At 47.4% G+C, this 143,435-nt stretch overlaps 2 protein-coding genes and 1 non-coding gene across 6 annotated transcripts; 2 read left to right on the plus strand and 1 right to left on the minus strand.

Moving 5' to 3' along the window:
- The first annotated feature begins 14,890 nt into the window (after positions 1 to 14,890).
- On the plus strand, positions 14,891 to 60,162 carry TRAF5 (TNF receptor associated factor 5). The gene is made up of 11 exons (XM_006069666.3): positions 14,891 to 14,990; positions 42,395 to 42,613; positions 43,349 to 43,406; positions 45,167 to 45,268; positions 47,841 to 48,005; positions 48,628 to 48,705; positions 49,047 to 49,121; positions 51,880 to 51,972; positions 55,845 to 55,985; positions 57,370 to 57,538; positions 58,197 to 60,162. The coding sequence occupies exons 2-11, from the start codon at positions 42,396 to 42,398 to the stop codon at positions 58,772 to 58,774; spliced, it is 1,677 nt and encodes a 558-aa protein (XP_006069728.1). The 5' UTR covers positions 14,891 to 14,990; position 42,395; the 3' UTR covers positions 58,775 to 60,162.
- Positions 60,163 to 80,864: 20,702 nt separating this feature from the next.
- Positions 80,865 to 98,465, minus strand: RD3 (RD3 regulator of GUCY2D). 4 transcript variants are annotated; one of them, XM_044942679.2, is made up of 3 exons: positions 98,048 to 98,465; positions 86,729 to 87,075; positions 80,865 to 85,516 (listed from the first exon to the last, which is right to left on the minus strand). In XM_044942679.2, exons 2-3 carry the CDS (start codon positions 87,022 to 87,024, stop codon positions 85,225 to 85,227), a joined length of 588 nt encoding a protein of 195 aa, XP_044798614.1. In that variant the 5' UTR covers positions 87,025 to 87,075; positions 98,048 to 98,465; the 3' UTR covers positions 80,865 to 85,224. The 4 variants fall into 4 exon arrangements, with proteins under 4 accessions (XP_044798614.1, XP_006069729.1, XP_025141208.1 ...); XM_006069667.4 differs by having other exon boundaries at positions 86,729 to 87,210; positions 98,048 to 98,463; XM_025285423.3 differs by having other exon boundaries at positions 86,729 to 87,344; positions 98,048 to 98,463.
- TRNAF-GAA lies at positions 94,826 to 94,898 on the plus strand. Its single transcript has one exon. It is a non-coding gene; the product is annotated as a tRNA-Phe (tRNA).
- Positions 98,466 to 143,435: the final 44,970 nt, after the last annotated feature.

Genomic DNA, 143,435 nt, shown 5'->3' on the forward strand with positions numbered 1-143,435 from the left:
TTTTTTCTATATGAGTTAATTCCAGTGTAATATTGATGGAGGTAAAGATAGGTTACTATCGAAACGTTTTCTGAATAATCTTACAATAAAGTGAGTAAAATATAATGTAAAATAAAAATGAAAGAATGTCAAATTTTGTCTTAATATAGGCCTACATTCTTTTTAGGAATAGATGCAGAGAATAAGCGAAAAAAAAAAAAAAACCCTGACCGTAGTGATCTTCAGCTGTATGAAGAATCTCGCAAGTACTTTGGTTAAAGTACCAGGTTTAGTTATTAAACACATTGTATTCTTTTAATGTTTCTTCCTGCTATGAAAAGAATGTTATCCATGAATATTACTAATTGCTGATCACTTTAACACCGGGGTGGCAGCGTCTTCTCAAAAAGAATAATCTGACTTAGAACTCAAAGGAGGATCTCTCTCTTTTTGCTTTCCCAAAATAAACGACAAATACATTCTGATTCTAGGAAACACAAGAAAATGTGTATTTTTTAACTTTGACATTCATTATAGATACATCATTCATAAGATTACAGAGTAAGTGAATACAGAAAAGTTTGTGAAACCATGCTATATTATATAATGTCTACAAGAAACTACCTCATTTTTTAATGTGTTTGTGGTAGTACATCACTGCTCTCAGGGAAAAAGTTGGTCCATGTAACTCCTACCAGCTTAAATCTTGATTAGTTGCCTTAGTGAAGGGATGTTCAGCAACAGTAAATTTTAGTAACTGGTTTGGGGGTAAACATTAAGAGGAGTGCTTCTATACGTATGCATGCTAAGTCGCTTCAGTCGTGTCTTAAGTCTTGGCAACCCTGTGGATTGTAGCCCACCAGGCTCCTCTGTCCATAGGATTCTCCAGGCAAGAATACTGGAGTGGGTTGCTGTGCCCTCCTTTAGGGGATCTTCCCAACCCAGGGGTCAAACCCATGTCTGCTGTGGCTCCTCCTGCATTGCATTGCAGGTGGACTCTACCACTGAGCCACTGGGGCTGTGTCTAAAAGGCCATGTGGCATTATCTTCCCTTTTGATGTTTTCAGAAGAACATTTAAGGCAGAAACGATGAAGACCAGAAATTAGTGTTGGATTGAGATGTTTGCAAATTGTCGTTGCCAGATTTAAAGTAGGATAGTGATAGGGAATGGATCTTTGCTGAGTGATGATCGGAATTTTATAATCCTAAAGCTAGAATTTGAATGAGTAGGCTCAGGAAAAGATGTTGGAAAGTAAAGTGAAGATACCTAGGAGTGGTCTTCACACTGTAAATGGCATAAAGGGTAATCTTCAGAATGCTTTATATAATGTATTTTTTTTTCTGAGTCATTTTAAGAAAGGTTTAAAGTCTAACTTAATCTTACTTAAATAGATAAGGTACAACTACCAGTAACTAAGAAAATCTGAATAATACAATACAAGGTATCTATCACTGTCCAGAGCAGTTTTCATAATTGGCAGAATTTGACTTAAAAAGGCCTTTATTCTCAAGACTGTTTCAGTTCACATGCTGTGCCTTTCCAAAAGAGAATTTGAAAACAATCAGAATTGTTGAGGGATTTGTCACTTACATATAAAAAGATTTCTCCCTCTACCGTGGTGACATTTTTTCCAACTCCACTGAAAGTTACTTCACCTCTGTGCCTCAGTTTAGTTATTTTCTTCCCTAAATTTTGGTGAAATGACCAGTGCCAGGAAGCAAGAGAAGGTGCCACCAGCAGATGGAGACCAAAATCTCACAGAATCAAAGAACCTCTCAGCTCCACAAAGGCAAAAGAGCAGGAAAACACTGACATTCCCAAAAGGATCCATAAATACCTCAAGTTCAAGGCAGATATACAGAGCAGACTCCAAGGATTCATACTTCCTGGTGTTCATGTCATTGTGACAGGGCTGGACTCAGTGTGGACCAGGCTTAGTGACTCAACTTCCGACCAACAGAATACAACAAAAGTGATGGTTAGGCTAAAAAACGGGGACTTCTGTGTTAGACTTCTCTGCCTGCCTGCTTCGATGGAGCAAGCTTCCATGTTGGAGAGGCCCTTGGGGCAAGGATCTGAGGCAAGCCTGGTGCCAATAGATGGCACAAAACTCTCAGAATAACAATCTGCCAGGAACTGAACCCTACCAACAATTATGTCTACTTAAAAGTGGATCCTTCCCCAGTTGGACCTTGGGATAACTAGAGTTCAGCCAACGCCTTGGTTGCAGTCTGAGAGGCCTTGAAGCAGAGAACTTCAGCTAAGCTGTGTCTAAATTTCTTAACAGAAACTGTGACAACAGTGTAAAGTGTTGTGAGCTGCTAACTTTGGGGGTAATTTTTTATGCAGCTGTGTGTGTGGGGGGGGGGGGGGGGGGGGGCTAAGTCACTTCAGTTGTGTCCGACTCTTTTTTATCCCCTGGTCTGTAGCCTGTCAGGCTCCTCTGTCTATGGAATTCTCCAGGCAAGAATACTGGAGTGGGTTGCCATGTCCTTCTCCAGGGGATCTTTCCGACCCAGAGATCGAACCTGGGTCTCCCGCATTGCAGGCAGATTCTTCACTATCTGAGCTACCAGACAAACTCTGTTTCTGTGCAGCAATAGAAACTAATACAATGGACAAAGATACACCATCTTAACGATGAAAAGAAAGTTGGAGTAACTAAATGTCAGACTTCAAAGCAAAGAACATTGTCAAAGATAGAGATATTCACTGAATAATGATAAAGATGCCAATTCATCAGGAGGATCCCTGATAGAACTGCAAGAAGAAAAAGGCAAATCCGTTAAAGTCAATGGATTTGACTTTAATACCCATCTCTTAAGAGATGATTGAACATGAAAACCAAAAATGAGTAAGAATATAGATGATTTGAACAACACTATCAACCACTTTTACGAAATTGAAATTTATAGAATATTCCACCCAACAGCACCAGAATAAACATTCTGTTCATGTACACATGAAATATTTCCAAGAACAGACCATATTGTGTGCCATAAATAAGTTTTAATAAATGAAAAAGTGTTCAAATTATCCAGAATATGTTCTCTAGGTACAATGGAACTGGAAATCACCAACAGAAATCTGGAAAATCTTAAATCTTTGGAAATTAACTGATTTTTAAATAAGTTATGGGTCAGAAAATAAGTTACAAGAGAAATTAGGAGATATCTTGAATATGAGTAAAAACTATATAAAAATCATTGGCTACAGCAAAGTTGTGCCTAGAAGGAAGTTGATAACTTTAAATGTTTATATTATACAGGAAGAAAAAGTCAATCGTCTACAGTTTCTTCTTTTAAAGCTAGAAAGAAAAGAGTATATATAACACAGAAGAGGAAATAAAAATAGTTAAATGAAATAGATACCAGGAAAATAATAGAAAAAAAAATCCCTGAAACCAGTACTTGCTTCTTGAAAAGATCAACAAAATAAAAAATCCTTCAGACAGAAAATGCATTAGATCAAGAAGAAAATTGTGGTAAGGCAGAAAACATCACAATGCTCCTGCTCAGTCACTTCAGTTGTGTCCGACTCTGTGTGACCCTGTGGACCGTAGCCCGCCAGGCTCCTCTGTCCATGGGATTCTCCAGGCAAGAATACGGGAGTGGCCTGCCATGTCCTCCTCCAGGGGGGTCTTCCCGACCCAGGGATAGAACCCACGCCTCTTACATCTCCAGCATTGGCAGGCAGGTTTTTTACCACTAGCACCCCTGGGAAGCCACCAGAATGTCTCCAGCCATTACCAAATGTCTCCGGGAGCAAACCCCTCAGTTGAGAATCATTGTGATAAATTATAATAATAAAGGGAAAAGGCAAATGATCATAACAATGGACACAGAAAAGACATTTGACTAATCCAACTCCCATTCATGATAAAAAAAAAAAAAGAACTAGCTCCCAAAGAACTAGAAATACAAGAGAACTTCTCAACCTGATTTAAAAAAAAAAAAAGAAAAAAGAAAAATCCACAAGAAGCCTGTAAGTAATAGCACACTTAACTGAATGCTTTACCCTAGGATTGGAATCCGCTAAGGATGACTGCTCTCATCATTTCTAATAAACATTTTACTGTTAAGCCAATTCAATAAGGCAAGAAAAATAAAGGCTTACAGATTGGAAAGGCAGAACAAAAATTGTCTTTATTTGTAGATGACATGATGACATGTAGATGCTGCTGCTGCTGCTAAGTCGCTTCAGTCGTGTCCGACTCTGTGCGACCCCATAGACAGCAGCCTACCAGGCTCTGCCGTCCTTGGGATTCCCCAGGCAAGAACACTGGAGTGGGTTGCCATTTCTTTCTCCAATGCATGAAGTGAAAAGTGAAAGTGAAGTTGCTCAGTCGCGTCTGACTCTTCGCGACCCCATGGACTGCAGCCTACCAGGCTCCTCCATCCATGGGATTCTCCAGGCAAGAGTACTGGATCCGACATGTAGATGACATACTAATAAACCTCTAAAGCACTTAAAGAATAATGAATTCAAGAAGGTCACAAGATACAAGATTAATAGAAAATCAGTTATATTTTTATGTACTAGCAATGAATGATCTGAAAATAGAATTAAGAAAACAATTTTATTTACAATAGTATTAATAACAGGGAGACCTGGCATGCTGCAGTCCATGGGGTCACAAAGAGTCTGACACGACTGAGCAACTGAACTGAAGTGATTAAAAAGAATAAAATATCTAAGAATAAATTTTACCACAAATGGGAACAACCTGTTCACTGAAGTACATTAAGTAGTCCTGAGTCAAATTAGAGAGGATCTAAATAAATGGGAGGGGGAACCACATACCATATTCATGAATTGGAAGACTTAATATTGTTAAGGTGGCCGTTCTTCTCAAATTGACTTATATCTTCAACCCAATCCCTATCAAAATTGTAGTAGACTTGTTGTGTACAAATTAATAAGCTAATTCCAAAATTTATATAGTAATGCAAGGAGCTAAGCCAGGAGCCAGGAAACTTTTTCTCTAAATGACCAGACAGTAAATATTTTAGGCTTTTCAGTCTCCACTATCCTTGTTGCAACTATTCATCTTTACCAATGTAGTTCAAAAACAGTCATAGAAAATTCACAATGGACAGGTATTGCCATATGTCAATGAAACTTTATTTACAAAACGAAATGGCAACCTGGAACTTAGACTAGCCGAAAAATTTTTGAAAAACAAGGAAAAAAATGGAGTGACTTAACCCTAAGTGATTTCCATACTTGTTATAAAGTTATAGTAATGAAGACAATGTGAAATTGGTATAACGATGGAAACATAGATCAATGGAACAGAATAGAGTCCAGAAATCACTCACAAATGTTTGATCAGTTGATTTTCAGTGAAAGTGCCAGGGTAATTCAATGGCAGAAAGGGTAGAATATCTGTATGGAAAGAAAAAAAAAAGTTGTGCATAAAAATTAACTTGAAACTGATTATATGCCAGAGTGTATAGCCTAAAACTATAAACTTTTAGGAGAAAATATGTAACCAAAAGCATGATCTATAATAGAAAAAAAACTGACAAACTGGATTCTTCAAGATTTTAAAAGATCTTTTCAAAGGATGCAACTAAGAAATTAAAAAGGGAAGTCATTTGACCACGAGAAAATACTTACAAAACATAAAGTTTAAAAGATTTGTACCTAGAATACATATGAACTCGGAACTAAACAATAATAACTCTTACAAGTCAATAATAAGAGAACAAAAAATAGAGGCAGAAGATTTGAATAGACATTTGCCAAAGAAGATATGCAAATGGAAAATGAACACCTGCAAAGATGTTGTTAGTCACAAGGGAAATGCAAAGTAAAGCCACAAGGTACGTATAACACCCACGAGAACGGCTCATTAAAAAGACTGATGATACCAACTGTTGTCACGGATGTGGAGAAACTGGAACCCCCTCACAGAGCTGGTAGAAATGTAATATGCTGCAGTGATAAGCCACTTTGCAAAACTGTTTGGCAATTTCCCACAGATTAAATGTTCAAGTACAATGCAACCCAGTAATTTTATTCCTAGGTCTGCCTAAAGAGAAAGAAAATTTATGTCCACACAAAAACTAGTATTCAAATATTCACGGTGGCATTCTTTTTTTTTCTTTTATTCATAGCAGCATTATTTATAATAGCACAAAGCTGAAAATAATCCAAATATCAATCAGTTGGTGAACGGATAAACAAAATGCAGTGTATCTCTACAACGGCATACTACGCAACAATTAAAATGAAGAAACTACTGATAAATGCGACAAAATGATGAACCTCAGAAACACGATGCCAGCTGGCACAAAGTGCAATCTGTTTATTTACAGAAAATTTCCGGAAAATACAAACCTCTAGAAACAGGAAGCAGATTTTCCTTGCCTTAGTCCAGGGCTGGGAGCAGGGACTGACCCCCCAAGAGGACACAGGGGTGATGGATTTGTTCTAAAATTTCATGATGGTTATGATTGCATAACTGTATACAACTAATGAAATTCATTGGGTGAATGATATTGAAAATACAACAGTAAAGTTGTTTAAAAATGGGAAAAGTACAAAACAAAAGTATGTGCAGGGATCCCAGTGCTTCCATAGTGAGAGGCCCCATCGGGCCCACAGAAGATCGCATGGGATTTCTCAGGACACAGGGGCAGGTCACAGAATACTGAGGTGTGGCTGGAATCAAAGATATTTGAACTTTGTCAAATTTTCCCAGGATAACCCCCTTCCTCAGCTTCTGCCTTTCCTTATTAATTCTTCTGTCCTGTTTTCTATAAAACAGAGGATATGGTCACAGAGTTTACACAAGTGTTGTTTAAAATCTCTTCACATAGAGTAGCCACAATTCTCAGAAAGAAGAAATATGTTTTAAAAAAGTCTTCCTTGTTACTAACTTATTACAAAGTCTAACAAAACCAAATCATGCCAATCAAACCCCTGATCTTACTTCATACTTCCTAAGTGTTAAATAATAACCTTAAAACCTATAGTTTAATGTCTTACAGGGATTAGGCAGAATTAATACATTAAAATGTCTTTCTAAGCACTTATGGGAATTTGTATGTGTGAATCTTATTAAAGGAACTGTCAAAATGGACAGAATCCACATTTAGCCAAGCATATGATGAAGACTGGAGAAGGGAATGGCAACCCACTCCAGTATTCTTGCCTGGGAAATCCCATGGACAGAGAAGCCTGGCGAGCTGCAGTCCATGGCGTTGCAAAGAGTCAGACACGACCGAGCAACTAACCAGCAAACAACAATGATGAAGACAGCAGGCCTAATTTTAAAATAATAAAAATCTCATTTCTCCTACAGAACAGAGAGGGGAGTGGGTCAGTGTGTGTACTGAGTGGAGACCCCCTGGAACAAAGACAGAACATACAGGTACAGTATAAGTCTGTTTTCCTTAAGTTGGTAGTGAACCTAGATGAGAACTGAGTGAAGCAAGTAGAACAAAAGAAGTATGGGCCTTTCTTGAGCTACTAAGCTAAAAGAGCAGCTGCTGGATGCATGTATTTAGGAGATGTGTGTTCATACCAAACCTGCACATGAATTATTATAGCAGCTTTTATTCATAATTGCCCAAACCTGGGAACAACCATCAGGACTGGGAAATCAAATCATTTCTGGGGGGATCTTCCCAACCCAGGGATCGAACCCAGGTCTCCTGCATGGTGGGCAGATTCTTTACCAGCTGAGCCACAAGAAAAGCCCAAGAATACTGTCGTGGGTAGCCTGTCTTCTGCTGTCTTCTCCAGCAGATCTTCCTGACCCAGGAATTGAATTGGGGTCTCCTGCACTGCAGGCAGATACTTTACCAACTGAGATATCAGGGAGCAACCAAGATGTTCTTTCAGTAAGTGAATGAATAAACAAACTGTGATACATCCAGACAACGGATGTACATTTGGGAAAGGAGTTTTTTAAAACAATTACACTGGTCCTGGTTGAAGCCCCCACCCCCAGCACTCCCTGCCTCTCTCCCTGTGGTGCTCAGCACACTGACAAGCAGAGTCAGTGGGTAAAGTTTATTTGATGAAAGTAACTGCTGCTGCTAAGTCGCTTCAGTCATGTCCGACTCTGTGTGACCCCAGAGATGGCAGCCCACCAGGCTCCCACGCCCCTGGGATTCTCCAGGCAAGAACACTGGAGTGGGTTGCCATTTCCTTCTCCAATGCATGAAAGTGAAAAAATAAAGTGAAGTTGCTCAGTCGTGTCCAACTCCTAGTGACCCCATGGACTGCAGCCCACCAGGCCCCTCCATCCATGGGATTTTCCAGGCAAGAGCACTGGAGTGGGTTGCCATTGCCTTCTCCAGATGAAAGCAAAGGGACCACGTATCACTGGATCAAGAAATTAAACACAGAAAATCCACAGGCATGCATTCACTTATTGTCTCAAGGCAGGACTTGTTTAAAGAGCAGGGAAGCATTCTATATGCTTAGGACCCTGCGGTTTTGCTCTTTGCCTGGGAGGTGTTTTGCTGCTGTATCACGCTTTCCACATGTGGTTCCGTTGTGGGCAAGAACTTTCCATTGTAGCTTGCAAATGATGTCAGACGTGCAATCTATGGCCCAAAGAGAGGATTTTTCCTCCTTATCTTATCTTACCGATCTCTCCATGATAGAAGATAGGACATTTTACCCTACTCTAAGTAACCCAACCCCACGTCCAAGGAGCCGTGCTGCACAGGTACAGGAGGGCCTAGAGGAGCCATCCCACATTGAAGGTCAGGAAGGGCGGCTGTGAGGAGATACCCCTCGTCCAGGTAAGGAGCAGTGGCTGCGCTTTGCTGGAGCAGCCATGAAGAGATACCCCACGCCCAAGGTAAGAGAAACCCAAGTAAGACAGTAGGTGTTGCAAGAGGGCATCAGAGAGCAGACACACTGAAACCATACTCACAGAAAACTAGTCAATCTAATCACACTAGGACCACAGCCTTGTCTAACTCAATGAAACTAAGCCATGCCCATGGGGCAACCCAAGATGTGCGGGTCGTGGTGGAGAGATCTGACAGAATGTGGTCCACTGGAGAAGGGAATGGCAAACCACTTCAGTATTCTCACCTTGAGAACCCCATGAACAGTAGGAAAAGGCAAAATGATAGGATACTGAAAGAGGAACTCCCCAGGTCAGTAGGTGCCCAATATGCTACTGGAGATCAGTGGAGAAATAACTCCAGAAAGAATGAAGGGATGGAGCCAAAGCAAAAAGAATACCCAGCTGTGGATGTGACTGGTGATAGAAGCAAGGTCTGATGCTGTAAAGAGCAATATTGCATAGGAACCTGGAATGTCAGGTCCATGAATCAAGGCAAATTAGAAGTGGTCAAACAAGAGATGGCAAGAGTGAATGTCGACATTCTAGGAATCAGTGAACTGAAATGGACTGGAATGGGTGAATTTAACTCAGATGACCATTATATCTACTACTGCGGGCAGGAATCCCTCAGAAGAAATGGAGTAGCCATCATGGTCAACAAAAGAGTCTGAAATGCAGTACTTGGATGCAATCTCAAAAACAACAGAATGATCTCTGTTCGTTTCCAAGGCAAACAAACCATTCAATATCACAGTAATCCAAGTCTAGGCCCCAACCAGCAATGCTGAAGAAGCTGAAGTTGAATGGTTCTACGAAGACCTACAAGACCTTTTAGAACCAACGCCCAAAAAAGATGTCCTTTTCATTATAGGGGACTGGAATGCAAAAGTAGGAAGTCAAGAAACACCTGGAGTAACAGGCAAATTTGGCCTTGGAATACGGAATGAAGCAGGGCAAAGACTAATAGAGTTTTGCCAAGAAAATGCACTGGTCATAACAAACACCCTCTTCCAACAACACAAGAGAAGACTCTACACATGGACATCACCAGATGTCCAACACCAAAATCAGATTGATTATATTCTTTGCAGCCAAAGATGGAGAAGCTCTATACAGTCAGCAAAAACAAGACCAGGAGCTGACTGTGGCTCAGATCATGAACTCCTTATTGCCAAATTCAGACTTAAATTGAAGAAAGTAGGGAAAACCACTAGACCATTCAGGTATGACCTAAATCAAATCCCTTCTGATTATACAGTGGAAGTGAGAAATAGATTTAAGGGACTAGATCTGATAGAGTGCCTGATAAACTATAGAATCAGGTTCGTGACATTGTACAGGAGACAGGGATCAAGACCATCCCTATGGAAAAGAAATGCAAAAAAGCAAAATGGCTGTCTGGGGAGGCCTTACAAATAGCTGTGAAAAGAAGAGAAGCAAAAAGCAAAGGAGAAAAGGAAAGATATAAGCATCTGAATGCAGAGTTCCAAAGAATAGCAAGGAGAGATAAGAAAGCCTTCTTCAGCGATCAATGCAAAGAAATAGAGGAAAACAACAGAATGGGAAAGACTAGAGCTTTCTTCAAGAAAATTAGAGATACCAAGGGAACATTTCACGCAAAGATGGGCTCGATAAAGGACAGAAATGGTATGGACCTAACAGAAGCAGAAGATATTAAGAAGAGATGGCAAGAATACACAGAAGAACTGTACAAAAAAGATCTTCACGACCCAGATAATCACGATGGTGTGATCACTGACCTAGAGCCAGACATCCTGGAATGTGAAGTCAAGTGGGCCTTAGAAAGCATCACTACAAACAAAGCTAGTGGAGGTGATGGAATTCCAGTTGAGCTATTTCAAATCCTGAAAGATGATGCTGTGAAAGTGCTGCACTCAATATGCCAGCCAATTTGGAAAACTCAGCAGTGGCCACAGGACTGGAAAAGGTCCGTTTTCATTCCAATCCCAAAGAAAGGCAATGCCAAAGAATGCTCAAACTACCGCACAATAGCACTCATCTCACACGCTAGTAAAGTAATGCTCAAAATTCTCCAAGCCAGGCTTCAGCAATATGTGAACCGTGAACTTCCTGATGTTCAAGCTGGTTTTAGAAAAGGCAGAAGAACCAGAGATCAAATTGCCAACATCCGCTGGATCATGGAAAAAGCAAGAGAATTCCAGAAAAGCATCTATTTCTGCTTTATTGACTATGCCAAAGCCTTTCACTGTGTGGATCACAATAAACTGTGGAAAATTCTGAAAGAGATGGGAATACCAGACCACCTGATCTGCCTCTTGAGAAATTTGTATGCAGGTCAGGAAGCAACAGTTAGAACTGGACATGGAACAACAGACTGGTTCCAAATAGGAAAAGGAGTACATCAAGGCTGTATATTGTCACCCTGCTTATTTAACTTATATGCAGAGTACATCATGAGAAACGCTGGACTGGAAGAAGCACAAGCTGGAATTAAGATTGCCGGGAGAAATATCAATAATCTCAAGATATGCAGATGACACCACCCTTATGGCAGAAAGTGAAGAGGAACTAAAAAGCCTCTTGATGAAAGTGAAAGTTGGAGAGTGAAAAAGTTGGCTTAAAGCTCAACATTCAGAAAACGAAGATCATGGCATCTGGTCCCATCACTTCATGGGAAATAGATGGGGAAACAGTGGAAACAGTGTCAGACTTTATTTTTTGGGGCTCCAAAATCACTGCAGATGGTGATCAGCCATGAAATTAAAAGACGCTTACTCCTTGGAAGGAAAGTTATGAGCAACTTAGATAGCATATTCAGAGGCAGAGACATTACTTTGCCAACGAAGGTTCGTCTAGTCAAGGCTATGGGTTTTCCTGTGGTCATGTATGGATGTGAGAGTTGGACTGTGAAGAAGGCTGAGCACCGAAGAATTGATGCTTTTGAACCGTGGTGTTGGAGAAGACTCTTGAGAGTCCCTTGGACTGCAAGGAGATCCAACCAGTCCATTCTGAAGGAGATCAGCCCTGGGATTTCTTTGGAAGGAATGATGGTAAAGCTGAAACTCCAGTACTTTGGCCACCTCATGCGAAGAGTTGACTCATTGGAAAAGACTCTGATGCTGGGAGGGATTGGGGGCAGGAGGAGAAGGGGACGACAGAGGATGAGATGGCTGGATGACATCACTGACTCGATGGACGTGAGTCTGGGTGAACTCCGGGAGTTGGAGATGGACAGGGAGGCCTGGCGTGCTGCGATTCATGGAGTCGCAAAGAGTCGGACATGACTGAGCGACTGAACTCAGCTGAACTGAACTGAACTAACCCACAATATTGATCCCTCTGCAGAAAGGGGCAGCCTGAGGAAAATAATGCATCCATCCATCATTCCAGCAGGTGGCGCCCTCTCCACTCCATCCTCATTCCGCTGACCGCCAAGGCTGCCATCTCGTATCCTTACCAATTTACCCAGCAAATTAAACAGCTGAAGGCCTGGTCTGAAGTCGGGAAGTAATCTTAGGGTGTTTAGAACCTACCCAGACTAAAAGTTTATCCCTTCTGTGCAAAAATTAAGTGTATAGTCCAATCCTGCCCTTATTTTTGTAGATGAATTTAGCTTGAAAACTGGATTCTGTTTAGAATACTGCAAATATTTTGAGAACACTAAAACCGCCAAAATTCATCTCCTCAGCTGTTTTGTCTGATGTCACATCAACCATTTTTTTGAGGGGCAATGTGGTGTAGTGACTGAAGTGAAGTGAAAGTCACTCAGTCATGTCCGACTGCAACCCTAACAGGCTTCTCTGTCCATGGAGTTCTCCAGGCCAGAATACTGGAGTGGGTAGCCGTTCTCTTTGCCAGGGGATCTTCCCAACCCAGGGATTGAACCCAGGTCTCCTGCATTGCAGATGGATTCTTTACCATCTGTGCCAAAAGCCCACAAAAACCAGACTCCCCATATTCAAATCCCACCTCCCCCAAAACTAAGAATTTTACAATTTGGGGCAAAGTGTTCAAGAGATGAGCTTTTCAAACTGTAAAATAGGGCTGATGATTAAATGGGTAAATATAGATAAAATACTGAGCACAGTACCTGGTGTATAATAAAACTTAATATGAGCTATCATCTTCTAATGTTTAATGTGTGTTTCTGCTATTTAAAGTGTATTTATGTCCTCTTCTTCCCATCCATCTTCAAGGTCCTTGAGGAGAGAGATAATGTCTCCTTCATCAGCTATGTCCCAGGATTGGTTTTCTCTCTTCTCCCAGACACCTTGCCCAGGGCTATGTGATCAACAAGGGGAACTGGGAACATGTCCTTGAGTTTTGACTACCACCTATCTGAAATTCCTCTATCTTCACACTGAGACTCCCAGCCCTGGAGTTATGTGACATCCCCTTCCCATCACTAAAAGATTCACTTTCTATCCCACAATCTGATCTCATCATATTTAAAGCTTGGATATCATTCTTGAGACAAATAGGCTGCTTTATTCGATTGATGGGCAAGAGGGATGGAGAGAGACAATTGAATCATATTTAGTAACAGTATCAGGGCCCTAAGCATACCTGCATGTATGCATTCAAGACATTGTGATTTTAGCCAGTGAAAGGAGATATAAGCTTACAAAAGCATATTGATTTGTAAGCATCCTGGGGAGTGTGGGGGTGAAGGGTGGACCATGAGAAAGGAGGTGCGTGTAGGCAAGCGTAAGTGAAGGTGACCACAGGCCCTGTCTCTCCATGAAATCGTTAATCTGACTTGCCAACCAAAAGGTTTGAATCTGGATTTCTGGCTCTTGTTGAAAAAGAAGCAATCAGATAAGGACAGGCTGGCAGGGAGCCTGGCTGCTCCTCTGGACTCTACACATGGTCTTCAGTGCAGCGGCATCCCTCCCCTTCCCCGTGACTACAACTTTCACCTCTCCTGTGTGTTTCCTGCCTGGCTCCTGTGCATATCTGAATAGTGCATGTTATTATTAACCCTCTCTGATGAGTAATTGAAGCCCAGGCAGTTGAGTAAATTTCCCAAGGTTGCCTAACTGAAAGTGAAGGAACTAGAATTGGAATTTTGGCCCATTATATTCTAAAATCCATGATCTTCATGCTCCATCAACCTTCACAGAGGAGATTTATGTGGAATACAAATATCAGTTAGAACATATACTCATGGAGAGAAGTGGTGTAAGAAAGAGTCCGATATTTGGGAGTAGGGAGACCTGGACTCAAGAGGAAGTTCTGGCACTTGCTGGGTGTTACACCTTGGGCACATTATTTCATGTCACCTCTCTGGGCATCAGATGGCTCATGTGTAAAATGGGCATGCCCAGGTCTACTTCACAAGGTTTTTAAGATCACAGGAGATGTCTGGAGAGTCCTAGGTACAATGGCAAGCCCTACAACTCGAAGGGATTGCTAGGCCAGCAAGGAGGGGGCTGGCAAATTGGTCCTGCTGTAAAGGAAGGTCAGGAGGGCTTGATTTGAACCAGACCTCTGGTGGCTGAGATGTTAAAGAATCAGCCTGCAATGCAGGAGACCCGGGTTTGATCCCTAGGCTGGGAAGATTCCCTTGGAGAAGGGAATGGCAACCCACTCCAGTATTCTTGCCTAGAAAATCCCACGGACAGAGGAGCCTGGCAGGCTAAAGTTTGTGGGGTCTCAAAGAGTGGGACACGACTGAGCGACTAACACACCTTCAGGAAAGGAAAGAGAAGTCACTCAGTCGTGTCCGACTCTTTGCGAGCCCATGGGCTGTAGCCTACCGGGCTCCTCCGTCCATGGAATTTTCCAGGCAAGAGTACTGGAGTGGGTTGCCATTGCGTCAAAATATGAAAGGGCTGGCTGAGCCTAGTTGTCCCTGATTGAAGGGTAAGACGGGTACAGTTCAAATGCAGCCAAGGAAATCAGGGATGATTTCTCTTTGTAGATACTCAAAATTCGAGGGAGGGTCGGTTAGGTCTCCAACTGCCCGGTTTTCTACCTGTCTCTCAGCATCCCGTCCAGCACCTGCCGGCGCGTCCGCCCTCGCTGGGGGCCCGGCGCCCCTCCCCGCGCTCGCTCCCTGGCCCCCTCCCAGGCCCCGCCTCTCCGGGGCCGGGCCCGCCCCCTTCCCTCGGCGGGAGGGGCCCCGCGGCTGAGAGCCGAGCCCCTGCTTCACAGCCGCTGCCTCGGAGCAGCCAGGCGCCCTGCGAGCGCCAGCGCGCCGAGCCCAGGTGAGTCCGGGTGGATCGTCGCGTGGGGTCGGAGGGAGCGCACCGAGCACCGCTTCTCAGCGCGTCGCGTTGACTTTGAAACCGAAAACACGTCGGCGGCAGGAGCCCCGCAGCTGCCTCCCCGCAGCCCGGCCCAGCCGCCTGTTCCCCGCTCGCTCCCGGCGAGTCCCCGAAGGCCGCGAGTGGGAGGGTGGGGTGCACGCGAGGAGGCCCCGGGGCCCGGACCCCGGGTCGGGAGAAGCCGGCGGGGCAGGTGGCCCCTGATGCGGGCGAGTGGGTGCGGTGTGTATGGGCGGGGGGCCGTTGGGTTCCGGGCCCCGGAGCTAGTTTTCTGAGCAGAGAAGGGGTATTCCGAGAATGGAGACTGGGGGTCCCGAGCTGGGGAGCGCCTCCAGGGCGAGGGTGTCCACTCCGCGGACCAGAGGCAGGTCGGGGTGTGCGGGCCGGGGAAGGACTTTAGGCGTGCCTGGCACGCGCGCCTGCAAACCCCTGTCTTTCCCCATCGCGCCGTGAGGCATCCCCTCTTTACACTTTTGCAGGACTTTCCAGCCAGAATATTCTAGAATAAAGCTTAAATACTGGCATGCATGGAACCTCAGGGGAGCCGTTCGATTGGGCGTCCTCATTTAGAACCACCCTCACCCCCAGCCAAGGAGAGCTCAAAGGGGTCTTGCCCAAGACTCAGGTAGGAACGAGTTGTCCAGGGAACACCCAGAGAATTGGTGGAAACTGGCTTCTCCACAGCAGATGGCCTCGCCCTTGTTACTGCTCTGCAGGGTTTTGGCAGTTCTGAGAATTCTCAGTGAATTCTGGGGCCACTGCTCTTGCTACTAACCCCCGGGCAGAGTCTCCTCTGACTTTCTGGGCTGTTTCTGCCCCCTCCTGCAGAGTTTCCATATTTGGCTATTTCAGATTTACTTTCATAAGAAGTCGGTTACCTCGCAGTGACAGGCAGGGCTGCTATGCGCTCGCGGTGGGGTTAGTGAAAGGAGGCGTGGCTCCCGGCCGGGACTGTCCCCTGCGCACCCCACCCTCCACAGCCCTGGGCTCTGACCCGTGTCCCTTCCGGACAGGCCTCTAGTAACCAACTGAATTCAGTAAATATTTATTGGGCACCAGTGCTGGGTGAGAAGTGGGGAAGGGCCAGTGGAATACTTTCCTTCTTTCAGAGATACTTGCATTTTAAAAGGAGACATAAAATGAAAATTGGTTGAAGTGCTTCTGGGTATAGAACAGTTCTGGGGGAGGGGGTGAGATAATTTTAGGCAGGGAAAGCCTGGGCTAGAACCTCTCAAATGGAGCATGCAGCTGCCTGCCTTGCCTTTCCCACAGACAGCTGAAGACAGGGGTGTTAGCGCGATTGATGGTTTGGGTGAAAACCTTATCATCTGAACACTCTCACCTCCAACTTCAATTTAAACAAGAAAGACAGACGTTGCTTCTGAAGAGATGAAGGTGCATTGGAGGCAGAAAATGTCCAACCTTTATTTATCAAGGTTGTTGTTGTTACTGTTTTGGTTCTTGTTTTGGACTCAGTGGAATGGGCTGACCCTCAGATGCTGGAATCTCTCTCTCTCTGGGTTCTAGACACTGGGAGAAGAAAGCCTTCTGTCTGAGCCAAACTGTGGAAGCCCTGCCAGAGGGTTGGTGGTGGAGGGGGAGACTTTCTCGGGTCCTCTGGGCTGAGGTCTGAGGACAAGCAGGGTTTCCATTGATCCACAAGCATCATCCACCCGCCCTGGGTGGCAGAGTAGTGGAAAAACTATGGAAAGGCAATGGGGTCCCATCCACTGGAAGTACTCGCTGTCGCCACTGGAATAATTGCAGAGAGAGGGGGCTGGATGTCTCTGAGTCAGTCCCATCAGGCTAGCCTGGGAAACAGACCTCCTGTGATTATCTCAGCTTTACTGGAGAGGACCCTGAAGAAGAAAATATTAAAGCCTTGTTCATAAAGCCCTTCCCCTTTCAAAGCATTTTTCCCATTACTCTGGACATTTTGTTCTCATTTTGTCCTCCACGATACCCTTGAGAGTCAGCCCAAAGCAGGATTATTGTCCACATGGCCCAGATGGGGAGGGGGAAGCACTGAGAGTGAAATAACCCTTTGGGCACCACTGCTGGGCCAGGCCTGGGTCTCCAAGGACTGTGGTTCCTCTGCCCCAGGCCCCTCACCTTGGTTTCTCAGGGCTACATCCACCCACCTCAAGCTCAGCGAGGGGTGAACAAGGGGAGGTGCCTGCATGCCTGTCATGCTTGGTTGCCTCCGACTCTTTGCAATTATAGCCTATGGACTGTAGCCCGCCAGGCTCCTCTGTCCATGGGATTCTCCAGGCAAGAATACTGGAGTACATTTCCTCCTCCAGAGGATCTTCCCAACCCAGGGATCAAGCCCACATCTACCCAAGTCTCCTGCATTGTAGGTGGATTCTTTACTGCTGGGCCACCAGGGCTTCCCTGTTGGCTCAGATGGCAAAGAATCTGCCTGCAGTGTAGGAGGTTCAGGTTCGATCTCTGGTTTCGGAAGATATTCTGGAGAAGGGAATGGCAACCCACTCCAGTATTCTTGCCTGGAGAATCCCAGGGACAGAGGAGCCTGGCAGGTAAGGAGTCAGACATGACTGAGCAACTAACAAGTGGACTCAGACTCTGATCATGCCTGGATGATCTGTTCCCAGTAACACAGAGCAAGTTCTCCTGGAGACTCTGGCCACGGCATGAACAGACACCCCCTGTGTTAGTTCCACCTCCGCTAGCAAACTCAGGGTGAGAATCAGGGTATCTGGTCTTGTTTGTAGCCTGGCGTCTGGCACGGAGGAGAACTAAACAGATGCTGGTGTTGAATTCACTGGAAGTGTGTCTCCCTTGGGCTTCGAGCCGTCGGGGCCCGATGGCTGGGAAACGCATCCTGGGTGGGGCTCTGGAGACACTGCGCTGCCAGCAGGACTCATCTGCACCCCAAAGTCAGCATAGCACCGTCCAGTTGACAAATAGCTGTCTCATCTGCTGAACTTCTCACCGCCTCCCCGAGAGCAGGGAGAGGCAGCTGCTGTTCTTGCACATTACTGGGCTGCAAGCTGGGCCTCAGACTTGACTTCAAATATCTCACAGCGCGTGGGGATTGGCCAGGACCCCAGCGCATGTCTTCTGACTCCAGTTCATGAGCTCTGATAGTTTTGTGGCTAGAGGAAATCAGGATTCTGGGCAGGAGGGTGGGGGGACCCGAAGGGCGTTCATCAAAGGTTGCCTGACACCTCTGTCACCCATCTGGATTCTTTAATGAGAGTCAGGAGACCAGGGAGAGGAAGGCAGCGGCTGAGGCCTCCTCTGAATAGCGATGCCTGTTCAGATGGTGACTTTTCCCGACGTTCCTCTGGGGCAGGAGCTCTCACCCCAGTAGTGTTGTAGGTAGGGTATGTGTGCGCATATGTGTGTGTGTGTGTGTCGGGGAACAAGCTGCAGGGCAGAGTCACCCCCAGGGCTGCTGAGGACAGAGCCAGGCTACAGAGTTTGCTGCTTTGCTCAGAGCGAAACTGCATTTGGAGGGCCAGACAGCAGCCGTTCCCCTTGGGTCCCCAGCAGGCCCTGTTTTGTGAGGAAGTGGGCTGGAGGGCCAGGGGGAAAATAAAAGTGAAAACACTCAGCGGTCCTCATAGAAAAATTCAAAGTCCCTTTGCGGTGACAGTGATAAGTCCTTTCTGCCCATTGGCACCTGGAGGCAGGCAGTGGTACATACAGGCGGGGACGGGGCTGTAGAGAGAGCAGCATGCAGCCAAGTGTTGGCGCAAGTCCTGTGGCCCCGGGGGTGACTGAGGGAGCCCGGGGAGTGCCCCGCCCCAGGGTTCGCGTTTGCAGGAAGGAGTACCCAGCTCACTTCCTTCCAGGAGAGCCTCACACCTTTTTCCTTGACCCACACTCCATCATCACTTCTCCTCTCCAAGCCAGAGCATCCCCGAGGTCTCCTCTGCAGCTTTTCTCTCTCTCTCGAGGAAAAGGAGCTCTCTTGACCAGCGGGAGGGCACCTTCTCCATCTACACCCCCGATCCCGCCCTCTCCTCTCTTGGAGACAGACCCATTCCCTTCATAATTCCCTGGCCACTGACTCCTTCCCCTCCACCACATGCTCCGTCTCTGTTAAACAAGACCCCAGCTTCCTCACCCTTTCACCGACCAGATTCTGGAAAGAGCAGCTGGCACTCGCCCTTGCCCTTGGCGTTCTCTTCCTCGTCGGCTCCATGCACCTGCCCCGCTGCCCGTGTTGCCCTTTGCAGGCTTCCAGGGCTGCTAATCCTCAGTCGCCAGCCTGCTCTGCAGCTGCTGCTCGGCTCCTGGAAGGGGGCCACACCATCCCCACTGATGTTTCCTTCCTTGACCTGGCGCTCCTCGTCCTCTTCCCACCCTGAGCAGGGCTAGGGCTGTGTCCTCGGGCTCCCCTGCAGCCCTGCGGTGCAGCCAAGGTTAACCAGCACTCCTAGGCAAAGGCTGATCAAGTATCTGCCTCTCAACCAGCTCTCTTCTTGGCCAGTCTGATTTGTGATGTTTCAGGAGCCCCTTGGGCTTCCCTTGTGGCTCAGCTGGTAAAGAATCTGCCCGCAATGTGGGAGATCTGGGTTCGATCCCTGGGTTGGGAAGATCCCCTGTAGAAGGGAAAGGCTCCCCACTCCAGTATTCTGGCCTGGAGAATTCCACGGACTGTGTAGTCCATGGGGTTGCAAAGAGTTGGACACGACTGAGCAACTTTCACTTTCATAGGAGCCCCTTAGACACTCACCCAAGCGTTCTCCCTGATACTGACAAACATCCCTGCTGCGTCCTCATCATCTCTGCCCCGTCTTCAGCTGGTCCTGACCTGCTGTCTTTCCCCAGGGCTGCTGCCTGAGTTCCCCCATCCAGCCCCCTCCTTCCTGTACTCCCTGAGCTGTGTGTTCACTCACTTCCCTGCTCGTCTCTCTTCTCTCCACACTGCTGCAGGGGGGACCTCCTTACTGCAGAGTCTAATCAAGACCTACTCCTTCCACTCATGGTGTGGTAGAAATAGTGTGGACTTCAGATCTGTTATTTATGACTTGCCAGTTGTCGTTGTATGGTTGGGGCAAGTTGCCCAACTTCCATGAGTTTCTGTATTCCCACAGGTGAACAGAGATAGTAATGTCACCCACTTGGGGCTGCTGGAAGGATTAAATGAGCCAACTATATACACAGAGCCTAGTGTCTGGCAAGTATTCAACAAAGCTGGCTTTCTTCTTTTATGTTTTTGACAGCATAGGGATTTGTGGGGTCTCTGGGGAGGTGGAAAATGTTTGTCTAGCCTGAAAGCATTCAAATTTAAATTAAAAACAGACAAGCACAAGACCTGCCACATACCAGGGTAGACCATCATTTAAACTAGCCTATTGCTTCCACTCTGCAATCTCTAGACCAGGCCAACCTCAAGGGCCAGAGTAGGTGAACTGGCACAGTGCAGGGCATGGTGCAGATAAGTTGTGCTGAGCCCACAGCAGGCAGAGGGCAGAGAGGGGGGCTAACAATCCCAGATAAAAGGAGGCCCAGCTCCAGGGGGTGGGTGTCAAAGGGAGATTTCCAGTCCTTGAGAAAGACTCGTGGGCGGAGCAGTGCAGCTTTGGAAGAATAATAGTGCTGGGCAGCGAGGCAGCATGGGGACCCAGCAGAAGAAAGAAAATGGATTTGGGAAGCCAAATACAGGCACTGGCTTGGTCACCAGAAACAGAGCCGTCATTTCGGTGGAATCAACTGTGAGGTCAGAGCAGAATGAGGAGTGAGTCGACTTGGGGCCAAGCTGCCAGCCAGAGCCCTCTCTGTGCTCCCTTCCTAAGGGGGTGGCTCGGGACAGCCCCATCTGTGCCCTAAGCCTCCATTAGAGGAGCCCTTGATGCTGGAGGATGGAGGTGGGGGTGGGCATGGAGTTAAGCTGAACCAGTCATGAAAGTCTGTCTTTTGCCTTCAGGATGTGGGGACTCTGAGGAAGAGACTGGGCAGGTATCCCTGATACAACCTAAGATAACGTCCCATGCTTCCCTGGGTTAAAGGCAAAAAAGTGAAGGCTTGAATGCTAAGTAGATGCAGAGTAAAAGAAATGACCAAGCTGGTGGGATCATTCCAGGAAGCCCCTCCTGAGGAATGGGAGGACGGAGAGTTGGGAGGAGGCTGGGGAATACTGGGCTGTGGGCAAAGGCGTCTCTGCAGGACATACGAAGGAAGGAATGTGTGTGTGCTCCGTGGATCTGACTCTCTGCGACCCCATGGACTGTAGCCCTCCAGGCTCCTCTCTCCATGGTATTTCTCAGGCAAGAATACTGGAGTCAGTTGCCATTTCCTCTTCCTGAGGATCTTCCCAACCCAGGGATCAAACCCTTGTCTCCATTTCCTGCATCTGCTGCATTGGCAGGCAGATTCTTTACCACCAAGCCACCTAGGGAGCCAGGTGAATAGTTGTTCTTAATGGATGGAAAGTAGATTATTCTAGAATGAATTGATATTGAGCTAGTTGTTATAGAAAAACACCCAATAATTTGGGATTTGCTTCAACCTCTCCATAGCATTCCCACAGACCTTCCTCCAAAATGTCCAGTGCCATGTCTTTGCTTTGGATGGGCAGATGGTACATTCTTTCAATCTTTCCTCGATGCTGACAAAAATTCCATATATGTGAGTTCAGTGGTTCACTGACCGACACTGGATCTGTCTAACAAGTGTGACTTCTATAGCCCCTATCTTGTCCACCTTGTGACTATATTGCTGGGTTACATCAACTCTGGTTATGCTGGGTTGAACAGCTGCAAGGCCTTGTCGACTAAAAAAAAAGACGCACAAGCTGAGAGTTGTGACTTCCCTTTTATTTGGGGCAAATTGAGGACTGCAGCCTGGGAGACAGCACCTCTGATAGTTCTGAGAGACTGCTGCAAAGAGGTAGTGGGGGAAGGTCAATATATAAGATTTTGGTGAAGGGGAAGTTCAATGCAATCAAATGTTTGCTTTACAAGAGGCTTTCTGCTAGTCACAAGGAGTTGTCATCATGAAGGGATTTAGTGCTTTTCTAGATATGAAGAGAGGCAAGGATTTGGGATTATGAAATCAGTTCCTGAAAATATCTAACTATCTAAAGACCTGTTCCCAAAACCATCCCAAAGAAAAAGAAATGCAAGAAGGCAAAGTGGTTGTCTGAGGAGGCTTTACAAATAGCTGAGAAAAGAAGAGAAGCAAAAAGCAAGGGAGAAAGGGAAAGATATACCCAACTGAATGCAGAGTTCCAGACAATAGGAAGAAGAGATAAGAAAGCCTTCACAAATGAACAATACAAAGAAATAGAGGAAAGCAATAGAATGGGAATGACTCGAGATGTCTTCAAGAAAATTAGAGCTATCAAGGGAACATTTCATGTAAGGATGGGCACAATAAAGGACAGAGATGATAAGAACCTAACATAAGCAGAAGAGATTAAGAAGAGGTGGCAAGAATACACAGAAAAACTATATGAAAAAGGTCTTAATGACCAGAATAACCACAATGGTGTGATCACTCACTTAGAGCCAGATGTCCTAGAGTGTGAAGTCAAGTGGGCTTTAGGAAGCATTACTACAAACAAAGCTAGTGGAGGTGATGGAATTCCAGCTGAGCTATTTAAAATCCTAAAAGATGAGTCTGTTGAAATACTGCGCTCAATATGCCAGCAAATTTGGAATAGTCAGCAGTGGCCACAAGACTGGAAAAGGTCGGTTTTAATTCCAATTCCAAAGAAGGACAATGCCAAAGAATGTTCAAAGTATCATACAGTTGCTCTCATTTTGCATGCTAGTAAGGTTATGCTCAAAATCCTTCAAGCTAGGTTTCAACAGTATGTGAACAGAGAACTTCTAGATGTACAAGCTGGGTTTAGAAAAGGCAGAGGAACCAGAGATCAAATTGCCAACATCTGTTGGATTGTAGATAGCAAGGGATTCCCAGAAAAACATGTACTTCTGCTTCATTGACTACACTAAAGCCTTTGACTGTGTGGATCACAACAAACTGGAAAATTCTTAAAGTGATGGGAATACCAAACCACCTTACCTGCCTCCTGAATGTAGGTCAAGAAGCAACAGTTAGATCTGGACATGGGATAAATGGACTGGTTCCAAATTGGGAAAGGAGTACGTCAAGGCTGTATATTGTCACCCTGTTTATTTAACTTATATGCAGAGTACATCATGCGAAATGCCGGGCTGGATGAATCACAAGCTGGAATGAAGATTGCCAGGAGAGATATCAATAACCTCAGATATGCAGATGATACCACTCTAATGGTAGAAAGAGAAGAGGAACTTTAGTTCCTCTTGATGAAGGTGAGAAAGAAGGGTGAAAAAACTGGCTTAAAACTCAATATCAAAAAAAAACTAAGATCATGACATCTGGTCCCATCACTTCATGGCAAATAGAAGGGAAAACAGTGCAAACAGGGACAGACTTTATTTTCTTGGGCTCCAAAATCACTGCAGACAGAGGCTGCAGCCACAAAATTAAAAGACAGTTGCTCCTTGGAAGGAAAGCTATGACAAACGTAGACAATGTATTAAAAAACAAAGTCATCACTTTGCCAACAAAGGTCCATCTAGTCAAAGGTATGGTTTTTCCAGTTATCATGTACAGATGTGAGAGTTGGGCCATAAAGAAGGCTGAGCACCAAAGAATTGATGCTTTCAAATTGTGGTGCTGGTGAAGACACTTGAGAGTCCCTTGGACAACCAGGAGATCAAATCAGTCAATCCTAAAGAAAATCAACCCTGAATATTCATTGGAAGGATTGATGTTGAAGCTGAAACTCCAGTACTGTGGCCACCTGATGTGAAGAACTGACTCATTGGAAAAGACCCTGATGCTGGGAAAGATTGAGTGCAAGAGGAGGGAGGGGGCGGCAGAAGATGAGATGGTTAGATAGCATCACCGACTCAAAAGATATAAATTTGAGCCAACTCTGGGAGATAGTGAAGGACAGGGAAGCCTGGCATGCGACAGTCCACGGGGTCACAAAGAGTTAGATGGGACTTAGAGACTGAACAGTAACCAAAGATCTGTTCCACCAGTTTCCCTGGAGCACAGAGTGCTTCACTCTCCACCCTGATCTGCCTTCAGGGTGTGGTGAAGGTCAACAGCTGCAGCAGCACAAGGTTCAGACTCCGCAGCGGTAGATGGCAAGTGCCCTTGGCAAGCACCTGTTTGTAGTTGATAGCCTTCTATACCTGACTTATCTGTTCCTAACTTTCTTCATATCATTTCTCCTGCCTGGAATGCCTCCTGTTTTAATCTACTATTTCATGCCTCTTTCACTCTTTTCAAAGAAAACTCAAAATTTGTTTCTCATTAGAAAGGCTGGCCCCCAAGACCATGCCCAGGTTCAATAATATAATAGGAGGACTCACAGGATTCAGCGAATAGTCATACAGCTAAGGCTTTTCACATTGAAAGGATGCAAAACAAAATCAGCAGAGGGAAAAGGCACCTGGGACAAAGTCTGGAGGAGACTAGGTGTGTGCTTCCAAGTGTCCTCCCCCAGTGAAGTCACACAGGACATGCTTAATTCATCCTGGACTGTGAATTGTGGTAACACCTGTGAAATGTCATCTATTGGGAAAGCTCACTGGAGACTCAGCATCCCTCGATTTTACTGGAGACTGGTCATATAGGCACCTTCTGCATAGCATACACTGAAAATCCCAGAATTCCAGGAAAAAACAAAAAACACAGCAACAAAAACAGCAGATGTTCAACCCAAACCATATTGTTTGCACAGTTTAGGTACCACGAGCAACTCAGGGTGCGGAGAGCCCACCCCAAATCCACCTTCCCAGACATCAGGCAGGGCTCTCTAGGGGTGGCAGTTGCAGCCCTACTATCTTAACCCCTTCCTGCCCAGCTTCCCTGCACAATCCCACCTCAGTCAGTTCAGTCACTTAGTTTTGTCCAACTCTTTGCGATACCATGGACTGTAGCATGCCAGGCTTCCCTGTCCATCACCAACTCCCGAAGCTTACTCAAATTCATGTGCATTGAGTAGGTGATGCCATCTGACCATCTCATCCTCTGTTGTCCGCTTCTCCTCCTGCCTTCAATATTTCCCAGCATCAGGGTCTCTTCCAAGGAGTCAGGTCTTTGCTTTAGGTGGCCAAAGTTCTGGAGTTTCAGCTTCAGCATCAGTCCCTAACTAATCCCACCTCAGTGCCTAACTATAATTATGCTACAGAGAGAATCCCCCTATGTGAGGGGCCAGAAGACCTGGGTTCGAGCCCAACATGGCCACCTACTGCTAGGTGACCCTTTGGATCCCGCAAACTTCATTTTCCTATCTGGAAAAGGAGAGTCGTAGTTCTTGTTTGTAGATTTCCAGGGTGACTGTGAGTGTTGCAAACCTCTCTTCTCTCCACAGACCTTGATCTGTGGGGAGTGCCCAGGTGCCTTTTCCCTCTGCTGAGGGTGTCATCAAGTGCGATGACTTAGTAGGTATCCACCCTGCTTGGTTGAGCGCCTGCTATGTCCAGGGCTGTGAGTGACCACGGAGGGAAGCGTGGAGCAGTGGCTTTGATAGGAGACAAGCCTGAGGTTGAGTCCCGGCCCGGCAGTCGGCAGCTGTGTCACCCTGATCATGCTCTTCGAGCTCCCTGAGCTTCAGGACCTGATCTGTAAAAGGTGAGCATGAGTCATGAAAGTAGTGCCCTATCCTTCACCGGGCTGCTGTGCAGAGTACGTGCAACAACCCAAAGGAAGCAGCTAGCCACAGTATCTAGCACATTGCAGGCACCCAAAGGGGCAGCTGTTCATTTACTCAGATATTCGAGTGCTTGCTCGAGACACAGTCCCAGCCCTGCTTTCCGTGTATGGATACAAACTGATATTGAACAGATAATCACCTTAAAAATGAGCATACTCAGAAGTGCTATGAAGGAGAAGTACAGTGTGATGATGGGCTTGTGCTGAGGAAGAAGGGGGCCAAGCTGGCTGAAGGGGCCTGTGAGGCTTCGCTGCATAGCGAGGCTTAAGCTGGGCTCGGATGACTCGAGTTCAGTGAGAGGTGGGGGTCGGGGAAGGGATGTTTCCAGAGCAGAGGCAAGAGCGTGAGCGAAGGGAGACCAGTCTTAGGATGAGGGCTGGGGGAAAGAAGGGTCTCCACTCCTGTGAGGAATGGCAAAAAAAAAAAAAAAAAAAAGCCAGAGAGGCTGGAGAATAAGGGGTGGGGAGGGAGATGCCCTGGAGAAGTGGGCGGGGCCATGGTTAGCTCCATGAAGGGTTTGGAACCGTGAGAGTGATGGGAGTCGGTGGAAAGTCTGTGGGAGTAAGAACACCTTGACTTTTTCAAAGGCCAGTCAGGCTGCTGTGTGGGGGATACCTGGGGGCGGGGGGCGGGGAGCGGTAAGTAGGGTAGACCCGCTTTACGAGGGGAGGCCCATAGCAGGAGACCGGTGCAGATGGGAGGGTGGTGTGAACTGGGTGTTGGAGGAGGAGAGAAGGCGCTGCCAGGGATGATTCCAGTTGTCTGGCCACAACAGCAGGATAAAAAGTGGCCCTTCATGGAGACGGAGCCCTGCAGAGAGGAGACATCGGTACCATTTTAGGTGTGTTGGCGCTGGGGTGCCTGTGAAACACTGCAAAGGAGACGCCAGGTGGGCAGTAACCCATGTGGGTCCAGACGCAGTGGGGACACTGGGGAGTGGTTAGTTTGTTTGTGGTCTTTGATGGCAGGACACTGTGGTTTCGGGGATGCTAAAGGGAAAGAGTGTTTTAAAGTGTGCATTTGGGGTGAGGGTGGGGGTTGGGGTCACTAATATCTGATGTAGCTGGGAAGCCAGCTGAGATAAAGATGGGAAATTGACTACTGGCTTAAGTGACCCGGAAGTCCCTGGGCCCTGGGTGAGAGCAGCTTGGTGTGCTTGGTGGGGGTGTAAGCCAGGCCCGAGTGGGCTGAGGATTGGATGGATCTGTTTGACCAGAGGCCAGTGGGGATGGTCACTCCACTGCATGAGGTAGGGTGGGCGGGGGCAGTGTCAGGAGGTTTGGCTGGGAGGGGAAGGCAAGCTCGAGCTTCTTAGGCAAATGTGAGAGTGGGAACTTGGAGGGTGGCTTGCCTCTGAGAAGAGACCTGTGCTTGTGTGAGTGCCAAGGAAGGAGGCAGCTGAACAAGAGAGGCTGAAGGGAGGAGGCTGAAGTCTCGGGCATGAGGAGAGCCTGGTGCAGACGCCGCCTCTGCGAGGGTGTGTGGGCCGCGGAGCAGCCCCCCTCCACCCACACAGGGGGACAGAGTGTGCAGGCTCTGCTCAGTGGCAGGAAGTGGAGGTAGCTCTGGTCGGAAGACGTCTGTTTTCTGTGCAGTAGGAAGGGAAGTTTCCCGGTGAGATGGAGGGAGATGTGATCAAGGTCTTTGGAGAGAAGAGAGGTTTGCAACAGATGTTGGAAAAAAGAGAGTGAGCTGAAAGGCAAGCTGGCCCAGAGCCCTGTGACCTGTTCTCCTGAAAGAAGTCTCTGGTGAAGGACTCAAGCCAACGTGATTTTGAATCTCTAGAACCTTGTGAGATGCCTCGGTGAGGACCCCATACCTATTTTTTGAATAAACAAAAACAAGAACGTCCTTCTCAGCATTTTCCCTCCGTCCCACGTACCTGTCTGCCTACCCAGGGGCTGCTTCATGCTGGTGGGACCGAGGAGCACCATTGAGGCTCTAATCTTCCACCCACCTCCTCATTCCCACTACCCCACTGCTCACCAAGTGCCCATCATCGGCCAGCTTTGCCTTCTCCAGCTGTGACCGGTAGACTGCCAGGACTCAGAACGGAGTGTCAGGCCCTGGGAAGCATGCTCAGTGGGAGAGAGCCTGTCCTGCCTCCTCCAGAAACTCTTGAGGCTGTTGTTCAGTCTTCCCGTGAGTTCTTACTGATCGCCCAACATGTGCCTTGTTCTAAGTATTGCTTACCTTCAGAAGCAGAAGAAACATTCCCGGAGGCAGAAGAAACATTCCCGCCCTCACAGAGCTTATATTCTGGCAGGAAGGTAGTAAAGGAGCAAGCACCTGGCATGCTGCATGGTAATAAGTGCTTTGGGGAGGAATGCAGCAGGCTAGGGGGCTGCTGGGATGTTATGATTCCAGGTGGGTTGCGAAGTCCTTTCCTGTGAGCTCATGTTCGAGCAGGGAAGTGAGGAATGCGCTATTCAGGGGTCGGGGGTGCAAGTGTTCCAGCAGGGGGATAGCACGCAGGAGGCGCATCTGCCAGTCAAGAGAGAGCCAGGCTCATGCGACTGGAGTGTGTCCTGGGAAATGGAGACGGAGAATGGAGACCAGGTCACAGGACTCTGAGGACACCGGCTCACACCCTGAGTGAGATGGAGTCCTTGGGGCAGAGGAGGGACATATATCTGACTCTGACTGCTGGGTTGTGAACACACTGTGAAGGGACAGAGGCAGAGGAAGAGACCAGCCAGGGGACAAGGGCTGTATCCAGTGGGGATGACGGTGACTTAGACCGGGATGGTTATGCTGACAGTAATGCGACATGGGTAGATACGTTTGGAGGAACAGCCAATAGGATTTGGTGTTGTGGGATGGAGAGTGGGAGGAGCCAAGGATGACTTCACAGCTCTTGGTCCAAGCTTCAGGGGGATTGGTGGTGCCCGTACTGAGCTGGGGGAAGGTAGTGGGAGGAGCCAGCTGGATGGGGACGGAGGAAGGCCAGATGTCTCACGTTTGAGATGCTTAATGAATAAATGTGGAGCTCTGGACTAGGCATTCGGGATGACTCATATTCAGGACGGGGACCCAGCCTGCAGATAGGAACCAGGAAATTGTCAGCCTTAGATGACCTCTGAGCCCCGATGAGCTCACAAGAGCACCAGTGTAGATGGAGAGGGACAGCACCAGGCCAGCTGCCCGAGAGGTGGGGCAGTGAGGCAGGGCCAGCAAGGAGAAGGTGATCTGGAAGCCGGCACATGTCACACTGTAATGAGCTAGAATCGAGCCCGGGAACTTGTCAAAAAGACAGACTTCTGGGTACTACGGAGGGATCCTGATTCTGAAACATGTTAGGGAACTCTAAACTACTGTGGATTTCCTTAGGTGGCGCTAGTGGTAAAGAACCTGCCTGCCAATGCAGGAGACATAAGAGATGATGGTTCAATCCCTGAATTTCCCCTTGGAGAATCCCACTTCAGTATTCTTGGGCTTCCCTGGCTGCTCAGACAGTAAAGAATCCGCCTGCAATGCGGGAGACCTGGGCTTGATCCCTGGGTTGGGAAGATTCCTTGGAGGAGGGCATGGCAACCCTGTTCTTGCCTGGAGAATCCCTGTGGACAGAGGAGCCTGGTGGGCTACAGTCCGTGGGATTGCAAAGAGTTGGACATGACTGAGCGATTAAATACAGCACAAATTATTGTAACAAATGGGCCCCCGAAACAAAGGTCTGTTTCTCTGGGGTATGGTGTCCAAGCCAGTATTTTTTTTAATATTTTATTTATTTGGTTGTGCTGGGTCTTAGTTGTAGCATGTGGGATCTAGTTCCCTGACCGGGGATCAAACCCAGGCCTTCTGCATTGGGAGCACGGAGTCTTAGCCACAGGACCACCAGGGAATTCCCCAAGCCAACATTTTGATCATGTCCCAGGGCACATTCTTAGCAGAGCATCCAGGGACCGAGCCACTCTGGAAACTGTTGCTATGCTTTGCACCTAGGTATGCTCCCCACTGAATTGAAAACCCCTTGGAAATAGGAACTTGGGGTCCTGTCCCACTGCACCCTTCCCCACAATAGAATGAGATTCAGACCTCTGCATGCAGCAGGCACTGAATAAATGCTGGCCAGGAGTGAAGAATGGACAGACATGGATATGAAGTGTTTATTTTTGTGCCAGACACTGTGTGCTGGTAATTTATGTGGATCAACACATCTAATCCTAACTCAGGATTAGAGTTAGCCTTAACGGCAGGTGCCTTTAGTGTCCTATTTTCTAGATGAAGAAAAGGTGACATAGGTAAGTGAATGGCAGAAGAGGTTGGACCCCAGTGGTCTGATTCCAGAGCTGGTCTCTAACCATCAGGCTGCACTGCCTGTCATTCCACACCTCCTTTTTGGTACCAGGTGGGATGTGATACCTTTTCTTCCAGCCATGACATGAAGTAAACAGCACTGGATTTGGAGGCAGAAAGCCTAGATTCAGATTCTCACTGCATCACATGTTGGCTGTGTAATTTGGGGGCATAGGTACTTCACAACTTGGGGCCTCAAGTACTTCATCAGAAACATGACTGTGATTTCCCCCATGGGGTTCGTATGAGGACTGGGTGTGATCTTGTTTGTGAAAGTACAAACTGCAAAGTCCTTGTGCAGGTAAGGTATTATTAACTTGAAAAAAAGATCAAACTGTGGAACCCCTACGACTGATTACAGAAAGAGCTGTCAGAGGGGTGTAGACTGTAGGAAACCCAACATGCCTTGTTTAACCAGACCAGTTCCTCTATACCATCCTTTATGTATTGATGTTTCTTCCTGACATTTGGTTCGACAGGTTCGCTGTTTCTGAAAAACTGTGACACTTTTGTTCATCTGATAACCCTTAAGTACCCTCCACAGCTGACTGGCTCAGTTGTGGGAAGACACTCTTCAGATTCTGTCTTCTTCTCTTGGGTCCCCTTTCCAGGCTCCCCACCCACTTCCCCTCTCTGTCGTCCTGATCAAGCCCATAGGTCCCAATAGCCTGACATCAAGCATTGAACTGAGGGGACTCTAGGCTGCCTGCCCATGTATGGGCTGAGCACCTGGGGTAGTGGGCCTCGGGAAGCTTCTCTCCCTGGAGCTGGGCCAAGAGGACCACCTTTGGTCCCATCTGCTTCCTCCCCAGGCCACTGGTCAGGCGGGGATTGCCTGTCTGCCTCTCCCAGGCCATTGACTCATGCCCCAGCCACAGACTCTCCCAGAGCTCTGGGCGCTTTTGGCAGCTGACAGAATGTCACTGGTCTGTGGTCAGCTTTGGAGATACGAACTGAACACAATGGCAGATGTGCGTGAGCTTTGTGGGAAGCTGAGGCCCAGCTCAAATGAGGTTGGCCTTTGGTAGCTAAAAGTCACTGAAAGGTCAGGTCAGGGTTTCTGGATCCTTCTTGGCATGTCTGTTCTGTAGCCTGACGAGCCGTGGTCCCAGTCTCTCCTCTTTCCTTAGAGAACCCTTAGGCCATGGAGGGTAGGACCTGTCCCAGTCCTCACTTCAACATGCTTTGAAGTCCCACGCTAAAATCTGAACTGCTCTTCTTTGGCTTTGTTCCCAAGCTCCCGTGTCGCTTCGCTTGTGGGGCCGCTGGAAGTCTCCATCACTTTCTGAGAGCATGTGCTCTGCCTGCCTGTCTTTAGGAGAAAAAGGACCATCAGGAAGGGAGAGAGAGAGAGCTAAGTCTGAGATGGTAGCCCAGTGACTCGCTGAAGCAGGGACCCTCACCCACACTCGGAAGTACAGTCTGGCTGAGGATGGGGGAGCCTTTCAAATGAGGAGAGGTGGGAGTTGTGGCAGGAACTAAGGGCGGAGGGTGAGCCCTGCAGGGAGCCACCCGGAGGTGTGGTCTGGGGTGGGAGGGGAAGCAAAAATACAGTGTCCCCAGGGGAGTTCTGAGAAGGAAGTGCCAAATGCCACATAAAGGGCAAGAGGGCTCCAGGTTGGGAGAGGCCAGGTGGCAGGTCTGATTCTGTGGTTATGGTTTAGAGTTTAGATCACCAACTGAACACAACGTGCTTTTCCAAACCGCTTACGTAGTAGGGCCCGACACCCGGGTGATTTGGGCCCCCCGCTTGTTCAAGAGCAGAGGGAGGGCAGTGGGTGGATGAGGTCTGAGGAGGGACACGGGTCTGAAGGGACGGCTCTGGAGTTGGGAGGGGAAGGGAGGGGAGAAGGTGGCTGGTGCTGGTGTTGCTGGGCTGGTTGCTGAGTAGCCTGGAGACCGCTCCCTGCCATGAGGTGGTGGTGCTGGTGTGAGGATTCCTCCCCGCCCCATGCTACATTTCTTTTTCCCCATCAGTGTCTGCATGTAGTGGTTTCTCAGCAAAAGCATGATTTACAAGTGACTGATTGACCGTGTTTAGTGGGAGATCTTCCAGTGTAACCAGGAATTCAAAAGGGTGCATTGGGTGAAGTGAGGAGGAAAATGTGTTTGGAGGATGAAATGGAGACATGAGAAAATTGCAACAGAAAGGGTAGAGGAGAAGCAGTGAGCTTAGTCAAGGGTCCCAGAGGAGAAGGGGCAGCACCCTGTGGGGTGGGAGGGGGGGTGTGGTCTCTGGAAAACCCACCTTGGTGCATGCATGGGAAGGTGAGTCAGCAATGAGCTGTGCCCACCCACAAGATTATCAAGGTCTTAGTAAGAGGGCTGACTGAAGCGGGGTGTGGGGGGAGAGTAGAGGACATGGGGGGAGAGGTGGGCTCACAGGACTCTGTCGTCAGACTTATACTAATCACTTTCACTTCTGGGTGAGCGCATGGGGGTAGTAATGTGGGTACTTGTGGTGGAATCGCTAAATTGTGTCCGACTCTTGCAACCCCATGAACTGTAGCCTGCCAGGCTCCTCTGTCCATGGGATTCTCCAGGCAAGAATGCTGGAGTGGATTGCCTTTCCTTCTCCAGGAGATCATCTCAACCCAGGGATCGAACCCGGGTCTCCTGCATTGCAGGCAGACTCTTTACCGACTTGAGCTACAAGGGAAAAAGCCAAGTCCATTCACAGCAAACAGGTGAGTAAGGAAACGTGAGAAGAGGAGAAGAACATAGGAAGGTTTGGGGAATATTTAGGCAAGTCTCCATGGGCTGAGGTAGTTGTCTTCTCACCTGAAGGAAGGCGTGCCTTCAGAAAAGGAACCATTGATGGAGGGCTCTGTGTGCTCTCTTGGCTGACTCTGGGGCCTGGAGACTAATGAGGACAGCCCCCTCCCCCAGCAGCTCATCAAGCGGACCCCAGACCTAGAAGTGGGGACAGCAATGGACATGGAGCTGAAGCTGAGGATCCCTGAGTCAAAGTTTCTTCTAAAGGAAGCTCTTGTGGGAAGATCAGCGGTCCTTTCTCCTCTTGTTCTAACTTCTGAGCAAGCACATCCCAAAGGTCTCCTGCAGCATCACCTGGAGCAGGTAGACTCTGGATGGTTCTGAGCAGGAGAGAGAGTTCCCTTCAAGGCTTCCCTGAGAGAGACTTGATATGAAAGCAGCAGCTGCCTTAGAACCAGGAGCCAGGTGGGAGTGCCCTTCAGCCCCTGACCACCCGCTTCTCTCCACCAACGGTGCTCTGCTGCTCTGCCAGGAAAATAAGGAACCAGAGGTTTCCTGACAACTTGGAGAGAAATCACACTTCTCTTCAAAGGAATTAAAACTGTGCCCACGTCATCCTTCATCCTGCATCCAAGAAAAGCCTCTTCTGCAAAAGTATAAGGAAAAGAAAAGACACTGTCCTTCTGCCTCTGTGACATCAGAGCCGGCCATCCTGTGGGTGGACGGCTCGGGTTGGGGACCAGTTGTCATGTGTCATCAGGCAGGAGTCACCTGCTTCCTATGTGGTCTCCTGTGTGGTTTCCCATCCTGTTAGACCTGATGGAAAAAGACCTCGCTTTGCCTGCATTTCTCCAAGGCTGTTCTTCTGGGTCTAACCTTCATGGTTCAAGGTTAATGAAAATAAACCCAGTCTGGGCTTCCCTGGTGGTCCAGTGGTTAAGAGTCTTCCTACCAATGCAGGGGACGTGGCTTCCATCCCTGGTCCAGGAAGATTCCCACATGCCTGGGAGCAACTAAGCTCATACGTGAGCCACAACTATTGAGCCTGTGCTCTAGACCCTGGAAGCTACAACTACTGAAGCCCTCAAGCCCTAGAACCTGAGTTCCACAAAAGAAGCCACCACAATGAGAAGCCCACACACCACAGCTAGAGAGTAGCCCCCACCCACCGCAACTAGAGAAAAGCCTGCACATAACATTGAAGATGCAGCACACCCATAAATAGATGAATAGATAAATCTTTAAAAACAAAGAAACCCAGTCTGTCCCAGAGGTCACACGGTGGTGGTGCAGTTGTGTTAAGTTGTGGGAACAGCGGAGAGGCAGAGAAGGTGGCAGGTTGGAGCAGAGACCTGGCGGTAGTCTTGAGGGCTTTTGCCTTCAGAAGAAGCAGATTTCTGGGCCGTTGCAGACAGAGGCTTTGGGGACAGCTTGGGGCCCATCTCGGTTCTGTCCCCGTGGAGGCAGCATGCTCCATAAGGGCTTTTCTTTTTCGTCTTCCTCTTTTGCCGCCTCCTCCTCCCTCCTCCTCTTCCTCTTCTTTTTTGTTTGGTTTTTAGTTATTGTTGTTGTTTTAATTTTCCTGCTTGTCACCCTTCTTCCTGGAAGAGCAGTATCTCAGAATTCAAGGGTCAGATGTGGCGTTGAGAAAGCGGACCGCCTGTCCTCCCACGGGTGGGTGTCTGGCTGTCCCTGCTGTGGCTATATTCTATTAGATCACTGTCCAGGGCACAAGTTCTGGCATGTCCCTGAGTCACCCCATCTTGGGAGTCCACATTTTAACTTTTCCTCAGCACTAACCGCCATCTCCCCTCCCTTAACTTAAGCCCAGGACCCGTCGCTGGGTCTCGGGTGGGTTTGGGGAAATAAGGTATTTATTTGCACCTGCCCCCTGTTGCCAAATGTGCCCCTCAGAGGGTTGGCTTCTCATGGTCACGGGGAGGCCTGAGCAGAGCTGAGAAACGGGCAGTTTGCTGTCCAGCAGCCCATCCTGTGACTGGCAGCTTCATGGGCTAGTGTGGTGCTACCATCTGCTGCCCACGGTTCAGGGACCACCCTGGCTCCTGGCCAGCCTTTGTGCCCCCATCTTGTCACCCAGGCCTGCAGGTCTCACCTCCCACAGGAAGCAGTGTCTCAACTCTCAGAACCCTGTCTTACAAAGGGGCCTCAGGAGGGGCTGCAGGCCTCTCCCACCTTCCCCAGAGCACCCCGCTCCCCGAGGCACCGAGGTACATTTAACAACCATCCCTGGCCCCTGGGAATTGTTGTCAAATCCAGTCATTGGTTCTAGGGATCTCAAAGAGAGGTGGGGGGGGGGGGTCACACCAGCTGAATGGGGGTTATCTTGGGGGGAAGCAGCACCTATTAAATCTCAAACAGGGGGCTTCCCTGCTGGCTCAGTGGTGAAGAATCTGCCTGCCAATGCCGGAGACATAGGTTCCATCCTCCATCTGGAAAGATCCCACATGGCGCAGAGCAACTAAGCCCGTGCACCCGAACTACTGAGCCTGTGCTCGAGGGCCCGGGAGCCGCAAGCTAGAGCCTGTGCTCCATGACAAGAGGAGCCCTGGCAATGAGAAGCCCGCACATCACGACTGAAGAGTAGCCCCACTTTCTGGCCCTTGTGTTCTGAGATGCTGCTCTTCCAGGAAGAAGAGTGACTAGCAGGGAAATTAAACGACAAGAACTAAAAACCAAAGGAAAAAGAAGAGGAAGAGGAGGAGGAAGGAGGAGGCGGCAAAAGAGGAAGAAGAAAAGCCCTTTATGGAGCAGTTGCCTCCATGGGCAGAGAGACCTCCATGCAGCAACAAAGACCCAGCACAGCCAAGAATAATAAATAAACGGTCCCAAGTAGGGAGCAGGGGCTGTGCTGGGGCAGGACCAGACTGCAGACTCCCGCAGTAGCTTCCTGGAGCTCCCCCACGGCTATTGCTCTGGGATGTCTTATCTCTCCAGATCCTGTGTTCCTGACATAGTTATAAACCTGTTATGTCAAATGTCATCACTAAAATGACAGCCAAGGTAAAAAAAAAAAAAAAAAAGAAACCAAAGGTGTATGTGTATATATATATATAAAGCCTTGTGCAATTCTAAAACAATTATCCTTAGCCCAAAGAAAATGTGGCCATTCCTCGGAACCATGTAGTTGATGGTGGAAGAGACGTTAGCGGTCGGCTGGTCTGAGTCATCCCCGTTGCCCTGAGGCTGGCCCTGGCTCTGCCTCTCCCCACATTCTCCACTTGCTCTGCTTCCGTCCGGCATCCTGTCTCATTGGTGCCCTCGTCACTTGGTCCTCCACACTGGAACCCGCGGGTCCTCCTCCGTGTCCTCTCCTGCAGCCCTTCCATCAGGCCCGTTTCGGAATCTAGCATTTTCTCTCAGAAACGCTTCACGAACATGGCTCCTCTCCGCCCCTGCCTTAGATCAGGCCATCGTCATCCTCCTTTGGCTTGTGGTGGTGCTTCTTCCCCTCAGCTCCCCGCCTGGGCCTGTCTTCTGTGTCTGTCATCGCCTCAAAGATGAAAATCATGGAGTGAAAACCCGGACTCCTTACCGGCACGCCCTCAGCCTTCACGGCGTGCCCTGGCCCCTCACCACACGCCTCTCACAGGCGACTCGCGAGGCGCTCCCGGAAGGGGATTTGGTTACACAGGAAACGGCTCCACGAAGGAGGACGGCGAAACTGGGAAGCCACACGGAGCCTGGAGTGAGGCCCCTCTAAGAGGACTCACGGCGGGAAGCTGCCCACCCGCTCTAGAACGGACGGGACGAAGAGAGGAGATGGTGTTTCCAGAACTTAGGAGCTGGGGACCTGCCTGCTGGAGCTCGTCCACAGAGAGGGCGGCCATTGGTGGGGATGAAAGCCGCGGAGGAGCCCAGTCACTGTTGAGATGCTGCCCAGCACCGAGGCATGAGGGGACAACCGTCTACGTCTCCATTCCTCCCACCCTGCAGTCTCCTGCCAGTGTCTCGCCTTGGCTGAACCGAGCCAGAAGCCAGGGAACCCTGCAAACAGTGTTTTGGGGGGCCAGCTCTCTTCACAGTGCAGACCAGGGCAGAGGGTGGATCTGAGAGCCAACAGGCAGGTGAATGGTGTGTTCCCCTGATTCCAAATTCAGCTACAGTTAATCATTAAACTGCTCCAGAACTTTGTGATACCCTCTGGGAAATGGTTCTATCTACTTCATTTTATAAAATGCCTCCTCCTCCTGCAAGACCAGTGGGGATGTTTTCTTCTCTCTGGAATCATCACACACCTCAGAAAGTGGTGTGTGATGCCACATCACTCACATGGGCTACCCCTTACCTGGGCTCCAGCAGCTTGTTTAAATCTCTCTTGATGGGACTTGCCTCCAAAGTGTTGTCATGTATCATTCCCGGGTCTGATTTCCGCTGCTCCTCTTGGAGACCCTCAAGGGCAGACGTGTTGTCACAGGTCTACGTGTTCTCAGGACGTAACCTGGGGCACGTAGGTGCTGAGTCCATGCAGGCATGTACAAACAAGGAAGCCCTGGGATGTCTCCCCGCGTGTCACAGCAAGTGAGTGGCAGAGCAGGGCTTGAGCCCAGGTCTCTGGTCCAGTGCCCTTTTCACTCTGGGATTTGATCTTGAATTTTCAATGATCAGAAATTGAAAACCCTGAAGACAGTTCCTGGGCTTATGTATTACGAAGTAAAACATGATATATCGAAGCATTCCTGAGTTTTCCAAACCTTCATTAATCTATATGATATGCTGGGAGAGTGTGGAGATAGTGTGGACAGACACAGACCTTCCTATTTTTTTGTTACACCAGAGACTGAATTCTGCTAGACTTGTGCCCTTTTGATTCTAACTAAAAGCCAAATGCTGTTTCAGAATGTTAGTTTATTATGTGTTCCCCAAAAATGAATAAGAAGAAATATCTAAGTGAAGAAGAACAGTGGGGTCAAGTTGAGGCCCGGGATCTACCAGATATTAAAGTGCATGACAAAGTGTTTTAAGAAAGGAAGAAAGGAGGGAAGGGAGGAAGGGGAAGAGGGAGGAAATAATTTAAACAGCGACATCACAGACTTTCTTTGGAATTTCTAGAAAATTCTCATCTAAAAGATGCATCAGTTTATGAAGCTTGAAAATAACATTTAAAAGGAACTCAGTATGAGTTCTTAGGGAGCAGATGGGGTGTCATTTTCGCTTCTCTTTTTTGGTTTGAGTTAATAACTCTTTAGTAGGAGGACCATTATAATTCCATTGATGGCAGGAATAAGGCACTGTTTACTGCAGTAAGGAGATATACAAGCTCTAAAAGTAATTTTGATGATTTTTTTTCTTATTTATAAGAACTGAAATCTTTGGCTGTTCCTGTTACATAAGCTATTATACCCAGAGGGGAAAGATTTTAATAAAATGGAGCTCTTACTCATTTCCACTAAATAACCTCCTAGGAATAACAGAGTACCAGCTGGAAATGTTGAAGTGGTGAGAGAAATGTATTTGTTAGACAAAGAAACATCAGCCTTTATAGTTCTATTATTGGGGCTCTCTAACGTCAGCGAGCACAGTGCATCGGTTCCATTTTTGGAGCTGAGTCACAGGCCTGATGGAGCTTCAGAGGAAGGAGACAGACCCTGCCCTGGGAAAATTTACTGCTTGGTTCTGCTTGGCTAAGAACATTGCCCTGAAACATCGCAAGTCCTTATTGTATAGCAGAACACAAGTGCTTATTTTTTTGTGTGTCTAATGAGATGAAAATTTGATTGCTTAAGGACATATATTGGACAAGACAACATCTTGGAAAGTGAACAAGGTCAGTGGATGACCTAGGCATACTGACCAGGGCCGGGCCAGACACACAGTGGTAGGGTGAGTGTGGTCCTCTGTGGGCCATTCAGCAGGTGGAAGGAGACTATCTGTGAGGGTCACATGCTGGGCCTGTCGGAATAAAGACTGACAAGGGGCAGGCCACCGGGCAGCCTGATAGAGCAGTGGTCCCCAAAGTGGATTTCAGGGGCCCTGAGGGTGCTGGAGCGGCTGTTCCTACGACGTGGGCTTCCTACAGCCAATGGGCTCGTACCTCATTCAGGTATGTTTTGGCATAGAATTGACAACTTTCACTTGCAACTTTACCCACGGAGAGCAGATGTTTGGCATTTACACCATTGCCTGGAGCTCCCTGAGACCCTTTCAGGGGATCTGCATAGGCAAATTGTCTGCATAATAATACTAAGATGTCATTTTCCATTTTTACTCTCCTTTTATGAGTGTGCAGAAGCTACGTGACATGTGATAATGCAACACTGAATGCAGAGTAGATATGAATATCCAGCTATCTTCTCTTAAGCCCAAACAGAGATGTGCAAAAATATATTTTTTTAAATGCCACTCTTCTAATTTTTTTCTTTTGGAAAATGATTATTTTTCATAAAAATATGATTTATGTTAACATGTAGCTGGCTCATTATTATCTTGTGTGCTTGGGTGCTAAGTCACTTCAGTCGTGTCCAACTCTTTGTGACCCTGTGGACTGTAGCCCGCCAGGTCTCTCTGTCCATGGGGTTCTCAAGGCAAGAATACTGGAGTGGGTTGCCATGCCCTCCTCCAGGGGATCTTCCCAACCCAGGGATCAAACCCACATCTCTTATGTCTCCTGCATTAGCAGGCAAGTTCTATACCACTGAGCCACCAGGGAAGCCATTCCCTTCTCCAGGGGATCTTCCCCACCCAGGGATTGAACCCAGGTCTCCTGCATTGCAGGTGGATTCTTTACCATCTGAGCCAACAGGGAAATCCCACTGTTATCTTTTTTTTTTTTTTTTGGAAAAAACACAGTCTTTATTTTATTTTTTTTAATTTTTTTAAATTTTAAATTTTATTTTATTTTTAAACTTTACATAGTTGTATTAGTTTTGCCAAATATCAAAATGAATCTGCCACAGGTATACATGTGTTATCTTAAAGTGAATTAATTAATAAAGAGTTTTTTTTAGTTTCTCAATTTTAAGCTCAAATATGGTAAATATTAATACATATAACCCACATAAGCAAAATCTCTTTGGTGTCCTCAAATTTCTTAAGGGATTTTATTTTGTGGAGTGGCTTTGGGTTCCTAACAAAATTGAGTGGAAAATAGAGAAAGATGGACAGACACACAGATGAGTGCATTAGATTCTTGTGCTAAGAAAGAGGAGAGAATGTGGTGGAGGGGAACCCTAACTGTGTTTTGTACATCCTCCTGCCTTGTTCTGGAGTTAAACAGGCCTGCTGCTCTAGGGTATCTCTGTGAGGGCCCAAATTTAAATGCTTTGTGACTCAGACATGAGTCTGGTCTTGAGAGAGTGTCCTCCAGGAGCAGAGAATGCGAGCTGTCCTCCTGCTTGGGACTAGATGACCCAGGGCAGGTCAGGGCAGTTGGGATAGGTTCTCCAGTCTTGGTTATCAGGTCATGTGTGTAGATCAAGGTCTGTGCCTCTTTATCTTCATAACTAAAATTTTGTTAAATCTCAAGAGTAAACCACGTTAAAAGGGGAACAACCACATCTTGGTCTGCTCACCTGCCACCCTTGAAGTTCTGTAGGAAACACATACAGAGAGGAGAAAGGTGGAACTTTGGTCTTAAACCCCAGGATAAGTGGGAGAAAAAAAAAAAAAAATCCCCTGGTCTGCCAAGCTTGTCCAGAGAGAAAGCTTGATTTGCTGAAAGAGGTCAGTTGCTTTCTCTGCTCCATTTGCCGGGGCCACAGCCCAACTTCAGACCACGGCAGCCGTGGGACAGGCCCGTGGCTGACCTGGGCAGAGCTGAAGGTTGAGTAGGGCTGCTCCTCTCCCACCGATGTGGTCAGGCCACACACAGCTGCTCCCAGGCCCAGCTGACCTCATCCGCTAAAGGAGACTCATGAGGGATCCCGAGAACAGGCCAAAGCAAGCAAGCCTGAAGGCCAGGCCTTCCTGTACCACAACCGCACAGAAGGACGTCACTCCTGTCCTTTCACCAAGGACCACCCGTACTCTCACCATTTGCAGACGCAGAGAGCATCACTCCTGGCACTGGGCCAAGGGGAGCAGCATGCCGGGCAGGCAGAGCTCTTGTCAACCTGGGGACCACAAGTGGGGGTCCCCAGGGTCCTTAAAGGTCCAGGTGTGAGGTGTCTGTGCTATTTCATAGGTAGAAGGGTCTAGAGTTTTCATCAGATTTTCAAAGGTGGGGGGAGTCCTTGCTCAGAAAAGGTTAAGAATCACTGTGATATGACTCATTTATTTTTGTAACTGGAAGTTTGTACCTCTTAATTTCCCTCCTCTATTACTCCCCCACCCCACCAAAAAAAAGAATCACTGTGTTAGAGGCCGACACTGCTTATAGCTGCCCTGTTGAAGGTTTTGAAAAAAATTCTATGCAATAATATTAACTCAGCAAATAGCTGAGTTGTTCTCCACGCCTGACTTGGTGCTATGGGCTGGAAATGCAACAGTGAGCAAGACCAGATGCTATCTGTTTGTCACAGAGGACCATAGATATAAATAAAAAAACCACACAAATGCATATCCAGTCTCAAATCAAGCATTGCTCTGAAGGGAAAGAACCTAGTTCTATGATAGATACAACAGTGGGTGAATAGCGTTTTGGTTTTGTATATTTTTAAATTTTTGGATAGGTAATATATTCATGTTCAAAAATTCAGTAGGATTATATAGCAAGAATTCCACCCCTCACACATACCTTTACTCATACCTCCAGCTACTCCATGGAAGCTTTAAGTGTTTTACAGCCTAGTGAATTGGCCTCCTAACAGATTAGGGGAAGAAGAGAAAGCTTACCTGAGAATATGAAACTTGAAATGAAATTTGAAACACGAATGTGAGTTAACTAAGTGAAGAGGAATGGAAGGGGATGGGGGGAAGCACAGAGGCAACAGCTTGTGCAAAGGCCCTGGGCCTAGAGACAGCATGATATATTAGAAAGAAAGCCTGTGTGGCTGGAGTCATGAAGCAAGGGGAGGGGACACCCAGGAAGCTACTGAGTGAGGAGTATGCTTTGCATTGTGGGCTTTAACGTAAAAGCCCTGGGAAGCTACAGAATGATGAAAAGAGATAACCTTCCCTCATAGTGTTTTTGGGAAACTATCACCCTGGCTATAGTATGGAGAATAGATTGGAAGGAAAAGCAGTTAATGGGCTTTTATTCAGCTCAGGTGAGAAACGGTATGGCTTGGTGGTGGTGATATATCTATATATTTTGCAAGAAATATATTGGCATGCAAGGTTCTTGCTTGTTAACACAACATTTGTTTCAGTTTTCTCAACTGAGTGGAAGCAAAATCCATAATGAGTTTATTCAGAATGTAGTTAACACTTGGCTCTATTTTGTCCAAGCATGTAGCCCCATGGAAGGATAATTTAGCTCTGTGATGGACAAAGAGCTGAAGTCTCTTACAACCCTGCTCGAAGTCATCTGGTTTAGACTCCCACCCGAGCACCCCAAAGCCATCTAGCTCCCTTCTGTGGGAGCCCTCCAGTGGCAGGAGGTTGTCACTGTTCCACAGTCACGACAGAAGGACCCTGTGGGTGATGTTCACCAATTAGGGAACAAATAATTAAAACACCCGATGGCTCTGGTGGTTTTGATGGCTCGTACACTGAGTTTTCCTTCTCTTCTGACCCCCAGGATGGCCTATTTTGAGGAGCAAGGAGGAGTGCCCTGTGGTTTCACCCGCCAGAATTCTGGCAACTCCATTTCCTTGGACTTCGAGCCCGACGCGGAGTACCAGTTTGTGGAGCGGTTGGAAGAGCGCTACAAGTGTGCCTTCTGCCACTCAGTGCTTCACAACCCCCACCAGACGGGCTGTGGGCACCGCTTCTGCCACCAATGCATCCTGTCCCTGAGGTGAGCCGGCGGGGCCTCCGCTCCGGCCAGAAGCGGCCAGGGTGTTCCCAGGAGTGTCCATCTGTGGCCACTCAACTAAGATCAGGGTTTCGGGAATTGCTGTGGTTGCCCACAGAACCACAAATATGGGGACGGGCTTTCCCAGGGCCCTTCTCTGAGAGCCTGAGGAGTATAACCTTCATTTTCTCCCACTATCCTATTGATCGTCACCTTTTCTTAAAATTCAGACCACACCTGTTTTGCACGCGAGGGCCAACCTCGGTGCACAGTCTACACGGGGAAGGACCTGTCTCCCAAGAGGGTCTTTCTTGTAGGCGCCCTGACCTTCCCCTGCCTTGAGGCAGGGCACAGAGGTGAAGAGTTAGAGGTTCAGTGTGAAACAGGACCCTCTAGAATCTTCTATTCTAGTGGAGGAGACAGGTGGTGGTACAGTGTGATAGCATAGGACCGCCAAGGGAACGTTGGCAGAGAACACTTGACTGTCTGCGGGACTCCCTCTTGGACTCACATCCTGCAGGATGAATGGGACTTTCAGGACTTTCACTGAGGAGGTGCTGAAATTGAGGTACTAGAGGGCCCCTTCTGGAAAGAGGGAACAGCATGAGTAAAGATGGGGCCTGGCCTGCTCAGGGGGAACTTCAAGGGGTCAAGTGTGGCTGGAGTGCTGGGGCTGCTCTTAGAAAGGTTGTTGAGGTCAACCCTTAACTCTGGCTTCATTTTGACTTTTCTTTACAGAGAACTGGACGCAGTCCCACTCTGCCCTGTAGATAAGGAGGTGATCAAGTCTCAGGAGGTAAGACGATCCCTGGTTTGGGATGGAGCAGTCAGTGTCCTGGGTTGAACTGGACAGAGGAGTTGGAGCAAGAGAGCAGGAGGGGGACCCTTCCTTGGAGTCCAGATTCTTCTGTTGTGTGGTCAGGTTGGACCCTACTCCCACCCCTGTTCGAGAGAGGAGTTTTGGGTCCTTACTGAATCCCCAGGTCTTTTTACCCACATCCTCTTTACCCTCTTTCTATCCGAGCTCCAGTTACTGTGAGTTGCTTGCAGAAATGAAACATCCTATTTCCTGCAATTCACTTTCTCATCTGTTTAGTCTCTCAAACTTTCTTTTATTAAGTGTAACAATAGCTTTATTGAGATACAATGCATATGCCGTAAAATTTGCCTTTAAAGTGTGCATGTTTCTGGGGTGTGTGCCTAGGAGCGGAATGACTGGGTCACGTGATAACTCTATGTTTAACATTCTGAGGAACCGCTAGGTTGTTTTCCAAAGCAGTATTCTTTCCAGCAAGGTGTGAGAGTTCCTAATTTCTCTAAATCCCTGACAAAATTTGTTGTGATCCATCTTTTTTATTATAGCCTTCCTAGTGGTTATAAGGAGAAGGAAATGGCAGCCCACTCCAGTGTTCTTGCCTGGAGAATCCCAGGGTCAGGGAAGCCTGGTGGGCTGCCGTCTATGGGGTCACACAGAGTCGGACACGACTGAAGCGACTTAGCAGCAGCAGCAGCAGCAGTGGTTATGAAGAGATACCTCGTGGTTTTGATGCTCTAGTATTTGATGACATGGAGCATTATTTCATGTGCTTGGCTGATTGGATAACTTCTTTGTAGAGATTTCTATTCAAATCCTTTGCCCATTTTTTTAAGTGGGTTATTTGTCTTTTTAGTAAAGGTATGTGTGCCTTCTCTTTGCTCTTATAATGCATTTTCCATAAGCCTAGCTGTACTTGTGTCTGCCTCACCCACTAGCCAGGGCTTGGCATACTACAATGTGGGATTTGTTGGGACTGATCCAGCCTGCCACCTGTTTTTGTATGGCCTGTGAGCTAAGAATGGCTTTTATATTTTTAAATCATTGAAAAAAATCAAAAGAAGGGTACACAGGAACTCTGTACTATTTTTTGCAACTTCTTGTGAGTCTATTTCAAAGTAAAAATTTATAAATCAAAAGAACAATGTTCTGTAACATGTGAAAATCATATGAAATTCACATTTGTGCCCGTAAATAACATCTTATCGGAACACAGGCATGCCCATTCACTTAAGTATTGTGTATAGCAGGCTGAATAGTGTCAACAGAGGACATCGCAATGTGGCTGACAAAGCTGAAAATAATTTACTCTCTGACCCTTTATGGAGAAAGTTTGCCAGCCCCTGGCTTGTGCTGAAACATAAGTCAGCAGAGCTTCAGTGATACCACCTGATGACTAATACAACGTTTACCCTGGGACAGGAAGCGGAAAGCATCGCCCCCATCCACAGCCCCACCTCCTGACCTTTGAGCATGTGGGGTCAAGTTCACCACCAGATTTCCCCCAGCTTCAGCCTACTGCAGTAAGCATTGAATTACCTGGCTTGTATGTCTGGTGGCCTGTCAGATGTATCTGAGATGGTCTTTTCTTATATGGTGGCGAATCTGGTATTTCCATTCCAACCACTGACTGGAAGTTTCCACCCAACTTTTGAGATGAACTGAAGACCAAATTAATAATAGATTCCTTCATGTTGCTCTAAAGCTTTGGAGTGTGTGAATCTATCATGTTTATCTTTTAGGTGTTTAAAGACAATTGCTGCAAAAGGGAAGTCCTCAATTTGTATGTGTTTTGCAAAAATGCTCCCAGATGTAATGCCAAGATTATTCTGGGACGATACCAGGTTGGTATTACTCATGAACAGTGTCTGCCATTTTCCAGTGTCATGTACTGAACACATTTTTATGTGTCAGTTCCTGGGCTAAGCGTGGTACATGGTTTTGGTGGGTGGCCCTCAGAAAATTTTTGTCTAGCAATACAGTTGGCTACAGTGTAGCATGCCAAGGGCTACAAGAAGAGATTCATTTTGTATGGAACACATGGAGAACATACCAATGTGTGCTAGACCTTGAATTACAGGTCAGGGTTCATTGATTCAAAAGAGAATTGCACATGCTGGGCAAAAGAAATGGTCAAGCCAAGGACACGTCATTTTGGAAAACTGTGAAGGACTTGGGATTCCAGGGCATGACTGCAGAAAGACATAGTTGTAAGGAGTCCCCTGCCTGGAAGCATTGCAGGTGCTGGGGTGGGTGTTTCCTGGCTGCTATGGGCCCTGCTCTCTTAGAAGTTATGATCTAAAGGAAGATGACGCAGACCAGAACAGAGCTGGGATGCAGTGTGAAGGTGAAGCGTGGGTAAGAGATGTGGACAAGCAAGGTATAGGGGAGGTGACGGGTTGTCAAGTTCCTTTCAGATGAAACTGCCCTCTGTTACTCTCCCATCCATCAGCAGAAAGCCGTTAAATGGGAAGCAGGAAACACAGCTTTGCCAGAGCAGGCCCAGGTCAGGTTCCATCACGCCATGAATGAATGTGAGGCAGACATCTCTAGCTTCCAGGGAACTGCTTGGAGACTGCGGCAAGTTTCCCCTCCCACCCTCCCATACCACGCTGTGGAATGTATTTCTAGTGATTCAGTCCTTTCCCCAGCATTCCTCCAACCCCCCAGGCACTGAGCTCAGAAATATGTAGATGATTTCCCTGTTAACCCAAGAATTTCTTTGGAAGTTCTCGAAAGGTTTTTGCGTTTTCCTGAGACAGTCCCTCACCACTTGTTTTGATAGTCAGGTCCAATAGTAGGGTCCCTTGACCAACTTGGTTGTCATTAAGCCTGAGAAGGAAATGAGGCTCAAATGGCCATTGGTCAGCTCTCGTGACCAGATCATCACCTTCTGGAGAATAGTGGATGGTTTCTCTTCACCTGTTTCTTTCATATTAATATTTCCTTTTACTCCCTGTTCTCCGTCACCTGTGTGGTAAGCTGTAGGATTTCACAGGGTGCAGAGTCTTGATGAATGTTGACTGTTTTGGTGACAGCTGAGGGGTAGCACCCGTGAATTTTGGAGAAGATGTAGAGTTCAGCTGTCACTGTCATTACTAGAGGCAAAGGAGAAGAGCCATAATGTTTATTTACCTCCTGTAGAAAAACTATGTGCCCCCCCCCTTTTTTTTTCCCTTCAGAAGAGGGGTCAGCAAACTATTTCTCTCAGGAGCCAGATAGAAAATATTTTAAACTTTGCCAGCCAGTGTCTGTCACAGCTGCCTGACTCTCCCATCTTGGAGGGAAAGCAGCCATAGCCAACATGGGAAGAAATACTTGTTGGTGTTCTCAGTTACACCTTATTTACAGAAACAAGTAGTGGGCCAGGTTTGGCCCAAGGGCTGTAGCTTGTCAGCCCTGTTTTAAAGGATCTTGTGATAGGGAACAAGCCCACTAGGATTTTCACACCTTGTCAGCATCACAGGAACTTGCAGTGTTATCCCCAGGTCTTGTTAAGACTTGCCTGCTTGTAAAAGTCTGTAACATGAACAACACTGGACCGAACGTTGTCCATGTCATCATTTTCTAAAGTGCTGGTTAAGAATGTCTCCCCACTTGACAAGGCTGACCCAAGCTTCTCCTGGGCCTGGGATTCTGATTCCTGAATTCCTCTCACTGCTCTGCTTTACTGCTTCTGGGACAGCTCCCTGTCCCTCTCTTTCCTTCCTCCAGTCCTTCCCCTTCCTTCACTTACTTAGGAGCTGGCCTTCTCTTCTTCCCTCTCAGCCCTCTGTTTCAGCTTTTAACACCCGGTGCTTCCCTGTTGGCTCAGCAGTAAAGAAAACACCTACCAATGCTCGGGATGCAGGTTTGATCCCTGGGTAGGGAAGATCCCCTGGAGAAGGGCATGGCAACCCACTCCAGTGTTCTTGCCTGGAGAATCCCCATGGGCAGAGGAGCCTGGCCGGCTACAGGCCACAGGGTCGCAAAGAGTTGGACACAACTGAGTGACTAAACAACAACAGAGTGCAGAGATTTGGACTTGGTGCTGGGGGTGGGCATGGAGGGCGAAAAAAGAAATGACCTTGAGGAGCTGGTAAATTAATTGGCAGCGCTAAGGAGGATGTTCAAGGACTAACCTGAGAACGTGAGCAGGTTAGTAGATGATCTAAGATAAACTCAGCATGCTTCCTTCATCACCCGTCTTCGAAGCCCTGTCCTCCAGACCAGGCTGGCTTTCGCAGCCTCCATGCAGACAGCCCTCTCCATGCCCTGTCCTCAACAGAGGCAGCAGGTGGTTCCCCCGCCAGCCCTCCCAGCTGTCCTCCTGCTGCCCCAAGGTCCTCCCCGCCTCCGCCCTCCCCAGGCCTCGCAGCTGCTCCCCTTCCCAGTGCCCTGCTCAGTGCCCCACTGGCCTGTGGTTGCCTGTTGCAGGACCACCTTCAGCACTGCCTGTTCCAGCCTGTGCAGTGCTCTAATGAAAACTGTCGGGAGCCAGTCCTTCGCAAAGATCTGAAAGAGCATCTGAGCGCATACTGCCAGTTTCGAGAGGAAAAATGCCTTTATTGCAAAAAGGATGTGGTAGTCATCAATCTACAGGTAAAAAAAAAAAAAAAGGCATCTTTATGGGACTGAATTCTGCCTGAGTGGTCACAGTGAATCAGATGGGGTACCAGAAGCACTTTTCTGAATTTATTTTTGTGCAGAAAGAGGCCTAAAGAATAACTTATCTGAGGGCTCTATAAAAAGCTGAAAGCCTTCTTGGTAGGACTCTTTTCATGTATCATTGGCAAAAATGCTGTTTGATTACCTGCTGAGTGTGAGTGGGCCAGGAGCGACACTATTAGCTGAGTCACAAGGAGGGGACCACACTCTTTGTCCTCAGGATGCTCTGACAACTGGCGAGGCAGGATGCAGGCGTAAGAAGAAAGTGTGGGTACCTTTTACATGTGCCCAAGGAGCCATGTCAGTGACGTGCATCGTCTGTCCTCTGTCAGCCCCATGACCTCTGACCTTCTTTGGAATAATTGGAAAACTGAATTCATTTATACTGAGAAAACAACCATCAGGAACCTTTTTGCTGCTAGGCTGTACCTTCTTGTAGAGGATGAGCCACATTGCATAGGTCCCCAAGGGGTTATATGTGCACACACTCTGAGGGCATACAGGGAGCCTTTCGAAGCCAGGTTGGCTTTATTTCAGCACCCTTTCATTGCTTCAGAATCACGAGGAGAACTTGTGTCCTGACTACCCAGTATCTTGTCCCAACAAGTGTTTGCAGACCATTCCAAGAACTGAGGTAAGTGTAAATAATTCTCTCAGTGATTTTATGTAAGATAAAGTTTCAGTAATCATTACAGTGTGTGTTTGATAAAATCCCATAGGTGGGGGCCCGAGGCTTACCTTATCCTCGTGATGACCATGGTTTTGTCTTCCCTCACCTTCTCCCTGAGGATTCTTCTCCCTGAGAATTCTCCGTTTCCATGTTAGCTCTCCTGGCCGCAGCCTCAGCTTGGCTTTTTTGCCTTCTGTTTCCTGTTTTCTCCTCAAGCTACCCTTGGCTCCCTGCTGACTGCAGTTATACCAGGTAGCTGGAGAGTCAGGATGCATTTCTACAGCCTGAGGCTGTCTATTTCACAGGTGGATGAACACCTGGCCGTGTGTCCTGAAGCTGAACAAGACTGTCCTTTTAAGAACTATGGCTGTGCTGTAAAGGTATGGAGTGACTGTGTCTGTCTACCTTCTGCTGTATTATTCATTTGTCGAGTTCATTTTACTCTGATTCCATTCAGGATGCAGGACATTCAGTGTCTGTGAAACTGTAAGACTGGCAATAACTAGTGGTTACCAGTAGGGAGAGGGAAGATGAGAGTAGGGAATTAAGAAATACAAGCTACTATGTATAAAATTAATAAGCTACAAGTATATATATAATGCACACAAGGAATATAGCCAATGTTTTATAATAACTATATATGGAATAAAAAAAAAAGACTGGCAATTGTATTAGGGTTCTCCAGAGAAACACAACAATTAGTTTATATATACATAAAATTTATAATACCTACTTTTTGAGGTTTGCTTATATCTGTGAAAATAAAAATATGACCTGACACATTGACCTTGCAATTTTACTGCTAGGAATTTATTTCACAGATATCCTTTCATAAGTATGCAATGATCACACACGTACACAAACACACATACACAACAAATATATCTTGTCTATGAAGGATAGATTCCAAGAGCCTCGATGGATGTCTGAAACCATAGTACCAAACCTTATATACACTATGTTTTTTTCCGTATAACATACATATGATAAAGTTACACATTTATAAATTAGGCACAGCAAGAGGATACCTGAATTGCCAGCATCATTTGGGGCCATTATTGAATAAATAAGGATTACTTGACCACAGCACTTTGATACTGCAACAGTTAATCTGATAACCGAGATGACTAAGTGACTAATAGGTGGGTAGTATGTATAGTTTGGATACCTGGACAGTGGGATCACTCACCTCTGGGGCAGGATACAGCAAGAAGAAACAAGATTGCATCATGCTACTCAGAACAGCTCACAATTTAAAGTATGAATTATTTTCTAAAATTGTCTATTTCATATTTTTGGACCATGATTAACCATGGGTAACTGAAACCACAGATATCAAAACTGTGGCTAAGCTGGAACTACTGTATTTAGCAAAAAAAATCCACAAAAGTGAAATATATATATATATGTATATTCATATTTTAGAATACTATGCATCTGATAAAAAGCATGAGGTATATATTTTTTAAATTACTTACACTATGACCTCACTGTGTTGAAAATGTATATGTATCTTCGCTGACTCTGGTGAGTGAGACTAGGGAACTGGATGTGGGGACAGAGAAAAGGGGACTTCTACTTTTCATTCTGCTGCTTGCTGTGTTGTTTGACACAAGCATGCTGCACCATGCTCATTAGCTTCAGTCCTGTCCAACTCTTTGTGACCCCATGGACTGTAGCTGCCAGCCTCCTCTGTCCCTGCTTCTGTTAGGTCCATACCATTTCTGTCCTTTATTGAGCCCATCTTTGCATGAAATGTTCCCTTGGTAGCTCTAATTTTCTTGAAGAGATCTCTGCTGCTGCTGTTGCTGCTAAGTTGCTTCAGTCGTGTCTGACTCTGTGCGACCCCATAGACGGCAGCCCACCAGGCTCCTCTGTCCCTGGGATTCTCCGGGCAAGAATACTGGAGTGGGTTGCCATGCCCTCCTTCCTCTAGGATATCTTCCCAACCCAGGGAACGAACCCATGACTCCTGTGTCTCCTGCACTGCAGGTGGATTCTTTACCACAGAGCCACTGGAGAAGCCCTTGACCCCAGCATATGTTTCTCTTATTTTTTTTAAAGCTATTTGAAAAACACCTTTAAAAAATCAGTGAAGAGTCCATAAATGTGTCACATATCAAACCACAATTGTCTCAGCTGCAGAAAGGGTAGGGTTTATCTTCCTCACACATGAAACACAGAATTGCTTTCCAGCTCTAAAAGGATTCTTCCCTACAGTTAGGGTCAATCTCCCATTTGGATTCTATTTGAGGACTTACCTCAGTGCCAGAGCTGGGGATGGCTGGGGGAGTTGTGCTCTGGAAGAGGGCCAACCCTCAACTGAAGGGAAATTGATGATAAATGTTTACTTAGACTCTATGGGTCACCCATACCATTTGCTTTTATTAGTTATAGAGGCAACCTGCAATGAAATTTTAAGGATCAGGGGAAAAGTAACCATTTGTTCTTGCAAACATATAATTTTATTTTGAGGGCAACAAATTTGCATGGGCTGAAACTACAGTTCAGTTCACCTTCTGCCCATAATAGCAAAACAGTGATAAAAAGTGGTAGAGAAGTTTGCTCGGTAGGCTGATCAGTAGGTAACCCACCACCAAGGAGATAGGTTTTATATGGGAATAGTTGAGAGGTGATGATAACTACCCTTAGCCCTCAATCATATGCTCCTAGAGCAAGGAAAGGCTTCCCAGGTGGCACTGGTGTAATGAATCTGCCTGCCAGCACAGAAGATACAAGGACTTGGGTTCAATTCCTGGGTTGGGAAGATCCCTGGAGGAGGAAATGGCAACCCACTCCAGTGTTCTTGCCTGGAGAATTCCATGGACAGAGGAGCCAGGCGGGCTACAGTCCATCAGGTCACAAAGAGTCAGACATGACTGAATGTCTGAACACAGCACAGGGCAAGGAAGGAAAGCAGCACTGAGAATTTTGATAGAGGCCTGACTCTCTGTGTCTTCTGGGTACCAAAGAATCGTAAAGATGTAAAAGGGGCCTGGGAGGGATCCTTTTCCCTGAAACCCACCTTGAGACAAGTCAGCAAAGTTGTTAAAGTTCTGCTTTAGCAGAATGTCCTGCCACCACCCTCATGTTGGAAGCCTTTCAACCACCTGACTCACGTTTCTCTTTGTCTTAAAGGATAAACGGGGGAACCTGCAGGAACATGAGCGTTCGGCCTTACGGGACCACATGCTTCTGGTTTTAGAAAAGAACTTCCAATTAGAGGAGCAGGTAATCAAGGGTTCAACTATAAAGGGAGGCAACAGAATTGCTGGGATTTGTACTTGTTGGCATTTTTATAGTCTCCTCTGTTTAAGTGGAAGTCCACTGGAGGTAGGTGTTTTTCTACTAAATGACCAGACAGACTCCTGGGATTAGAGCACATCAAGCTGGAAAGTGCCTTAGATCTTTGAGTCCAGCCCCCTCAACCAACAGATGAAATAACTAAATTCAAAGAAATTTTGATGTGTTTATGACTTTAAGGGGCAGAATTCAATCTCAAACCCATGTCCCCTGATTGTCAGTCCAGTGTTCCCCGGGGTACTCCACACTGCCTCTCTGCAGCCTACCCACACACCTCTTGGTTATTCCCTAGTAGGAACCTAGTAGGTGTTTGGCATTTTTAAATGAAATCAGTATTACCCTGAAGCAACGTTTGACTATCTGTTCTGGGCACTGTGGATATTATACATTTTGTAATAAGTCTTAACTTACTAACTTTGCAACCTAATCAATGCATACGTACGTATTTATTTCACTGAATTATGATTATTAAGTGAAATTATGTATGCAAATGCCAGCTGTAGTCCCTGGTATGTTCATAGTGGACAACATTCAATGCTGATTCAATTGAGTAATTATTCCAACAGTTCATCATTTTGTTAGGGCATCACAGAGGATCAGACTTTTAAAACCCTGGTAGGGAAGGAAACCATCCATCTGCATAGAGGGCGCTGAATTTTATTGCTACAGGTTATTTTATGTTATCTGATCCCATATTAACGTAGGTATATGCGTTTCAGAGTCAGATGGTGGAGAAAAACAGAAAGCCTGATTAAACTGTAGCTTTGGTAGAAGGCATGCTGCCTTGAGCCATTCCCAAGTTCTTTCTGTAACAGGTGCCTCCTTCACCTATCCGTTCATTCAACAAACACGCGCCATGTGTCAGGTACAAGGCTAGTTGCTGTGGACACTGGGTCAGGGGAGACCCAGCACCTACCCTTGAAGATCTCACCAAAATGTAAATGTATAAGGTGCTGTCCCCATAGCACATGCGATGGGGGTGCCCTGTGTTGGGGTACAGAGGCTGTAGCAGTTTGCCCTGTGGGAGTGTGGAAGGCTTTTCAAGGTAACACATCCGAGCTGTACTGACTTGAAGAAAGAGAAGGTCTATCAGTTAAAATGTTGTGGAAAGTGGATAGTCCAGAAGGGGAAAGTTTATGTGAAGGCAGAGAGACATGATGGTTCAAGGAAATGCGGTTCAGGGGGTGGAGAGACACCAGAGTGTAAGAGAGGGAAGGGCTGGAGGCTGGGTGTGCTGGGTCCAGACTGAAATGGCCTTCCACGTAAGCCAAGAAGTTTAGAAAACTATACATTCAATGGTTTGAAAAATTTATTCATATTCTGCCCTATTTCAGAAAGGATTTAAGGGCCAGAGTTGGAACTAATGTTTGCCAGTATAAGGAGTCAACAGGTATTTTTAAGTAGGAAGATACTTGGCCAGTTAATTGTTTGGTTAAGAATAAGACAGCTGCTGGTAGCAAGGAAGATGGATAGAAGGAGAGAAGAGAATGAAGACAGAGAAGCAGGCAGAAAGTTGCTGCAGTAAACTAGACGGTGTAGCAGAAGAGCCTGGCAATTGCTGAGTGAGGGCCCTGGAGCCAGAATGCCTGGGTTTGAGACCTGCTTCAGCATATATGAGTTTGGGCAAGGTACTTAACCTCTCTCTTCCACAGTGTCCTCATTTGTAAAATGGGGTTGTAGTGAGGATCAAATTTTATATATATAATATATGCTATATTATATATTACATATATATGTTATATAACATGTAACATATATTATATATGTTTTTGGACAAGAACATATATTTATATGCTCTTAGCACAGTGCCTGGCACATAATAAGCAGTTCAGTATTAGGTGGAAGCAAGGTACTGGAGGTGGTGGTGGGTGGGGGTGAAGGTGAAGGTGAAGGCATGACCACAACTCTGTCAGTGGGTAGAGAGAGGGAGGGCTAAGAGACATTCGCAGGTTGGAGTCACGTGCTGTAGCTAAGTCAGGGAACGCAGCAGTGTTATTAACCAAGATGGGCCCTACAAACAGGAGTGGGTTAGAAGTAGGGGAGGAGAGGCGAGGAGGAGACACTGAGCTCGCTTCTGGTCTGGACGGTCTGGTGCGCATGGGATGAGGGCGGAGATTATAAGCAAAAGACTCTGGAGCCAGAGACCAGATGGCTGTCGTGGCCATTTGTGCATTCATTTATAAAACACGTATCAAATGCCTGCTGTGTGCCAGCCACTGTGAGGGGCTTTGGTGACATGTAGCCTCCACAATTTAGTGGAGAAAAAAATGACCAAAATAACCAAAAAGGCAATAGGAATCATGAGGCGTAAGTTATATACTAGAATATGGTCAGGATGTCATGTAACTTAAGAGGTGGCCTAGGTAGGTGGTACTAGTGTGGAAATGCTTTCTGGGAGGTTATCCCCTTGAGTGGTGCTTAAAAAGTGGTCGTTTCTAGATGAAGGAGGAAGTGACTGAGCACACGGCCTGAAATAGAGGGTGTGTAGTATGTGAACGGGAATGAGGCTGAAAAGGTGACCTGGGCAGATTGTACAGGGCCCTGTATGGCTGTAAAGAAGTCCACTAGAGATGCTTAAGTAGGAGGGATGACAAGACCAGATTTGTCACTTCGTATTCTTCTGGTCACAGTATGAAGTATGATTTGGAGGCAAACAAGGCTAAAGACAGGGGGGAATGTTTATTCATTCATTTAATAAATATTTACCAAGCACCTACTGGTGCCAGGCACCAAACCAGTTGCTGGAGTTCCAGTGGACTATAGGACCCATGCCAGTCCAGCTCCGTAGAGCTTCTCTTCAGGTGTGTGTGTGTGAGGGACAGTGTATGACTGGCTAAGAGGCTATCATAGCAGCCCAGGTGAGAAACAGTCCAGGCTGAAACAGGTACAGTGAGAAGTGGTTGTAAGAGTTGTTTCGTTTTGTGTTAGGAGTTAAAGTTGGCAGGTATTGCTGATTGAATGGATGTAGGGGTAAGAGAAGGCTGTCTAGGATCACTCAGAGGTTTTTAGTTATTTCCCTCAAAGGGATTACAAATTCTGAGAGGCGGTGTGTTTTGCCTACCACTTGCCAGCAGTATACTAGGCAGGTTAAACTCTCTGCCTCTGTTTCCTTATCTATGAAATGAGGCTGACCCTTGTATCCAACTCATGGGGTTCTTTGAGCATTAAAAGAGCTAATGAATATAATAACTGGATAGTAAATTGCAGCTATTACTGTTGACACGGTGCAGACAGCATCTAATGTGGCGTGGTGATCCGAACTCTGGTTGTTTAGTGGTAGTAGTCAGTCATGTCTGACTCTTTGCAACCCCATGGACTGTAGCTCACCAGGCTCCCCTGTCCGTGGGATTCTCCAGGCAAGAATACTGGAGTGGGTTGCCATTCCCTTCTCTGGAGGATCTCCCCAACACAGGGATTGAACCCAGGTCTCCTGCATTGCAGGCAGATTCTTTACCATTTGAGCTACAGGAAAGTCCTAGGTGTTTAGTAAGTATGTACTAAATGAAAGACAAGAACCAGTTCAGCAAATTTAATCAAGTGATGTCACTAGCATGAGATGATCCCTCAAAATGGGTTACACACAGCAAAGGCTGGCGAGAAATCTGTGGATCTCTTTTTGAAGTACGTTCAAACATTTTCTTAGAATTATATAGTAATCTACCTGTAAATATTTTCTATAAATATGTGTATATATTTTTCCTTAAAATACTTTACCTGTAGTCTTTTCCTAGAACTATGTTAAAATTATTTTAACTTGTCTGCATGCATTTAAATTACTTCATTCATATTCCTGTTATTAGATTTCTGACTTATATAAGAGCCTAGAACAAAAAGAAAGCAAAATCCAGCAGCTAGCAGAAATGGTAAAGAAATTCGAAAAGGAGTTCAAGCAATTTGCGCAGTTGTTTGGCAAAAATGGAAGCTTCCTTTCAAATATGCAGGTGAGAAATGGCCTTTCTATTCATGACCAAGATTTAACCTCACAGCCAGTTAGCTTTTTAACTAACTTTTTAAATGGAAAAACTAACTTTTTTAATGGAGATAATTTCAAAGGTGCAAAGCTAAGACAGTACAAAGAACACCTGTGTGTTCCGCGCCCAGATTCGCTCGTGGACAGTGTTCTGTCCCGTTTGCTTCCTTCATCCTGTCTCCCCCGCCTCATCCCAACCCTGTCCTTAGCCCGCATCCTGTCCCTGTCTCTCTCTCTCTCTGTGGGTGTTCTTTCTGAACCCTTTGAGAGTAAGCCGTCTATTATAGCCCTTTACCCCTACACGCTTCGCAATGTATTTCCTAAGACTAGAGATCTTTTATATAACCCAGGACACTTAGCCATGTCAGTACACGTTGGCACTGGTACAGTACTTCTACACAATTTATGGCAATGAGGGTTGTCACTATTGACCCAATATTTGTCACTTGACTTCAGATTTATGGAGTGCATCTGTAGTTCTGCATTTTGCAGTCAACAAAGTGAAACTATTCATTCCCTTGGGAAGAAAATGCTTTACACATCACTAAAATAGAGCAAAAATTACTTTGTAAATCATGAATGTTAAGTAACCATAAACAGATTTCTAAAGAATAATGTCTTTATTGTGATTATAAAATATATAGTGCAAAATATTTCATAATGTGATATGGGCAATCTTTTTGAGGATTATACCAGAAAATGTAGGCCATATCATTTCCATACTTTGTCCGCATACTGTATGGATGTGTGTGTGTGTTTGTGTATAGCAAAAAGGAAATCCATCAATTGTTGTTATCTTAATTCTGACCTTTTTCTAACACAAAAACCAGTCAAGAGTGAAGACACTGAGGGCAGGAGAAATATAGTTTTATTTAATCCCTTCCATCTAAAGAGAGAAACCAAGTGTTCAGGCCTTATCTTGGGGCACTGAGTACTACCTGCTGTGCCCAGACCAGAACAGATGGGCCTTCTTCCAGCACATTCTCTGCCCTCTCGCAGAGCGGGAGTGAATCAGAAGCGTTGTGACAGAGAAGGAAGTGATAAGGCAAGAGGACAGACAGGGAGAACATAAATATAAAGATAGGCTAAAGAACCAAGAGGGGAAAATCCAAGGGAGAAATAAGACTCAGGTGAAGAACAGTTCAAAGATTTGAAACAGGAGCCAAGATACTGCAGAGCGGGGAGGAAGGTATTAGGTGATTCATCTCTCTGACATTCTATCGTCTCTCCTAATCCGTGCATTTTTTTCACTGCATTAATTGGTTAATTCAAGGTGAAATGTTTGAGTTGAAAAAATGTGATCTCAAAGAATCATTCATGTTTTTTTGACATGTTGATCTATTTTGTACTGAAAGGTTCTTGCCAGTCACATTGACAAGTCCGCTTGGCTAGAAGTTCAGGTGCGTCAGTTATTACAAATGGCTAACCAGCAACAGAGTAAATTTGATCTGAAGCCTTTGGTGGAAGCAATTGATACAGTGAAACAGAAAATCACCCTGTTGGAAACCAATGACCAAAGACTAGGTATGTCTAATGTCTTCTGCTTCTCTTCTGGTGCTTCATGACTTCTGCATGTGTTCACGGAAACAAGAAAATGGGCCAGTGGAGAGGCACAGCCGTCTAGGGTCAATAGTGCTGAGTCTGGTATTTGTGAAGCAGAACAATATGAGGTTCTGGGCACTCAGACAAAAATGATGAAGGGCCCTGAGTGGGAACTGGAACAAGGACAGGGTGGAAACAGGCCAGGAAATTCCAAGAATAGGGAATGATGGTTTGTTAAGGAGAGCAGACAATGAAAAGGCTAGGGGAAAGATGTGGTGGGGAACATTGTTTCAAGTATAGAAAAGCAGAGACACGTTTGGCTATTTGGAAGCATCCCAGTTGGAATGTAGTGGGGCTTACCATGCCAAAGTCTGCTAGACGCGTGCTGAGTGGGTCTTCTCTACACTTCAGGGAGCTTCAGTTCAAGAGGACGCATTGGGGTTTTCTTGGGGCCAGTCTTTCCAAGACATGAGAATCATGGAGTCGGTATTATTAATATGGATGTCACATTGGTGGACACTGAATTCAGTTCGTTTTGGGAATGTCAGAATTCTATTGATTCTCTTTGGATAACCAAATTTCATTTTGGGCATATTTGAAAGACAGCTTTAAGGCCTTCAGAATCTTTTTTTCTTTCCAGTTGTTTTGGAAGGGGAGACTAACAAACATGATGCCCACATTAATATTCATAAAGCACAGCTGAATAAAAACGAAGAGCGATTTAAACTGCTAGAAAGCGCCTGCTATAACGGAAAGCTCATCTGGAAGGTGACAGACTACAAGCTGAAGAAGAAGGAGGCGCTGGACGGACACACAGTATCCATCTTCAGCCAACCCTTCTACACCAGCCGGTGTGGCTACCGCCTCTGCGCTAGAGCCTACCTGAACGGGGACGGGTCTGGGAAGGGGACGCACCTGTCTTTATACTTTGTGGTGATGCGAGGGGAGTTTGACTCACTGTTGCAGTGGCCGTTCAGGCAGAGGGTAACTCTGATGCTTCTGGACCAGAGTGGCAAAAAGAACCACATTATGGAGACCTTCAAGGCGGACCCCAACAGCAGCAGCTTTAAGAGACCCGACGGGGAGATGAACATCGCCTCCGGCTGTCCTCGCTTTGTGGCTCATTCCACTCTGGAGAATGCCAAGAACACCTACATTAAGGATGATACCCTCTTCTTGAAAGTGGCTGTGGACTTAACTGACCTGGAGGATCTCTAATCATTGCTTCCGGAGGGATAAAAGGACTCCTTGAATCCAGAACCTGTGGTTAATGTAGGGACTGAATCTGGGCTCAGTACATATTTGTACTTGGCTTTTTGTCCGTAACGTATGAAGTCATTTTAAGGTTTCTCAAGTGCTGTCTTCTTTTTACATTTTATTGTCCCAGTTTGAAACTTATAATATTCAGACTATCTTCTCATTATTTATATTTTTATATCTCTTGAAAGACGTTAACTTCCTTAAATGTAAGGAGTGACGCATACCTCTTTAACTGGTGCTTAGTGTGGGGTCTCGGGGTCTCAGTCTTCTATAATATTAAATGTCTTTGAGGACACAGATGGATTAATAGAACTTCAGTCAAAAGTGCTTTGGTATTTTGATATTTGGCCTGTGGATTCTAGAACTGACCTTAAGCCTACAAAAGCTATCTTTTAGGGTAGGCTATTTCAGTTAAGTAGTTAAGTAGGGTGGTTGTTATTTAGTCACTATGTCGTGTCCGACTTTTTGCAACCCTGTGGACTACAGCCCACTGGGGTCCTCTGTTTGTGGAATTCTCCAGGCAAGAATACTGGAATGGGTTGCTATTTCCTCCTCCAGGCGATCTTCCCAACACAGGGATTGAACCTGTGTCTCCTGCTTGGCAGGCAGATTTTTTTACCTGTGCCTCCAGGGAAGCCCAAGTAGATGGGTAGTGTACTTCAAAGTCAGTATACCCAGTTTGGATCAGACTTTTTTGGGTTAAATACTGTATTGTGGAAGCTACTACACTTTTAATATTTTCATGAAATTTACCAGTAGTCACAAGCACAGTTTTGCAAGGCTGCATAAGAACTTGTGAATAGAGTAAGTATTTTCATTCTTCCTGCTGAAGTAAAGCAGAAAACACTGCATAGTATATATATATAAGGAGATACAGCCATCCAGCTAAAGTTATTAGGTCAAACCACATGAAAAAACTATTTACAAACAAAATGATCAAATGTTAGCAATTTCATAAGATTCAACTTAATATATACATACATGTTTAAACATAGTTTACATATATTTTGGTAATTATAGCAAATTAATATTAGGATGGGCAGAATTTAGTATATGATGGAGAAAGTGTCATATATGGATAAGAGGAATTAAAACCTAGGGAGAACACCATTAAAATTTCCTCTGGAAATCAGAACTCCCATCTGAAATTGATGGCTAAGAAGAGTGTCTCTTTTTCTTTTTGAGTAGAATTTTGAGTTCATAAATTGGTTTGAAAATTGGCATTTATGTAAACTTATGATGTTTCTTGTCAAAGTCCTGAGTACTTTGTGAAGAACAGAAAGAACATGTTCTTCTCTATCTATCTGTATGGGTCTGAGAGTGTAAATACAAGTCTATACAAAGTCCTCCTGACTCTTGACATGGTGGTGGTAGTTTAGTCGTGTCCGACTCTTGCAACTCCATGGACTGGAGTCTGCTAGGCTCCTCTGTCCGTGGGATTGCCCAGGCAAGAATACTGGAGTATCTTGCCATTTCCTTCTTCAGGGGATCTTCCTGACCCAGGGATCAAATCAGCGTCTCCTGCATTGGCAGGCGGATTCTTTAGTGACCGAGCCACCAGGGAAGCCCTGACTCTTGATAAGCCTGAAGTGAAGTCACTCAGTCATGTCTGACCTTTGCAACCACTTGGACCGTAGCCTGCCAGGCTCCCATCCATGGGATTTTCTAGGCAAGCATACTGGAGTGGGTTGCCATTCCTTTATTCAGGGGCTGTTCCCGAACCAGGGATCGAACCTGGGTCTCCCACACTGCAGGCAGACTCTTTACCACCTGAGCAACCAGGGAAGCCTAGACTCTTGATAAGCCTGAGCTTAACCCAAAACTACCCAGTTTTCCTGGGCCCTCACTCTTGTTATGCCGTTGAGCACTACCCACACTAGGCTGGCTCCCTTGAGCATGTACGGGCAAGCACACACGTTACAAATCTTGATCAGTTGACCTCACAGAAGCAGCATGATTGATACCAGTGACTTCTGGAATAGTTGGAACTTTCTTCCTCCCTCTCTGTGAAATTTTCAAGATATCAAAGATTCATACTACACAAATCTTCCCAAAGGGTTAAATTCAAAGACCTGAGTTCACAGAAGAAATCTGGTAGAGAACCACCCTGCAGGTGCTGGTAAACTCGGGTGCAGCTGGCGGTCAGCCCATCCTCTCAGGCAAAGTCAGCAAGTCTTTCTCTAGACCACACAGCTGGATGCTGGTGGTTCTGTGTGCTGGTCCGCAGTGTTTCTCATCTGGTCCAAAGTCATCCTTGTGTTCTGAGGAGCAGGAGAGCACACTGTTGTGACTAGTTTTAAGCCTTTGATGTGAAAAACATTTCAAAGTGAATTTATCAAAACACTGATTTTGTGTTTTAACCAACTTCTCTACATGAAAAGTATAACTTGTGGCATGGTTTGCTTATAATCTCAGAGTCCCTTCATCATTCAAACAGTGAACACAGAACAAGGTATTCTATAATAAAAAAACACTTCTTTCTCACAAAATAAGAGTTGTGAATTTTGTTGTAAGAAAATCGATCCACAGAAATTATTTTTCCATTTTTATCATCCAAACAGTTATTTTTATTCTGTATCTGTAAAGTTTAAATTTATTCTACTTTGGCCTGATTCAGTTTCTGATGAAAAGAAAACGACACAGCAGGCATAAACGGGGAGTTAACAACTTTGAGAAAGGTGCGTGCAGGATTCAAGGAGGGTATGGAGGTGGAGTACACACTCACACACCTCGACAGATCTGAATTCTGACGCTTGGTCTCCAAACGTGATGATTTCAGAGAAACAAGAAATAGTCACAGGGTCCATTCCCAGCACCTATCTTGAACACACACAAATGGGACAGAGTGCCACGAACCCTTTGTGGAGGCCCTTGGACAATCAGTCCACGCTGCAACAACCTCTTTTCTCTTGAAAGTGGTTGCAGACATGGGCCTTCACCTTACATAAGAATTCTGAGAAAGCTTTGATGGATGCACAAGAGAGGACTTGGGTGGTGAAATTCCCTGGAAACATCACATTTTAGGGAGGAGGAAGAGCAGCCTGCCAAGCACTTGGAGAAGAGGTCAGAGATCAGAGGTTAGATACCAAGGGAGATGGGAAGAGAACTGAATGTCAGCAGGGCCAAATCCCCACTGAGAACAGCAGTCGCTTCCAGGGCACTCCACAGCATCCTTGAACTCCTCATCTCCCTGAAGACTTCTCTGTCCAAGTACCTGCTGAATATCTAAGCACAGAAGTCCCTCGGGTACCTTCAAGTACACTTCACCAAAACTGAATGGGACGTCTCCACACTCTTCACCACCACCAACCCATGACTCCCGTGTGTGTTCTCCCTTGGGGAGTGACGTAAGCATCCATGCCAGAGCTTGGACACTGTGGATTCCCCCTCACTTTCCCCATCCAGTCGCCCAGCCAGTGTGCCAACTGAACCTCCAAACAATGTCTTAAAACTATTTCTACTATTCCATATCCCTCCTGTCTACTACTGCCCTGTTTGCTGGCCTACAGTTTTTGCTTCACAACTGTTCTCGCTATATTTACTTTTGCCTCTTTCAGATCCAGCCTCACATTGACACCCAATAATCTCTAACATGAAAATTCAAGGGTGACTCCCCACCTCACCTACCCACTGTGGCTCCATCACCCACAGGACTCCAGCCTCCCTGGCCTGGCAGGCAAGGCCCTGCATACCTGCTTCAGCCTCTCCAGCCTCACCTCCTGACCGTTCTGCCTTGCATTTAGCAACAGCATACTAAGCCATTTTGACATTTGTCTGTGCTTGTGCTCATTTCTATCTAGAATATTCTTCTCCCATCCTCACCTCCTCCATTGCCTGGTGGATTCTTGCTCTTTAAGATTCTGCTTTGGCCTTACCTCTCCAAGATGCCTTCTCAAACTAGCCCTTACTCCCTTGCACTCAACCCCTACCCTCCACTAGGCCAGGAGCCCTTGCTCTGAGCTGTATACCTCCTTGTCTATAACTCACTTCCTGTACTTTTCTTTTTTCCCAGAAAACAAATGTTAACTGACTATATTTTTGTCAGATTTTACTTTAGCTGCAAGTAAAACAGATGTCGTCCTTGTCCTCATAAAACATAACCTGGCGTCATCACAGCAGTGAAATGCCCGCTGTGTGCATGTTCCCAGTTGTCCCGACAGACTTGGCCTCCTAACCTCCCCCGCCTCCACTCACTGCCAGACCATTCTGCATATTTATGATGCTAAATAAGAGAATAGGCAGAAAACACTTGAAGGGAGAGCCCAAGGTGAAATTTATAAAGAAAAGCCAAAGCAGCCCACTTAAGTGGGACTGGGGAGAATTAAAGAACAGTTCAATGGGAATTGATGCTTTTATTCTTCCAAGAGACCCATGTTAAAGACTAGAATACATGTTTATCAAAATGGATTAAAGACCAAAATGTAAGGCTGGATACTAAAAAACTCTCAGAGGAAAATATAGGCAGAACACTCTTTGACATAAATCATAGCAAGACCTTTTCCAATCCACCTTCTACAATAATGAAAATAAAAACAAAAATTAACAAATCGGACTTAATTAAACTTAAAAGCTTTCGCACAGCAAAGGAAACCATAAAATGAAAAGACAACCCTCAGAATAGGAGAAAATATTTGCAAAGGAAGCAACTGACAAGTGATTAATCTCCAAAACATACAAGCAGCTCATGCAGCTCAATATCAAAACAACAACCCAATCAAAAATGGGTACAAGACCTAAATAGACATTTCACCAAAGAAGACATACAGATGGCCAACAAACACATGAAAAGATGTTCAACATCACTAATTATTAGAGAAATGCAAATCAAAACTACAATGATATATCACCTCATACCAGTCAAAATGGCCATCATCAAAAAATCTACAAACAATAAATGCTGGAGAGGATGTGGAGAAAAGGGAACACTCTTGCACTGTTAGCAGGAATATAAATTGGTTACAACCACTATGGAGAACAGAATGGAGATTCCTGAAAAAAAAAAAAAATAGAACTACCATATGACTTAGCAATCCCACTTCTAGGTGTGTATCTGGAGAAAACCATTATTCAAACGCATGCATGCACCCCAGTGTTCATCACAGCACTATTTACAATAGCAAGGGCATGGAAGCAACCTAAATGTCCATCAGCAGAGGAATGGATAAAGAAGATGTGGTATATATACAATGGAATGTTACTTAGCCATAAAAAGCAATGAAATAGTGCCATTTGCAGTGTGGATGGATCTAGAGATTGTTATACAGAGTAAAGTAAGTCAGAAAGAGAAAAACAAGTATTGTGTAATATCGCTTATATGTGGAATCTAGAAAGATGGTACTGATGAACTTGTTTGCAAAGCAGAAATAGAGTCACAGATGTAGAGAACAAACTTATGGTTACAAAGGGGGACAGGAGGGATGGGACAAATTGGGAAATTGGGATTGACACATATACACTACTATGTATAAAACAACTGATGAGAACCTGGGTTTCCCTGGTGGGTCAGAGGATAAAGAATCCACCTGCAAGAGGCCTGGGTTCAATCCCTGGGTTGGGAAAATCCCCTGGAGGAGGGCATGGCATCCCACTCCAGTATTCTTGCCTGGAGAATCCCCATGGACAGAGGAGCCTGGCGGGCTACAGTCCACAGGGTCACAAAGAGTCAGACACGACTGAGCAACTAAGCACAGCACGATGAGAACCTACTGTAGAGCACAGGGAACCCTACTCAGTGTCCTGTGGTGACCTGAATAGGAAGGAAATCTGAAAAGAGTGGATATGTGTACACACATAATGGAGTCACTTTACTATAAAGCAGAAACTAACAGCACATTGTAAGCAACTATACTCCAATAAAATTTAACTTTAAAAAAAAGACTAAAATACATGTTAAGACTCTGATGCTGGGAGGGATTGGGGGCAGGAGGAGAAGGGGATGACAGAGGATGAGATGGCTGGATGGCATCACTGACTCGATGGACGTGAGTTTGAGTGAACTCTGGGAGTTGGTGATGGACAGGGAGGCCTGGCATGCTGCAATTCATGGGGTCGCAGAGAGTCGGACATGACTGAGTGACTAAACTGAACTGAACTGAAAATACATGTTTAAGTTATTTTGGCTGTTTGAGTCACACTTGCTTGAATACAACTCCTTAGACCTTAAGACTCTGGCTCCAGGATAAGTATAGAACAATACAAGTTGTGATAAATGCCTTCAAGAAAATGACAGACTACAGTGAAGGAGTAATGTGCTGGATGGGAGGATATGTACACACGCTGGGTTGTCAGGGAAGGTAAGGTGATAGTCAGTGCTCAGGTGACATGTTTCCTGGCTGCTCAGCACTGTGGAACACCCTTATAAAATCTGAGCAATTTCCTGTGAGGAAGCTGGCCTCCTTGACCTCCTTTGCAGCAGGAATGTGGCCCAGGTCCCAGCCATCAGGCAGTCAGGCAAAACTTCAACTTGAAAGATGAAGTTGGAAAGACTCAACTTCTTTTTTTAAGAAGGTTTGCAAGATGAAGAAGAAACGTGCCAGACTCTGACTTCCCAGTGGTGAGTGGACTGGAGGCAGAGTTTCTGGAAGCTCGTCCTTACTTCTGTAGGTTGTGTTTCTAGAAGCTGTGGTGTTGCTGTCAAGTGACGGTGGCCACTGTGATGGACTTTTGCTATTGCCTCTTGTGTGTCTTGGTGTCATACCTGGCTGTGCTATATTCACAGCCGGCCTCTGTGGTCTTCCTGGAGCTTCTGTGGGCAACATAATGTTAAGGAAGGCCCTGTCACGTTCAGAATGGATCCTGTGGTTTGTAACTAACCCTGACTGAATCAAGCTGAGACCTGAAAAATGAGTGAGCCCTGGGGGGAGCAGATGGGATGAGAATTCAGGGCAGAGGGCACCAAGGAATAAAGAAAGAATTGTTTTAAGGAGCTGAGACGAGGCCAGTGTGGTGGGAGCCCATTAGAAGAGGGAAGGGTGACACCTGACGAGGTTAGAAGAAGAGGCAGGGCCCAGAACCTAGTGCTGAAGTCATGGTGAGGAGGTTGTGGTTTATGTGAAGTGCAGTGAAAGTTGACCTGATTTGGGCTGGGGAAGGCATGATCTGATTGACATGTTCTAAAAAACTGCTCTGTGTAGAGCACAGATAAGAAGGGGACACAGAGGTCACAGGGAAAGTATTAAGGTTACACCATACCACAGTTCCTTTCACAAGTCTGTGCCCTTCCTAGATCACAAACTCCTTGAAGGCAAACACCATGTCTATTTCAAGTGCATGAAAAGTGCTCAGGGTATTACACAGAATTGTGCATAAACACTAATGCACAGAATCTTTGTAACAAATCTGTTAGGCAGGTATAATGCCCATTTCATAGTTGAAAAAAACTGATGATTAGAGAGAGCTATGTGCTATGTACTAAGTACTGTCCTAAGAATTTTACACACCCAATATGTATTAACATGCAAATCCTCTCAGCAATCTTATGGGGTATATGCAATTTTATCCTTGCTTACAGATGAGGCAATGGGCACAGAGAAGTTATGTAATAAACTCTAGTTTACACAGCTAACAAATGGTAAAGCCAGGATCTGAATCCAGGCAGTCTGACTTCAGAGGCTCCACTCTTACTATGCAAGGCTGCCTCATATGGGTACTGATTAACTCTACATGCTTCTAAAAATATATAAAATTAAATGAGTTAAAATATAATAAGAATAACCACTGGGATAAAGACTGAATGTTTAACTTCCAAACCATTAAAGAAAAAAAAAACAAAACAAAACTGGAAAAAGAAACATCAAACCAAACACAGAAGAGATGAACACAACAGGAAGTATGATACACAGAAAAAACAAGTTAGAATTAAACCCAAACACATAAATAAGAACGAGTGAAGTTTTACTATTAAAAGAGGAAATATCTCAAACATGGGGGACACAGGTATATGCTTTTAAACATTCATCTAAAACAAAGCAGAACAACTAGGCATATATTCAGAGATGCTCTTGCACAAGCCCAGAAGCCACATATAAGAGTTTCCTCCAGGATTGCCTATAATAGCAAAGAACAAGGGGGAGGAAAAGCTCCCAGCAAACAAGGGATGCCGTGGGCGTGGAGCATCACATGGCTGGTGGAAGGGTAAACTGGTGCTAGTGCTGGAGAACGATATGGCAATTGCAAAGAAAGTTGAATTGTACAATTTCATTTCTAAACATGTACCAAAAAATTCTTGCCATGGGCCCAGTAAGATGTGTACAAGTATGGCCATTAATTCATACCATAATGGCATAAATCAGGAATCATTAAATTACTAGCAACAGGAGAATGGATAAATTGCTTTATAGTCCTATGATGCTCAGCACTTAAGATAAAAAAAACTAGGAACACATGAATCAACATGAATAACTTTCACAAATGTAACAAAATTTACACAATGGTATCATTTATGTTAGGTTTAAAAAACATATGAAATAATCAGATCAGATTAGATCAGATCAGTCGCTCAGTCGTGTCCGACTCTTTGTGACCCCATGAATCGCAGCATGCCAGGCCTTCCTGTCCATCACCAACTCCAGGAGTTCACCCAGACTCACATTCATCGAGTCAGTGATGCCATCCGGCCATCTCATCCTCTGTCATCCCCTTCTCCTCTTGCCCCCAATCCCTCCCAGCATCAGAGTCTTTTCCAATGAGTCAACTCTTCGTATGAGGTGGCCAAAGTACTGGAGTTTCAGCTTTACCATCATTCCTTCCAAAGAAATCCCAGGGCTGATCTCCTTCAGAATGGACTGGTTGGATCTCCTTGCAGTCCAAGGGACTCTCAAGAGTCTTCCCCAACACCACAGTTCTAAAGCATCAATTCTTCGGCACTCACCCTTCTTCATAGTCCAACTCTCACATCCATACGTGACCACAGGAAAAACCATAGCCTTGACTAGACGGACCTTTGTTGGCAAAGTAATGTCTCTGCTTTTCAATATGCCATATAGGTTGGTCATAACTTTCCTTCCAAGGAGAAAGCGTCTTTTAATTTCATGGCTGCAGTCACCATCTGTAGTGATTTTGGAGCCCAGAAAAATAAAGTCTGACACTGTTTCCACTGTTTCCCCATCTATTTCCCATGAAGTGGTGGGACCGGATGCCATGATCTTCGTTTTCTGAATGTTGAGCTTTAAGCCAACTTTTTCACTCTCCACTTTCACTTTCATCAAGAGGCTTTTGAGTTCCTCTTCACTTTCTGCCATAAGGGTGGTGTCATCTGCATATCTGAGGTTATTGATATTTCTCCCGGCAATCTTGATTCCAGCTTGTTTCTTCCAGTCCAGCGTTTCTCATGATGTACTCTGCATATAAGTTAAATAAACAGGGTGACAATATACAGCCTTGACGAACTCCTTTTCCTATTTGGAACCAGTCTGTTGTTCCAGGTCCAGTTCTAACTGTTGCTTCCTGACCTGCATACACATTTCTCAAGAGGCAGATCAGGTGGTCTGGTATTCCCATCTCTTTCAGAATTTTCCACAGTTTATTGTGATCCACACAGTCAAAGGCTTTGGCATAGTCAATAAAGCAGAAATAGATGCTTTTCTGGAAATCTCTTGCTTTTCCCATACAATACTATATGTTATATTCATATATATGAATATAAGCTTTCATGGGAATGACAGATACAAGTCCTTTGGAGAGGAAGAAAGGGAGAATGAGATTGCAGAAAGGTTCCCAGGAGGCTCTAACTGAATAGGTAATATAAAATCTGAAGCAAATATGGAAAAGTGCTAAAATACAGTAGTTAGGTGGCTGGTATATAAGTGTTCATTATATTATTCCCTGTAACTTTATACATGTTTGTAACATTTCATATTAAACATTATAAAGACATGAGCTTTCTACAAAGAACCAAATAAACCAAAGAAATAAGATGGAAGAACTTAAAGAAAGCACATTAATGAAAGAGGAAAATATTCTACGATAGAGGTTATCAATAAAATAAAGTTGATTCAATAAACCTGATAAAGAAAAAAAGACTTCAATATGTAAGAATGAATTAAGAACAATATGAGATCAAAAATTTTAATATCATAGACAATTTAATACTGTTTGAAAATGCAGATGAAATGGGTACTTTCCTGGGGGGTGGGGGGACCCAAACTTACCCCTTAAAAAGTCACATCTTGATGACTTTAAACATCCGTTCTTCAAAACCTAAGACTAACAGACTAAGACTAACCAGAATAACAAGGGAAGCCTTGAATTCCCGGAGAAATAACCCCACCTTTCTCAATGGTACGTCTCCGTATTATACAAGTACCGTATCTGGGCAAATCTACCGAAAACTTTGCCATCTGGCGACAGTCTATTACAGATTTGAAACGGAATCCCAAGCAAGTTCCGGGGAAACGTTGCCGTTTGGTGACAACCTGTGGGAGAACCCGCCCCTGGTTTGAGGTTCCTGACGCTTGGGCAAACAGTCTGCATCAGCCCGCGAGCAGCCCCCGCGGAGGGTCCAGAGGCCGGAAGAGGCCCTTTGTCTCCGCCGCGCTCCGCGTGGTGGGCGGGGCGCTTCCTGCCGGCTGACGCGTGCGCGCCCCAGACGCCGCGGGCCGCACCTCGCACGGCGCGGCGCCGCCGCCCTGCTTCCTCAGCTTTATTACGTCGCGGCCGCCCTTCCCGCCCGGAAAGGTCGTTTCCCGCCGCCTGCAGTTTCCAGTACGTGACTGTCCCAGTCGGAGCTGCGGCGGGAAAGAGGCCGCAGGTTCCCCCTCCATCACCTCCCTGTGAAGTCCCTCCCTGGCGTCTGGACCCCTCCAGGTCTGTCTGCCGCCACTCCCAGCCCTCGAGGTTTCCCCAGAAGCTGTGTCCTTTTCCGTGAGCTCTTCGGTGATCTGAAACGGTCGCCAGCCTCTCACTTGTATTCTGGAGGGTGTGTTCTTTGTGCACACTCGTCTCAGCCCTTCCTCGTCCTGCTTATACAGCGTGGGAATGCTCCCACCATCACTTCTACCCCTACTTGCCCCGGGGAATGCGATCTTACTTTGTGTTTCAGAATCTTCCCGTTTTCTAACTAAATCGGTTACCAAGGGACCAGCCCTCTCAGCGCTGAGCCCCTCTAAAAAACCCCTTCCTTTTTATATAATCGCAACAATTAACGAAAAGAATGTCTTAAGAGCCACTGATCTGTGTGTTTAACAGGCGTTCTTTTTTTAATCATCGCAAATAGGATGCGATGGAAACTGAGGAAGAGGAAACTGAGGCATAGGAAACTTAATTTGCTCTAGGTAACAGTTTGCCTGGGGTTGAAATCTGAATCCATTGTGTAGCTGGCTCCAAAGCTGTTGGACTCACCCCTTCCTCTTTCACAAATCCTGATCATTCTCCCTTTAGTTGCTTCTCCTGAGAATTTTTTCTGAATTCTAAAAGGTCCCTGTTTATGGAAATGTGACCTTTAAGAACTTTTTCAGAGCTTCTCCTCAGGCAGACCCTTGAGTGTTCCATTTTATCAGGCATCTAGACTCTGAGCTTAGTAATATTTTGCATCCCCACCATGTGCTTGGAGAATTTTGAGCATTACTTTACTAGCATGTGAGATGAGTGCAATTGTGCGGTAGTTTGAGCATTCTTTGGCATTGCCTTTCTTTGGGATTGGAATGAAAACTGACCTTTTCCAGTCTTGTGGCCACTGCTGAGTTCTCCAAATTTGCTGGCATATTGAGTGCAGCACTTTTACAGCATCATCTTTCAGGATTTGAAATAGCTCAACTGAAATTCCATCACCTCCACTAGCTTTGTTTGTAGTGATGCTTTCTAAGGCCCACTTGACTTCACATCCCAGGATGTCTGTCTCTAGGTGAGTGATCACACCATCGTGATTAACTGGGTAGTGAAGATCTTTTTTGTACAGTTCTTCTGTGTATTCTTGCCACCTCTTCTTAATATCTTCTTCTTCTGTCAGGTCCATACCATTTCTGTCCTTTATTGTGCCCATCTTTGCATGAAATATTCCCTTGGTATCTCTGATTTTCTTGAAGAGATCTCTAGTCTTTCCCATTCTATTGTTTTCCTCTATTCCTTTGCATTGATTGCTGAGAAAGGCTTTCCTGTCTCTCCTTGCTGTTCTTTGGAACTCTGCATTCAAATGGGTATATCTTGCCTTTTCTCCTTTGCTTTTCGCTTCCCTTCTTTTCACAGCTATTTGTAAGGCCTCCTCAGACAGCCAATTTGCCTTTTTGCATTTCTTTTTCTTGGGGATGGTCTTGATCCCTGTCTCCTGTTCATAACAATGTCATGAACCTCTGTCCATAGTTCATCAGGCACTCTGTCTATCAGATCTAGTCCCTTAAATCTATTTGTCACTTCCACTGTATAATCAGAAGGGATTTGATTTAGGTCATACCTGAATGGTTTAGTGGCTTACCCCACTTTCTTCAATTTAAGTCTCAATTTGGCGATAAGGAGTTCATGATCTGAGCCACAGTCAGCTCCCGGTCTTGTTTTTGCTGACTGTATAGAGCTTCTCCATCTTTGGCTGCAAAGAATACAATCAGTCTGATTTTCGTGTTGGCCATCTGGTGATGTCCATGTGTAGAGTCTTCTCTTGTGTTGTTGGAAGAGGGTGTTTGCTATGACCAGTGCGTTTTCTTGGCAAAACTGTATTAGCCTTTGCTCTGCTTCATTCTGTACTCCCAAGGCCAAATTTGCCTGTTACTCCAGGTGTTTCCTGACTTCCTACTTTTGCATTCCAGTCTCCTATAATGAAAAGGACATCTTTTTTGGGTGTTGGTTCTAAAAGGTCTTGTAGGTCTTCATAGAACCATTCAACTTAAGCTTCTTCAGCATTACTGGTTGGGGCATAGGCTTGGATCACCATTATATTGAATGGTTTGCCTTGGAAATGAACAGAAATCATTCTGTCGTTTTTGAGATTGCATCCAAGCCATGGCACCCCACTCCAGTACTCTTGCCTGGAAAATCCCATGGATGGAGGAGCCTGGTAGGCTGCAGTCCATGGGGTCGCTAAGCGTCAGATACGACTGACCGATTTTACTTTCACTTTTCACTTTCATGCATTGGAGAAGGAAATGGCAACCCACTCTAGTGTTCTTGCCTGGAGAATCTCAGGGATGGGGGAGCCTGGTGGGCTGCCATCTATGGAGTCGCACAGAGTTGGACATGACTGAAGTGACTTAGACGTTAGACTGCATTTTGGACTCTTTTGTTGACCATGATGGCTACTCCATTTCTTCTAAGGGATTCCTGCCCACAGTAGTACATAAAATGGTCATCTGAGTTAAATTCACCCATTCTAGTCCATTTTAGTTCACTGATTCCTAGAATGTCGACGTTCACTCTTGCCATCTCCTGTTTGACCACTTCCAATTTGCCTTGATTCATGGACCTAACATTCCAGGTTCCTATGCAATATTGCTCTTTACAGCATTGGACCTTGTTTCTATCACCAGTCACATCCACAACCGAGTGTTGTTTTTGCTTTGGCACCATCCCTTCATTCTTTCTTATGTTATTTCTCCTTTGATCTGATGCTTTTGAACTGTGGTGTTGGAGAAGACTATTGAGAGTCCCTTGGACTGCAAGGAGATCCAACCAGTCCATCCTAAAGGAGATCAGTCCTAGGTGTTCATTGGAAGGTCTAATGTTGAAGCTGAAACTCCAATACTTTGGCCACCTGATGCTAAGGGCTGACTCATTTGTAAAGACACTGATGCTGGTTAAGATTGAGGGCAGGAGGAGAAGGGGATGAGAGAGGATGAGATGGTTGGATGGCATCACCGTTTCAATGGGCATGAGTTTGGGTGGGCTCTGGGAGTTGGTGTTGGACAGGGAGGCCTGGCGTGCTGCAGCTCATGGGGTCGCAAAGAGTCGGACACGACTGAGCAACTGAACTGACTGACTGACTGACCATGTGCTCTGTTACTGTAGTTCATTTGCTAAGTCCTGTCCCACTCTCTGTGACCCCATGAGCACTTCCCTGTCCTTCACCATCTCCCAGAGTTTGCTCAAACTCATGTACATTGAGTTGGTGATGCCATCCAACCATCTTGGCCTCTGTCGCCCCTTCTCCTCCTGCCTTCAGTCTTTCCCAGCATCAGGGTCTTTTCCAGTGAGTTGGCTCTTCATATCAGGTGGCCAAAGTATTGGAGCTTCAGCTTCAGCATCAGTTCTTCCAATGAATATTCAGAGTTGATCTCCTTTAGGATGGACTGGTTGTATCTCCTTGCAGTCCAAGGGACTCTCAAGAGTCTTCTCCAACACCACAGTACAAAAGTATCATTTCTTTGGTGCTCAGTCTTCTTTATGCTCCAACTCTCACATCTGTACATAAGTACTGGAAAATCCATAGCTTTGACTATACAGAACTTTGTCAGCAAAATGATGTCTCTGCTTTTAATACACTGTCTATATTTGTCATAGCTTTTCTTCCAAGGAATGAGCGTCTTTTAATTTCATGACTACAGTCACTGTCCGTAGTGATTCTCTAGTCCCAAGAAAAGAAAATCGGTCACTGCTTCCTCTTTTTCCCCTCCTGTTTGCCATGAAGTGATGTTACCAAATGCAATCAGTTTTGTTTTTTGAATGTTGAGTTTTACTATGTGCTTATGCTTCCTTGGGCTTCCCTTATGGCTCAGATGGTAAAGCGTCTGCCTACAATGCGGGAGACCCAGGTTCGATCCCTGGATCAGGAAGTTCCCCTGGAGAAGGAAATGGCAACCCACTCCGGTATTCTTGCCTGGAGAATCCCGTGGACAGAGGAGCCTGGCAGGCTACAGTCCTTGGGGTTGCAAAGAGTCGGACACGACTGAGAGACTTCACTTTCACTTTCAGATGCTGTCATAGGCACAGGGACTGCGCACCTGGTACAGTGCTCTGCTCTAAGTCGCTTCAGTCGTGTCCGACTGTGCAACCCCAGAGACGGCAGCCCACCAGGCTCCCCCTTCCCTGGGATTCTCCAGGCAAGAACACTGGAGTGGGTTGCCATTTCCTTCTCCAATGCGTGAAAGTAAAAAGTGAAAGGGAAGTCGCTCAGTCGTGTCCGACTCTTGGCGACCCCATGGATTGCAGCCTACCAGGCTCCTCCATCCATGGGATTTTTCAAGCAAGAGTACTGGAGTGGGGGTGCCATTGGGGCCTCAATAAATGTGTGATGGATTAACCAACTTAAAAACGCATAGAAAATAAAAAGCATCTCACTGTCTAATAAAAACCAGTCACTGTTAGCAACTTAGAGCATAGCAGCATTCAGTTTTCCTACGATGTGACATTTCATGTTATGCAGCCCTAATCACTGTTTGTTTGAAGAATTGGTCTTTCATACTTGAGCTAAGAGCCAGCAGCAGAGCAAATAGGAAATATGGCCTGCACCCAGCCAAGGCCACAAAGGAGAATGTTTGCAGACCGAAGTCTATGACATCAAAGAAAACTAATGGTCAGGTTGAGGTGCCCCCCTCAGCTCTATCCTTTTATTCCTGGGGGACTTGGGATGGGTAACAAGGTAAAGTACTTTTTTGCCCCTCCCATTTCCTCACCCTCTTCTCAATGGACTTTGGCTATGGCCTTTGGAAGCTACGTCTTCCCATTGGATTCTACTTGGGTATATTTAGGTAGAAAAACATTTTGCATCCTCTGCTCAGATACATATTATCTTTTTTCTTAGTTTATGATTTAATTTTTAATATTTAGAGCAATAATCAGTTTGGACTTATTTTGATATATATGAAAGATAATTTTTTAAAACTTTCCCAAATGTTTACCCAAGTATCCTGTTTACCAAATAATCCAGCCTTTCCCGTTGATTTAAGATGCCCTCTTTATCTTACACTGTTTAGAGGTTTTGAATCATGAGAACAACCAATCTATGTTTTAGAAAGAGTACTCAAGAGTTGGCTTAAAACTCAACATTCAGAAAACTAAGATCATGGCATCCGGTCCAATCACTTCATGGCAAATAGATACGGAAACAATGGAAACAGTGATAGACTTTATTTTGGGGGCCTCTAGAATCACTGTAGATGATGATTGCAGCCATGAAATTCAAATGCTTGCTCCTTGGAAGGAAAGCTATGACCAACCTAGATAGCATATTAAGAAGCAGAGACATTACTTTGCCAACAAAGATCCATCTACATCTAGTCAAAGCTGTGGTTTTTCCAGTAGTCATGTATGGATGTGAGAATTGGACTGTAAAGAAAGCTGAGTGCTGAAGAATTGATGCTTTTGAACTGTGGTGTTGGAGAAGACTCTTGAGAGTCCCTTGTACTGCAAGGAGATCCAACCAGTCCATCCTAAAGAGGTCAGTCCTGAAGGTTTATTGGAATGACCAATGCTGAAACTAAAACTCCAATACTTTGGCCACCTGATGCGAAGAACTGACTCACTAGAAAAGACCCTGATGCTGGGAAAGATTGAAGGTGGGAAGAGAAGGGGATAACAGAGGATGAGAAGATTGGATGGCATCACTGACTTGATGGACATAAGTTTGAGTAAGCTCCAGGAGTTGCTGTTGGTGATGGACAGGGAAGCCTGGCATGCTGCAGTCCATGGGGTCTCAAAGAGTCAGTCATGACTGAGCAACTGAACTGAACTGCAAGAGAAAGAGTACGGCAAGAGATAGCTAAAGAATATTTGCTGCTAGAGCCCCATCAGAGGTTAATCTGCGAAACATAATGCATGGGTCCCTTTTTGGAGCACTTCCTCTGGGGGTGGGCACTGCTGCTGGGGTGGAGGAACAGCTGTGGTTCATGCAAAAAAGCTGAGCTCTATACAGTGTGGTCTGGACTTCCAGGGCCCAAGGCGTCTTCAGGGGGTCTGAGAGATCAAACATGCTTCCATAAAAATACTAAGGTTATTTTCCTTTTTCACTGTGTTAACATTTGCACTGATGGTACAAAAGTAATGGTGGGTTTTTATTTACCAGCAGTTTTCTGCTGATACCTTAGCATGAATCAATGCAGTGGCACCAAACAGTGCTAATGTGTTCTCCGTCATGCACTAAAAGAAAAAGACGGAAGGAAGAAAGGAAGGAAGAAAAGCCAGCCGGTTTCAAAAAGAATGCTCTTGGTGAGGCAGTAAAAATCATTCATTTTACTAAACTCAACCCTTGAGTATTCATCTCTAGTATTCTGTGTGACAAAATAGGAACTGCGCACAGTGTACTGTGTACTGAAGTACAATAGTTTTTCAGGGAAAAGCCCCATGTGGTTGTTGGGAGTTTTGAGCTGAAGTAGCTGCTTTTTTTCACAGAACACTACTGTTATTTGAAGAAAGAGGACTGACAAATATGATTATCCAGACTTGAGTATTTGGCGGATGTTTTCTCTAAAATAAATGAAGTGAGCTTGTCACTTCAAGGATATAATCTGACTGTAATGTTGCCAATGACAAAATTTGAGTACTCAGGAAAAAATGAGGATTTTGGAAAACCTGTATCCGCTACTCATTTTCCTCGTTTTTTTCTTACACTATGAGTTTGACAGTTTCTCCAGACTTAATGACTTTCCTGATGAGATTACTAGTGATATTAACAAATATGAGCTTTTTATAGTGTATAATTAACTTTTTGAAGATCTGCCTGATTCAGTAAACTAGTACTTTTCAGATTACCAACTCGTGATGTTACAAAGTCATGCATGGGTAAAAGAGCCATTTAAATGCTTGTTTATTTGGCTGCTCTGGGTCTTCGTTGCAGCAGGCGGGCTCTCTAGTTGTGGCACGAAGGCTCCAGAGTGCATGTGCCTGGGCTCAGTAGTTGCAGCACACGGGCTTAGTTGCTCCTTGGCACATGGGATCTCTGTTCCCTGACCAGAGGTTGAATCCGAGTCCCCTGCATTGCAAGGCAGATTCTTAACCACTGGACCACTGGGGAAGTCCCAAAAGAGCCATTTAAAGTACAAGATAGACTAATGGATTTTAGCATGACAGAATATGAAAATGGAAAAGATTTCAGATTCCACATTGCAACTAACTCTTTTTTGGTCTCTGAATCATGGGCAATTTATTTATATCTTTAACTGTGGTAAAATATGCACAACATGAAATTTGTTAACCATTATTAAGTGCGTAGTTGAGTGGCATGAAGTACATTTACATTAGTTATGCAATTATCACCACTCTGTATCTCCAGAACTTTTTTGTCATCTCATACTGAAACTGTTCCCATGAAAAAATAATTCTCTAGTCCCCTCTTCCACAGGAGAGGATCTGAAGAAGCTATTAAAATATGGTTCCTTTTTCTATCTAAATGTCTGTGTGAGGATGGATTTTCTTCATATACTTCAATGAAAACAACTTACCACAGCAGAGTGAATGCAGAAGCTGGTATAAGAAGTAATCTGTATTAGCTTCCCATTGTGTGTGCACTCGTGTCTGACTCTATGCGAGCCCACGGGCTGTAGCCTGCCAGGCTCCTCTGTCCATGGGATTTCCCAGGCAAGAATATTGGAGTGTGCTGCCATTTCCCACTCCAGGGGATCTTCCCAACCCAGGGATCAAACTCACATCTTCTGTGTCTTGTGACTGGCAGGTAGGTTCTCTGGTGATCACTGAGCCACCAGAGAAGTCCAACTATACCGTAATTAAAAAAAAAAGAAGCAGCAGCAAGTAACAGTTTCTCCCTCATTCATTTGATTCATTTGGGTCACCTCAGGGTGTGCCCACCATCCCAGACATTAAGGATACGTACAGACATATAAAAAATAATAGCACTCTTCTTCCTTTTTAAAACGTGTAATTAAAAACATATTATTATGCTAATATGTAATGGATTTCTAGTTGTTATTTTAAAGGAATTAGGTTTTTTTTTTTCCATTTAGTATCGAATAAAGTAAATATTGATAGACATAATCCACATAAACAGCTCTTTGGGCTCTTTAATAGATTTTTAACAGTGTAAAGTGTCCTAGGAGAACTGTTAATATAATCAATCCCAATGGCAAACAGATTATGAACACCAAATAGCTGGAATTTTCCAAATGCCTTTGGTGACCCACAGAAATACAGTTTACGTTGTGGGCCAGTAAACATATACATGTGCATATACATATATACACAGATGCATAATCAAGGCCAAAGTTTCATGAAGTAATTCTTATTTGTGTGTGTGTGTGTGCGTGCTCAGTTGTGTCTGCATACTATTTTCTACTCAGTTGTTTTTCTTCTAAAAGTTCCTGGTCACCATCTAACACATTGATTCCATGAACCACTCAATAGGTCAGGACCTATTGAGTCCTGAAGTCTGAAAATCCTGGCTGAGCATTAGAACCACTTGAAAAACACATAAAAATATAGATTTCCAGGACTGATAACTCTACACATGAAGAGGAAAGGTCAAGGGAAGAGGGAGTCTTATGTTTCTCCTCCCTTGAAGCACTCCTTTGGAAACATGGCTGGGTTGCTAGTTTTCTGATGATTAACTGATTATGACCATCAAAGGACTGAGTCATGAGGCATCATGAGCCTGATGCCAAACTGGGTTGTTTGGCATCAGGCAATGCGTTATCTTAGGCAGAAAAATCTCCAGACAAAGAGAAGGCGTTACTGAAATGTCCAGGGCTGTGCTTCTGGCCGCGGCTCTGAGCTTGCTAGGCTGTGCTTGGTGGATAGGACTGTTCTGGGAAGAAAGCAGTTTTCCAGAAATCCAGAGAAGTAGGTTCAAGTCTGTCACAGAGGCAGGGCGGCCTCTGCAGTGGATGAGAGAGGGGCTCAAGTTCTGGTGCAACCTGGGGAAAGCCACGAATGATCTAGACCTTTGCCTCCTTATCTCTGAAGTGGGGAGAAAAGTGCCTGCCTGGCTGTATCGTTTGTGAGGGTCAGTGAGCTGCCAGGGCCTGGTGCACGGTGTGGGTGTTCCGAGACGGTAGGTGGTTTTCTTGCTGCTCTGGGCAGTGCTTTGCCGTGTGAAGTTGGCCAAGTCACTGAGCTCCTGGATGTACATTGGACACAGCGCTGTTGCCTCATCTACCTCCCACGGTTAGTGTGGAGGTCAAGTGAGAAAACAGGCGGAAGGGAGGAAGTGTGATGTGCTCTTAAGGGAAGGTGCCCAGAACAGAGCCTGGGGCACAGAGCCGATGCCAAGGGGACAGGCCCCTGGCCATCTAGAGGGCAGGTGAGCAGGTGCAGAGCAACACACGTGCCTCTTGCCCCAGCCAGAGGCCTCTGAACACCTGGGGAGGGAGGCAGGAAATAAGGCCCTTGGGCTGCAGTGCTTCATTCACGTGCCTTCGTCCCAGCTCATCCCTGCCACCCCAGCGTCATGAAAATATTACTACTCAAATGAGAAAACAGACTCCACAAGGTTAAATAGCTGGCCAAGGTCACACAGCTTGTAGATGACAGATCAGATGCCCCACTTGGGTAGCTGGGCTGCAGCAGCTGCTGCCCAGGCCTCCTGTCCTTCCGAGCAGACTTGCTAATGGGGGTGGGGGGTGCTGGCTGCTTGGGGCTGAGGACGACCTTTGCGGGGCTCACCCCTGGGGACCCTGCAGCCAGCTGATGGACTCTCTAGCTGAGCCCCACCGTGACCACCAGGGGGCCTTTTGCAGATGAGGGGCTTGGTTTCCAGCACTGGCTTGTGTGCGAAGATGGCCCTGGGATGAAAGCGTGACCCGGTGACAGCACCTCTCCCCGCTCGCTCACCTTGGCCAGCTGCCTCATGGTCAAGACACTAGGCACAAGAAGGGAAGAAAGGGTGAGTAGCGTCTCTCCCCACCACCCTTCCACACAGTGGATTCTAACTCTTTGTCTCTCTGTCACCCTGTCTCTCTGTGTCTCTCTCATACAACCTCATGAATAGTTTCTACAACAGACACCAGATAATTGTCATCCTACAGGATTATATTCTTTCTGGTTGGTAAGAAACAGCACTGATTCCATCATCTTCTGCATCTTTCCAGCTGCGATAAAATGGTACTTGCAGCACTCTGTACAAGAGACATCTCATCTCACCTCCAAGTATCTCCTGATACTACTAAGCAAAGATGAGAGACATCTATGTGATAAGCAACTTGCAACCATCCGTCTCAAACATAAGATAACACGTGGTCTTAGCAATAACAATTGCTCCAAAGTGCCTCCATCTCCTGTTGAGATGAAACCATTCAGGCATGTGGTAGATTCAGATAGATTCAAGATGTGACAACAGAGAATGTCCTGAGACCCCCAGAAAGAGTAACCTAACAACAGCCAGGGTTCACAGCTCTGGCTGCATGATGGAATCACCTGGAGAGCTTTAGATGGACGCCTGGGTCTCACCCCGAATTCCTGATTTACTTGCCTTGGAGGGCAGTTGGTGCCAGAATATTTAAAAGCTTTTGCAGTGGGCTAACGTGCAGCCAAGCTTGAGAACCAGAGATCTAGATGAATAGGGAAATCGGGCTCAGGAACAATGATTAAAGGGCCGGGTGTGGTTATTTCAGAGGAAGGACGATGACAACCACTCCTCGGTGTGTGTTCCATCAACTGTCTGGAATCTGTGCTAACTGAAGGGAGGACTGTCATGAGCAACTGGCGGATCTTACATTTGAAAGTTCTTTTATAGTTGGCAAAGTATTTGATCTTATTTTAACCTCGCCACAATTCTGGGAAGCAGACAGGACAACATGCTTAGATGAGAAACAAGAGCCTCAGAGAGCTGAGGGATTTGCAAAGACATAAATGGGAGAATCACTTTGGGAGAAACATCATCCAGTTTCCAGCAGCCCAAAAGTCCCAATGAGTTCATTTGCACTATTGAATGCCTTTGTCCTCTCTGAGGCACAGCAAAATCTGTTCATGGGTAAAAGGTAGGAAATCTTATTTTAAGAGAAGATGAAGTGACGGAGAGAAAACCAACCAAAATGGAAAGTTCCTCAGAAAGCAGATTAACAAGGAGCTGTCTTCCTACTAGGGACAAAGAGCAGTGGTTATTGTTTTATTTTCTCCTGTGTATATAGGGCAAAATATTGATATGGCAACAGAAGGTTAGATAATTGAAGGAACATTCTAGTTTTCTCATCCATAATACCATCAGCTGGAGCTAGGCGCACATAGGATCTGTAATCCTGAGGACTCTGGCTTCCATTCCAGGTGGGCCACTTGCCTGTAACCTGCGACAAAATGTAACACTCTTCCTCTCAGGGTCACAGACAAGTGAGATAAGGTGGGTAAATGGTAAAGGTAAACCATTCAAAGCTTACTAGTAGTAGTGGTGTTAGTCGCTCAGTCGTGTCTGACTGTTTGCGACCCCATGGACTGTACCCACCAGGCTCCTCTGTTCATGGGATTCTCCAGGCAAGAATACTGGATAGGTTGCCATTCCCTTCTCCAGGGGATCTTCCCAACCCAGGGATGGAACGTGGGTCTCCTGCGTTTCAGGCAGATTCTTTACCATCTGAGCTACAGGGAAGCCCTGGATTAACCTTTATTCAAAGGTTAATAAAGGAATTTTCTTGATGAAGAAGCCATTTCTATTCATAGCAATATTGTTGGACTGGCTCATTTGGGTAAAAGATGTATTTCTCACATCCATGAAGCCACATGTTGGAACAGCTTCTTTGCCTACTGGCTTGATTTCTTTTCTACCCAGGAAAGGCTGACCTCAATCCACACTGCCCTGTGTTCTGGATCCTGGATACTTTGTGAGAGCCTCTCAGAGGCCCCCGGCCCCCTACCAGCAAGCCCAAGCCGAAAGCAGTTCTAAACTGTTAGCCTCAGGATTCTGGCTACGTGGAGAGGAATGGCTTGTTCCTGGAGTGGAATCCTCCCCGCACCAAATGCTAGCTGGGAGGGGAGACGGCTGGAGGACTGCCAACTGCTGGGCTCTGGGAATGCTGCATTTGTTCCAGCAAGGGAACTGGAACTGGAATGCAACACAATCAGATGTGCTAGAGAACACTCCCCAACTTTGGTCAGCTCGTGAATGCCTTTCTTTGTAAAAAAAACCGTTGGACATTTTTAGAAACTTTAAAAAATAATCTTGCTATTTCTGCCTTGATTATGATAAAGTCATGGTTTTTATTTTTAGATTAGCATCTTACTAAATATAATAAGGCAAACTTGATATAATATGTAATAATACTCATAAGGAAACAGATGCCAGTTTCTCTATTTTAACAAATGATGCAAGGTGTTAAACTGATTTTAAATAACTGTCTAAAAATGATTTGTCATTTAGGTTGAATGAATTTTCAAATAACATATTGTGTTTTGTTAGAGAAACACACGAATATAAGATATACTGACAATATTTAGCTATACAAGAATTTCTTAAATAAATATACAAATAGTTCTTTATCCTGAAAAAAAAAATGACAGACTGAATTTCACTATGTGTTGATGGCATCAAAAGATAGTTTTTTCATTACCTACTATTAGAATTCTTGAGATTTACCTCGAGTTATTTTGACAAATTTTAGTGTTTTGCTTCTAAATGGCAAGAAAAGAGGATAAGGTTTACAGTTGCCATTTGCATGAATGTCTCAAAAAATAAGATACATAAATGTGAAGAGTATTTTCACCAAATGAAAGTCAAATTACTTTTGACAAATTATTGTCATTATTATTTTTGATGTTATTTTTCAAGATATTAGAAAATCTTGGTTGCTCTGGAAGAACTTTAATCAGAAGAATAAAACAGGATCTGAGTAAAGAGCATCCTTAGGCTAATTTGCAGAATTGTTATCATTTATGTGCCGTCATTAACTTACCACACACTAACACTCATGCTTCATAAGCACTCTTTTTAACCAACACTTTATTGTGGAATTAAATAAACACTAAATGACCAAGAATAAAACAAATCAGATCCTCATTCAAAGAAATAAACTGCAAAGATCATTGGTTGGGAAAAGCTAGAGAAATTTCAATGTGGTTTGGGCATTAGATAATACTAAAGAATTACTGTTAATCTGGGGAAGAGTGATAGTATTCTACTGTAGTTACACAGGAAATTTTTCTTATTCCTTTGCAGTGCATCCTGAAGTATTCAGGGGTAAAATATGATGTCTAGGATTTACTTTTAAATACTTCACCAAAAAGTAGAAAAGCAAATATGGCAACATGTTATTAATTTTTAAGCCTTGGTGATGGGCATATGGAAACTCCATACACTTTCCTCTCTACATCTCTGTATCTGAAAATGTTCATAAGGCGAAACAAGTGAAAAACAGAAACAAACAGCTCAGCAAAAGAAAATGTTATCAGGAAGTGGTTCCCACACCCACTGACTCCCTCTAGTGGCCAGTGGTGTTGAGCTGAGTGCAAAGAAACTACCCAGTCTGGAGCAGACTCAACCCATCTCCTCCGGAAACCACACTCACAAGGAGATTCTCAAACTATTTTGTTCTTTCATTTGTTGTCACTGGGTTTATAAAACCAGAAATTTAGGTCTCACTACTCCATTTAATGACCTGAATCCAGAGGAGTAACTTGTGGGTCTGAGTGCTGCCAGCTGGGACTTCCTCCAGTAGGTGACTGGGGTCTGAAGCTGGTGGGGGTCAGTCTGTCTTGATTGAGGTGGGCAGGGAGGGTTTTCATGAGAGGCCAAAATCTGTTTATACCAGTTGTTCTTGTTGTTATGATTAAAGTACACACAAAAAATAAAACATAAGTGCAGAACTCCCATCAGACAAGCCACACATGTCACCAAAAAAGTGAATGCAGCTTCGGTCTACGTTAAAAGTTTAGCAATTGAACAAACATCTTTATGTCTTAGAATATGTAAGATATTTTAGATGTGTATGTTATTTAAGTGATTCTCAACTTTCACCAATTGTGTTCATAAGTCAATTAACTCTTTCATCCTATTAGCGTTGGATGAGAGGTTGTCCACCATCCTATAATTCTCTTGTCCAGATCTGAGTGAAAATATCCAAAACCAGATCATAAAAAGAACTTTTTTCCCACTAAGTTTGGTCAGGGAATATACAGATTTCCCCCTGCTGTTGAATTGTCTCCTTCTGGCATTTTATTTACACCTGGGCTTCCCAGTTGGCACTAGTGGTAAAGAACCTGCCTGCCATTACAGGAGACAAAAGAGACACAGGTTCAATCCCTGAGTCAGGCAGATCCCCTGTAGAAGTGCATGGCAACGCACTCCAGTATTCTTGCCTGGAGAATCCCTTGGTCAGAGGAGCCTAGCAGGCTGCAGTCCATAAGGTGGCAGAGAGTCAGACACGACTGCAGTGACTTAGTGCACACAATATTAAAACCCACTTGGATTTTCTGAGCACACACTGATAATTGGGGCCAGACATGTTCCCCACCCATCCCCCACCCACCCAACTTCAGCCCAGAGTATGTGGGGAGGCTGCCTGGACTTCCACGTCTGCCACTGTTGATCCACACACTGGATAATCATATGCCCATCACCAAGATCTAACTGGGTTAGAAATGGAAAGACAGTGAAGCCTGTGGGGAGGTTCTGGAATATTTCACTTGGGTACCTTGAGGTCAGTTACAAGTCTGGACATCACTTCTCTGAAGAAAGTCAAAGAGCAGACAAAGCCAGGTAGAGAAGGGACCCTGGAGTCAAACACCTGACTTTCTGGAGCAGCAAGTCCAAAGGCCTTGAAGCTTAGCTTCCGGAAGTTTCTGCTGGGGACTGGCCCCTCCCACATGATGACACTGTGGGGTGGGGTAATAGCAACCCACCTCTGCCCCCAGCTACTTCAGACTCCCACACCAGTGCCAAGGTAAGAGATGGGTCAGACCACAGGCAGGTGGAGATCAGCCTTTGGGCTTGTCGCATTATAGCCCAGGACTCACAGATGCAGGGGCAGAGATACCTGTGTAAGGGAGCAAGCTCAAGGCCCAAGGGGATCAGGCTGCAGTTAACGGTGGCGGAATCCCGCCCGCTTCTGAGCCTGTTTCCTCACTCACTAGTTGAGGAGAGTGGACCGGTGGTCCCTTCCAGCTCTGCCCACCCACCAGGCTGGGACCCACTGGCTGTGGTGGGGTGCACGACAGACACCAGCAGAGAATAACCACCAGCCAACGGGTCATCCCTAATCACTATCCAGGGAGTGGGGGTGATGGGACATCCTTAAATTGGAGTGAGAACTCATGACTTGGCAAAAGGCAGGGCCACTCTTCCGTTCTAGACAGAAACAGGAGATGGGGAAGAGGTGGTGGTCTGTCTGCTGAGACCCTCAAAAATCTCTGCGGGGCAGGGAAAGGGCTGCTCCAGCCGACTTGCGCAGGGGAGCAGGGGGCTCTGGGTGCAGCTCCAATCCCTGACTCTAGGCCTAGTGGTCAGTGGGAGAGGCCGGGCAGGGAGGGGTTGCTCTGTCTTACAGGCATATCTTGGGATGGGCAGTCATTTTGGCCCCACGTCGGGGTCGGGGCAGAGTGGGGAGGTTCCAGGACGCGGGATGGTCCAGGTCTATCATACCCTCCCAGAGGGGGCCCCGCCCCGGACAGGGGAGGCAGGATCAGTCCTCCTTCCGTGCCCGGAACTCGGGCAAGCTCCAGGCCCGCGGCGGCGGCGTGTCCCGCTCCACGTCCTCAGAGATGGTGTGGATGTCGCTGGCAAAGGGGGCGATGCGCGCACGGCTCCTGAAGGTGGTCAGGGTGCCTCGGGGGGCCCGCAGGCTCCACTGGCGCGTCAGCCGTTGCGCCTCCTCCTCCTCCTCCATCCTCTCCAGGACCTCCTGCAGCACCGAGCGGAAGAGCCGGGACACCTCCTGCACCTCAGGCTCCTGCTCCGCCACCAGCTGCCGGAACCTGGGTGCGGGGGGCCGGAATACAAGGCAGGGCTGCGGTGGGTGCGGCAGCGCGCGACCCCAAGGGCGTCCTTGAGCGCCCCCCTCCACCCCCCACAGTGGGAAATTCCCAGCTTCTCCACTTGCCCACTTCTTCTGAATCAGAAATCCACCCCACCTCCTAACGCTCCAGCCCATACTGAGGTCCACCTCTGCCACTCCTGGCCTCCATGAGACTCAGATTCCCCATCTGTAAACTGGGGTCACAGCTACTTTTTTTTTTTTTTTTTTTTTGTGAGATTAATGCACTAACATAGGGAAAGATACTGGTAGCTGCTTCGGGTTATCGATGTAGTGAGAGGAGCCCACTGGGGTTTTTCTGGCCTCACTGGCCAGCGTGATCTTCCTGAAATGTACATCCGATGGTTTCACCGCCCTGTGATGGTCCTTCCATAGCTCCCCGCCACCTCCTGGCTGAGGGTGCGAGCTGTTTGGTTCTGCTTATCAGTCTCCTGGCTACTTCCTGTCTGCGCTGCAGCCAGGAGTGCGGTTCCCCAGGGCCCCAGGTTCTCCGAGATTCCTGAGTGTGTTCCCAAGCTGTTTCCTCTGTCTCCAAGGTCTCTGGCTTGGAGCTCCAGAAAGAACCACCGCTAGCAAGTTCATGTAATACCTGGTTTCTTGGTGTGACCCCGAACAGAACACAGACTCTACATTTGCTAATAGTTTTTTTTTTTTTCCCAGACCGTGGTTTCTATTGCAAATAAATGTGGGTTCTTTTCCGAAAAACACCTCAAAAGCTCACGTGTCTCTGGGAGCTGCTCCTACCTCCCTCAGCCTCTAGCACTGACCTGGCAACCATGGCCTCTTTCTTCCTCCTGCCTTGCTCCTTCTAACGGATCCCTGCTCATCCAGGCCCCGGGCTCCATTTCCGTGCGATTATTAGTTCCTGGGGCTCCAGGCCGCGCACCTCCGCACCTCCGGAGCCTGGGAGTGTCCCTGCCCGGTGCCTTGAGGGGAGTTACCTGAGGATGTTGGCGAGTTACCCGAGGATGGTGGGGAGTTACCTGAGTTACCTGAGGATGTCTGGAGTTGCCTGAGGACGGCAGGGAGTTACCTGAGTTACCTGAGGGTGGTGGGAGTTACCTGAGGACGGCAGGGAGTTACCTGAGTTACCTGAGGATGTCTGGAGTTACCTGAGGATGGTGGGGAGTTACCCGAGGACGGCGGGAGTTACCTGAGGATGGCGGGCCCACAGTAGGCCGGGTGGATCTTGGCGCAGACGTCCTCCAGCTGCAGCCTCTCTCCGGGGCTGAGGTCGTATGCGGGCCGCGGCGCGCTGGCCAGCCAGCTGTAGTCCACGCGGGTGCAGACCTTCCTCACCGCGTGGCTGCGCTCCCGCTGCTGCCGCTCAGCCTCGCGCATCTGCCCCGCCAGCTCCACCATGAGCGTCTCCAGCACCATCTCCGCCGGGCTCCGCGGCGACGGCCGTGGCGGCGCCTCGTTCCCCCGGAGCCACGGGAGCAGGGACATGGCCCCCAGGCCCTGCCGGGGCGGGGCAGGAGTGCGTCTTCCTCAGCCCCTCTGTCAGCCAAGGTGGGGAGAACGGGATGAGGCGGGGAGAGCTGATGCCCGAGTGAGAAGACCTCCCCCTTCACAGCTGGGCGGCCTCGGGTAAGACGTAAGACGCTTAACCTCTCTGAGCAATCGTTTCTAAGTCTGTAAGACAAAGTCGTGGTGTTGTAAGAAGCAGTTGTGAATTAACTTGGGAAGCTCCAAGCACCGCATAAAAGTAAGATAATCTCATGGCCATAAAAGTCTCTAAAGCGTCCAGATGATTGAGCTTCCAGATCCTTGGTCAATCCAAACAAAGATGGAAACATACTGTTAAAAATAAGGCATCAGGCCCCAAATGGAGTCCTTATGCTAACCCCCATGTCACCAAACCAAGACTTAGTTTCACCTCTCACAGGAATCACTTGATCAGCACTAGTTAAATAATCTGCCTGATAGCCCTCTGCCAGCCCTAAAGGATAATAACTTTGCAGCAACCAATTTGCTTTTTTTGCTTTAACATCCTTGTTCCCGATCCCTTCTGACTATAAAAGTGTTTCATTTTGTACAGCTCCTCAGAGCTCCTTCATATTTGCGAGATGTGAACAGACTTTTTTTTGCTCAAATAAACTTTAAAAAAAAAATTAATATGCCTCAGTTTACCTTTTAACAATGCTGTATGGCTGAGCATAATCTTATCCCTACAGTTTAAGGGGAAATAAACACACACATTCAGAACAGATGTTTTCATAACAGGAAATGCCCCCAATATGTTGCTGAAAAAAGCTGAAGATTGTATGGGACTGATATTGTCCTGTAAATGATACAACTTACCCACCATTCATTCATTTATTCATCATTCATCAGGCAAAAGCATTAATCAAGCACAGTGTACACATCTGCGGAGGAACACAAGCACGATAGCATGTCTGGACCCTGCTCTCCAGCAGATACAAGACTTGATGAGTAAAAGTCATAATTTAAGTGGAAAGAGGTAAATGTGACTGGTGAAGCATGGAGTCAGTATTGCTAGGGTAGGGATGGGGAAGGAGTGACTCTGGATGATGAAAGGGGTTTTGAAAAGCCTTGTGGATGAGAGAATGCTGAATGGTGAGTGCAGCCTTCAGACACATGGACTGATGGAGCAGATATCCCAGATAGAGGATCCTGCCATGGTACAAGGTGAGATGTGTGCAAGAAGCATCAGGTGTGACAGGGAATCCTAACTCATCATATTCCCACAGGGTCTTGCTCAGTATAGGTGTGGTGAATGACTGAATGACTAGATGGATGGATAAGTGAATGGTGGATGAACACATGAATGAGTGAATGGACTGCCATCTCAGGCATGCCCTGCTGCCTGCTGGAAGTGGGTTCATGCCTCTGACAACAGTGAAGGTGAGCTCCATTCCTGGGCTAGAATCTGAACTGGGTCTTTGAGGAGGCTCACCTCCCCTTCCTATGCCCTTCTCCCCTCCGAGGAGCTCCCCCTTGCATGCAGCAATGGTCTTATTCCTGCCTAGACCCTCTAGATGCAGACAAAAGAGGTTCAATGAACTCACAACAACATGGTGATGAGGCACGCGTCACCTCCTGAAGACTCACATCTTTTTTTTTAGGCAGCCTTCCTGCCACCCTGCACCAGAGAGGGTTAGCCCAAAGAAATGAATTGTTGACGTTGGGGAATCAAACACAAATGGGAAAATTATTGTGGGGTATCAGTAGCTTCCGAGAGTGGCACAAATCAAGCTTCCTATTTGCCCATGGAGAAAACGACTTCTCTTAGCAACCATCGTAATTAAGAAATATAATAGTGTTCATCCTCCACTTAGTCTGAGTGTATCACCATCATGGAGGCCTCAGATTACATATCCTGATGCCTTTCTGGGAGCCTGGGAGGGAAGAAGAGACCATCAGACTGTGCTATTGGGATCAGGGGCAGTTAGCACTTTTTCTTCTTGGTCTTCACTGCTTTATATGTCCAGAATCATGTAGTTGGGCAATAGTGTGGGGAAGGGGCTGAGAGATGGGGGTGGGTTCTGCTCTGTCCTGAGAGCCCTGAGGCCCCAGGAATCTCTGCCAGGGGATCTGGTCAGGCAGGCAGCGATGTTGTAACTGAATGTGTAATTTTTTCCTGGAGTGCTTGTGTTTTTAAAAGAACGCAAGACTTCCCTGATGGTCCAGTGATTAAGAGGCTGCGCCTTCACTGCAGGGGGCATAGCTTTGATCCCTGGTTGGGAGGATCCTGAGATATACTAAATATGGACTCTGAACCAGGCAAACCAAAATGACTGGCCAAAGGAAACTTGGAAGAAATGCCCCATAAAAGTGGTTGAAACTACCACAAGGGTGCGCCTCAGTGACTCTCTCTGAGTCTGTCCCTGTGTCTATACATATGTACTATACTCTTTTCCTCCTAATAAATACTTATTACACTACTTTCCATCTTTGAGGGAGTTCTTTTCTGCAAAGCTGAAGAACCACGGCCTTGTCACTGACCACTAGTCTAGTGGCTAGAATTTGGTGCTTTCATCTCTGCGGCCTGACTTCAGTCTCTGGCCAGGAGCCGAAGCCTTGCTTCAAGTCACTGCAGGCCGAGGCCACCTGAGATCAATTAGATACCATAACCCCGTGCATGGGGTCTCTGAGCTGTATAAGGACCTGTCTGCCCCATCCCCCCAAAATGTCACTGGCCTCAAAATGTAAGTAGAGATCTACAAAATTGAAATTAAAAAAAATTTCAAATTTAAGTAATGAAACTCCTTTCCACATTTTTATTAAAAAATAATTATAATGTGAATTCATTTGATGATATTTGAGGTGATGTGGAGCGAGGCCTTCAATAGCAAAGGGGTCTAGATTGAAGATCTTCGCATCATCCTAGATTTAAACCCTGGGGTGCTTAAAGGCTTTCAACAATTCCTGATTATCCTCAAGATTAGATTCAGACCCCTTAAGTGGCTTCAAGGCCCTTTATCAGGTGGCTCCTATTTACGTCTTCAGCTTCATGACTCACCAAACCTCTCCTTACCCCTATGCTCCCCTAACACCCTCCCCAACCCCACCCTCCATTCACTGAATGCGCCCTGCTGCCTCTTGCTTTTAGGGCTTTGCACATCCTCAATTCCTGAATGAGCCCCACCGCAGCTCTTAGCTCATACTCTGTTTCCTTTAGGAGCCTCCCCCATCCTCCCCGACCAGGCTCCCAGTATTCCGTGCTTACCCCGTCATGGCATAGCCCAGCACGGCGCAGCGAACCATGATGGCCTCTGTGTCCCTCTCCAGCCAGAGCGAGGACCCAGGTCTTGAGCGTCATCTTACCCAGGCCCCAGAGCCAGGCACAGGGTCTGGCCTGTAGCAAGTGTTCAGTGTGTGCTCAGTCGCTTCGGTCCTTTTCTACTCTTTGCAGCTCCATGGACTGGAGCCTGCCGGGCTCCTCTGTCCTTGGAATTCTCCAGGCAGGAATACTGGAGTGGGTTGCCATGTCCTCCTCCAGGGGATCTTCCTGACCCAGGGATCGAACCCACATGTCCTGCATTAGCAGGTGGGTTCTTTGCCACTAGCACTGGGAAGCCCCAGTGTTCAACAGACATCCATAATAAATGGAGTGATACTTGCTTTCTAACTTGTTTGAATAAATACCAGAGTAATGGATAGAGTTGCCCTGTGGGGTTTTAGTCCTTGCTGTGTGTGTGTGTGTGTGTGTGTGTGTGTGTGTGTGTGCAGCTGGGCTAGAAATCTACCTAGACAATCCCTTCCCATTCCAAAATTTCTCCCCCTTCCTAAGGCCCATTTTGAAGGATTCATTTTTGGTTCAAGCACTGCCGTCCTTAAGGGCATTTTTTTTTTCTTCTTAGTCTGGAATTACATTTAAGTTGAAAGGAGAATGGTTTGGTCTTAGAAGGTCTTCCTGCAGCAGGGAGAAGCATACAGAAAGAGGAGGTGAGAAAACCCTGGAGATAACTTATGTCTCCAGGAAAACTGGCCTCTTAACATCTACTCCAGGCCTGGTAAGGGCACCAGGCTTGAGCAGTAGGCCCATGGCTCCCATGTGCAATGGCCTTGGGGCAGTGCTGCAGATAGAGGCTTGCATACCATATGTTTAAATATTCGCAAATTACAAATTAAGCTAATGAACTATTCAATAAAATACATTCTCTTCCTTCCTTGTCAAATAAACCTTCATAACAACTGGGAGGGTCTGATTCAAGCTGAGAATTCTTGGACTCTGTGGAGTTCTTTGCTGGTACATGGAGATGTGGGTTGAGCCAGTTCTTGGCCCTTAGCCGGTCCCCTCTTTCTAGTCTCAGCCCAAGGGGCCTTACATACATGCAGGGAGATGCCGAGCTTCATGTCCAGGCCCACCCACATCCCTGCCAACAGGGCCTCTTAGCCTCCCTCAGACCTAGGGTTGCTCCCACGGTGATGTTGCTCCCACCAGGGAGGGGTCCTGCTCCAGCTCTGGACGTGGGCAGGTGACTGTCCAGGCAAGGATTTCTGGATCTCAGCACCTAAGGCCTGACCTGGAGGGGATGTGACCTCAGGGTGGGCACATCTCTGGACTCCCCCAGACTCCTTGCCCTGGGTTGGGGAAGCCAGAGTGCAGACCAGGATAGGGCGGGTGCCCTCTTCCCGGGTGGAAGTCTGTGCCCCTGACTCAAGTCGGCTGCCAGAGATGGGGTGCTCAGCTCACGGCAGATGGCAGAGCCTGGGTGGGGATCCCACCCGAGTCCCAGGCTCGGTGGGCTCTCAGTTTCTCTGGCCCAGGGGCTGGGCTCTCAGAGGGTGGAGAGGGGTGGGGTGTTTTGAATTTTCTCCTCCCCCCAGTCCCTGCCTCCCAGCCCAGGCTGGAGGCTGCGACAGAGACAAGACTTCTGCTGGAGCTATATCTGTCACTGGTGCCAGCTGTTCTCCTGGAGGCTCTCCAGCAGGTCTGATTAAGCTCTTAAGGGCAGAGGATGGAGGGAGGGGGAGATGAAGGGAAGGAGGAAAGACATAAGTGAGAGGTGGAGAGGTAGAGGGAAGGAGGGAATGCAGAAACAGAGAGGCAGGCAGACTAGACAATGCCAGAGGTGGCTGGTTGGCTTATCCCCGGGCCTCCCCGGGACCTGAGTCTGTGACAGCAGGTTGTGGTCGGATTAAGACTAAAGACACCCAGAAGGTTCATCAGAACTGCTGTTAGGTGGTCTTGCCCAGTTGGATTCTGCCCCTCCCTTGAGTTGGATTAACCCACATGGCAGAGCCAAACTCCCAGCTAAAGCCCTCGCTCCCGCTCAAATCCTGCCAAGTGACTCCAGAACCTTCCCATGAGGAATATCTGCTTCCTGTTCAGGCAACAGCACCTGCAATCTGCATCCAGCACACAAGCATTGTTTGAATCTGTGTTTTAAAAACATTAGGACATCTGGGAAAATCTGAGTATGAACTGTATGTTAGGGAATGGGTGTTGCTTTTCTAGGGTATAAAAATGGTAATTAGCCCCTCAGCTTCCCAGACTCGCATGCAGTTGGTTGTAAATTCTTCCAGGAGCTGTTTTACTGTCTACTTTTCAGGATTTAAAAAAAAAAAAGTCAAAAACTTAAAAAAAACACAAGTTTTAAAAAGCAAAATGCAGACAGAGGAAGCAGTGACAGATTTTTTTTGGTAATTATGCTTTTTTTTTTAATTTTTAGAACTTGTCCGTTTTTACTGTGGGTCAGCTGTTGATATTTCATCAGGATAACCATTTCTTTGCTGAGTTCAGGTGACAGAGGAAGAGCCACACCCTCAAAACACACACAAAACAAAACCACAGAATCATCTTTAACCTAACTTTTTATACAATGTCTCAGTTTCCTGCAACTTTGCACACAAGCTTCTGTGTTGAGTTGAATTGTACCTGCTTTTTGTGTTTGGAGAGAGTGTGACTATTGAACTTGAAACCTTTTATTCCGGGCATTTTGGTAGTTTCTGGTGGGATTAAGCGGGTGAGAGGGAAGAAGGGAGATGGGGGGCTCCTACCCTTCAGAACATGAAGTTTCTCCCACTGCTCCTCTCCAGAGGTCTCCCAGTGCCAGACCTAAAGGTTTTTCCTACAGTGCTCCTCTGATTATTTTTGCTTCCCCTTGACCCATATGTTTTAACAGAACTTTTAACAAACGGCACTTACTAAGAAATGTGTTTGGCCTGTTTTGTTTTTGTTTTGTTTTCAATAAATGACATGGCACCTCCCAGCAGGAAGGAAAAAAAAATGGTAATTATGGTTCTAGGGGAATCTTGACAAATAGTGCAATCTTGGGAGGCAATGCTGGAGTGTTCCTGGCTGAGTGTCAACGATTGTCTACAAGGTCTCACATTCCAGTCATTCAGAGGATGCCACATGTCCAGGTACACACGTGCATTCAGGTAGGGTAAAATACTAACAATCACTCTGTCCAGGGGGAATTTATGACTGTTTTTTTGCACTATTATTCCGATATTATTGCGTGTTTGAGCGATTCATAATTTACAAGTTGGAATACATCTGGCTCAAAGCTCACTTCTTGCAGGAAGCCTTCTCAGTCTATTCTATCTAGCAGTTGACTTGCCCCTCAGCACCTCTGCCCACAGTTTAGACCTGACTCGTGAGTAGCACTGTGGTGTTTCTCCACAGCTGGGGGTGGTGTTGAGGTAGTGAACGGTGGCATGTGCTGGGAGGCTCTGGGTGGGCGAGACCAAAGCCCGGGCCTGAATTCTGACTCATGACGCGCTCGCCACTCAGTAAACACGGGTGGGGGTGCGTGCAGTGTACCTGTCCCGATGCAGGTCTGGGGCTCCCTCCAGGAGCGTGCATTCAAGGCAGGAGTGGGCCCAAGGAGACAAGCCATCTCTGTGCTGTCTGGAAGGGTGCTGCCATCCAGTAAGGGACAGGCCACTGCCCTTTGGTTCCTCCCCAGCTCAGGTGAGGCAGGCTGGTGTAGTGAGGGGAGCCAAGGTTTTAGCAGAGAAATCCTAAATTCCACTCCTATGCCCTTCCGCTCCCACTCTATGCTGCCTTCCCAAGTTACCTTCATTGCTCCAAGTTTCCCCATCTGTAAGATGGGGTAATAAGGTACCTACTTCAAGTTACTGTGAAGACTAAATAAGGTAATATGGACTTCCCTGGTGATACAGTGGATAAGAACCTGCCTGCCAAGACAGGGGGCGTGTGTTCCATCCCTGGTCCAGAAGATTCCACATGCCTTGGAGCAACTAAGCCCGTGTGCTACAACTGCTGAGACTCACACACCTAGAACTCAGGCTCAGCGACCAGAGAAGCCACTGCGGTGAGAAGCCCCCACCATGAAGCGTAGCCCCCGCTCGGCACAACTGGAGAAAGCCTGCGTGCAACAATAAAGGCCCAGTGCCGTCGAAAATAAACAAATGTAAAAGTTCTCACAACCAATTAAAAAAAGCAAGGTAGTGTCCCTTTAAGTGCTTTGTAAACTAACAAGAAGTTGGTTGGTCTGTGTCTATGACTGTCCCTTGGTGCAAGGGCTTCAGGAGAATTCAGAGTTTCAAAACTTGGATAGAAAAAAAAAATCTTCATCTCCTCTATCTTTAACTGAAATGTGATATTTTTGTCAGTTATGAATGCCGGCCCCCGAGTACGGCAGCGTCAGTACACCTGTGGCAGCTTTATCTCCCTCAGAGGCCAGATTCTTTTTTCATAAAACTTTAAAGCTGTTATTCTTGAAATATGGTTTGTGCTTTTCAGGGCTATGAAATCATACTCATTAGCCCTGCCACTAGAGTTTACTATTTTACGTGTGGCTACAGGGCTTCCCTGATAGCTCAGTTGGTAAAGAATCTGCCTGAAATGCAGGAGACCCAGGTTTGATTCCTGGGTCAGGAAGATCCGCTGGAGAAGGGATAGGCTACCCACTCCAGTATCTGTGGGCTTCCCTGGTGGCTCAGCTGGTAAAGAATCCACCCACAATGCAGGAGACCTGGGTTCAATCCCTGGGTTGGGAAGATGCCCTGGAGAAAGGAAAGGCTACCTACTCCAGTATTCTGGCCTGAAGAATTCCATGGACTGTATAGTCCATGGGGTCTCAAAGAGTTGGACATGACTGAGTGACTTTCACAGAGGCACATATATTACTGTATCTCAAATTGCTTAAAAATATTTCAATAGGAGTCCGGTTTCAGGGAAAAAATGTTCAATAGCTGCATTTCAATACAGCGGTTTCTTTTATAATTGCAAGAACATAATTGTATGCATTGAGGTACATTTCTCTGAGAATGCGTCCACAGGCTTCACACACTTTCAAAGGGTCAAGGACCCTTGGCTTGGGGCAAACCTGACCCCAGTCCAGCTCCTGACTTGCTGGGCCTTGGCACTGGGAGAGCTGTTGAAGGGAGAACTCAGGGGTGGAGTCTCGTGTCCCAGCAACCTCTCACCTGTTCTGGGGCTGTGCTCCCCAAGTCCTTTGTCTTCCATTCTCTGCTCTTCCTTTCCCTTCCTTTCTGCTTCATTATCCTCCCACCTCACAAGCTCTGAGCCTTCCCTTCAGCCTATTTTTGAACATCCCTGAGGATAATGTCTTTTCCGTGGCTCCCTGGGAGACACTGGCACCAGCTGTAGCTTGTTGATACGCTGGAGAAAGGAGCCCCATCCCTCGAGGGCAGGAGGAGTCTGGTTCCTGGCAGTTAGCACGGGAGGGGACCAGGGGTGTCTCTGAGGTGGGAACAATGCGGGGTGTGCCCGTGGAACAGGGAGCAAGGCTCTGACACACCCTCGCCCCCCACCAGAGGTGTAAGAGACCATCTGCCTCTGGTGGGGACCGAGGCCCCCAGGCTCTCACCATCCAGGGAAGGACCATGCACTTTCTGCCAGGAAGCTGTTTTCTCTGGACAAAACTGCCCACCCAGGCCCCGTCTCTAAAGCTGGGCCCTAACAGCTGAGCTGGGCGTCTGCAGGCTGGGGCAGGGGCTGCCCTGTGCGCCCCCCAAAACCCATGAGCCCAGAGCAGCAGCTCCAGAGTGTAGGCCGCAAGGCTCTGTGGAAGCCGGCCCCGAGGGTGGGGCAGAGGCCTCCAAGAAGCACGTGCAGAGAGTCTGTGTTCCCTCTGCCGACCCACCTTCCTCCCAGCCTTATTTTTGCCAAGACCAACTTCACAGAGTACAAATTACCTTATTTCTCTTTGGCGTCATAGAAAAATAGCCTGTAATCCACCAGGCCAGGCGGGACTCAGCCAGTCCTGTGGGCCTCTGCCCACCCGAGAAACATCCGCTCATCTTTTAAGATGCTACAGCCTGCCCCTCACTGCCCCACAGAGGCTAGCAGATCTCTCATCGCAGCATCTCTAACAAATGTACGTCTCTCTTCTTTGGTTGTATTTCTCGTTCCCTGACTCGGCTATGAGCTCTATGAGGAGAAGAGCTGTGTCTGTTGAATCTTCTGGGAGGCAGTAGGCCCTAATGAGTGGTTCCTGAGTGAATGAATGAACAAATGAAGGAATGAGGCAGTCTGTCCTCCTCAGACTGAGGCAGGAGTGAAAACAGGAGAGGGATGAGTGCTCAGGTCCAGCTCGCCCCTTGGAGGTCTTTGTCAGAGGGGAAACACCCTGGTCTCTTTCTGAGAGAAACTGCCCTGGTCTCTATCTGAGAGGATATGCCATCCATGGTCCTCATCTGAGGGGAGGGGCTCTAGTGTCCATCTGAGGGGAGATGACTTGGTCCCTTTCTGAGGAGAGACGCCATGCTCTCTCAGTCTTAGGGGAGGTTCCTGGACTCTGTCTGAGGGGAAAGCCCTGGTCTTTATATAATAGTAGTACCCTGGTCTTTGTCTGAGAGGAGATACCTTAGTCTTCTTCTGAGACAAGCTGTTGTGGTCTCTGTCTGAGAGGAGAATTCACAGTCCTTATCTGAGGGGAGACACTCTGGTGTCCGTCTGAAGGGACAGTCCGGGCCTTTTTCTAAGAGAAGTCACTGTGGTCCCTTTCTGAGAGGAGATGCCCTGGTCTTTTTCTGAGACAAGTTGCCCTGATCTCTATCTGAAGGGAGAACCCAGGTCTTTTTCTTAGAGAAGTAACTCTGCTCCCTGGCTGAAGGGAGACGCCCTGGTCCCTGTCTTAGGAGAGAAGCCCTTTGCTTTTTCTGTGAAGAGTCACCCTGGTGACTGTCCCAGGGGAGACGCCCTGGGCACTGTCTTGGGGGACGCTCTGCTCCCCAGACTCTGCCTGAGGGGAGGGCCCTGCTCTTTATATGATAGAAATCTCCCTCCAACTCGTAGGAGAGGGCTGGTCCCATAGCGGATGCTCCTTCCCAAGCCTGATCCTGTCCCTGAAGCCCCATCCAGGCCTGTTCTCCCAAACATATCTTGGGGACTCACGGGCAGCTCAGCAGTCAAAGGAACTGAGGCCCACACATCGCCCACATCACCTTGGTCACTGTCGTGTCCTGAGAGTCTGCTCCGAGCCTCACACTTTGTGGTTCTCAAGTCACAGGCTCAAATCAAGGAGAGAAACTCTAATCTGCATTTCCCCTCGCTTCCCTCTTGAGCTTCTCTGGTGGCTCAAATGGTAAAGACTCTTCCTGCAATGCAGGAGACCCATTTGACCCCCTGAGTTGGGAAGATCCTACTCCAGCATTCTTGGCTGGAGAGTCCCATGGACAGAGGAGCCTGGTGGGCTACAGTCCAGGGGTTGCAAAGAGTCGGACACGACTGAGCAACTGACACACTTGCTTCCCCCTAGGTGGATCCTCTCCGTAAAGGCAGAAGGGAAAAGCCTTGGGCTGGGTCCTCCCTGACAGGCTTGCTGCCTCCAGAGTAGACAGAAGCCATGACTTCCTGTGAGTCTGTGAAGCAGGGACCAGGCCATGGCACGGAGGATGCTGCAGAGTCTGCCGCCTCTTGTGGGACAGACGAAGACAGTCGGGGCTTCCCTGTGGCCATTGGGGTCCTACGCTCAGACAGCGCGGTGGACTGTCCCCATCTACCCAGCTCAGCTCAGCCGGCCACTGCTGTAACTTCTGTCCCCTGGGGAGGTGACCCTCTTACCTGGCTTTCTGAGATCAGGCTCTGTGGAGGTGAAGGTCTCAGGGGGTCCTGATTCTGCTTCCCTGTCTGGGAGACGAGAGCGTCTGGATCCTTTCAGGGAAAGACAGAAAGTTCATCGGCCACAGGAGGACAGGGTCAAGGGAAACTACATCCAAACGCCTCCCTCCTCTTCCTCTTGTGCTGCCTCGTGCTTCTTCCTCCTCTATCTCTCAGAAGTTGTGCTGAGAGAAAACAATGCTGATCAGAGGAGGGATCCACCCTGGGCTGGTGTTTGCAATATGTGTGTGTGTGTGTCTCCAGAGGCTGGAACCACACAGCTCCTCAGATGAACCCCAAGGCAACCCAGCTCCTGATTGGTGGTTGCCATGGAGACCCACCTAAGCCTCTTCCACCTGAGCTGTATTATCTGAAGAGGGAGTCTATCTGACCTGAGAGTCACCTGAGAAGACCCAGGGGGTGAGAGCGGGCCTGTGTCCAGATGGCCTTCTCCGCCCCGGCCTCCCCCAGCTGGCACTCAGGATGGCACAAGCTGGGGAGCCAGGGCATGCTCGCTGCACCCTCTGTAGAGCCCTAGGAGGACCTGCTCAGAGCAGATGTTTCCAGCTACCAGCTGGATGGTTCCTGGCCAGAGCACACTCTTTCCACCCACTCCCTCTGCCAGCAGAGGAGTGATTCAGGTGCCGAGGGCAGGAACTCTCACCTTTAATCACCACCCCCTCACCTGCCCCCCTCTTGGCTCATGAAAATTCTCTCCTTCCCTCAAGGCAAGCTCAAGTACACAGAGTTCTTCTTCTGATGCTCTGGAGGAGGGGCAAGGCTGAGGAAATAATCCCAGCAGAGGAGGGAGGGTAGACTGTGATTATTGACTTTGAGATAAGATGGGGGGCTGGCAGGAGTGGGCCTGTTGCTATTCCTCCTGTTGATATTCTTCCGAGTCCCACACTCGCCTCTGGGCCTCCTGCCTGTCTCTGTGCCCTGCGCATTGTCACGTGCAGACTTTTCAAGCTATGGGCCCTGTGTGGGCCAGCCTGCCCCCATCAGAATTAGAAACCGATGCCCGCCCCCTGTCCGGGGTGCCCTAGTGGGCACTAAGCTGCCTTGTAATAGATCTCAAGTGATGCCGTACCAGGTACTACCAGGTACCAGGCAGTAGAGTGACTTCTGGATATGTCTAGTCCTGAGTGTATCGAAAATAAAGCAGAAAGTGTCACCAAGAAGAAACCAAGCCATGCCGGATGAATCACCTCACTCCACTCGCCTGCCTGCGTGTTTTGTCTGTGTCCCTGAGTGCTAGGCTGCTTTGCTCTTCCTTTGTGGCTGGATCCATTAGATAGATCTGCCTTCCCCTCTCTCCAGCTGCTCAAGCAGGGCTCTGGAGTCAGGAGCTGGGTCATACACCTCTCTTGACCAGTTCACAGCACAACAGTCCCAGTGATGGGGAAGGTCCCTTGGGGATAGGACACTCCCACACTTTGAGGAGCTTAAGTTGACCTCCTCACACTCACAGATCCATGGTGGCCTCCACACCCAGGATAAGCCACAGCCAGAGCAACCTGGGGCAGGTAACCAGGAGTCCCCACCTCTGAACATCCCACCACTATGCTGACACAAGGGCAAAAATTCCAAGGCGTTTCCATGCTGGTGGGGAGGGGACCAGCAGGATGAGAAGGCTCTGCTTTCTCTTCGGAAAAGTTGCTAGAAGTGGTAAGAAGAGGCCAGTGACTAAGTCACAAATTCGTTCATGCAGCATGGATGTCCAGAGCACTCTTCTATGCAGCCAGGATACAGATGCTAGCTGAGGGTTCACAATTCCCTTCCTCACCCCTCTCACTCCACACTTCCCAGCCAAGGCCCCTTGAGGCTGGGTCAGATGAGGAGAAAATGGAATTCTTGGGATTTCCCTGGTTGTTAGGACTCTCCACTTCCACTGCTGAGGGCATGTGTTTAATCCCTAGTTGGGGAACTAAGATTCTTCAAGCCTTGAGGCACAGCCAAAAAAAAAAAAAAGAATTATTTAAAAGAAGAAGAACATAGAATTCTTACAGGAGAGTGCAGAGCAGGGACAGAATTAGAGTTCGGCGCTAAATGCCTTTTTCTTCCTGCTGTGTAATCTTGGGTCAACTAAAGACCATTCTATTTGAATGAAAAAATTCATCCCATGGATTAGGCTTAAAACCTCACCCTCACACACACACACACACATATACACATGCACACAATTAATGTAAATGAGATCATGCCAGCTCTGAGCCATTAAAGGAAGATCCGTCTGCAGCGGTGTGCTAAGGACTCCCGACCTGTGACGCTGGGGAACGCACACACAGATGACTAGTTTCTCAGCGTCCTCCCCTCCCAACACAGCTGACCCCTTCCCTCTACTTCTCAGTGACATAGGCATAGGCCCAGAGGAGGGGGGTTATGCTTTCCTACTTCTGTCCCTCGCCCACCGCCCTGACACCATAACTCAAAGACAGCTTGGTGTTTGTGCCGACTGCTCATCTCTTTTCACCCGTTAGCCTGTGGAGGCTTTGTGATTATCCACGCTGAGTGTGAGTTTGACTGGGGAGAGAAAGTGGTGGTGGTTTTTTTTCTCATTTGGCATCCCTCGAAGTCGCTGAAGTGTAGTTAAATATTCAGCAACCATTGAAATGGAGAAACACCAGCGGGGCTGTGACATTGCCTCACAGATGGCACTTGATTAATAAATTGGAGATGTGGAATTACAAAGCCATTGGGTGCAGGACTGGATTAAAACCTGCAAGGAGATTGGAGGAGAGCGCTGATCCCAGATGTCAGGCTGTGCCGTGGGCTGCTCTTCTCATTCCCTCCTCCCTGGCTTCCTTCCAGGCGGTGGGCGCCAGTCCAAACCATTTCTATGCGCTCTGTCATGCATTGGGTTTTCAGAGCCAACAGAGGGATAAAAGTGACATAGTAGTCACAGGCACAGACCAGACGCACATTTACCTGTGCCTCCCTGGGAACGGCGACCCACTCCAGTATTCCTGCCTGGAGAATCCCATGGACAGAGGAGCCTGGTGGGCTACAGTCCATGGGGTCGCAGAGTCGGACACAACTGAGCAGCTAACACTTTCACTTTCCTCCCTCTGGGCAGCCCTCTTTCCACTCCTGTGGCCACATTTCCTTCTCCAGCCAGAGGAAGCATTGTGGATGACTACAGGAAAATGAGAACCTCACCTTCTCCCAGCTGGCTTGCTTAAGTCCCTGCTTCCTTACTCTCTCCTTCTTGCCCCTCTTCTCCATCTAGCCTCACACTGTTGTTGTTTTTTTTTCCTTAATCTGTATCATCTAACTATTTATCTAAAATAATGAAAGGGAACTAAGGAGAGAGACATAATACATCTCTCATTCATTTATTCACTAGGTGTCTGTTGACCATCTACCCTGTGCTAGACAGTACCTTGATGCCCGATTTCTATGGAATTCACTCACCACTGACTTCTTTTAGGTTCTGCCCTATGGTTTGACTGATCTTGAGAGCCTGGGCAAAACTGGCTGTCCATCAAAGATTCATGCCCCTCTTCCAGAGTGAGACATGCTTTGGGGAAGCTGCTGTCCGTCCAACCAGGGACCCCATTACCCAGCCTCCCGCACATCCATACAGGACCATGTGACAATGAAATGTGGATGGAAGGCCTGACTTATGAAACACTCTGTGCAATTTTCCACCGCCCCTCTTTCTCCCACTTGCTGATGGTTGGTAAGGACTCTGAGGCCCTGGAGGGTGGTAGAGCCCCAATTTTGAAACAGCCCAGGTCCCTAAATTACTATGTGGCAGGCCACCCATCAGTCATCCATGTTGAGCTCTACTATGTGCAAACAGTGTATCGGGTCAAACACTAAGACTTTGGGTTTCTGTCTCACAGTGACTGGCACTCTCATGATTAGTGCAAACCCTGTAGGAAGAGATGGATGTGGAAACTTTCTGCCTTCCTTGGTTCCTGGACATCAGAGATCTTCTTGATGGGTCCCCTCTGGTTTCTCCATCTTCATCACAAAGAACCAATTACTCTACCCCATCTTGTCTCATGCCTTTGTGCACAGTGCACACTCTGTTCCAAACGCTGGGGGTCCGGGGGGCTGTCTTACTCATCCCTGAAAATCTACCCCAGTGGTGAGCCTCAGTGAACCTCTTGTCTGCCCAGCTGCCCCCTCCTTTCCAGTCTCCAAAGCTTCATTCTTCTCTCTGTGTATACGATCAATCCTCATTACTCACAGTTGCAAACCTGTCTACTCACTAAAATGTATTTGTAATCCCCAAATCAATACTCGAGGCACTTTTGTGGCCATTCTGGACATGTGCAAAGTGTTAAAAATTCGACATTCCCAACTGAAGTGAAACGAGGCCATCTCCTGTCTTCCTGTTTTGGCTCTCAGACGGTCAATAAATATCCTTCCCCTGGCCTATTTAGTGTCCACTTTGTGCCTTTTGCTGGTGATTTCACTGTCTAAAATGGTCCCCAGGTGCAGTGCTGAAGTGCTGTCTGCCATTACCAAGTACAAGAAGGAGAGAATGCATGGCTTAGATGCACTTCATTTAGGCATTAAGTTGCAAGTTATATTGCTGTTGGCTGTGAGTTCAATGTTAATGAATCAACAATGCACAAAAATAAGGAGTCTTTGAACAGAAATACACAGAAGACAAGGTTGTGTACTGACTGACTGATGAAAATGTCCTGACCAGAGGCTCACAGGAACCTAACCGTGTGTTTCCCCTAGAAGCTGTGGTTCAGGGCTGGCAGTGACATTCAGAACATGACGACTGCAAATAATGAGAATCAGTGGAGCATCACATTGTTGGCTGAACTTCCCTGCAGAATAAGGACTGCTCGAGGGCTAGGAGCCCAAGCCCCAGTGTGTGGTGAGAGGTCAATGCATTTAGAGAAGGTGGCAGCCAGAGCACCCTGAGCCTGCTGTCTGCACCCAGCAAACGCCCTGGACCTGCCTCTGTCCTCCTGAGCCTGAGACGAGCTGTCGCAGGTTCAAGGACCCACAGACCACAGACATAAGTAGACAGAAGTGGACTGTGAGGGGCTGAGGTCACCCACAGGTGGGAATGTGCAGAGGCCAGCGGAAGCAGGTGATGTGGGGGCTGTGGGAGGGTGGTCTGGGAGCCTGGGCACTCGACAGTGTGGGAAGCCAGTCCAGGTCCAGGGTAAGAAAGCAGGAAAGCCACTTCTGCTCAACCCGGAAATGCTTCTGGGAGGAGGCTGAGTACCAGCAAATCAACAGGAGAGGGGAGCCAGGATGTGTCCTGCGTTAGAGAGATAAAACTTGAAATGGCACGAGCTGGTGCAGGCCCTCTGGGTGGGTACTGACTCGGGGCCTGAAGGGATTCCTCGGGCCCAGGAAGGAAAAGAGATGGTGTTAGTGAAAGACAAGGAGCAGCTGTGATGCGCAGGGTGAAACAAATTGTCACATGTGGATCTGAATGTAGATTCTGAAATCAGTTTCCAAAGAAGAATGCTGGTGAGTCCAGACCAATAGTAGCAGCTTGGTACTTAGTACACTGCCTGGCTCCCGGGATAGTGCCCTGACTGGTGTGGAGGATGACAGAGAGGGTGGAATTGTCTGGGAATCCTGACTTGATGGTGGGGAGTCACAACACCCTAGGGGAGGAGCAGAAAGGAGGGGAAACTGACTGGGGGTCCCTTGGCGGTGTGGATGGGGAGGGCGAAGTGTCTTCATGACTCCCAGGAGGACAGACCCACTAACCAGCCCCACACATGGAGGATGGGTTTAGTGAAAAAGTGAAAGTTGCTCAGTCGTGTCCGACTCTTTGAGACCCCTTGGACTATACAGTCCATGGAATTTTCCAGGCCAGAATACTGGAATGGGTAGCCTTTCCCTTCTCCGGAGGAAGTTCCCAACCCAGGGATCGAACCCAAGTCTCCTGCATTGCAGGCAGATTCTTTACCAACTGAGCCACAAGGGAGGATGGGTTTGGCTGAAGATAAAGATCTGGGGGTCGTCTGCCTCAAGGGAGACGTTCGATGTTGGACACAGGGGACTGACTCAGCTCACATGGGACTGGAAGAGAGCCTGGGATTGACTTACAGGCCCAGCAGAGGGGCAGGCTGAGAAGGGCTTGGAAACCTAAACCTAACCCTATGCACTTGTTTCCACTGCATTCCCACCGCAGTCGGCTCTAAGGAGCCAAGGGGAGCTAAGTGGGCATTGTTTGGTAATGTGTCTCCCTGCTGCTGCTGCTGCTGCTGCTGCTAAGTCACTTCAGTCGTGTCCGACTCTGTGCAACCCCATAGACAGCAGCTCACCAGGCTCCCCCGTCCCTGGGATTCTCCAGGCAAGAACACTGGAGTGGGTTGCCATTTCCTTCTCCAATGCATGAAAGTAAAAATTGAAAGTGAAGACGCTCAGTTGTATCTGACTCTTAGTGACCCCATGGACTGCAGCCTACCAGTCTCCTCCATCCATGGGATTTTACAGGCAAGAGTACTGGAGTAGGGTGCCATTGCCTTCTCCCATGTGTCTCCCTAGTGTCCAGTCATGATCCTGTGATGGCCCAAGTGATAGGAAGTCTGTGAATTTTTAGAAGTGTGGGGACTTCCCTAGTGATCCAGCAACTAAGACTCTGCGCTCCCAAGGCAGGGGCCCTGGGTTCAATCCCTAGTCGAGGAATTAGATCCCACACGCCACAACTAAAGATCACACATGCTGCGAGGAATATCAAAGATCTCGCATGTCACAACCAAGACCCAATATAGCCAAATAAATAAATAATTTTAAAAAATAAATAAAAGGAGAAGAAGAAGAAGGAAAGAAAGAAAGTGCTGATCATGCAGAGTTAGCAGGTGCCTACTGACAGGAGGTCAGGGGAAACACCCCAGAGAGATTGAGGATGGTAGGTCGAGGTCAGTGTCAGTCCTCTGCAGACCGCATCCACATTGCGTCCCCCTGGGCCCCATCCACTCAGAGGGCAGTTCTGGCAGGCAGTTCTGTTTGAACTCAGAGGTTCCTTTAATTGACAAGGCCCCAGCCCAGGCTCACAAGCCCCTGAGGCCTGGGAAGCACACTGAGCCCACCAACAAGTGTTGTTCCCAAGTGTGAGGTGCTCAGTATCACTGGGGATGATTTTCAACCAGTGGGGATGCAAGCGGGCAAAGAAACATTCCACATCCCCACCCACCAGGGGGACGGTCCTTGGAAGGCAGGCTGTCCCAAGTCCCGGGTCTTCCTGGGGCTCGCATCCTGTTGTCCTCAGGATTGGCCCTGAAAACACACTCTTAGGTGGTTTCTCCGCCTTCCTGTCTCACTCTCCTTGTGCCCTCCTCACTCCTGTTTCCCAAGTCACCTCCCAAATCCTGGGCTCTGCACCCAGATCTCAGGCTCTGCTTCCAGGATGGCCCCAGAGGAAAAGCCAAGAATGGAGGTGTGGTTTGTGACGTTAAATGCCACCAAGACTTCAAGCAGAATGATGCCAAGGAAGAAGCATTAGCAGCAGGGAGGTGGCACAGGTCACTGGGGGACGCTGCCATTGGAGCACTGGGCTGGGAGCAGTACCCCCGGAGCTGCCACCCCAGGGTGCAGAGGCTGTTCTCGCTCCGTGAGAGCTTCAACCCAGGGCTCAGTGCCTCCCTCAGTCTCCAGGAAGAAGCTAAACTTCTAAACCAGAGTTTACTGAAGATTCTATCAGTTCCTTCAGTGGCTCAGTCATGTTTGACTCTTTGCAACCCCATGGACTGCAGCACTCCGGGCCTCCCTGTCCATCACCAACTCCCAGAGTTTACTCAAACTCATGTCCATCGAGTCAGTGATGCCATCCAACCATCTCATCCTCTGTCGTCCCCTTCTCCTCCCACCTTCAATCTTTTGCAGCATTAGGGTCTTTTCAAATGAGTCAGTGCTTTGCATCAGGTGGCCCAAGTATTTTGGCCATTGGAGTTTCAGCTTCAGCATAAGTCCTTCCAATGAACACCCAGGACCGATCTCCTTTAGGATGTACTGGTTGGATCTCCTTGAAGTCCAAGGGACTCTCAAGAGTCTTCTCCAACACCACAGTTCAAAAGCATCACTTCTTCGGCATTCAGCTTTTTTTTTTTTTTAATTCTTTAACAGCTTTATTGAGATACAATTAACATATCACATGATTCACCTATTAAAAGTGTACAATTAATGGTTTTAGTGTGTTCACAAGATTGTGTAACTATCACCACAATCAGTTTTAGAATATTTTCTTTTTTTTAAATTTTATTTTATTTAACTTTACAATATTGTATTGGTTTTGCCATATATCAAAATGAATCTGCCACAGGTATACATGTGTTCCCCATCCTGAACCCTCCTCCCTCCTCCCTCCCCATACCATCCCTCTGGGTCGTCCCAGTGCACCAGCCCCAAGCATCCAGTATCGTGCATCGAGCCTGGACTGCTCTCTTTATAGTCTTCTTTATAGAAGATTCTATAGACAAGACGAATCAGGGAGTTTTCATTGTGTCTTGCACTGCAAACTCTGTCAGTTTCCTTTGGACACTGACTCTGCTCAGCCTGTCTTTCCAGCCACCAAGAGTGCACCCCTTTCTGCTGGATCCTGTCTCCGAATCCTGGACACCCCACCTCCACACGGCCAGGCTGCCTCTCTCAGGAGCCGCTTCTGGGAGGGCTGGGCTCACATATCCAGGGATGCTGGGAGGTAAGCCCAGTGTGAGGCTTGAGGCACTGAGTGACCCTGTCCTCCTGGGGTTCCCACATCAGTGATGCGTCTCCTCCCACAGCAGCTTTTTATAGAGAAGACATGCCAAGGACAAGATTAAGGCTGATCTAATACAATCTTCCCTGCCCATCAGAGTGGACGCCTTGCCATTGCTCTTGAAGGGCTGAGAATAGTTCTCTCTGGAAGACTTTCCCCCGAGATGTTCTCCGATAGACTCATAAATGGCTAGAAATCCCTCTAGGAACTCCAAGCACTCGGTTTCTTCTTCACCACTTTTGCCCCTCCCTGCACATCCCAGCCCTCATCCACTTTCCCAACAAAGGATGACTTGGCACCAGAGCTGGGTGCCAAGGGTGGAGGTGCAGTAGGCAGGCTCATCTGTGTCCTCAGGGGCCCCCAGCCAGAGAAGGGAGCCAGGCCATGTGCTGCTGGGCTGGGGTGCTGCAGAGACTCAGAGATATACCTCCTGCCCCTAGAGCAACCCCTGGCTTCCCGGCTCCCATGCCTCTCCCATATCATCCACACCTCATTCTTGAGCCTGGGCTGCTCTCCTGAGAATCCCAGAGCAGCAGGGGGCTTGGCTGCCCTTTACTCCCACACCTACTGAGTTCAGAAAGGGCAAGCGACTAATTCAGACAGCACAGCAAGTGAGTAACAAAGCAAATCCCGCAAACAACCAGGCTCTTCTCTTCCAAACCATTGCCCTGCCCGCTGCCGCCTTGGTGTATCCACAAATCAGGCAGAAGCCTGTGGGCATGTAGACCTTAAGCCTCAGCCATGGCCACCGGACGCATCTCATTTTCTGTGTGTAACAAGTGTGTTTATCTAGAGAGGGTGAGGTGGTATGTGTGTGGACTGGAATTCCATATTACGTGAAAATGTTCGTTGCTCAGTCGTGTCTGACTCTTTGTGACCCCCTGAACTGTAGCCCACCAGGCTCCTCTGTCCAGGGAGTTCTCTAGGCAAGAATACTGGAGAGGGTTGCCATGCCCTACTCCAGGGGATCTTCCCAACTCAGGGATTGAACCTGGGTCTACCACATTGCAGGCAGTTCCCTTACTGTCTGAGCCACCAGGGAAATCCATGTTACTTACTCTTCTCATAATCCTGGAAGCCTGCTTGGAAGAGGAAATATTTCAGCCATCTCCCAGTTATAGATTTACTCATTGGGCTGATGAAGGAGGGCCCCTAGAGACGGGAGGGGTGGGATAGAACCTGAAATCTGGGGCTGATGAAGGAGCCAGGACATGTGGTATCACTGTGAGCTGAGGCTGAGCACCCGTCTTGTAGCAGACCCGGTGCTGGCTGCTGGAAGTTGCCAGAAGGCAGCAGCAGGCTCTCCAGTGCTCAGGGATCTTTTTCCAGAAGATAAGCCAAAGATGCTTTAACCTCCTGCTGCCAAACAAGCAGTCAGGAAAGCAGAAAGACCAGAGCCACCCAATCCACCCCAAGAGAAGCAAAGTGAGCAGCAACTGTGTGTTGAGGCACCAGCATGCTCCTCGCTGGGCTGAGAGGCCGCTTTCTCTTCTGGGTGGAGGCCAAGGGCCTTGTTGAAGCTGCCAGATGCCTAGAGTCTCTGGACACTTCATGGAGAGGAAACCGGAAACAAGGATTGGAAAAGTTAAGATTTAGACTCTTGCATTGACCGCAGTGGAAGCAATCTAGCTGTCCAACAATTGCCGGGGCAGGGGCTATGTACAAATTAAGGTGCCTCGGTACCCCAGGCTTGATCCAGTCATGATAGTCATGATGACAAAACATGCTTCTAGGTTCCCACCCTGTGAGAAACAGCAGACCTGATCATGGTGGGCATGCCCAGGGATGGAGCAAGGAGGTAAAGAGCGTGGAAGAGACACCCGTGTCAAGGTGGAATTACATTATTAGCCTGGGTGAAGATAGGGACTGCGCATGTGCTGGAGTTCTTTTCAGAAGATGCAAATTGCAGGCCAGGAGTATTATATAAAAAAGGACTCTTGAAGCAAAAAAGAACTTTATCCATTTATTTCCTAGCCGGTAGCTTCTCTGTTTCCACTGAGTTCACATATTTCATTGACATACATGAAGCTCAGAGAAAACTGAAGAGCTTCTTTTGAGCCTGCTCATTTCTTCAAAGGGTAGTTGAATTCAGACTGCCTGCCTTTCTTGGTTTTCTCAGCAGGCTGAAAAGGGACATGCACATAATCGTTCAACTGGTAAGAACTGAAGCCTCTTCCTGTATTTAAACTCAGGAAACCTCTCTTGGGGAATGTGTACTGCCAACTATCTGGACTACACTATACAGGGTGAAAACAAATTGCACAAGACCACGATTACGGGACTTATTTGTTTTGTGACTTCACCAAAGAAGGACTAAACATAGACATCCAACCTCAGGGACTTCCCTGGTAGTCCAGTGGTTGGGAATCCACCTCCCAACACAGGAAATGTGGGTTTGATCCCTGTTCGGGAGGCAGCCAAGTAAATAAATAAATATTTAAAAAAGAGAAATCCAATCTCATAATTCATTGTTAGAGTAATTATGCCCATGAGGGAAAATAAGTTGCAATCATCTTGCAATTTGCATTGCACCTGGAAATTTACAAAACACTTCCCCGTCCTCAGTCTCATTTTACTAACAAATACTGCTCCCCTCTCACAGAGCCTGATGAGGAGGGCAGACAGAGTCCTGCGTGCTGGAGCCATCAGGAACTCTCAGGGCTCACCCTCTGAGTTTAAGAAGTCTCAGTAACCATTTGCTCCCTGGTGTCTGGGATGAATCACCCAGAACCATTCTCATTCTCCTGGGATATCCTCCGGTGAGCCATGGGGGCCTGTTCAAAGTCTCTTTCTCTCTAGGTTCAAACCAAGGCTGAGCACTTGTTGGCTGTGTGAGCCTAGCTTTGTGTCTCAACTTCTCTGAGCCTCAACTAGAATTGGGAATCATTGGTACTTTCCCTGTAGAGCTGCTGTGAGGATTAAAAGGAAATGTGTATGAAAAGCATCTTCTGCATTGCTAGAATAGCTCCTCAGTAAACAGCAGCTAGAACTTCCCTGGTGGTCCAGAGATTAAGACTCCACACTTGCAATTCAGGGGCACGAGTTCAATCCCTGGTTGGGGAGGTTCTGCCTGCCACAGATCAGTTTCTGCGTCACTGCACTGGCATGTTGAGGAGCAGTCCTCAGCCCATCTCCTTAACTCTAACAACTTACACCCCAACAGTACAGACCTTAGTTCTGGGGGAGCAGCAGGGCAGTGAACTGGCTCCCTCGTTCCCAGCCCCCTCCCCAGACTCTGCCGGAGCCCTCGAGACAGCGAGGTGCCACTGGAGAGAACTCAGACCTGTCCCCAGGGGCAGCTTCTGGCTGGGGAGGACTCAGCCAGGGTCCCATTGTCTCCCACTAAACTCCTAGGCCAACCCCTGAGGTCCCAGACTATATACAGAAAGAGGCTTTGCTCCCTGGGCTGTTTTCAGGGCCTGACCTAGGGTCTCTGTGAGACTTGGGGTAGGGAGGCTCAGAGTCCTCCTTGAATCTTGGGAACCATCACTCTCAGTTCAGTTCAGTTCAGTCACTCAGTCATATCTGACTCTTTGCAGCCCCATGGACTGCAGCACACCAGGCTTCCCTGTTCATCACCAACTCCTGGAGCTTACTCAAACTCATCTCTGGACTGTGTTTATTTGGGAAAGTGAAAGTGTTAGTCAGTCATGTCCAACTCTTTGAGACCCCATGGACTGTAGCTCACCAGGCTCCTGCGTCCATGGAATTCTCCAGCCAATAGTACTGAAACAGGTTGCCATTTTCTTCTCCAGGGGATCTTCCCAACCCAGGGATTGAACCCAGGTCTCCTGCAATGCAGGCAGATTCTTTACCATCTGAGCCACCAGGGAAGCCCAGGGGCTCTGTGAGACTCGGGGGAGGGGGAGGCTCAGTGTCCTCCTGAATCTTGGAGAACCATCACTCTGGCTGGTGTTTATTTGTGCCAACTCAGACGTTACAATGAAGTGCGACTGGCAGCCACATCCTGGATGCCTCTAGTCAGGCTCCCACCACTCCGTTCCCCCACCTTCTTGTGGCTGCTGCATCACACACATGGGGTATTTGCCTGCTCCCAGAGCTGTCTGACTTTACAATTCCTGCAGAGACCCAAGGCTGCTCACATGATGCTCAGTGTCTTTAACACTATAACAGGAGGAAGGGCCGGGCCCTTTTTGAGACCCTAGTGAAACCAATTGGTGTCATTTCAGGGGAGCTCCGAAGAGCTCCAGTACCGTGGTCCTTTATGTCTCAGAGCAGAGGAGATGCAACAAGAGCAAAGAGGTAGATAAGTGATTTATTAGAGTAGGATGCTTGTGAGGCTTACAAGTGGACGGGTAAGAAATGCCAAGCCCTGAGAACTTAGTGGGCTAGTTTTATAATCAAAGGAAAAGTAGGGGGTGCAGAGGGGGAAGACCTTCCTTGTCTTTCTTGAGGAGACGTCATGTTTCCACCATCAGTTCCTCCACCAGGAAGGGCAGGGAAGCTTACTTACCCCTCCCTAGATGGTCAGGCCAAGAATGTCATAGCACTTGGGGAAAATACTTTCGGGTCTCAGTATAATGAAGGACTTTCATTTTGAAAAGTCATTTTTCATAAGTGACTGCTTTTTGTGTGCACAGAGCCCGTTTTGGGGGGTCATTTACTTGATGACACCATTGGCAGGTTGTAGGCCTTATTTTCTACTATTGTTTTATTTTTGGGGGGCATGTCCCGTGCTTCTGTTGCATGGTTTTGTTGCTACGCAAGGCTGCTTTTTCAAGTAATCATTAACTTACAGGGGTCTCCCGTATTTTTCTACTTAGAATCTCCAGGTGGGATGAACTATTGGATCACCTATTTTGTCCCTTCATTCTGTTCTTATCACTATCATGACTGGCCTCTGCAAGGCCATGGACATTTCAGGCAACCTCATTCTCACAGTGGCCCCACGATGGTGTTCTTTGTTCCCCATTTTGCCAGTGAGAAAATGAAAGCTCAGAGGATGGCTGTTGAAAGTTTCAGAGCTGAAACTGGCCAGCTCTGAAGGCCAGAGCCTTTGTGTTACACCAGGGGCTGGAGCTGTGACCCGTGGTTCCGGCAGTGGCCGCACTGAGCCACAGGCCTGCTCGAGGTGAAGGATCAGGGATGGAGCCTGGTTCCTAAGGGGGCTGGACCTGTGGCCAGGGCCTCATTCTCATGACTTGTGAGACAAGGAGCCAACACTAGACATGACCGCCATCCCCCCCGCCTCCATGCAACCTCACCCAGAGCCCCAGGTCCACAGAACTGTCCAGTGAGCTGGCCCCAGTCACCCTCCTTGCCTCCTTCTTCTCAACCCTTATTCACGGGGGCAAACTCAACCACCCCCAGCTCCCTTGTCTGAGGGAACAGAAAAGGGATGCCCTGAACTGCAGTGCTCAGAATTCCCCGCTGAACCCTGAGGCAACTACTACCTGTTAACACAGAAGTCAGGTGCCACACCTGAGAAGCTGCTCAGAGAGCTCAGCGGAGCTCCTCCGGCCCGCATCAGTGCCCGGGGCATCTGAGCCAGTGCATATGGCAACCAGAGCCACCTGCCCCCATTACCTGGCATCATCCTGCACTCAGACCACCCTCCCCCACAGCCGAGCAAACACAGAGGCACTCAAGCCCGGGCTCCAGCTGGGAGACCAGGCTATTGTACTCATCACACGCAGGGCCACTCTGTCCCCAGGGGTTCACTGAGGCCCCAGCACCCCAGGGTCCTAGGGCAGCTTCCCACTTTGGGATCTTGAAATTTGGTGCTATCAAAATGATGCTTGTTGATAATGCATCCTCTGCCAAAGACTGCCTCATACATAGTAGGCACTACACACATTGGTTAATAGCTTTTGAACTGTGGTGTTGGAGAAGACTCTTCAGAGTCCCTTGGACGGCAAGGAGATCCAACCAGTCCATTCTGAAGGAGATCAGCCCTGGGATTTCTTTGGAAGGAATGATGCTAAAGCTGAAACTCCAGTACTTTGGCCACCTCATGCGAAGAGTTGACTCATTGGAAAAGACTCTGATGCTGGGAGGGATTGGGGGCAAGAGGAGAAGGGGATGACAGAGGATGAGATGGCTGGATGGCATCACTGACTCGATGGACGTGAGTCTCAGTGAACTCCAGGAGTCGGTGATGGACAGGGAGGCCTGGCGTGCTGCGATTCATGGGGTCGCAAAGAGTCGGACACGACTGAGCGACTGATCTGATCTGATCTGATATAATTATGGCTTCCCTGATATTCTCAGTGAAGAATCAGCCTGCAATGCAGGAGACCCTGGTTCGATTCCTGGATCAGGAAGATTCACTGGAGAAGGGATAGGCTACCCACTCCAGTATTCTGGCCTGTAGAATTCCATGGACTGTATAGTCCATGGGGTTGCAAAGAGTCAGACATGACTGAGCAACTTTCACTTTCATTTTCATAATTATATGCAATAGAAGATCAAACTAAATTTTAAAAAAATTGATACTAAGACCAGACTAGAGACTTCCCTGGTGGTCCAGTGGTTGATTCTGGGCTTCCATTGTAGGGGGCATGGGTTTAACCCCTTTGGGGAACTAAGATACTGCAACCTGTGTGATGTGGCCAAAAAAAAAAAAAAAAAAAAGGACAGTTCTTAGACCCAGACCACGGTCTTAAAATTACATTTATCCTTGAAACTAATGGTTTCTTGGAAAGAAGCTGATTCCAGGTCTGGGCAAAGAGACAGTGAAGTCGTTCAGTCGTGTCTGACTCTTTGCAACCCTGTGGACTGTAGCCTACCAGGCTCCTCCATCCATGGGATTCTCCAGGCAAGAATACTGGAGTTGGTTGCATTTCCTTCTCCAGGGGATCTTCCCAACCCAGGGATCGAACCCAGGTCTCCTGCATTGCAGGCAGACGCTTTAACCTCTGACCCACCAAAGTAAAGGTCTGGGCAGGAAACATACAAATGAAACCGGAACTTTGTAGAGTACATAGCAAGGAAACAATCAAAGGTGGCTAGGGTCTACAGACTGGATGGTAATGTTGGATCTAAGTGGTTTTATGAAGTACCCAGCCATGTTAGGGAGATGCACATGGCAAGGACCTGTGGGCAGACTCTCATAAATGTTGGCAGCCTCTAGGAGCTGATGGGGGCCTCCAGCCAGCAAGAAACCAGGGCCCTCAGTCTCAGAACCTCAAAGAAATGCTTCTGTCAGCAACTTGATTGAGCCTGGAAGCAGAGTCTTCCCCAGTCACATTTTCAGATGAGAACACATCCCAGCTGACACCTGGATGGTAGCCTGGAGATTCTAAGCTGAGGACCCAGCTAAGTTTGTGGTACTACTGTTACACGGCAAAAGAACACTAGTACAGTTTTCCATTTCAGTCCCAGGCCACAGGTAGGGAAGGCAGCACACCCCTTCCCCCACCTACCCTTGTCCCAGTACACGTATTCCCAGCTAGGTGAACACTGAGGACCATGGCGGCTTGGACCCAGGAACTGCGGAGGAAATGAGACGATGCTTATGTCTCCCCCTCCCTGCAGGAGGCTAGCCAACCTGCCACAGCCTCTCTAGACAGACAGGCAGCAGAATAGTTCCTCACAGGAACACAGGAAGAAGCCAGGGGCTGCCTGGAGATGAGCAGCTGGACCAGACCAGGACAGACCGTGCGCCTGTGACATGGGGCAGCGCCTCCCCCTTCTCCAAGGCAAGACTGCCAAGGCCACTCACTTGTAGCTTTTCTGGACAAACTGGGGAAAGATGGGGAAAGAGTCATGAAATGTAGAGAATCCCAAAATCCGCAGGAGGGGGTGGGGATGAGGAAGCTGAGTGAGGCTCCCCCCAGCCTCTATCTCCTGCCCCTGGGGTGTGCCTCCACCCTTTCTCTTCCTGTAGCCTGGGGCATCCTTCCACCAGACGTTCACAGCTGATCTTGCTTCTCTGCTCCAAAAAGAAAAACAAGGCCACTTCCTCCCTGACACTCTCTAATGCACGTACCCAATCGTGGCCCCCTCTGAGATAGCTCTACGACCATGTTTTATTTTCATCACAACACTACCATCTGAAGTGGCTATGTATTCTTTTTGCTATTATCTGTCCCTACTTGTCCCACTAGAATGCAAACTCAAGCCTTATCTGTCTCCTTCATGGTTATTTCCCTGAGCATGCATCACAATGCAAGCCTCCAATAATTATTTGTTGAATGAATGAGCTCTTAATCAATGCAGTACCATTCTAGTGCTTCTGATGTCATGTTATCTCGTTGGAAGCACACTAACGCTGGCAGGGCCACCTCTCAGCCCTGCACACTTGGCCTAGGGGTTATTTCATAGGCTCTGAGCCCAACTGTTTGAAACCCAGGTCTGTCTCTTCCTACCTTTGTGATCTTTCATTTTTGTTTTTTTGGGTTTTTTTGGTGTTTTTTTTTTTTTTTTTTTGGCAGGGAGAGGGGTGTGGCGGCTGGGGAGCAGGGACGGGGGCAGTGTTTCTGTGCCCCAAGGCGTTCAGGATCTTAGTTCCCTGACCAGGAGGGACGTGCAGGGCCCTAACCACTGGGATGATAGGGAATTCCGTAAACCTAAATTTCTTCATCTGTAAAACAAAATCATAATAAAACTACCTACCTTGTAGGTTACTATGAGAATTAAAAGAGATTAGCACAAAGAGCCTGGCACAGAACAAACAATAAATATAACTTTTTCAGCCTCAAACCAACAGCACACCAACTTTTAACAACAAACGCTTTCTTGCTCTGCTAGCTATCCTCTCTCTTGGCTTTATCTTTTATTTTTCCCCTACTTTTGTTTCTCCTTTGGTCCTGCTGTTCTGCCCTCGGTTCAGTTCAGTCGCTCAGTGTCCGACTCTTTGTGAACCCATGGACTGCATCACACCAGGCCTCCCTGTCCATCACCAACTCATGGGGCTTACTCAAATTCATGTCCATCAAGTCAGTGATGCCATCCAACCATCTCATCCTCTGTCATCCCCTTCTCCTCCTGCCTTCAATCTTTCCCAGCATCAGGGTGTTTTCAAATGAGTCCGTTTTGGTATCAGGTGGCCAAAGGATTGGAGTTTCAGCTTCAGCATCAGTCCTTCCAATGAATATTCAGGACTGATTTCCTTTAGAATGGACTGGTTGGATCTCCTTGCAGTCCAAGGGACTCTCAAGAGTCTTCTCCCACACCACAGTTCAAAAGCATCAATTCTTCAGTGCTCAGCTTTCTTTATAGTTCAACTCTCACATCCATACATGGCTACTGGAAAAACCAGAGCTTTGACAAGATGGACCTTTGTTGGCAAAGTAATGCCTTTGCTTTTTAATATGCTTTCTAGATTGATCATAACTTTTCTTCCAAGGAGTGAGTGTCTTTTAATTTCATGGCTGCAGTCACCATCTGCAGTGATTTTGGAGCCCCCCGAAATAAAGTCTCTCACTGTTTCCATTGATTCCCCATCTATTTGCCATGAAGTGATAGACCTGGATGTCATGATCTTAGTTTTCTGAATATTGAGTTTTAGGCCAGCTTTTCACTCTCCTCTTTCACCTTCATCAAGAGTCTGTTTAGTTCCTCTTCACTTTCTGCCATAAGGGTGGTGTCATCTGCATATCTGAGGTTATTGATATTTCTCCTGGCAATCTTGATTCCAGCTTGTGCTTCATCCAGCCCAGCATTTCTCATGATGTACTTTGCATATAAGTTAGGTAAGCAGGGTGACAATATGCAGCCTTGACATACTCGCTTCCTGATTTGGAACCAGTCTGTTGTTCCATGTCCAATTCCTGACTTCCTACTTTTGCATTCCAGTCCCCTATAATGAAAAGGACATCTTTTTTGGGTGTTAGTTCTAGAAGGTCTTGTAGGTCTTCATAGAACCATTCAACTTCAGCTTCTTCAGCATTACTTTTTGGGGCATAGACTTGGATTACTGTGATATTGAATGGTTTGCCTTGGAAACGAACAGAGATCATTCTGTCATTTTTGAGATTGCATCCCAAGTACTGCATTTCAGACTCTTTTGTTGACTATGAGGGTTACTCCATTTCTTCTAAGGGATTCTTGCCCACAGTAGTAGATATAATGGTCATCTGAGTTAAATTCACCCATTCCAGTCCATTTTAGTTCACTGATGCCTAGAACATCGACGTTCACTCTTGCCATCTCCTGTTTGACCACTTCCAATTTGCCTTGATTCATGGACCTAACATTTCAGGTTCCTATGCAATGTTGCTCTTTACAGCATCAGACCTTGCTTCTATCACCAGTCACGTCCATAACTGGGTGTTGTTTTTGCTTTGAACAACTGTCGACAGGAGAATGTTGGATCCCAACAAAAAATGATACCCCATGTCCAGGGACAAAGGAGAAGACCAGCAAGATGGTAGGAGAGGCAAAATCACGTTTAGAATCAAACCCCATACCTGCCAGAGACACTCGGAGGGCTCAAGCAAAACATTGTGCTCATCAGGGGATGCCACAGAGTCTGAGCCAGACCTGCCTTTGAGTGTGAGTGTCTCCTGCAGAGGTACGGGTCAGCAGTGGCCTGCCCCAATGGCAGGGGCTCTGAGTGCAGTAGACCTGGGTATGGCACAAGCCCTCTTGGAGGAGGTCACCATTAAACAACACCATAGAGCCACCAGAACTTACACAGGACTGGGGAAACAGACTCTTGGAGGGCACAAACAAAACCTTGTGTGCACCAGGACCCAGGAGAAAGGTGCAGTGACCCCGCAAGAGAGTGACCCAGACTTGCCTGTGAGTGTCCAGAAGTCTCTGGAGAGGCGTGGGTTGGCAGTGGCCTGCTGCAGGGCTGGGGGCACTGAGTGCAGCAGTGCGTGCCTGAGACCTTTGGAAGGAGGTGGCCATTATCCTCATTACATCCACCATAGTTGGCCTCAGGTCAAACAACAGGTGGGGAATACAACCCCACACATCAACAGAAAATTGGATTAAAGATTTATTGAGCATGGCCCCGCCCATCAGAACAAGACCCAGTTTCCCCCACAGTCAGTCTCTCCCATCAGGAAGCTTCCATAAGCCTCTCATCCATCAAAGGGCAGACAGAATGACTACCACAATCACAGAAAACCAACCAATCTGATCACATGGACCACAGCCTTGTCTAACTCAGTGAAACTATGAGCCATGCCGTGTAGGGCCACCCAAGACGGACGGGTCATGGTGGAGAGTTCTGACAAAACATGGTCCATTGAAGAAAGGAATGGCAAGACACTTCAGTATTCTTCCCTTGAGAACCCCATGAACAGTATGAAAAGGCAAAAAGATAGGACACCGAAAGATAAACACCCCAAGTCAGTAGGTACCCAATATGTTACTGGAGAAGGGTAGAGAAATAATTCCAGAAAGAATGAAGAGACAGGACCAAAGTGAAAACATCACCCAGTTGATTTCCTTTAGGATTAACTGGTTGGATCACCTTGCAGTTCAAGGGACTCTCAAGAGTCTTCTCCAACACCACAGTTCAAAAGCATCAGTTCTTCGGCACTCAGCTGTCTTTATAGTCCAACTCTCACATCTATACATGACTACTGGAAAAACCATAGCTTTGACTAGATGGACCTTTGTTGGTAAAGTAATGTCTCTGCTTTTTAAATTTATTTATTTATTTATTTTGTCTTTGCTTTTTAATATGCTGTCTAGATTTGTCATGGCTTTTCTTCCAAGGAGCAAGCATCTTTTAATTTCATGGCTGCAGTCACCATCTGCAGTGATTTTGGAGCCCAAGAAAATAAAGTCTCTTACTGTTTCCATTGTTTCCCCATCTATTTGCCATGAAGTGATGGGACCGGATGCCATGATCTTAGTTTTCTGAATGTTGAATTTTAAGCCAAATTTTTCACTCTCTTCTTTCACTTTCATCAAGAGACTCTCTTTAGTTCTTCTTCGCTTTCTGCCATAAGTGTGGTATCATCTGCGTATCTGAGGTTAGCTTTATCTGTAAGAATGCTCCTTTTCATTCTTGATATTGGCTGTCAGTTTGAGGTTGGACTTATTTACCTTAATCAGCATCAACAGAAGTTTGTCATTTTTACTGGTTTTTTCAAGGACCAATTTCTAGATTTGTTTGTCCTCTCGTATATGTATTTTCCCTGCATCCTTTTTAATCAAAGCATAATTTATACATAATAAAGTGCACAAACTTTAAGTGTACCATTCTCTGAGTTTTAATAGTTGTATTTACACTGTATGCCCAACATTCTGAGTCAATATATAGAAACATTTATCACCCCAGAAAGTTCCCTCTTTCCTCTTCTAGTTAACTCCCCACCCTCCCCAGAGGCAACAACTGTTTCGATTTCTATCTCCATAGATTAGTCCTGCCTCTTCTAGAAACTGATACAAATGAAATCATACAGTGTGCTCTCTTTTGCATATGGTTTCTTTTGCTCATAATTTTTTAAAATAATTTCAAATTTAAAGAAAAGTTGCAAGAGTGGTAAAAGAACTCCATATCCTTCCTTCTCACCCAGATTTCCACAACTGCTAACATTTCATTTGCTCACTTTCTCCATTTTTCTAGTTTTCCATATAATCCATTGTCATTGGTCTTTTTCCTATGTCATTTGAGAACAACCTTCAGACAAAAATGCCCCGTTACCCTTAAGTACTTCAGGGTGGGTGTCCCCCCAAACAAACAGCGCTCCCCTCGGGGCTCCAGGTGTGAACACAGGAGGTGGGGACAAGGCAGGGGTCCACCTGGAGTCTTGTCTGCCACAACCAGAGCTTAGAGTTCATAAATAAGTATAAATGCTCCTCCTTCCATGATGTACTTAAAAAAAAATCAATTGGGATTTATCTTCTGTTGGACAATGACCTCTTTCCCCTGTGAATACAGTCATTATTGATAAGAGTCAATGTGGTATCCTGCTCTTCACCAGCCAAGGCTGTCCCCAAAACCACAGCTGGACAATTGGACATATGCTTTCCACGGACTTTGAATCTGGACAGATTGATGCAAAGGATGGAAAGCTGCATCGTTGGTGCAGGGGTGAGTCTCTTTGCGGGGAGTCAGGGCATGTCAGGAATTCACACACCTCTATAGGAGTTGCAAGGAAAGGCATGGGGGGGCACTTGTTTAGGTAAACAGAAGCTTCAGGTCAGAGCTGAATTAGAACTAAAGAAAGAGGGCTTCCCTGGTGGCTTAGCAGTAAAGAATCTGCCTGCCAATGTAAGAGACGCAGATTTGATCCCTGTGTTGGGAAGATCCCCAGAATCGCCTGGGAAATCTCATGGACAGAGGAGCCTGGAGGGCTGCATGGGGTCGTAAAAAAAAAAAAAAATAAAAACTAAAGGAAGAGCACCGTTTGTTGGGCTGGTGGGGGGCGCAGGGCGGGGAGCCCTGCTGGCTGGCAGAGGGTCAGAACCTATACCGACAGTTCTCAAACTTAGCTTGCCTCAGAATCCGCCAGAGGGCTTGTCAAAAACCCAGATTGCTGGGCCCACCCCCAGAGCTTCTGTCGTTGGGACCAAAAGCTGGTCCAGTCCAGTTCAGTTCAGTTCAGTCACTCAGTCGTGTCCGACTCTTTGCGACCCCATGAACCGCAGCACGCCAGGCCTCCCTGTCCATCACCAAATCCCGGAGTTCACCCAAACTCATGTCCATCCAGTCACTGATGCCATCCAGCCATCTCATCCTCTGTCGTCTCCTTCTCCTCCTACCCTCAATCTTTCCCAGCATCAGGGTCTTTTCAAATGAGTCAGCTCTCCACATCAGGTGGCCAAAGTATTGGAGTTTCAGCTTCAACATCAGTCCCTCCAATGAACACGCAGGACTGATCTCCTTTAGGATGGACTGGTCCAGTCCAGTGCCCTCTAATTTGAGCGGCAGCGACATCTTGTGGTGAGGATGGGAACGAACCTTGCCTGCCCTGAACCTCAGCCCCGGCAGTGCCCTTGGGTCCAGGATGGTGAGGCCCGCCCCATAGACGCCGGTAGGCCCACTCTTTGCTCCAGAGCCGGCTGGACACTGAATGCCTCATTTTACCCTAGAGACGGGGAGGCCTAATCTTGTTTCTTGGAACTTTCAACTTCATTTCAAATTACTTCCATATTGATTTTTTGTCAATAAAAATTTCCCTTGGTCTTTCTACTCTCCAAAGGCCAAAGGCCAAAGGCCAAAGCCCACGAACCCACAAACTGAAGTCTCGGCCACACATGGGATGGCTCCGGTGTTGGGAGACTGACTTCTGAAATGAAATGCCTCACTGAACAATCGCTTTCAGCCCAAAGGAGCATTTTATGACACGAGCTATAAATATCCCTGAAGCTTGGCATGGGTCTTTGGCAGGATCTCCTAACTGATTAAAGCTGCAATAATGACTCGTGAGTGGGTGGAGAAGAGAGCCTGTAGGCCTGGGCAGTGCCCACCGTATTTCCTCTGCTCTGGTAGCTGCTAACCCGGTAGACTGGGGTGTAAGGATTTCCGGAGCTGGGCGGTTGTTGGGAAATAAATTCGCACTGGGCTTGTGTCTGAAAGTTCTGGGTTTCGTTCCTGGCCCTGCGTCTGTACTGCGAGCCTGGGGCACCTTACCTCCGATAGACTGAGTTTGTTCATCCGGAAAATGGGGTTGAGGGTGAAACCAGTCATTTACATGAAAGTGTCCTGCAGAGTCTGGCATAGGGAGGGGGCCCTGGATGAGCTCCGGGACAGAGGAGGCCAGCATGTGGCACCCGGATGCCAGGCTGGGAGGGCGCCCAGGAGGGAGGTGCTATGAGGCATCCAGCAGTGAATGGTTCCCTCCCCACCCCCATCCCTCCCATCCTCCCAATCCCCCCACCTCCCATTCCACACACCCACCCCTACCCAGGCGGGCACCCCTGACCTTCCCTGCCCTGTCCTCACCTACCCTGGCAGAAGGAGCAGCTGGATGCACCTCCCAGCTGCCTCCCTGTCTGCGTCCTGTGTGACAGGAGGAGAAATTAATTATTAACCACCAGGTTAATGGAGCAGGTGGGTGCAGAGGCAGTGGGGCGCTGCTCCCAGTCCAGGTGACCCCAGGGTGGGGGAGGGAGAGGGGCACAGGCCACCCCCTGCAGCTCGCCACTCTGCACTGTGCTGGCAGGGTGCTGGTGCTGGGTGTTAAGTCACTGTGGCCTCTGCAGTCCCCCCTACAGTGACCTCCCCCCCAGCCACTGGCTCACTGCCCTGGGCCCCCAGCATCCTCTGCACCCCTCACCCCCAGATGCTTCCCATGTGTCTGTGGCTCCTTGGGCCCTGGGTGCAGGGCCTGCGATGCTGTGAGATGTGAGTGAGTGAGAAGGTGACAACTTCCCCCAAACCATAACCCTCCCCACTGAGAAGACTGGGCCACCTCAGAGTCACCCCCACACACACACACACAGCCCATTTCCTGTCCTGAACCTGCCCAGTTTCACCGAGGTCAGGAGGTAGAGAAGGTCAGCCTCTTGCCTTCCAGAAAGTGGAACTCTCTGTGATGATGGAAATGTCCCATATCTGTGAGGCCCCATGCAGTAGCTAGGGAGCACTCCAAGTATTTAACTTGTGAAACTGAGGAATTTTTAAATTTCATCTTATTTTTATAAACCTTAATTTATTTATTTGGCCACAACAGTGACTTGCGGGAACTTAGCTCCCCAACCAGGGATGGAACCTGGGGCCCCAGCCATGGAAGTGAGGGATCCTAACCACTGCACCTCCAGGGAATTCTCTGAACTGAAATTTAAATAACCACAGGTGGCTAGTAGCTCTAGGCATGCCCCCATCACTCCTCCATTAGCCCCTCCCCCAAAAACAAATTGTTCTGGGAAAGATCAGTTAAATTAAGGATAATAAGAGGTGTGTAACTAACATGTGGTTACAAGCCTCTTTTTGGTGGGCTCCAAAAATCTGGGCTCCAAAATCACCGCAGATGGTGACTGTAGCCACAAAATTGAAAGATGCTTGCTCCTTGAAAGAGAAGCTATGACAAACCTAGACAGCATATTAAAAAGATGAGACATTACTTTACCGACAAAGGTCTGTATTGTCAAAGCTATGGTTTTTCCAGTAGTCATGCACAGATGTGAGAGTTGGACCATAAATAAGGCTGAGCACTGAAGAATTGATGCTTTTGAACTGTGGTGTTGGAGAAGACTCTGGAGAGTCCCTTGGACTGCGAGTAGATCAAGCCAGTCCATCCTAAAGGAAATCAACCCTGAATATTCATTAGAAGGACTGATGCTGAAGCTGAAACTCCAATACTTTGGCCACCTGATTCGAAGAGCCAACTCATTTGAAAAGACTCTGATGCTAGGAAAGACTGAAGGCAGAAGGAGAAGGGGATGACAGAGGATTAGATGGTTGGATGGCATCACCGGCTCAATGGAAATGAGTTTGAGCAAGCTCCCAGAGATGGTGAAGGACAGGGTAACCTAGCATGCTGCAGTCCATGGGGTTGCAAAGTCAGATGTGACTGAGCGACTGAACGACAACTAATATACGACAAAAGAGCACTGCCCTTCCTCCTCGGGGTCAGGACTTCACGCTAAAGCAACAGCTGCACAGAGACTGGTAGTAGGGTTCAGGGGGCAGGGCGCTCTCCCAGTATCTCAAGGCTTTGAAACCCCTCCTGAGGTTAAAGCCTTCATGGGTGTCAGGAGAGCTCCCCCAATTCTGATCATCAGACCATCAATGGAGATGCTCCAGAATTTCGGTGTATCCCATCTCCAAATCCCAGGGAATTGTCCTTTCTCGAATTCCCCAGTCACGAGGTCAAGGAGGGCACTTAACATTTAATGTGGGCCCTACCTGCCAGCCCGTTCCCCCAGCTCCCCGACTCCAGTGCTCCACCAACGCCCACTCACCTGCCCCTTAGGGTTCAACGGGTCAGACCAGGGGAAAGCTCAGGGATCACGTGGGCAGATTTGCCCCCACAGTCCAAGTCCTTTGGACAGCAAGGAGATCCAACCAGTCCATCCTAAAGGAAATCAGTCCTGAATATTCATTGGAAGGACGGATGCTGAAGCTGAAACTCCAATACTTTGGCCACCTGATACCAAGAACTGTCTCAATGGAAAAGACCCTGATGCTGGGAAGTATTAAAGACAGGAGGAGAAGGGGACGACAGAAGATGAGATGGTTGGATGGCATCACCGACTCAGTGGATATGAGTTTGAGCAAGCTTCAGGAGTTGGTGATGGACAGGGAAGCCTGGCATGCTACAGTCCATGGGGTCACAAACATTCGGGCACGACTGAGTGACGGAACTGAACTGAACTGAACCTGCCGCAGGTGAAAGGTCACTGTGCCTGTCCCACAGGTCTTACCTTACCTGCAGTGGAGGCTCTGATGTGACTTCTGACCCTTGGTGCTGTCCCTGCACTGCGTGGAGTGGAGTGAAATGGGAGAGGCCCCGCAGAAGGCTGTGATCCCAGGGACGAGGCCACAGCAGCAACCGGACAGACCAGCCCATGACTGTCCCCACACTCCTGAGCCTGTGGGGGGCAAATCTGCCCATGTGATCCCTGTGCTTTCCCCCAGTCTGACCCGCTGAACCCCAAGGGGTAGCTGAGAGGGTGCAGGTGGGTGAAAGGGGCAAGCAGTGGGCGTCGGTGCAGCACTGGGTCGGGGGGCTGGGGGAACAGGGCTCTGACCCTGGTTGGTCGCTGCAAACTTGTGTGATGACGTGTAGTTTCTGTGCCTCAGTTTTCCCAGTTGTAAATGCCATTAATGATAACCGTCTGGTCTGCCTCCAAGGGTTGCTATAGGGTGCAAATCAGATAATCAATGTCATTCATTAATCTGTTCATTTATTGTTTGTTAAGAAAGTGCCTTGAACTTCCCTGGTGGTCCAGTGGTTAAGAATCTGTGCTTCCAATGCAGGGTGTGCGGGTTTGATCCCTGGTCAGGGAACAAAGATCCTACATGCTTCACAGTAAAGCGAAAAAAAAAAGAACTTTTTGGGAACATGAAAATCAGTCTTTCTAGTGGCAGCAGAAAGATTTAGAAGAACCCCCTGCCTGTGGCAGCTTAAACACCAAACCCTGGAAGGGGAGTCTGGGAGAGAATGGATACATGTATATGTATGTCTGAGTTCCTTTGCTATCTACTTGAAACTATCAAAACATTGTTAATCAGCTATTGTTGCTCAGCCGCTAAGTTGTGTCCAACTGTCTGTGACCCTGTGGACTGCAGCATGCCAGGCTTCCCTGTCCTTCACCATCTCCTGAAGCTTGCTCAAATTCATATCCATTGAGTCTGTGATGCTATCTAACCATCTCATCCTCTGTTGCCCCCTTCTCCTCCTGACCTCAATCTTTCCCAGCATCAGGGTCTTTTCCAATGAATCAACTTTTTGTATCAGGTGGCCAAGGTATTGGAGCTACTGCTTCAGCATCAGCCTTTCCAGTAAATATTCAGGGTTGATTTATTTTATGATTGACTGGTTTGCTCTCCTTGCTGTCTAAGGGACTCCCAAGACTCTTCTCCAGCCCCACAGTTCAAAAGCATCAATTCTTCAGTGCTCAGCCTTCTTTATGGTCCAACTCTCACATCTGTACATGACTACTGGAAAAACCATTGCTTTGATTTATACAGACTTTTGTTGGCAAAATAGCGTCTCTGCTTTTTAATACTCTGTCTAGGTTTGTCATAGCTTTTCTTCCAAGGAGCAAGCATCTTTTAATTTCATGGCTGCAGTCACCATCTGATGTGATTTTGGAGCCCAAGAAAATAAAATCTGTTACTGTTTCCATTGTTTCCCCATCTCTTTGCCATGAAGTGATGGGACTGGATGCCACAATCTTAGTTTTTCGAATGTTGAGTTTTGAGCCAGCTTTTCCACTCTCAGTTATATTCCAATATAAAACAAAAAGTTAAAAAAAAAATCAAACCCTGGCATGTGTGCATATAGACTCAGCACCAGCCTTCCTCAAACCCTGTGGAGGCCTTCTCAGGGAGGAGGAGGGGGAGGGAGCAGGGAGGAGTGTCTGCAAGGCTGGAGGAAGAAGGAGGCGGGTGATGGGGAGGAAGCTGTGAGCTCACCAATCCCAGTAGAGCTGCTGGTTCCAGCAAGGCCCACCCAGTTGCCCCAAGCAGGTTGTGGGAATTGTCTAGCTGGGTGTGACGTGACTGCCCATGTCTGCTCAGCCTGCTCTCAGACCTCTCAGCACCATCTTCTCTGTCCCCGCCTCTACTTGCTCTCACTTTCTCACCCCCAGCCTCATCATCACTTTCTCCTTTACCTGTCTCCTCCCAGCCTCAGCAAGGTGGGTTTGGAAATGGAGAAGCCTGCCGAGAAACCGTCAAGAAGCCCAGAGGGAACCAGCTTACTCCTCACTTCCGGCCCAGGCTCCTCACTTCTGGTCCACTCTCCTGGGGCCTCTCCCTGTGACAGAGACTCCACCAAGAGTGCCTGGACCAGCCTGGCCTGATGGTTGGTCCTTCCAGGCAGATGAGGGGCTGGTCTGGGGCCAGAGGGTGGGGTCCAGTCATCCGTGCAGGTTCTGGGCTGGGACCCTGGGCACAGTGGGTGGTGGACCAGGCCATGTGGTCAAAACGGGCTGGGACCAGGAAGGCCGAGGTAAGGGAACAGTCAGGGGAGGCTGGCCTCATCTGCGCTTCTGGGTGGTCAGCAGGCTTCCTCTGACAGAGGCTGGCAATCAGTCTGATGCCCCGGAGCACAGACTTGACCTTGTCTTGTTAGGTTTCTCCCAACGGGCTGGGAATTTCCCAAACGTGAGGCCATCTTCCCTCTTCATCTCACACCCTCCGCCCTTGGAGTTTGATCAGTGCTCACTGAGCACCTGCCAGTCCGTGGGCCAGGCCTGCTGGAGAGCAGGCAGGGTGCCAGGTGCTCCCGAGCATCCTGAATGGCTCACCAAGCCAGTCTGGGCCCCCCTTGTGCCAGTTATCAAGCTCAGCCTCCTGGGCACACAGTGCTGGGTGAAGCACATGGCCATCTTCCGTGCAGCTGGTCAAACATCCCTGTCCACCTCCTCATCACCTTCTGGGATGTATGTGGACCAGAATCCCTCTCTCAGGATGTTCAGGTGAGCCTGTTGGCATAGACAGAAGTAGGTGGAGGTCCTGCAGCTGATGGGGGACCCAGCAAGGTCCTGCTGCCTTGCTCTTCCCACCCCTTGCTCCCCAGATAGTTCCAGCCAGTGGTCAGCCAGTCAGCTCAGGGGGTTGGGCACCTACTGTGTGCAGAGCTGGGTACTCAGTGTGTGGAAATCACTTTTCCTGCTGCTGCCCATCATCCCTTCCCCTTAATTCTGGCAAAAGCATTCCAGTTCTGACTCACTCCCTGTAGTCTGTTAGGGTTCCTGTAAGTCTCATTGCTGGGAGGAAGCACATGGCACAGGCCCGGCCAGTACCAGATGTAACATCCCCCACCCCCTCCACCCCACCGGCTGTAGCAATCAGCACAGATATCGGCATCAAGGTTTTTGCTGAAACTAGTAGGGGGAAAACTCTATCTGCTGGTAGGACTTATGAAACCGGGATCGCTGGTGGGCATCTTGCCACCATGGGAGGAGAGCCAAGGCAGGGAATCAAGAGAGACTAATTCCCTTGAGGTCCTAAAGCGACCGAGCCTAAAACTGTCCAGCATCTACGTTTCCTTTTGGTTAATTCAAGTTGAATTTTCTGTCACTTGGAGCTGAAAGAGAGGAGGGTGTAGGGAAAAATGAAGAGAGGAAGTGAAGTGGTTTCTACCTTCAGAAAGGTCCCAGGCTACGAGAAAATATGGTTTGCTTTCTGGGTCTCTGAACACATGATCTTTCATTTTTAAACCTTTGTGTGAGTGAAGTATACACTCAGAAGAGTTCTTATACTTTTGATTTCTCTACCAAGCAATATATATTCATAAAGAAAAATTTAACAACAGCAAAAAAAAAAAAAAAAAAGGATGGTCCATTGTAGGCCATTGTTATTATTTTTTCTAAGTGTTTAAAAATGATAGTAGGGTCATACTGCACATATCACTTTAGTCTATTTAGTATATCACTCCTCACCTAACAGAACATGGGGATCTTCAGGGACACAAAAAGAAACCACTAGGAGGCAAGTTTCATGGTGCGACTGAACCCACAAACACCTTATCCCCTAGCCTCCCATTTTGTTGCAGGAAGGGACACAGGAGGCCCTCTGTGGACAAAAAGTGGTGATTTTTTTCCACCATGTCACCTTCAAAGAGGTCTAAAAACCACAAAATTCAAATCCAAATATTATCGCTCAGTTGTGTCTGACTGTTTGCAACCCATGTAGCTCACCAGGCTCCTCTGTCCTTGGGATTCTCCAGGAAAGAAAGGAGTGGGCTACTATTCCCTCCTTCAGGGGATCTTTTCAACCCAGGGATCAAGCCCGTGTCTCTTGCCTTGCAGATGGAATAGTATTCATTAATTCACTCATCCAAAGTGTAAATGCCAAAGAATGCTCAAACTACTGCACAATTGCACTCATCTCACATGCTAGTAAAGTAATGCTCAAAATTCTCCAAGCCAGGCTTCAACAGTATGTGAACCATGAACTTCCAGATGTTCAAGCTGGTTTTAGGAAAGGCAGAGGAACCAGAGATCAAATTACCAACATCCGTTGGATCATCGAAAAAGCAAGAGAGGTCCAGAAAAACATCTACTTCTGCTTTATTGACTATGCCAAAGCTTTTACTGTGTGGATCACTACAAACTGTGGAAAATTCTGAAAGATGGGAATACCAGACCACCTGACCTGCCTCTTGAAAAACCTGTATGCAGGTCTGCTGCTGCTGCTAAGTCAGGAAGCAACAATTAGAACTGGACATGGAACAACAGACTGGTTCCAAATAGGGAAAGGAGTACATCAGGGCTGTATATTGTCACCCTGCTTATTTAACTTATATGCAGAGTACATCATGAGAAACGCTGGGCTGGAGGAAGCACAAGCTGGAATCAAGTTTGCTGGGAGAATATCAATAACCTCAGATATACAGATGACACCACCCTTATGGCAGAAAGTGAAGAACTCAAGAGCCTCTTGATGAATGTGAAAGAGGAGAGAGGAAAAAGTTGGCTTAGAGTTCAACATTTAGAAAACTAAGATCATGGCATCTGGTCTCATCACTTCATGGCACCTAGATGGGGAAACAGTGGAAACAGTGAGAGACTATATTTTTGGGCTCCAAAATTACTGCAGATGGTGACTGCAGCCATGAAATTAAAAGGCGCTTACTCCTTGGAAGAAAAGTTATGACCAACCTATATGGCATATTAAAAAGCAGAGACATTACTTTGCCAACAAAGGTCGTCTAGTCAAAGCTCTGGTTTTTCCAGTAGTCATGTATGGATGTGAGAGTTGGACCATAAAGAAAGCTGAGCACTGAAGAATTGATGCTTTTGAACTGTGGTGTTGGAGAAGACTCTTGAGAGTCCCTTGGGCTGCAAGGAGATCTACCCGGTCCATCCTAAAGGAAATCAGTCCTGAAGGACGGATACTGAAGCTGAAACTCCAATACTTTGGCCACCTGATGCTAAGAACTGACTCATTGGAAAAGACCCTGGTTCTGGGAAAGACTGAAGGCAGGAGGAGAAGGGGATGAGAGAGGATGAGATGGTTGGATGGCATCACCAACTCAATGGACATGAATTTGAGTAAACTCTGGGAGTGGTGATGAACTGGGAGGCCTGGTGTGCTGCAGTCTATGGGGTCGCAAAGAGTTGGACACGACTGAGCGACTAAACTGAACTCAACTGAAATTGTAAATATTTCAGTGCCTCCTGTGTGCCAGGCACTGAAATATGTACATGCTCAGGGTGTGATGAGCAAAACCAGACATAGTCTCTCTTCTTGTGGAGCTTATCGGAGGGTGAGGGAAAGCCATTCATCAAATACTTGCCAAATAAGTGCCACACTTGGGCTGTGACCGCCTCTCTAAGCACATACCTTGAGAGGATTGGACCCCCTCAGGGAGGCTTTCCCGAGGAAGCAGGCTTTGGGCTGGAAGGTGTTGACAGGCCAAGGGAGGGAGGCGAGAGTTTCACAAGGAGGAACAGCACAGGATGGGTGTCGTAGCTGGAGAGAGTGCGGCGAGTGTGTGTGAAAGTCAGTGTGGCTGGAATGGAGGGAGCAAGAGGGTGTGTCACGTGACACAGAATAGGTAGCAGAGAGAAGTCAGAGCCAGGTGGTGTGGGACCCTGAAAATCACATCAATAAGCTTTATCTTTAAGAACCAAGGGAAGTTGCTGGACTTTTCCCGAGCAGGTGTGTGTGACATGAGTAGGTCTGTCTGTGTTCTGTGAAAGGCTGTGCGACGGCCTGGTGAGGACGAGATTGCTGCTGCTGCTGCTGCTAAGTCGCTTCAGTCATGTCCGACTCTGTGCGACCCCATAGACAGCAGCCCAGGAAGCTCCCCTGTCCCTGGGATTCTCCAGGCAAGAACACTGGAGCGGGTTGCCATTGCCTTCTCCAATGTAGGAAAGTGAAAAGTGTAAGTGAAGTCACTGAGTCTTGTCCAACTCTTAGCAACTCCATGGGCTGCGGCCCACCAGGCTCCTCCATCCATGGGATTTTCCAGGCAAGAGTACTGGAGTGGGGTGCCATTGCCTTCTCTGAGGACGAGATTGGGCAGGTCCAAAATGGGCTCAGGTGTAGCAGATAGACGGCTGTTGTGATCATCAAGTTGCAAAAGGTCAGGGTGCTAGGGTAATGCAAAAGGAAATGCGTAAAGAGGGGAGACCAGAGCAGTATTTCTTTAATATTTATTAATATGTATTTTTGAATATTTATTAATTAATTAATATTCACGTGGCCACGTTGGGTCTTAGTCGCAGCACGTAGGAGTTTCCTTGCATCCCGCGGGATCTTTCATTGTCTTCTAGCACAGACTCTAGCTGCGGCACTCGAGCTCAGTAGTTACGGCATTTGGGTTTAGTTTCTCTGCACAGCATGTGGGATCTTAGTTCCCCGACTGGGTATCAAACCCACATATCCTGCAATGGAAGGTGGATTCTCAATCACTGGACCTCCAGAGAAGTCCCTGGAGAAGGATTTAGGAAGTAACATCAGCAGAACTTGATAACTAAATACAGAGGGGAGAGAGAGAGAGAGAGAGAGAGAGAGAGAGAGAGAGTGTGTGTGTGTGTGTGTGTGTGTGTGTGTGTGTGTGTGTGTCCCAAGGGAGATTCCTGGATTTCGTCCTGGCTGGCTCAGCTAGGCAGATAGAGCTACCAGTCAGCGAGCCAGGAAACGCTGTAAGAAAAGCTGGCTGGGAAGAAACTTAAGTGCTCAGTCTTAGACACCTTGAGCTGGAGGAACATTTGACACGTCCCAAAAGAGATGTCAGGATGTCTCAGTCAGGAACTCAGAGATAGCGTTGTGTCATTTGCAGGCTGAGTGCACTGGCCCATCAGAACCACCAGCTGGGATGGCTTCTGATCTTACTCATGGTGCTTCAGGGATCAAACCGCTGACCCCTCTGGGACCCAGGGTCAAGTGTTTGATGAGGGTGGACCAAAGCTCTGTGCTTGGGGATGAAGTATTTCCCAAATAGCTCAGAATCCTCCTCACCTCACCCACACCCCTCACCCCCACCAAAGCCAAAGAAAAAAGTTTCCCAGTTTGGGAAATGTTCTTGGTTCTGTTAGGTTGGCCATTGGGATGTTCTCGTTGTGACCCTGGCTGTCGCCTCCCTGGTCAGATCATAGACCATCCTAAGTATTCCAGATTCCTATTCTTCAGTGAAAAACCCCAGCTCCCCCATCCCTGTTAGAGTGGAAGCATGATGAGCTGCCTTGGCCCATGGTAAGGCAGATTCAATGAGGAACATTAAGGTCAAAGGTGTGAACTGGAAACAAAGATACTTCTTGCCACTGACCCTCCAGGACACTTTCCCCAACATTTCCTTTATCTTCCTTGTCCCTGGCTTGCCCTCCCCTGAACTCTTTTCTCTCTGAACTCTTACCAAAAATGTGTTGCTGGACGTCCATGCTGTTTGCTTATTTCACAAACCGCCCAGTTCTTGGGGATGTCCCAGGTTCTACTGACCTTGCTTGACCAGAGTAGCCCATGGAATCGTGCCTCCCTGGAATGTTTTGATACCCAGCTCCCTCTCCTGGGTCCTGGCTAAGGGCTAAGAACCACTCAGGGCTCATTATTAATGTCTACTGCTTAGACACTGGAGAGGTAAAATGAAAGAAACCCAACCCTGGCCCTGGAGAAACTTCCCTGTCAGTGGTTTTGAAGTGTGATCTGGACTATTTTCCCCTAAATTCATTACCAACATTTTCACCATATTGAAATCTCTTTTCCATTCACTCACTTAAGTTTTGAGTTTGTCCCCCCAAATCATAGATACAGTGGTTATCATTGATGAAGTTTTATTACATACCAATGTTAGTGCCAAGCTCTTCATATCCCTTCATTTCATTTAATCTTCAAAACAGTGGATGTGTGGACACAGGGGGAAGGGGAGGGTAGGGAGATTGGGAGATTGGGGCTGACATATATCCACTACCATGTGTAAAATAGATAGCTAGTGGGAAGCTCCCACAGGGAGCTCAGCTCTTATTACTGTGTAATTCGGTTAGAAATCAATATCTGAAGATATTTTAAAATAAACCATATGTTTTCAAGTGCAGTGTGACATTTACCAAGACAAACCCAGCTTTGGCAACTATCAACTACAGTATAAGTACATTAATAACATAATGAACATGAATCTCTAGCTGGGGGCTCTGGTACCCTTCAAGTTAAAGGCCTAAAGCAGAAGTCAATGAAGTCATCAGTAAATAGATAGATACTTAGATTTTTCACATATGTTTGAATATCGTTCTTTAGACCAGAGAGCCTAGATCTGTGCCAACACTTGCATTTGTCAGTGACCTTTATTAAAGGTAAAAGGTTTTTTTAGCAAACAGTGAAGCAACACTTTTGAGAGGACAAGAGTCAACTGAAGCAAAGTTCATTATTTTCTAAATTTGCTTTCCTGCTGAGAACTTTGGGTGTTGGCAGGACTGTATTCAAAGGATCCATCCCAGCCCTTCAGGTCTAAGCAAACCCTCCTTTCTACACACCCGTCTCATCCCAGGCTCCCCTCCTGTCATCCTTAGCAACCATGCATAGCAACCATGTCAGACTTTCCCTCACCTTGGGGTCTTTATCCTTGCTCTTCTCTCAGCTTGAATCTCCTTTACCCTTCCTCTTCACCTGGTTAAGTTTTATTCATCCTTCAAATTCTAGACAGTCTTCCCTAGTGCCCCCAGCACACCCCCCACCCCCACCTCCCTCCACCACCTGGGGTCAGTGACTCTCTGTGTCCCTGTGACACCAGACACGTGACACAGCAGGACTGCCCTTATCCCACCCTCCACCTCCCCAGACTCCCTGTCTGTCCTAGTCTCCCCAGCAACGAGCACAGAGTGTGGCCCCCGGTAGGTATTAGCAAATAACACGGTGGTCCATTGCTTAAACACCTTAGCAGATAGTTATATGTTGAAAAAGAATCAATCAGTCGACCTAAGAGAGAAATGGAAATTTTTATGTGAGCCAAACTTGAGGATTATAACCTGGGAAGAGCATCTCAGAAAGCTCTAAGAGATATTCCATCCATTAGAAGTCAAGACATCGTTGCTGCTGCTGCTGCTAAGTCGCTTCAGTCATGTCCGACTCTGTGCGACCCCATAGACGCTAGCCTACCAGGCTCCCCCGTCCCTGGGATTCTCCAGGCAAGAACACTGGAGTGGGCTGCCATTTCCTTCTCCAATGTATGAAAGTGAAAAGTGAAAGTGAAGTCACTCAGTCGTGTCTGACTCTTCACGACCCCGTGGACTGCAGCCTACCAGGCTCCTCCTCTCATGAGATTTTCCAGGCAAGAGTACTGGAGTGGGGTGCCATTGCCTTCTCCACAAGGCATCATTAGGTAAGTTTTTTGAGACAGATGGCTGTACATCCAATGATGTGTTATTGACAGTTTACAGAATCTGGATCTAAGCATCATCGTGGTGGGTCACGTGACCCCTTATAAGCGCAGGCTGAAACGCTGTCTTGGTGATGCTGGGAGAATCTTGCTGAGCAATATGGTTGAGCAATATTTCTGACAATAGGGTGGTTTGGTCCATGAGTAATGCAGATAACACAGTGCACATTGCGGGTGGGAGCGCAAAGAGCAGAGAAGTTTTCTTTGTTTAAATTTTTCTTGTCTTTGCCATAAAATATGAGTTTTATCTCACATGTAGAGCCACTTGGTAAGTACCTAGACTGTGCGCCAGGCCTCTAACGTGTGTCATTCCTAAGCCTTACAACCTTGCAGAGTGGTTTTAATCACTCCTTCCTGAAGCAGAAGGCAGCTGGAGCTCAGAGAGGCTCAGTAACTTGTCGAAGGACACACGCTCAAGGAAGAGGCGCGGTTTGGGCAGGAATTCACTGCTTCCTGGAGGGCTCAGCTGTTAAAGAATCCACCTGCAATGCAGGAGACCCCGGTTCGATTTCTGGGTCAGGAGGATCCACTGGAGAAGGAAGAGGCTACCTACTCCAGTCTCCTGGCCTGGAGAATTTCATGGACTGTATAGTCTATGGGGTCACAAAGAGTTGGACACAACTGAGCGACTTTCATTTTCACGCCTTTAGGACATTCTCCCATTTGTGCCAGCTCCCGGCTTCAAGTCGCCCACTTCTCTGTCATCTCAAATTTCAAACTCTGCACACAAAAGATGAGATTGTGATCCTAGATAAGACATTTGACCCCACTGGGTCTCAGTTTGGTCAAGTGCAAAGCAGGGGTCGGGGAGTGGGGAGGTGGATCATATGAACCCCCAGGTGGGCTGTGGCGTGGTGGTGGGGTAATTATACAGATTAGGAGAAGGTGGAGCTTACAACCCTGAAGGCGAACAACCTTGGGACTTGAACCTATCTAGGGTCTCAGGGAGTGTGCACAGGGCCTCCGAGCTTTCCAGGCTGCGTGTGCCAAGAGCCCCTGAGTCTGCCAGGCCTGTGGGCATTTGGCGTCTGTCTTGACATGGCCTCCTGCCCCTTCTAGACTGACCCGCCCCCAGGAGGGGTGAACTCTGGCCATTCCTGGGGAGAAGAATCCTGCCATGGGCTGCTCTCACCAGGTTCGGCCAGGCCGTCCTGCTCTCCAGGCCCTGCAGAGGCCTCCCCAGCGTGCCAGGCCTCCCAGGCCCCACACAGCCCTCCTGCTCCCCCCACCCCACCCCCTGCAGCTGTCCACCGCCCAGCAGTCTGCGTCTCTGTCTGCAGAACACGAAACTGACCGCTCCGCACCCAGGACAGGGAGCCTGTCAGCTGCAGTGGGAAGGCTGGTGGAAAACTGCCCTGGAAATGCTAACAGGGCTCGGGGGCACAAGTCACATAGATTTCCTAAAGGAAATCAACCCTGAATATTCACTGGAAGGACTGATGCTGAAGCTGAAGCTCGAATACTTTGGCCACCTGATCCCAAGAACTGACTCACAAGAAAAGACCCTGATGCTGGGAAAGATTGAAGGTGGGAGAAGGGGACAACAGATGAGATAATTGGATGGCATCATTGACTCAGTGGATGTGAATTTGAGCAGGCTCCGGGAAATAGTGAAGGACAGGGAGGACTGATGTGCTGCAGCCCATGGAGTCAGAGAGTCGGACAGGACCTGGCGACTGAACAACAAAAGATGGTAAGAGAACAAAGAAAACTGAAAGAAAGAAGTGCAAAGAGGTAGGACCTCCACAGGCCAGGGTGGGGCTGAATGCTCTCCAGGTTCCCGGGAGTCCTGCCCCAGGGTGTTCTCGACCAGTCAGAAGCCAGCTGGGCTTCAGTCAGCTCCCACCTCCTCCCCCATACTCAGGAGCCCCGTTCTCTTTTGATCAGGAACCCTGCAACCCCTGTGAATCGCTGTGGAAGGGACCTGGGCCCAACCCTTGATGGTCCCCCTCCCTCCTGCCCTGAGACCCCCCAGATGAACCCTGAGATGGGCTGTGGCTGGAGCAGAGCAAGGCTGGGCCAGGAAGAGCAAGGCATCTGGCAAAGCAAGGCGTTTGATGTCAAAGCCTACTTTGCAGCAGGAAACAAAACTTCACAAGGATTCAGGGGCCGGCCCCTCATCTGGCTTCCTTCCTTCCGGGCCCTGGTCTAGAATAAAGCTCCCCATCCCCGCACACCCTGCATTCCTCTACCCCCCCACCCTCCCAGCAGGGGGGCTCCTCCCTTTCCCCCATACATCCTCTCCCACCAGGCCCCTGGCTTCCCTACCAGGGGGTGGGGGGGGGGGGGGGGCCCACTCTCTGCTCAGGCTCAGGACACAGGGTCCTCACCCCTGCAGGCCTGAGGTGGAGGGGGAACCCAGCCCCCTCCCCACACCCCCTGTGCCCTCCACCCCCACACTGGAGCTCTTGGGCCCCAGCACCTCGAGAAGGCAGGCAGGGAGAGTGTGGCCCAGCGGGGAATCTCCCTGGGCCGTACTCTAGACAGTACATGAAAAGCATGCAAATATGGTGCAAAAATAGCATGCAAATCAGCACATCTTCCACCAATTCATCCTCAATGTGCCCCTCCTGCCCCAAGGGTCCCATCACCCTTCAGACCGTGGAGAGAGAGGCTTTCTTACCCTCCCCACCTAACAGCCTCAGTGACCTTCCTCTGCTCTCCCTCCCGACCCCTAACTCCAGCCGTTCCTCATCCTCACCCCACACCTGACCTTTGGCAGTTTGAGAAACACAGTGTTTGCCACCTGGACTGTAGCACCTTCAGGAGGGGCCTCTTTGTGGGTTCAGACCCTAAAACAGTGATGGGATGGAGCAGGAGAGGAGGAGCCTTGCTGGGGAATCCATTCCTAGCTTCAGACCGCCAGGCACTTTGTTGTTCAGCTGCTCAGTCGTGTTGGACTCTTTGCAACCCCATGGACTGCAGCACACCAGGCCTTCCCTGTCCTTCACTGTCTCCCAGAATTTGCGCAAAGTCATGTCTACTGAGTCAATGATGCCATCCAACCATCTCATCCTCTGTCGTCCCCTTCTCCTCCCGCCTTTGATCTTTCCCAGCATTAGGGTCTTTTCCAATGAGTCAATTCTTAGCATCAGGTGGCCAAAGGATTGGAGTTTCAGCTTCAGCATCAGTCCTTCCAATGAAATTCAGGACTGATTTCCTTTAGGATTGACTGGTTGGATCTCCTTACAGTCCAAGGGACTTCCAACAGCACAGCTCAAAAGCATCAATTCTTCAGCGCTCAGCCATCTTTACAGTCCGATGCTCACATCCGTACATGACTTTGCTCAAGTTCGAAAACTCCAGGTAGGGGTTGGCAAGGGTATGCTTTGCCTCTTACCTGGCTAGACCCCCTCTTATTATGATTACTGCTGCTATTGCTATTTTATAATTAAGAGGAAGCCCCTGGACCCCAGAGAGTGGGGTTCATGATAAAGAAGCAGAGTGGTGGTCCAGTGGTTAAGAATCCACCTGCCAATGCAGGGGACACAGGTTTCATCCCTGATCTGGGAAGATTCCACATACCAGGGGCAACTCTGCACCACAACTACTGAAGCCCACACGCTCCTAGAGCCTGTGTTCGGAAGCAAGAGAAGTCACCCCTATAGTAAGCCCATATACTACGACTAGAGAGTGGCTCCTGCTTGCCCCGACTAGAGAAAAGCCTGAGCAGAAACCAAGACTCAGCATAGCCAAAAGGAATTAATTAATTAAAAAAAAAGAAACAGAGTGAAGTTGGATTGTGATAATAGCTACACAGCATATACACATATCAGCATAAACCTTGTACACCTTAAATATTTACAATGTTTAGTTGTCAAAAAAGGAGGAGGAGGAGAGGACTGGACAAGGAGAGGAGGAGGGCTGGATATCATCCCTGAACTGCTGAGCTAATCAGCCAAGTTTAGAACTTAAGCGTTTGGAGAATTAAATGTAAAACAATTGCCTCAAGCCACCTGAATATTCCTTGGAAGGACTGATGCTGAAGCTCCAACACTTCGGTCACCCGATGCGAAGAGCCGACTCATTGGAAAAGACCCTGATGCTGGGAAAGATTGAAGGCAGGAGAAGAAGGATGAGATGGTTGGATGGCATCATCGACTCAAAGGCCATGAGTCTGAGCAAGCTCCAGGAGACAGTGAAGGACAGGGAAGCCTGGTGTGCTGCAGTCCATGGGGTCGCAAGGAGTGGGACACAACTTAGTGACTCAACAGCTACCTGGAGTAGTTTCACAGGCACAGGTTCTTTTAGTGAGCTGCCTGGGGCCCAGCCTGCTTTTAAGGGACGGCAGTGGAGCTCTGCCCCTGTCCTCAAACCACCAGGCTGGGCAGGTGCCTCTGCCCCCACACCTGGTCCGTGACTGACCCCTGTCCTGCCTCCTCCCCACCCTCTTCTCTGAACTGGAAGAAGAGCCCTCACACCACAGCCTTTCCAAGTTTGGCTGAGACTCAGACTGGGTCTGGCGACAGCTCTGGGGTAGGGAGGAAGCCCAAGGACCTGTTAGCCTGACGCTGCCCAGGACAGGAAAGACTTCAAGCAGTTTCAAAGGCTCCGTAGCCGAGGGAAGGAAGCCACTTAGGGTGGATTCCAAGGGCAGACCAAGGCCCATGCAGAGTAGGGAATAAATGAGAATGCCAGGCCTGGCGCCTTGGGGAAAGGATCCCAGGGCCTGCCTGAGGCTAGGCTGTAGAGTCCAGACGGAGTTGAGAGGAGGACTAGATCTGCCCTTGAACCCAGCGCTCATGAACCATTGAACCCGCAGCTGCCACGCTGGCTATGGCTTCACAGCCTGGCCTCCAGGGTCAGGAGACAGGTGGCTGTAAGCAACTCCACCTCGGGAATCATTCCTGTGACTCCAAGTAGTACTCTATCCCCAAACCCCAAAGGGTGAAATTCTCTTCTCCATTCAGACTCTTATTTGTCTATTTAAATTGAGGTAGAGTGGACTTTTAAATTGAAGTAGAGTGGACTTACAATATTAAATTAGTTTCTGGTGTATATCATAGTGATTCAATATTTTTATAGACTGCATACTCCATTTACAGTTATTATCAAATATTGGCTGTGTTTCCTATGCTGTACAATACATCCTTGTAGCTTATTTATTTTGTACATAGCAATTTGTGTCTCTTGGGGCTTCCCTTGTGGCTCAGACAGTAGAGAATCTGCCTGCAATGCAGGAGATCAGGTTCAATCCCTGAGTTGGGAAAACTCCCCTGGAGAAGGGAATGGCAACCCACTCCAGTGTTCTTGCCTGGAGAATCCCACGGACAGAAGAGCCTGGCAGGCTGCAGTCCATGGGGTTTCAAAGAGTTGGACAGACTGAGAAATGAACATAACACTTTGTATCTCTTAATCCCCTACCTCTCTCTTGCCCCTTCCTGCTTCCCTCTTCCCACTGGTAATCACTAGTTTGCTTCCTAAATCTGTAACTCTGTTTCTGTTATACTCATTCCCTTGTTTCATTTTTAAGGTTCCACATATGAGTGATAACAGGTAGTATTTGTCTTTGTCTGACTTCACTAAGCACTCTAGGACCCTCGAGGGTCCATTCATGTTGTTCCAAAAAGCAAAATGGCAGTCTTTTTAATGGCTGAGTGGGCTACCATCATGGGGTCACAAAGGGTCAGACATGACCAAGCAACGGAGCATGCATGCAGTGAAAGTGAAGTGAAGGTCGCTCAGTCGTGTCCGACTCTTTGGGACCCCACGGACTATATATACAGTCCATGGGATTCTCCAGGCCAGGATACGGGAGTGGGTAGCCTTTCTCTTCTCCAGGGGATCTTCCTAACCCAGGGATCGAACCCAGGTCTCCCACATTTCAGGGGGATTCTTTACCAGCTGAGCCACAAGAGAAGCCCGCACACATGCAGTATTCCATTGTATCTGTATACCACATCTTCTTTATCCACTCATCTGTTAATGGGCACTTAGGCTGCTTCCCTATCTTGGCTATTGTAAAAAGTGCTGCTATGAACACTGGGATGCATGAATTTTTTCATATTAGTGTTTTCATTGTCTTCTGATATATACCCAGGAGTGGAATTGCTGGAAAGTATGATAGTTCTATTTTTAATTTTTTGAGGAGTCTCTGAACTGTTTTCCCCAGTAAATGCACCAATTTACATTCCCACCAACGGTGTACAAGTGTTTCATTTTCTCCACATCCTTGCCAGCCCTTGTTATTTGTGGTCTTTTTGATGATAGCCATTCTGACAAGGATGAGGTGATATCTCATTGTGGTTTTGATTTGCGTTTGTCTGGTGATTAGCAGTGTTAAGCATCTTTCCACCGTGTCAAAGACTTTTAGAACAGTGACTCTGCAGCTACCTCAGGGTCCAGCCTTCGATTTATGTCTCACTGTAGTGCTTTCAGCTACAGTCCAAGCCCCTTTTTTCTTTCTGGGGGGGAGGATGCTGCGCTGAGTATTCACTGCCATGCCTCTAGTTGCAGAGTGCGGGCTCCAGAGTGAGCGGGCTGTGGGCTCCCTAGTCATGGTGTGGGCTTAGTTGCCCTCGGGCTTGTGGGATCACAATTCCTCGACCAGGATCAAACCCACGTACCCTGCATTGGAAAGTGGATTCTCAACCACTGGTCCACCAGGGAAATCCCACAAGTCTCTTTTTTCTCATTGTTTTCAGGAAAGAGAACGCTGAGTCTGAAAGGGATCTTGATAAAATCAGGCACGTGGACTTCTTGCCCCACTCTGATCAACTCCTGAATCAACCCAGACAGGGGATCCCAGGGAAACCTGCCTGCCCACACCTGAATCCTCCCATGCAGAGCATAAGCAAGTCACGTGCTCAGGACTGAGCTTTGCTAATGTCATTATGTGCTTTACCTGTTTAATCAGCAGAACATCCCTGGGAGGTATGTGCTGTGACCAGTCACATTTTACGAACAAGGACATTAAGGCTTGGAAAGTTCTGAAATCTTGCTCAAAGCTTTGCTGTTAGTAAAGGAGTGAGCTGGAACCAGAATCTGGGGTTTGACTGACTCCCTAATGACCACTTTGGGCTCCCTTTGGCTCATTTTCCCCAGGTGCTCCTAGAACATGGCGGCAGAAGTGAGCCCAGCAAATAAGGACTTATACCGACCTTTTCTTTTTTTGACTGTGGGCACCATCTCGGCCTCACAACATCACATCATGTGAGTGGCAACAGTAGGGCAAGTGTCCCCTCTTCCATTCAGCCCTCCCCACCTTCCTTGTCTGGTTACTGCTTCCTCTCCCAGGAGTCTAAAACTTTTAGCTCTTCAGCCTCTTCAATGGGGCAATGAACTTTATGGAATACCTCACCCATCTCTCCCCTCTCCCTGGGAGCACAGGGCTTGACTCATCTGCTCAAAGCAGGTACCAATTTAGCAGGTACTAAAAGTAAGGAGCTGAGAGCAGGATTAGGAAAGATGGAACAAGACCAGATTCTACTGTGGCAGGTGGGTTTCCAGACATAAATTCATTCCAGAATAAATAACACTACCCACATTTTATTTCAAGGCAGATTGGACCTGTTAGCCTGACACCAGCACAACCCACTGGGGTCTCAGGAGCACCTGGGCTCCAACAGGCCAGTCCATCAGACCCCCACCCAGCCCACTGGCAACCCCCAGCCTCCCACCCCCACGCCTCCAGGCTCTACAAGGAATCCTTGATTCTTGTTCAGAGTTTCACCAAGACATGGAGACCTTGGTGAATACCCAATATTTACAGGAACTTCCCTTGTGGTCCATGGCTAAAACTCTGCACTCTGAAAGCAGAGGGCCTGGGTTTGATCCCTAGTCAGGGAACTAGATTCCACATGTCCCAACTAAGAGTTTGCATGCCACAACTAAAAAAGATCCCACATCCACAATCAAGACGCAGGCAGCAAAATAAATAAATACTTTTTTTTAAAGTTTATTTTAAAAATACCCAACATTTCCAGTCCTATCTTCTGGGAAATGGCCAGGAAAGTTGGAGGAGGATAAAGCATCAATCCTGTTGTTAAAAACTCTCCAGTCTCTCATACTGTTGGTGGAGGTATAAATGGGTTGAACCTGGAAATCTTTTTGACAAATCTACTAAAGCTAAACAAAAGCCTACCATAGCAAAGTCATTTCTTGTATATAATCAACAGAAATTAGGACTTATGTTCACTAAAAGACATATACAAGAGTGCTCATCATAGTTTTTTTCATAATAGCTCCAAACTGAAAGTAACCCAGATGCCCATCAATAGGAGAATGGATAAATGAATTGAATACATGCTGTAGAGCAGTGGGGGGCAAATGAACGGCTACATTTGGCAACAAACATGAACCTCAGAAGCCAGACATAAAAGAGTGCTTGTGATATGATTCCATTTCTGTGAAGGTCAGGAACAGGCAAAATAAAACATAGCTGTAACCTCTGCCTGGGAGAAGAGTATTTTCTAGGAGAGTTCTTGAGAAGGCTTCTGGGGGTGCTGGAAATGCTCTCCATGTTTATCTGGGTTGGGTTTTCACAAGTATATACATATATTACACATATATGTTAAAAATCCATCTGGCTGTACACTTGAGGCCTGTAAACCTTGTTATATAGGTTATGTCTATCCACCTACCCACCAACCACCCCAAAAGAAGGCAATACGCATACTGGATGATTTTGATTTGATTTAGTTTGGTGGTTTTTTTTGTTTGTTTGTTTGTTTTTTTGGCTTTGTTTCTGATTAATTTTCTGTTGGGAAAAATTAACTGGTTGTCTCAAGTCAAACCTAAGCCCATTTTTTTATACAATAGATAGACACTATTTCATCATCTATGGCGCAGGGAGAGACTAAGTGTTCCCCCAGTGTCTTGGCTGAGTCAGAGACTGGTTTCCTGTGAATGTGTGCATGTGTGTGTGTGTGTGTATTATGTTCAGTTACACCGCTATAGGGCAGAGGTGGTATGTGTGAAATTCCCTTTAACACTGTGCCACCCACAGAGAGATTTATTTCAACCAAATGTATGGGGTGCCTACTATGCACTATTCTGGGGACTGGGGATATAACAGTAACACTGACAAAAATCCCAGTTCTAGGGATACTAATCAAGGCTTGTGGACAGTGGTGACGGGGAAAGACAGATCCTGGGGGCCCTCACATCCTCCTGGGCCACACCTTTTCCAACAGAGAACCAGAAGCTGCTCCTCTGTGGGCTGAAAAGGAGGGCGGGACATGTCCCAAGAGATCTGATGATAACAGTTGTTACCAGCCAGTGTTAGCACATGGCTAGAGGCAGCTGTAGCCGGGGTGTGAGGTGGGTCACACCCCCAGATCAGGAAGGAACAGTCCCTACCACGTCAGGTCATCAGGAAGGAAGGTGTGATGGGAAGTTGAAGAGCTGCAGAGCGGGCACATTTTGATTCACTCTTGGTCCTACTGCCTCTTCTCTGAGTCATTGCAGGCAGGTCATTTAATCCTCGGAGTCTCCTTCTTCTCCTCTGAAAAATGGGGTGGCCGTACCTACCTCAAAGGGCAGGCATATATTTATCATGAAATAAATAGTAGTTATTTGAATTACAGTTGACCCTGAACAACATGGTTTGAACTGCATGGATCCACTAATGAGCAGATTGTTTTTTCAATAGTAAACACAACAGTCGTGCACAATCCATGGTTGGTTGAATCTGTGGGTGCAGAACTTTGGCTACAGAGGAACCAGGGCTACAGAGTGCCAACTGTAATATTCAATTTTAGCTCAAATGCGCAGAGGGTCGGCACCTCTAACTCCCACATTGTTTATGAGTCGACTGTATCTGGAGAGACAGAAGGTTCGCATGCAGGTGGAGTCCTTC

The sequence above is a fragment of the Bubalus bubalis genome, chromosome 5, assembly GCF_019923935.1.
Source record: "Bubalus bubalis isolate 160015118507 breed Murrah chromosome 5, NDDB_SH_1, whole genome shotgun sequence".
NCBI lineage: Eukaryota > Metazoa > Chordata > Mammalia > Artiodactyla > Bovidae > Bubalus > Bubalus bubalis.

Coding starts and splice junctions, on each gene's coding strand:
- TRAF5 (XM_006069666.3), top strand. CDS start 42,396: ATGGCCTATTTTGAGGAGCAAGGAGGAGTGCCCTGTGGTTTCACCCGC. Junction 48,706..49,046: donor AGACCATTCCAAGAACTGAG/GTAAGTGTAAAT, acceptor TCTATTTCACAG/GTGGATGAACACCTGGCCGT. Junction 49,122..51,879: donor ACTATGGCTGTGCTGTAAAG/GTATGGAGTGAC, acceptor TTTGTCTTAAAG/GATAAACGGGGGAACCTGCA.
- RD3 (XM_044942679.2), bottom strand. CDS start 87,024: ATGTCCCTGCTCCCGTGGCTCCGGGGGAACGAGGCGCCGCCACGGCCG. Junction 85,517..86,728: donor TGTGGGCCCGCCATCCTCAG/GTAACTCCCGCC, acceptor CCCCGCACCCAG/GTTCCGGCAGCTGGTGGCGG.